The sequence below is a fragment of the Puma concolor genome, chromosome A2 (genome assembly GCF_028749965.1).
Source record: "Puma concolor isolate L17-30 chromosome A2, mPumCon1.1.hap2, whole genome shotgun sequence".
NCBI lineage: Eukaryota > Metazoa > Chordata > Mammalia > Carnivora > Felidae > Puma > Puma concolor.
This window is the reverse complement of record NC_141668.1, coordinates 71,493,615-71,607,627: the sequence shown is the minus strand read 5'-3', so window position 1 is coordinate 71,607,627 and position 114,013 is coordinate 71,493,615. Positions and strand designations below refer to the sequence as shown.

The 114,013-nt window shown below is 39.1% G+C and overlaps 1 protein-coding gene across 1 annotated transcript; it reads left to right on the top strand.

Annotated features, from left to right (window-relative positions):
- The first annotated feature begins 52,161 nt into the window (after positions 1 to 52,161).
- Positions 52,162 to 112,990, top strand: ASB4 (ankyrin repeat and SOCS box containing 4). Its single transcript, XM_025929927.2, has 5 exons — positions 52,162 to 52,435; positions 61,796 to 62,095; positions 99,621 to 100,111; positions 109,557 to 109,670; positions 110,740 to 112,990. Exons 1-5 carry the CDS (start codon positions 52,249 to 52,251, stop codon positions 110,926 to 110,928), a joined length of 1,281 nt encoding a protein of 426 aa, XP_025785712.1. The 5' UTR covers positions 52,162 to 52,248; the 3' UTR covers positions 110,929 to 112,990.
- Positions 112,991 to 114,013: the final 1,023 nt, after the last annotated feature.

The window sequence follows — 114,013 nt, the reverse complement described above, 5'->3', positions numbered from 1 at the left end:
GGAATCACTATTCATTATACCAGGGTGTAGACGGAAGGAAAGAGACATTCTGTTCCTGGTAATCCTTCATCTGGGCTCGAGGCCTGCAGACTTGAACACTTTTTGATCTCAGCTCAGTGTATGGGAAAACTGTTTTTTGCTTTCTTTTACTTTAAGAGCCATAACATGAAGAAAGAAAGAAAAACAAATGTAAAAGAGAAGCTTATTGGTTCAGATTGAGACAGACCAAGTATGCCTGAACTAAGCTTCCAATGGTTCCCAGGGTTTATTTGCCATCCTACAGCGTGTAGGCAGAAACCATCACAATTTCCAATCTTCAACAAACATCACTTTCTTAAACAACCTGTAAATAAAAGCAGATGCTAATTTCTCATCTGCCCCTCCCCCCACCAAAACCAAAACTCCTCTCCTTCTGTATGTGTGTTTCCCTGATTCAGTCCTACAGGATATTAGGTTATATTGAATGGTAGGGAGAAAAACAGTTGTCTTTTGAAAGAACAGACATGTGTCATGGGTCCCTCTGGCACAGACAAATCTCAATTCAGGAGGAGGCTGAGACCCAACAGGTGCTGGGCCACAAAAGAAACAGTACCCCAGGATTTAGGATAGAGATATTTGCTGTAAAGAACCAGAGCTTTCAAGTTCGGCAGAACCTGCATAATCTCAATCTCAGAAAATCTTGGAGAAACTTTCAATTAATGTTATTAACACGACGAGTGAGTTCCCTGAAACTCAGTCTAATTCCCTCATCACTCTGTGTAAAAGTGCTGTATCTCCATACTCTTCTTCCTGCTGAGTGTTGTGCTGAGTGTCGCTGTCGAAAGAGTTTCTGCAGAAGTAGCCCCCATTCTTACCCCATATCCACCTCTAAGCTAAGGCTGGGAATCGCTATTTCTCACAGACAGATGGGGAAGAGAGGGATTTTCTGATCTGGAAATCAGAAGTCTATCTTCTCCATTGTAGAAGGATGGAGAAGACCGGTTACTAAATGTTGTAGTATATATCTGTTATTAAATGTTATGGTATAGTTTAGCAATCTTTTGAGATAACAGATCTCTAGGCTACACCAAGAACATAACCCTGGGTTTACGTTATTTCATGAGAAAAGTGGTTTCTGACTCTTAAATAACCAAGTTGCCCAATACAAAACAAACTTGTTCTGGAACTTGTCTGAATGCTGGCAACTCCTTACACTTGGTCTGAAGCAGTGTTTCTCAAATAATGACATGTAACTAGTTTATAATTAGAAATTTAATGGTTCTTAAGCAAAATTTCAGAAATAATAATACCTTTTATCAATGCTTCTCAAACTATGTGTGGTGAAGGACAGGTTTTTCTTCGCCTTTGTAAAGTACAATGAAAATAATTACTAGAAATGAAGTAAAAACTCAGACACAAAACACAAGCCCAAATCTTTTATTATTTGATTCAACAGACAGAAAATGAGTTTGTCAAATTTCTATAACAGTTTCTAAATGCTTGCTTTCAAATTTTCATATTTATCTCACCATGGACCAAAAACAAAGAGTTCACAGATTGAAATGGTCTTTGGAGCACACTGTAAGTGGACTGCCTTTCATGATTGTGCTTTTAACCCTTTAAAGTTCTTTGCCTGTGTTATCATGTGTAATGTCCCCGGTAATCTGCGGAATAGGTGGCTCATGATTATTGTCATTTCATACACTATGTGATGGCGAGGTGGTTCCTCCATATTCCTTTTCTTTTTCTCCCCGTCCTTACCTCTCTTTTAAAAAGGGGGTAGATCTTTTAACACAAAAATTCATTGAAGAGATGTTACAAAAGATAATTATTATCATTATTATCAGTAAAAGAAAGAATTGCTTTGTAGATGGCTTCATTCTATGGCTTCTCAGAGAAAAGTAAAGGAGACCTTTGCCTCCCAAGTCATTTTTATTGAGAATCCAATATATTAAAATATAAAGAAATGCAATGACAAAAGTCGTTTATATACCTATTTTAATATTTATAGTTAACAAAGTATAATTCTTCAATGATTAGCTTGAACAATATGAACTTGTTTTCCTTAGGGATCAAAAACACCCAAATACAAAATACAAGGTATTTGCTCCAATAATGGAGCTCAAGTTTGAAATGAATGGATTTATTCAATTGGGTTAAGGTATAGCTAGGACACATGAATAAAAAAATTCTAAGATAATGTTGAAAGTCAATAAGATAGCCTACCTGTTCCCACTAGACACGAGCCTATTTCTACAGAGGGCTGTACAATTTCCTGCCTCTCTTCCAGGAGCAGCAGGACCCTGGAGGAAGAGGACAAAGGTGTAGAAAACACTGGGAAAGAAAAGCTGGGGAGACCAGAGGCAAAAACTCCCAGTCTCCTTCACAGGCTGACTATGTATGGCCTGAACTCTGCAGAAAAAGGAAAGACATGTTTCCCCCAGTCTAGGAAATATATGCATGTTTCTTATCATCTAACAAGGATAATGCCTCCAGTTATCAATGAATGAACCTTGCATGCAACCTCTTTCAGAGTGACAACCAGAGCTATTGTTTACTGAACAGTTCCTATGCCAAACACTTTCTAAACACTGCCTCATTTAATTCCCATTTGAACAACCATTTGAATCAGGTACTATTATTACAGCGGTTAAGAGGTCATAGAGGTTAAGTGTCTTGCCCAAGGTTACACACCTGGAGAATGGCGAACCCAGAATCCAGTGTTAGAAAATTTGTATCAAGACCCCATTTCCACCCTTCATATATCTCTTATTAATTGTCCAGTATAAAGATTTCTATACTTCTGCTATTCGTGGCAAGAAAAGAAACGAATGAGCTGGTAGTGAGAGCTGTGGAAAATCATCTCATGCCAATGGACACGAGAGGGTCTTTAAAACAAGGTTGCTTTAAAAAAATTTTTTTCATGTTTATTTATTTTTGAGAGAGAGAGAGTCGGAGTGCAAGTGGGGGAGGGTCAGAGAGAGAGGGAGACACAGAATCTGAAGCAGCCTCCAGGCTCTTGTCAGCACAGAGCCTGACGCGGGGCTTGAACTCACGAACCGCGAGATCGTGACCTGAGCCTAGTTCGGCTGCTTAACCGACTGAGCCACCCAGGCGCCCCAAAACAAGGTTGCTTTTTATACTTTCCTTTGCCTGCTTACATCACTTAACCTTTATTGAGTGTGTTCTGCATCTCTAAGCAATTACTGGGAATTCAAAATAAAGGAGGTCCACATTCCTGTCCTGGTGGTGGTCATAGGCTAGCAAGAGAGAGAGGTACCTGGACATATGCGATGTTGTGTGTCAAGCGCTAAGAACTTCGATCTTACCTTGTAAGTGACGTAAAGCCACTAAAGCCTTTTAAGGAAGGGAGAAACAGCTGTGTTTTGCAAAGGTCACTCTGATGGCTGTGGGAAGGGGAGCTGAAGTGTACTTCCCAAGTCTGCTTGAGAGAAGAGACAGATGTGAACAAGGCAGAGGCAGTGGGGAGGGAGGAGAGGGAGCAGATTTAAGGAATGTCAGAGGTTGAATGCATAGAAAGTGGTGAATGATGAGATGGGAGAAAAGGGAGGGTTGAAGATGACATGTTCCCCAGTTGAACAAGGGAAAATGGGGCTGTGCCAACTGGGACAGGAAGGTTTGAAGAGCACATCTGATGTACTCAAAGCCCTGGTGACAATTGCAGACAATTGGTGCTCAGGGATGAGGTCTTATCTGGACAAGGAGACTTTGGGATCATTAGCAGACAGTACAGCAGACTGAATCAAAGTCTGTCAAGAAGGGGAGAGGTTGTAGCCTGAAGTGAAGTGATATAGGTCAAAGTCTTTAAAACGTTTTGGTTGTATAAGTGGCTAGGAGGCAGGTCGCAATGTGAGGAGTGTTACAGAGAATTAGGAACTGAACTGAACTTCAGGGAATTACCTTAAACTAGGGAAAGCAAAGACTGGCATAGACGTGGCTGTTTGCCTTTTCTCCTGAATCTGGGCATGGTCTTGAAGTTGTTCCTGCCATGGTGTTCTTAGGCAGTCACTCCCTAGCCATGGAAAATGAAACCTATTTACTATTCACTTATAGGGATTGGGAACCATGTGGAAGATGGAGGTAGAAGTGGTTTGGAAAGAAATCTCCAAAGTTATTTGTGCTTGGGTAAGATGGCTCCTCTCTTGGCTTCTATACCCCCACTGGTAGGAGTAACAAGAGAGCCTTGAAACATGCTTCTGTCAAGACCTCTCTCTTTTTCAACACTCATGCCTTACCTTCAATATCTATGTAATCTCATTAGGCCTTTTATCCCTATGTTATGTGGTCACCATCTGAAACCCAGCTCCCTAGTCAACCTTTATTCTCCAGACTCTCTTCCCAGGTGACTGAGTACTTTCTCCCATCTCCCTATTCCCCTTTAACTTCCAAAACCCTTTTTTGTGTGCTTTGGAACTCATAGTCACAACAGAATGTCCTATATCCTCACTGTCTTCACTAAATATCCTCTACAACTTTCTGTGTTATCTTCTTTTTTTTTTTTTAATGTTTATTTATTTTTGAGAAAGTGGAGGAGGGGCAGAGAGAGGGAGAGAGAGAATCCCAAGCAGGCTCTGCATTGTCAGCATACAGCCCAGGGCAGGACTCGAGCTCACAAACCATGAGATCGTGTTCTCAGCCGAAATCAAGAGTCAGACTCTTAACCCACTGAGGCATGCAGGCGCCCCTCTGTGTTATCTTCTGACCCCCAGCTGGGACACTTTCTCCCTGTCCTAGAAGGTTCTAGCTCCTGGCTCACAATCAATTCCTTCTATACTATCTGTATTCAGTTCTTAGTGATCTTAACATTCGCATCTGTAGCTTTTCCAGACCCAACCTTTTAGTTCCATGACTTCTTTTCCTCCAATGACCTTGTCGTTACCCTAATCTGCCACCTACTCCTGTGGTTATAAGATTTTGCCACTACCAGCAATTACAATACTTACAAAACCTCAATTTTAAGGTCTCATTTTACTGCTACTGCCTCTTATCTTTTCAGCTCATTCTCTCACTTCACTTTTGAAAAATTTTGAACCCTATTTTGATGCCTTACTTTTTGAAAGCTATTGCCTCTTACTCATACATACTCCATTTAATTTCACTTTTCACAGTGCCGATTCTGTATAAGGTGGTTTTTCACTGAAATAGCATTATATCAATTTAGAGTAGTAGACTATAACTATATACATTTTTCCTAAGTTCTGAGCGTGACGGTGTGCCCTTATCTAGTAAGAACTAGTGAAAAACTATTCAGCTAATGTCTGCAAGTAGGCGCGTTTTCTGAAAAATGCATTATTTCTTCTTTTGAGTACCCTTTCCTGCCATTTACTCTTCGTCCTGGTGAACAGCTTTGACTCACCCAGGCTGACAAAAGCAGTGCCATGGATGGAACTGAGCCCGCCACAGGACTCAAAAGGAGAGCATCACAGCAGCCTTCAGCTGTAGACAGGACACTCAAAGCCCATTCAAGGAAACGTCTGAGGAGCAGTCAAGATTAGCCAGCCGACTATCAGATTCTGGAGCTAGTCCTTGACATCGTCAGGGACATCATGAACCTGACTGCAGCTTGGGAGGACAAGACAACATTTTAACAAGTGGAAGATGAAGGCAACCACTGCCGTAGTCAGAGAAGGGACAGTGATAGGCAGTTGGAGAGGCCAAGAGCTATCTCTGTAGAGGCAATGTTATCAAGACCAGGAAAATCCTTATTCGGTTAATGCCCCCATTTCCTAGAACCCCAATTACTCTGCTGATGAACTCTGTGCGTATGGCACAGACAAGCAGAAGGAATTTAGGTTTTATTTGATATGTATTATTTTAGGAAGAGAGACATGAGGTTCTTAAGGAATTACTTTGGAGACTTATTTCATTTTCTGCCTTTCATTTATTATTCCTACAAGCAATGTTTTTTTATTATTGTCATTATTTCTTTCTAAGCCTGTTCCTTTTTTTTTTTTTTTTTTTTTCATTGTTTTGTATTTCACAGAAGCTGTGGAGTTTGAATTTGCCTGGGTGCCTTAGGGGGAAGACGAGCTCCCTCTTGGCATGGGAGTTAGGGGCAGGCCAGTTACTTTTTTCAAGCATACATAGTGGGTCTCATATATGTTGACTTCACATTTTATGACTTAAAAACATAATGGATGTTTACATGAAGTATGATCAATTGCAGAGATGGAGGGAAGGGATACTAACTTAAGCTCTCTGAATTCTTGATAAACTTATGTTTCATTTCTAATAAACTCTTTTATATTCTTTATTATATATACATATATATATATATACACATATATGTATATATAATGTTTTAAAAGAAAGTCTTGTCACTCTTCTTTGTGAGAAGAAATCAAAGTTATTTGAGAGTCTAAGAATGGAAAATGAAGCCAGTTCTAGCAATGTGAGACACTGCCTACAGGTCCATAAGTCACAAGAAATCACAGGAGTATGTCCAGGCAGGCCGTTGGAATAATGGAAAATTCCTAGTAAGGGAAATTGGTCAGAATTGGACAGTGGGGAACACACAGAAGGAAGACCTAAAAAAGGATCGTGGGCATGTGGGCCAGCAGCATCTGCTCAGACCAGGCCAGTGATTGTGAGCCCTGACTGCTGACCCCTTTCAAGACCAAGGGCAGCTATAGAGCAACTTGGGATTGACAGTTGTCCTAATGGCACCACAGATGATTTAGAAAAACTCACCCAGGCAATCTCCCAAATCTCTGGTAAGCCACCTCCTGCCACCAAAGAGGGAAACAGCGAGAAAAAAAAAAACAAAAAGAAAAAAATTTTTTTCTCACTCCACCCAATTTTCCTGCTTGCGTGGAAGTTTGGTTTTTGTTGGATGTAAGATGGTGTGGCCACAGACTGCACTGGTGTTTACTAGTTCTACTTAGGAAAAGAAAAAAAAAATCAAACATTGAAAAAACCATGAAAAGGAAAATGTTATTGAGGAAAATTGAGGGTGGGCAGGTTGATAGATGAAATCTGTGATAGATGGATGAGCAGATGAATGCATAAAGAGGTAGATGGTAAATCTGAGCCCACTCGAATTCATAGACCCATTCCTTGAGCTTTTAATTTCTCCATGTCTAGTGTCCGTGACTGGGTAATCCACATGACAGAGTCCTTGATGGTCCCCAGACCACCAAACTTTGGGATTATGTTTCTCTTTAATATATTTTTTACACTTGCTCAAGCCCCATGTCACATAAGCTGTACACTAAATCTCTATAAAGATTCCTTGGCATGAAGTCAGGGGCTCATATCACCCTTCCCTCTTGTTTACTTGGAATTCCGTCTCTGCTCTGTGTCTTGTACCTTGTGTCTCTTCTCTTCCCCCCACCCTGTGGCATGCAGTTCCCCTCCATTCCCTTTCATTATCAACTAAGAACCACTAAGGCAATTAATGTATACGTCACTGGAGATTTGGATAGGTGGGGGTTGGAGGAGAGTAACAGCACAGCACAGTCAAATAAACAGTATGAAAGTTACTGTTACTTTACCTAATTCTGCCTATCCTCGTTTTAGCTCCCAGTCATCTCCATCACTGGACTTTTCTCTCTGGTCATTATTCCGCTTTGAACTCAGTTGTCCTGCCATTTTCCTGGCCCATCAATCCATTTCTCCAGCACTTCTTTCTCCCTCTTGGCACTCTCTGTGTTTTCTTATTGTCCCAGGAACCCCCTGGAGGTTGTTTCTCTGTAAATAATTTCAATGGGCCTTTCATGGATTAATTGTACCTAACATTCTGACTATGTGGGAACAGAAATGATTTTTATTGCCACCATCCTTAGAGATTGCCCTTTGGCAGGCGGAGAGCCACTGCTCACCTGGGTTAAGAGAGGGGTGGTTCTGGACCCAGGAGTTGGGTGTCTCACCTGGACAGCCTGAGACTTGCTCTTCTAAGGCTTAGCATGTAGGAGCAAAGGAAGTCTGGTCGATCTTTCAGTCCTGGCTCTAGTTTCCAGGTTAGGGTGGAGCCGTCTCCTGTCCTGGGCAAATTTTTACACACAATTTTATTGAGGAGTTTGGTAATCCTATCAGATATTACTAAAGTCTCAGCCAGGAAAGACAATATGTACTACTGATCTATTTCTTAAGAATAATAATAATAAATAAATTTTAAAACCCCATAATTTTACAAACTAATAAAATTTCTAAGCACAAGGTTTTAACAGGCAGCAGCAATTTTAATTAAACATCCCATCTTCCAAAAACCTCTGTATATGAGCTCTTTATTTTGCCTATTTGTTCTTCAAGACAGGATCACAGATGATAATTTTAAAAGGACTTCGATCCAAGGACACTCGGCTTCAATATTAGGACCTTTCCATTTTTGCCTTAGGATGAAATCTTTATGCCAAGGATTTCAGCCTTCCCTCTGTTCTGCCGTCTCTTCCAGACTATGTCTCAAAGCCTATCATTTCACTCCCAACCTGGCTGCAGGTCTTTTTGCTAGCAAACAAACAAAAGTCTTAGAGGAATTCTGCCTTTAACTCTCTGAAATAACAAGTGTTTTCTCCAGGCTATGCTTGGAAAATAAGGTCTTGTATGTCAATAACTCCCCACCCCAGAGCCCCCTTTCGAGCAAGCTTTTCTACTTCTTTTCATTCATATTCCCTAAACCATTAGAGGATGTTTCACCTTTGCCATGATAATATTGACAAATACAACTAAACTCTCAACATTAGTACCAAAATTACATTCTGAATCTTATTTGTAGTTTTAAGTTTTACCCATCATATAAAGCCCCTCAAGTAGGAAGGTGGTTGGAAATGTTACTGCTAAGAGAGTGGCTTTATGTTGCTATAAAAGGAGCAAGAATAACTTTGTCTTAAACAGACTTATTTTAAGACAACATAGAAAGTCAGAAATATAGTGACCCTAATTATAGAACCCAAAATGGGCACACATGACTTGACAAAAGATTTCCTTTATTTTTACTTACACAAGCAATATATGAATGCTTTTTCACTGCAAACTATTCAAAGGTTACTGATAAAATTAAAATCTCCCCGACCTTTTTCTGAAGGAAAACACTATTCACACTTTCATATGTATTCTTTTCTTTGTCTATTATTTGTACCTATAGACACAAATGGTATTAATGTGTGAATGTGGATTTACTAAATAATACTGTCAGCTAATTCTTTTTTTTGGTGCCTTGAGGGTGGCTTTTTTTTGTTACAGAAAACACCCTTAGAGGTTATTTTTGGTTTTGAAATAAAAGTTAATAGTTTATTAAAGTTACAGAATAGGAAACCCATTTCTTACATTTAAAGCAGTGCTTACAAATATTATCTGTTCATAGCAAATTTCAACAATTACTTATAGGAGGTTTTCGTTAATATTAAAACCAATTTATAAAATTAGTTATTTAAATTTTTATTTCAACCTATGTTCATGAAACTAATATACTTTATTTCTTCTTAAAGTTCTACATCATCTGATTTAACAAACAAAAATTTCCCAAGTACTTAAATAACTCATATATCAAAAAAATTATAAACAGGTGATTCTTAAGTTCTCTTAATGTTTCACTAATGATTATGAAGCACAGATATTAAGTTAAAATCACAAGCCTAGAAACATTACACTGGAATCACAAGATTGTTGTTCTAGTTAGCTATTATTTCATTAGACCAAATTCTAAATATTACGGGGATATATAATGTAAATATATGCAAAAATTTTAATGCTAACTTACTGAAAACACAGATTTGTTTGTCTTGACATTTATATACTTAATTTCAAATTTTCTTAGGGTTGAGAGATGTTACCTACTAAAGAATAATAATCTTATCTTACACCATATTTGAGATTACTTTCCCATATAATTTTGGAGTTGTTTTCTTTGCTTGATGGAGTTTTACAACAGACAGAAGATACAGTGTTATATAACTGGATCACTGTGATGATGATATGCACTGATCCTTCCAAAGCCAATGACTCCATAACGATAAGAGTGGGCTGGCCACAGACGTAGTTTGCATCCCTGGATTTGAGTCCTATCCTTACTGGATTGGACTGCGAAATCTTACCCAAGTGGGAACATCACTTGATTAATTTTCCTTTCTAAGGGTAAAATAGGTAAATGTGTTTCCATTTAATTCAAAAGATCTTTGAGGTTGCATGAATCTTACCTGAATTCTTTTTACACACTGTCAATACCTCCCATCACTAAAGTCTCATAAAATTTTTATAGATATTTAAATTATATATCTGAATGTGTGTTCACCTATGTATATTTTCCATGTTACTAGATCTCACAGCAGCACTCATTCTTTTTTTTTTTTTTTTTTACTTTTTTTAATCTTTATTTTTTTTGAGAGAGAGAGAGACAGAGTGGGAGCAGGGGAGGAACAGAGAGAGAGGGAGACACAGAATCCGAAGCAGGCTCCTGGCTCTGAGCTCCAGGCTCTAAGCTATCAGCACAAGAGACTGACGCAGGGCTCAAACTCAGAAACCGTGAGATCATGACTTGAGCCAAAGTCTGATGCTCAACCAACTGGGCCACCCAGGTGCCCCAACAACACTCATTCTTTGATGCATAATATTTCACTGCATAGATGTGCCATAGTTTATGTAACTGTTTCTGTATCAATAGACATTCAGATTGTTTCTAATTTTTTCCTGTCACAAATCATTCTGCAATAAATAATCTTGAAGGTGCTTTCCTGTGCTAAGTACACATGTTTATACAGAGTACATGCTTTAGAAGTAGATTTGTTAAGTCTTAGAGGATGCATATATTCAGTATTAATTGATTACTGTGGAATTGCCCTTCAGAAGGGCTGTACCATTTTAACACATCAGCAATATGAAAACACCTTTTCCTCTATTAATAATCAATTGATATTGTTAAACTTTCTCCCCCCAGACTCTTGCATGAAAAAAGGTATCTCATTTTCCTCTTTATTTGCATTCCTAAGAATCTTGGTGAGGCCAAATATCTTTTTGGATATTCGCTTGTCATTTATAATTCTTCTGTAATCTGGCTTTCTTATATATTCCCGGGTCTGTTTCTGGAATCCTTGTTCTCTTCATATTGATCTATTTTTTTAGTGTGCCAATAACACACTATTTTAATCACCATAAATTCATAATATGATTACATAGATTGGACATATTTAATTGCTCCAGCCCAGTTATCTTCTTTAAAACAAAAATATCTTGGGGTGCTTGGATGGCTCAGTCACTTAAGTGTCCGACTTCAGCTCAGGTCCTGATCTCACGGTCTGTGAGTTCAATCCCCTTGTTGGGTTTGTACTGACAGCTCAGAGCCTGGAGCCTGCTTTGGGTTCTGTATCTCCCTCTCTCTCTCTGCCCTTCCCCTGCTCACATTCTGTCTCTCTCTGTCTCTCAAAAAAATAAATAAGCATTAAAAAAAATTAGAAAAAAAAAACAAAAAACAAAAATATCTTGGTTATTCTTAAATTTTTACACTTCCATATAAACTTCATAATTAACATGTAAAAGTTTATGAAAAATTCTAATGACTTCAGATATGTGGCATACTGATTTTATAGATTAATTTTTGGAGGATTGATATCATTAAAATGGTGAATCATCTCATTTGTGACCTTGGTACTTGTCCATTTATTTAAGTCTTCGTTTAGCTTTTCTGTAAAAATATAAGATTTTTGTCATGAAGATTGAGTACATTTATAATTGGAATTATTCCTAGGGAATTTATAATTTTTTGTGGTATCATCAGTGTTATACTAGTTTCTTAAGACTGTCATAAAAAATTACCACCAACTTGGTGGCTTAAGACAGCAGAAATTTATTCTCTCATAGTTCTGGAGTCTAGAAGTTTGAAATCACTGTATAGGCAAAGGCTTGAGGAGAGGACTTTTCCTTGCTTCTTTGAGTTTCTGCTGGCTCCTAATATTCCTTGGTTTGGGGCTGCATATTCCAATCTCTGCCTCTCTCTTTGTGTGGCTTTTGTCCCTGTATCTCCAAAACCACCCTCTCCTTTCTCTCATGACATCAGTGCTTACATGTAAGACCTCTACTAAGTTCAGGGTGATTTCATCTCAAGAGCCTTAGATAATTACACCTGCAAAGATTAATTCCCAAGTAAAATCATATCCTGAGGTTCCGGATGGAGATGAATTTTAGGGGGACACTATTCAACCCACTACAAATAGGAACTTACTTTTTTCTAACATATTTTTTATTAGTTGCTAAATGATACAGGAGGGATATTAATTTTTGCATGTAGATCATACTTCTCTTCTCCCTCGCTGAAAATCCAAGAAAATATCTTGCCAGTTCCTTGGATTCACTTTAATTTTCTGAGCAATCAATATTATTGACTGCAAAAAAGACCAATTTTAAATCTTTCTTTCCACCATTTATATTTTGCTTTTTCTATATCTTTCACTGCTTAAGACTTCTAACAAAATGTTGAATTCTTTTCAATTTATCCAAGTCTTTTTTTATGTTTTTCCATAAAATTTCATAGTTTCTCCACAAAGGTATTATACAAATTTTAAACCAACTTTAGTTCAAATACTTTATGATTTTGTTGCTTATGTGAAAGGGTCTTTTAAAAAATTATATTGTCTACTTTGTTCTTACTGATACATAGAAATATTATTTTAGAAATTAATCTTGTATTTTATGCCTAACTAAACTTTCTTTGTAATTCTAGAAGTTTGTTATTTTATCGCTCTGGATTTTCTAGCAGAAAATAGTATTTTTTTACAAATAAAGAGGGTCTTTTTTCACCTTTTCTAGTATTTATATATTGTATTGCTTTTTTTATGACACTATCTAAACCCTCCAAGATATATTGAATTATAGTAAAAAGAGCAAAAATGACTTTAACTGAAATGTGTCTAAAGTTCTATCATTGAATATGGCTTAGATTTTTGGTAAGTTATTTTTTTCAAGTTAATGAAGCTTAGAAATCACCATTCCCTCCTTACAACAAATAAAAAGCTGAACAAACTGAAAAATATACAACTTTGTTTACATCTGTCAGAGAAGTGAAATCACCAGGTAAACACTGCGTCCCACATTGGAATGACAGACAGGAGGATGCAGAGAATTACAACTTACTGGAACAGAAACCCATAAGGAAAAACCTCTTCTGGAACCAGTGCTGTGGTAGGAAAACCTGAACTATAATTAGTGAATTGCTGTAGGCTCAATCTGGACCAGTTTGAGTGTTCAAACCTCCGGGAGGATCCAGTCCGGGGAGGGGGGTGTGGCATCCCCACATTTTCATGTGTTTTATTGCTAGGATCTCAACTAGTTTCTCGCAGTGACTAGCAAAGAAAAAAACCCTCTCCTTCTGGCAGAGAGTGGGGAAAAGTAACCATTTCAAAATATGCCATTGTAGGAGGCGCCTGGGTGGCTTGGTCGGTTGAGTGAGTGACTCTTGGTCTCAGCTCATGTCATGATTCCAGAGTCATGGGATCGAGTTCCTCGTTGGGCTCTGCCCTGAGCATAGGGCCTGTTTAAGATTCCCTCTCTCTCTCTCTCTCTCTCTCTCTCTCTCTCCCCCTCTGCTCCTCTCCTCCATTTACTCTCCCCTCTTAAAGAAAAATAAAATAAAATAAATTATGCCATTGCATTCTATTCTTCTCAATGAAGTCTGCCCCCAGGAGAAATTATTTTACCAGAACTTAACTTGCTGGGATATTATCAGAGCCTACACTACCTGGAGGAAGGGAATCCAACTCCAGCTCCCTATCGCCATGCTATCTCACCTAAGAGGGGGAAAAAACTAAACAGTACTAAATTTCCCAGTCCAGGGACACAGGCTCACTGAAAGACTGACACCTAATTGTAGGACTATAGAACACTTTCCCTCCTCCCGCACCTAACCACATCATTGCTAAAGGTCATCTCACAACAATTCCTTTGGTTCAGTGTATCATATCTGTTATTAAGCCAAAATTTACAAGACATATCAAAACACAAAAAAACACAGTGTAAGAAGAATAAACAAGCACCAGATATGACAAGGGTGTTGGAATGATCAGACCAGAAATTTAAAACAATGATTATTAATATGCCAAGGGCTCAAATGGAAAAAAAAATAGACAATATGCCAGATCAGATGGATAACGTAAGCAGAAAGATGGAAACTCAAGAAAGAATCAAAAGGAAATACTACTGGTCAGCAACTCTGTAACAAAACTGAGGAATACCTTCGGTGGGCTTATTAGTGGACTGGACACAGTGAGAAAAGAATCTCCAAGCTTGGGGCTATGACAATAGAAACTTCCAAAACTGAAAAGCAAAAAGGAAAAAGACTGAAAAAGCAGAACAGAATATCCAAGAACTGTGAGACAGTTATGGACAGCTTAATAAATGCCAAGTGGGAATACCAGAAGAAGAGAGAAGGGAACAGAAACAATATTTGAAGCAAAAATTGTTATCAGTGGGAGGGTCTGCATTGGGTGAATGGAGGTCTCCGTTCTTGGATTCCCTATTAGAAAGATTTATGTGAGGATCAGCCTTCAAGTAAATACAGCCGGAAGGAAGGTGAGAAGCACAAAGCAGTTTATTAAGGACAGGACACTCTCAGGGTAGGAAAGTGGGCAGTCCCAGAGATGGAAACGTCACTGAGGACAGGGGTGTCTTTCCTTTTTTACGTTTGCAGAAGTTATGGGTCATAGGTAGGGTGGGCTGCAATCGATGTTGTTTCCAGTCATCTAAGGGATGCCTCTTACCAGTTGTGAGGGGAAGTTTTTGGCCCTATAATGTTCTTGCCAGAAATGTCATGGCCATCTTCCCCACCTAGAGAGTGGGGATGAAGATCGGGAGGGAGGAGGGTGGAAACCAGAATGTAAATATACTATAATGAAGTTATAGGTTATCCTGGGGCAGAGTTTGAAGAGAAGAGCACTCTGGTTTTTGGTCTGTCTTCCCTGGGGTGCTGGAAGGCATAGTGCCAGGGTGTTAAAAACCACAAAGTGAGTGATATTTTGATAGGCCATCATTTTTCACAGAGCTAGAACAACCTTAAAATTTATATGGAACAACAAAAAACCTCAAAGAGTCAAAGCAATCTTGAAAAAGAAGACCAAGGCTGGAGGAATCACAATTCTGGACTTCATGCTGTATTACAAAGCTGTAGTCATGAAGATGGTGTGATACTGGCACAAAAACAGATGACACATAGATCAATGGAAAAGAATAGAAACCCAGAAATAAACCCACAAGTGTATGGCCAACTAATCTTTGACAAAGCGGGAGAGGATATCCAATGGAAAAAAGACAGTCCCTCAACAAACGGTTCTGGGAAAATTGGACGGCTACATGCAAAAGAGTGGAGCTGGACCACTTTCTTACATTATACACAAAAATAAATTCAAAATGGATGGAAGACCTAATGTGAGACAGGAAACCATCAAAATCCTAGAGGAGAACGTAGGCAGGAACCTCTTTGACCTTAGCAGCAGCAACTTCTTACTCAACACGTCTCCTGAGGCAAGGGAAACAAAAGCAAACATGAACCATTGGGACCTCATCAAGATAAAAAATCTTCTGCACATTGAAGAAAATAACAAAAAACTAAAAGGCAACCTTCAGAATGGAAGAAGATATTTGCAAATCACACGTCTGGTAAAGGGTTAGTATCCAAAATCTATAAAGAACTCCTCAAATTCAACACCCCCCCCCAAAAAAATCCAAGTAATCCAGTTTAAAAAATGGGCAGAGGACATAAATGGATATTTTTCCACAGAAGATATCCAGATGGCTAACCGATACATGCAAAGATGCTCAACATCACTCATCGTCAGGGAAATACAAATCAAAACCACAATGAGATATCACCCTACACCTGTCAGAATGGCTAAAATTAACAATGCAAGGAAACAATTGTTGGTGAGGATACAGAGAAAGGGGAACCCTTTTATACTGTTGGTTGGAATGCAAACTGGTGCAGCAACTCTGGAAAGCAGTATGGAGATTCCTCAAAAAATTAAAAATAAAACTACCCTATGATCTGGCAATTGCAGTATTTGGTATTCACCCAAAGGATACAAAAAAACTGATTCAAATGTATACCACGCAACTTAATGTTTAAAAAAGCATTATCAAAAATAGCCAAATTAAGGAAACAGCCCAAATATCCATTGGCTGATGATCAGATAAAGAAGATGTGGTATATAAATACAACGGAATTATTACTCAGCCATAAAACAGAATGAAATCTTGCCATTTCCGACGATGTGGATGGAGCTAGAGTGTATTATGCTAACCAAAATAAGTCAGTCAGAGAAAGACAAATACCGTATGATTTCACTCATATGTGGAATTTAAGAAACAAACAAATGAACATAAGCAGAAATAAAAAAGAGAGAGAGGCAAACCAAGAAACAGACTCTTAACTATAGAGAACACACTGAGGGTTGCTGGAGGGGAGGTGGGCAGGGGGATGGGTTAAATGGATGATGGGTATTAAGGAAAGCACTTGTTCTGAAGAGCTCTGTGTGTTGTATGTAAGTGACAAATCACTAAATCCTATACCTGAAACTAATATTACACTATATGTTAACTAACTGGAATTAAAATAAAAACCTGAAACTAAATACAAATAATAAAAAGCCAAAAAAACCCCCACAAAGTCAGAATATTGTGCTCTCAGGCTTCTAACGTGTCACCTATGTATCACCACCACCTTTGTCTCCAGCTCATGTCTACTTTACCGCCTACTCTATCTATCATAATGAGGATTTCCCCCAAACTGATGTCAGACACAATCAGGAAGCTCAAAGAAAACTCAGGAAATAAACAAAAACAAACCTATACCTAGACATATATTCAAACTTCAGAAAATCAAAGATAAAGAAAAAAATTGTAAGAGAAGCCGGAGGGGGGAAAACCTATAGAGGAGCAAAGATAAGAAATATATCAGACTTCTCCTCAGAAACCATGCAGGCAAGAAAACAGTGAAGTGAAATATTTAAAGTGTAGACGAGATCTTCCCCACCCCCACCATCTACCAACCTAGAATTCTGTACCCTTTAAAATTAACCTTTAAGGGGCACCTGTGTGGCTCGGTCAGTTGAGTGTCCAACTTCGGCTCAGGTCAGGATCTCGCAGTTTGTGAGTTCAAGCCCCGTGTCGGGCTCTGTGCTGACAGCTCAGAGCCTGGAGCCTGTTTCAGATTCTGTGTCTCCCTCTCTCTGCCCCTTCCCCTCTCATGCTCTGTCTCTCAAAAATGAATAAACGTTAAAAAAATTTTTTTAAATAAAATAAAATTAACCTTTAAAATGAAGGAGAGGGGCTCCTGGCTGGCTCAGTCAGAAGAGCATATGACTTTTGATCTGGAGGTTATAAGTTCGAGCCCTCTGTTGGATGTAGAGATTACTTAAATAAACTTGAAAAAAAAAAAGTGAAGGAGAAAGAAGGACTTTCTCAGATGAACAAAAATTGAGAGATTTGTTTTCGCCTGTAGATCTGCCATGTAAGAGATGTTAAAATAAGTTTTTCAGAGAAAAGAAAATAGTATAGGTCAGAAACTCAAGTCTACATAAAGAAAGGAAGAGCATTGGAGACAGGATAAATGAAGACATCAGTCACCTGAATACTGGAAAATGTGATTTCTGGGTCACCGAGAACTTCTGGCTTGACCATTCTATGAAAAGCCAAGCAGGCCAAGGCTGGGACTTCACATGAAACCACACCAGTGCCAGCTTCTTTCCTTTCCCTGCCCTTCCCCCATTCACTTCATGGTGTATTCTGAGAGCCTTTCCTTAATAGATCTCTTGTATCTGAAAAAATAAAATGTAAGTTTATAATGAATGTTGAAATGTTTTAATTGCATCATCTAACACAATGTTGTTTCAACTTTAACCTGTTAACATGGTAAATTACATGTATAGTTTTTAAAAATAGTGAACAATGTTAATCTACAAAGATAAACTCTACTTGGTCATTTTTTTAAAATACACCGTCAGATTTGATTTGCCAGTATTTATTTAGGGATCTACATCTATGTTCTTAAGTGAAACTGGCCTCTAATTTTCTTTTTGTGTGTGTGTGTTTATTTTTGAGAGAGAGAGACAGAGTGTGAGTGGGGGAGGGACAGAGAGAGGGAGGAAGACACAGAACCTGAAGCAGGCTCCAGGCTCTGAACTGTCAGCACAGAGCCAGAAGTGGGGCTCGAACTCACAAGTTGTGGGATCATGACCTGAGCTGAAGTTGAACGCTTAACTGACTGAACCACCCAGGCGCCCTTCTAATTTTATATCTTGGGCAGTCTTTGCCTTGTTTCCATTTTGAAATTATAATAACCTTATAAAATAAACATGTATCTTGTGTCATATATGGTCAATTTTTATAATGATCCATGGATATTTGATAAGTATTTGTATCTTTATTATATGCAGAGTTTAATGTTTCTTATATATTGAAGACTTTAAATAGAATTATTCTATGTTTGTATTGTTTTGAATATTGTCTCTTCTCCATTTTTCCTAAAAGGACTTTATAATAGTATCTTCTAATGCTTCTATTAGATAAAATTTGGTTCTTCTGGACGGGTTTTTTGAGCCTCTGCCTTCCTTTTCTTACTTTGCCTCTTAATTGTGTGTTTGTCCTGTATTCTGGGGAAAAAAATATTTGGGTTTTTCCTCCAGCTTCCTAATTTGCTCCTTTTTTGTGTCCATTGGCTCTTCTACTCATCTATTGAATGATTCATTTCAAAGATGAAGCCTTTAATTTACATACCTGCCAATTGATTCCTTTTAAAGAATTGCTGTTTAAAATATTCTCTTGCATCTTTTGGAACATAATGTATTAATTAAGCTTTGAATAAAATCACTAGTTCTTATAACGACCTAGAATGTCCTAGATGATCAGGTTCCTGTGGATCTCTGAACTCTCCCCACCTTGCCCATTCCGCTCCAGACATTTTGGTCTCCCTGCTGTTGTCAACATTTCAAACCCTCCCAATACATGTACCTGTTCCTCCTCCCTGCTCACCCTCTTCTCCCCTGGATATGATAAGACTTACTCGCACACATTATTCAGATCTCTGCTCAAAGGTTACCTCTTCCTCGGGGAGATATTCCCTACCTACCTTATCCAAAACAGCACTTAGTGCCCTCACACATACATTCTCTTTCTCCCTCGCCCACCCTTTACTTACTCTTTTGCTCTTTGATATTTTATTTCATTTACTTTTTTTCATGGTCTTCATCAGTAAATTGGAACGCCCATGAAGGTAGCGACCTTGCCTATTGTGGTTACTGTCGTATTTCCAGAGGTTAAAAAAGTGACTAGTACACATTGGAGAGACCAAGAAATATGTACCACATAAAGTAATGATGGTGTTTCTAAAATCTAGTGCTGCCCACTCTATTAACTATTTCTCTGTGTTTGCATTCTTCCATGTGGTGACTCTGGTTTATCTCAACTGATAGTCACATGTGTGTCTTGTGTTTGTGATGCCCTGTGAGGCCGTTGTGGAAAAGCTCTACCCATTTACTCCAGCATGCACATGGAGGAGATTCCTGAAGTGATCCTGGCAGTGGACTGGCAGACTGCCTCCAGTCACCTGAGAGGAGTAGCAGAAGAGACTACTGATTGGGCTGTACCTGTGGTTAGTCTCTGAGATGCTCACTGCTCATTCTTTCTGACTGTGACCATTATTCTAAGGCCCTAGTCCTTCCTTTCCTAAAATTTTTTTTTTACATTTATTTATTATTGAGAGACAGAGAGAGACAGAGCATGAGCAGGGGAGGGGCAGAGAGAGAAGGAGACACAGGATCCGAAGCAGGCTCCAGGCTCTGAGATGTCAGCACAGAGCCTGACTCGGGGCTTGAACTCACAAACCGTGAGATCATGACCTGAACCAAAGTCAGACGCTTAACCGGCTGAGCCATCCAGGTGCCTCATAGTCCTTCCTTTTCAATAGAGGCCGCTACATGAATTGTTGGGACCTCAGTGCTGGCACCACTCTTGTCTATTGCTTGACACAGAGAGAAGTATGGAGTGCTTGATCTACTTGGCAGGTCCCACTGTGGTAACCCTGTTATCTTGCCATCAGTGCCCCAGGGCTCCCTCCTATTTCAAATCTTCCAGCCCTGTGCATGGAGCAGCTTCCTTTTCTTAAAATTATTTTCAAATGGTTTAAGGCTCACAGGTTGTTGCAAAACAGTGCAAAGAATTCCTCTATACTCTGCACTCAGTACGATGTAGGTAGTAGATTGTCAAGCCAAGAAACTCATGTTGTTACAGTACTATTAACTCAAGTATGGGCCTCATTCAGATTTCACCAGTTTTTACGTGCACTCCTTTAAGAAAAAAAAAAAGAGCTTTATTGAGATATGATTCATATACCATATGCCGTACAATTCATATACCGCAAAATTTGCTCATTTCAAGTTTTCAATTCAATGATTTTCACCATATTCACAGAGTTGTGCAACCATCAACACAATCTAATTTTAGGACATTTTCATTACCTCCAAAAAGGAAAATGGTATCCATTACCAGTCACTCTTGATTCTCCTCCCTCCGGTCCTAGACAATCGCTAATTTACCTTCTGTCTGTATAGATTTGCCTAATGTTTTCATCCATGTGATAGCACGTATCAGTACTTCATTCCTTTTTATTGCCAAATAACATTTCATTGTCTTCATATATAACATTTGGTGTATCCATTCATCAGTTGATGGACATTTGGGTTGTTTCCACTTTTTGGCTATTATGAATGATGCTGCTATATACTGTGTTTTTTAGGGGGAGGGTAGTTCTATGTAATTTCACCACAGAGATTCAAATGACTATCATCACAATCAGAACACAGACCTGTTTCATCATCACAAATAAAGTCCTTGATGTTATCCCTTAATGATCCCACATTTTCTGCAACCCCAACCCCTGGCTACCACTGATCTGTTTTCCATCACTAGAATTTGTCATTTTAAGAATGTTATGCAAATCAGACCATATTTAACCCCTTGAGATTGACTGGTTTGTTTTTTTTTTTCCCCTCAGGATAATGCTCTTGAAATCCATCCAAGTTGTTTCATGTGTCAAGTTGTTGTGTTTTGTTTCTATTTATTGCTGAGAATTATTCCATAGTATGGATGGACCACAGTTTATTTATTCATCCATTGAAGGACATGTGGGTTGTTTCCAGCTTGGGCTATTACAAATAATATTGCTATGAATATTACTTTATAGGTTTTGTGTGAACCAAGTTTTCATTTCTCGAAGATAAATGTCCAGGAGTGCAATTGCTGGATCATATGATAATTCCATGGTTAGTTGTTTTTTTTAAGTTTATTTATTTATTTTGAAAGAGACAGAGACAGTGCAAGTGGGGGAGAGGCCATGAGAAAGAATCCCAAGCAGGCTCCGCACTGCCAGCACAGAGCCTGATGCAGGGCTTGAACCCATGAGATCATGACCTGAGCTGAAACCAGGAATCAGATGCTTAACCGACTGAGCGACCTACGTGTTTCTCCACATTTAGTTTTTATTTTTTTCTTTAAATTTTTTTTTTCAACGTTTATTTATTTTTGGGACAGAGAGAGACAGAGCATGAACGGGCGAGGGGCAGAGAGAGAGGGAGACACAGAATCGGAAACAGGCTCCAGGCTCTGAGCCATCAGCCCAGAGCCCGACGCGGGGCTCGAACTCACGGACCGCGAGATCGTGACCTGGCTGAAGTCGGACGCTTAACCGACTGCGCCACCCAGGCACCCCACACATTTAGTTTTTAAACAAACCTTCAAACTGTTTCCTAGAGTAGCTGTACCATTTTATATTCCCGTTAGCAATTGATGAGCGATCCAATTTCTGCGTCCTCTCTAGTGTTTGCTGTTGCCAGTAATTTTTTTTTTTTAGTGATTCTAACCATGGAGATACAGGTCACGGTTTTAATCTGCATTTTGGTAATGCCTATTTGTATTAGTTTTTTATTGCTGCCATAACAAATCACCACAACTTTAGTATCTTAAAACAACAAAGCATGTATTATTTTATAGTTCTATATGTCAGAAGTCTGATATAGGCATTCCTGGGTTAAAATCATGGCGTTGGCAAGGCTTCATTCTTGTCTGGAAGATCTAGGGGAGAATCTATTTCCTTGCCCTTGCAAGCTTCTAGAGACCACCAGCATTCTCTGGCTTGTGGCTCTCCCTCCAACTTCAAAGCCAGCAATGTGGCATTTCTCTGATCCTTATTCTGTTGTTGTGTATCTGTGACTGTAACCAGGAAAGGTTCTCATCATTTTATGATTCATATGATTTAGACTGAGTCAATCTGGGTAACCCAGGATAATCTCCCCATCTCAAGGTCCTTAATCTTAATCACATCTGCAAAGTCCCTTTTGCCAAATAAAATAATATATTCACAGGTTTCAGGGATTAGGAGGTGGATATCTTTTGGAGGACATTATTCTGTCTACTACACTAATCATGTTAAACATTTTTTATTTTTTATTTTTTAGAGGAAGAGAGAGAGAGAGAGAGAGAGAGGAGAGGAGAGCAGAAGAGGGGAAGAAAGAGAATCTTAAGTAGGCTCCGTGTTGGAGCCCAACATGGGACTCATTCCCACAACCCCAGGATCATGACCTGAGCCCAAATCAAGAGCCAGACACTCAACCGACTGAGCCACCCAGGCACCCCTGAACATTTTTAAAGTACATATTAGCCATTCATAGATTTTCCTTGTTAAAGTGTTCATTCAAATCTTTTACCCATTTCTAACTGGATTGTTTGTTTCACTATTGAGTTCAGAATGTTAGCATATTTTGGATATGAATATTTTATTGAATATGTGATTTGAAAATTTGTTTATCTTATTCCCAGTCTTTGGCTAGTCTTCTCATCCTCTTAATAGAGTATTTTGTAGGGGGACCTGGGTGGCCCAGTCAGTCGGGCATTCGACATCAGCTCAGGTCATGATCTCACAGCTCCCTAGTTCAAGGCCCACATCGGGGTTGCTGCTGTCAGTGCAGATCCTGCTTTGGATCTTCTGTCCCCCTCTTTCTCTGCCCCTTTTCTGCTTGCGCTCTATCTCAAAAATAGATAAATCTTTAAAAAAACATAGGGTACTTTGCAGAGCAAATATTTTAAATTCTTATGAGCTCCAATTCATTGTTTATTTCTTTTATGAATCGTGCCTTTGGAGTCATACCTAGGCAATCTTTACCTAAATTTAGGTCACAAAGACTTTCTTCATGCTTTCTTCTAGAAGTTTTATAGCATTACATTTTACATTTAAATCTACCACACATATTTGTTCAGAAACAACTAGTATGTTCAAGCTTCTGTACAATCAGGGCTTTCTGAGCAAAAATTACTGGCCACGGGGCTAAAGTTTAAGCATTTTATTCCTATACATTCCCTTCTAAGTATTGCTTTAGCCATATAGAGCAGATATTGTTAACTGAAATTTTTATTGAGATAATTGTAGGTTCACTTGCAGTGGTAAGAAATAATAGAGAGAGCTCTTGGACAATCTGCCCAGTTCCCTGCAATGGTAATGTTTAAAAAAACTATAGTGTACTATCACAACTAGGATATTGACATTGAGAAAATCCATTGATTTTATTCAGATTTTACCAGTTTTACTTGTACTCATTTGGGTATGTCCGTAGTGCTGTACAATTTTATCACCTCTGCAGGTTCCTGTAACCATCACCACAGTCACGATACTGAAAAATTCCAACACCACCATCGGCCAGGGTCCCTCATGTTGCCCTTTTATATAATACCTCCCTTCTTCCACCTTTCCTTTCCCTAACCCAGGGAAACTAGGTTTGCCTTGCCTTCTTTTTCTAAAATTGCCATTTCAAAATTGTCATAAAAGTGAATCATACTGTATGTAATTTTAAGGGACTGACTTTTTTTGGTCAGCAGAATTTCCTGGAGATTCATCCAAGTTGCTGCATAGTTCATTTTTAAATAATCGCTGAGTAATTTTCCATGGTCAATGAATGTACCACAGCTAGTTAAACCATTCACCCATTGAAGGAATCTGGACTGATTCCAGCTTTTGGCTGTAACAAATAAAGCTTCTATGAACATTCATCTGTCGGTTTTTGTGTGACCATAAGCTTTCATTTTCCTAAGATAAATGCCCAGGAGTGCAATTGCTGGGTAGTATAATAGTTGCGTGTTTAGTTTTTTAAGAAAGTGCCAAACTATTTTCTCTATTTCTTTCTTCCCGTAAGTTTTTGCTTTGTGTACTTTGTAGCTCTCTTGTACATTTAAGATTGTTAGTCTCTTGGTGAATTGACCCTTGTAGCATTACGTAATGTCCTGTTTTGTCTCTGGTAATTTTCTTTGTTCCTAAGTCTACTTCATTTAATATCAACATAACCACTTCACCTTTCTTCTGATTAGTGTTTGCATGCTCTCTTTTTTTCTATCCTTTTACCTTTAACCTATCACTACATTTGAGGCATGTTAGGTGTATACTATATATACTATATACAGTCATGTCATTTTTAAAAATCCCTCTGCCCATCCTTGTCTTTTAATTGATGTCTTTGGGCCTTTTAGATTTAAGGTAATTATTGATTTTTCAGAATTTATGTCTGCTCTTTTATTATTTATTTGCTCCTTCTGATTTTAATTCCTCAGGTTCCCCTTTATCTTTCTGTGGGCTACTTGAGTACTTTTTTAGTATTAGATTTTGATTATCTATGGTGTTATTTATTGGGTCTGTCTCTTCATATAGTTTGTTCCTGAGTGTTTGTTCTCTGGGTTATATTAAGTATACCTCATTGTAGTCTACTGTTAAATAGTTTGCATGTGAATACATCACCACCATTTAGGTTACTTTACCCTCCCACTCTGTAATATAGATGTCCAAAAATATTACTTCTACATACATTGAGACTGTATCAGGCGTTTTTTCTAAATGTTTATTTTTCTAAATAATTTTTTAAATTTTAAAATTTTTTAATTTTAAAATTTTTAAATTAAATTTAAATTTTAAATTTTAAATTTTCTAAATAAACATTTTTCTAAATGTTTATTGATTCATTTTTATTTTTTATTTATTTTTTGTGTTTTTTTAAATTTTATTCTTGGGGTGGGGGGCAGAGAAAGAGGGAGACACAGAATCAGAAGCAGGCTCCAGGCTCTGAGCTGTCAGCACAGAGTCTGATGTGGGGCTCAATCCCCACAAACCATGAGATCATGACCTGAGCTAGACTCAGGCCACCCAGGCTCAGTAAAAAAAAACAAAAAAACAAAAAAACAAAAGAAAAAAAGAAACCTTTTACTTTTAACTATTGAACACAATTTTTAAAAATTACAAGGGAAAAATATCCCATTGGACTTAGCAATATATTTACCCTTTAAGCTGTTCTTTCTTCATTTCTGATGTTCTTAGTTATTCTCTGGAATCATTTTGTTTCTGTATGAAGAGCTTCCTTCAGTTATTCTTTTATTTTGCTGGTGACAAATTCTTTAGCTTTTGTTTTTAATATTTGAATATATTGATTCCTCTTATTTCTGAAGTATATTTTCACTGAATATAGAATTTTGGGTTGACAATTCTTTTCTTTCCGCACTTGAAACATTTTGACCTCTGACCTCTGGTTTCTAATTAATTATCAGGTAGTATTTAAGTCATTATTCCTCTGTAGGTAATATATTGTGTTTTTTTCCCCTAACTGCTTTCAAAAGTTTTTCTCTTGTCTTCAGTTTTCAGAATTTGGACTATGATATATTTTGGTATGGGTTTCTTTAGATTTATTTTGTTTGTGGTTCAAACAAAATGAGCTTTTGGAATCTGTGGGTTTATATCTTTTATAAAATTTGGGAAATTCTTAGCCATTATTGCTTTATTTATTTATTTAATTTTTTTTTTTTAAATGTTTCTTTATTATTGAGAGACAGAGAGAGACAGAGCGTGAGCATGGGAGAGGCAGAGAGATGGGAAGACACAGAATCCGAAGCAGGCTCCAGGCCCCGAGCTGTCAGCACAGAGCCAGACGCAGGGCTCAAACTCACAAACTGCGAAATCATCACCTGAGCTGAAGTAGGATGCTTAACCGACTGAGCCCCCCGGGCGCCCCAGCCGTTATTGCTTTATATATTTTCTCAGTCCTGTATTCTTTTTACTTTATTCCTGGGACTTTGACAACATGAATGTTGGATTTCTTGTTATTATCCCATAGGTCCCTAGGGCTCAATTTATTTTTTAAAAAACCTTTCTTTCTTTCTTTCTTTCTTTCTTTCTTTCTTTCTTTCTTTCTTTTATTTTTGTTTGAATAATTTCTATTGACTTACCTTAAAGTTCACTAATTCTTTCCTTGTGATTTCCATTCTGTTATTGAGCCCACCCACTGAGTTTTTCATTTAGATCATTGTATTTTTCAGTTCTAGAATTTCCATTTTGTTTCTCTTTACATCTTCTAATTCTTTGATGATATTTTCTAATTTTTATTTTTCTAGAAGTGTTCACATTGCTTATTGAAGCATTTTTTGACAGCTTCTTAAAAATCCTGTTCAGACAATCTGAACGTCTGTGTTATCATCTAGGTATTATCATCTGTTACTTTTCTTTTCTCATTTAAATCTACATTTTCTTGGTTCTTCATATGATAAATTTTATACTGTAGCTTGGACATTTTGAGTATTCTGTTATAAGACCCTCGTTCCTATGGAATCTTCTTTAGTAACCTGTTTAGGTTCAGAACGCATATCTTGATATTCTTTGTGTGCTGTAGTTCAAATGTCAGTAGTCTTTCAAGCCTCTGCCATATTATTCTGATCTGCTCTGCCTGTGCTACTCAGATGACAACACTGCATGCCAAGCCTCTCAGCACTGTCTGAGTAGGTGGAGGGACACCAGCTCTATTGCAGACGGCAGAGTTTGGAAGATAAGTCTTTATCCTCTGACTTATGTGGCAATGGTCCCCTCCCAGTCACTAAAATGGGGTTATAAGTCAGAGTTCTACAGACAGGCTCTGTGCACAAGGAGCACATTTCTGTTATTGTAGAAAGACAAAGTCCAAGTTATGCCCCAAGACTCTGCACGGAAGAGCACTACTGTTGCTGAAAAGAGCATATGGAAGTCAGAGTTCTGCCCACGAGGTCTTTGGGGAAGGGCACCTCCCCCTCATCACAAAGGGAAGGGCAAAAACAGAGCTCTGCACCCTGGCTCTGGGCTCTGGCGGGAGAGGAATGTGGTGTTTTTCACAGTGTTTACCTCAAGGACAGGAAGATATGGTTACAGTGTTTCTGTCTTGTTGGACCACCCTTTTCCTGGTCCTCTGGCTAGAGAAATCAGACTTTTCTTGGGGCTATTTTGTCTGTGACTCTTGGTGTTACTCAATTGTGGGCCTGTCTAGCATTCAGACAGGGATTTATAAGGCAAGAAAAACTCAGAGAACTCACTGCCAGGGTGTTCCTTAAGTCCCAAGGTCTCTAGCCATTCCACTTATTTTCTCCTACTTTCAGATTCTTCTGTGTCTTACATTAGGTTTCTAAAATTTAATTGTGATTACTGGAAGGAATAAAATGGAATGTGTTTCCTCCATGTTGTCTAGAGCCAGCAGGCTCCCATTAATGTTTTAGTAGTGTTTCCCCCATATTTAATTCTATATGTTTCATTAGCATCTTTCTAGGGTTCTTCCAAGGTTATTGTGGTAATAGATGTTTAAATCACACATCTTTTCTGTTATTTCTAGATATTCACTGTGAAGATAGAGGCTTCCACATGGGATCAGTCTAGAACCAGAATACAAAGAACATTTATTGCTGTGAATTTATTTTAGTTATCATTCATTAAGTCATGCTTATTGAGAATAGCAAAATCTTATGCAAAGAAATACAAACTGCAGGAAAAATATATGCATCAATTAATAAAGCTCTGAATATTTAAAATTGAGATGATGCTGGTCTTACAAATATAAAAAAATACCACAGAGACACAGCTATTACATTGAGCTGAATCTGAGAAATCAGACAGCTATTGATTGGGGATCATTGCTACCATTGACTCCATGGCAACAGTTGAGTTAAAAGGCAAATAAAAGGAGGGAAGAAGAATTTAGGTGGGAATCCCAAGGGAAACCCAGAGTGAAAGGAGGGTCTCAGAACCATTTCTAAAAAGATTTGTCAGAGGTTTAAGAAGAAGATTAGAGGATCGTTCAGGTCTATAAAACTATCTATAGAAAAAAAAAAATAGTACTATTTGAAAAGCAACCATAGATTAATAGTAGTTGTCTTCAATTTAATCATCGATTAGAATAATTACTGTTACTATTTTATCACTGAAATCAATATGGACAGTTAGAGAAACAAAAGTAAATGATGACAGTTGTGGGCATGTAAGAATTTTTTTTTTTTAATTTTTTTCAACGTTTTTTATTTATTTTTGGGACAGAGAGAGACAGAGCATGAACGGGGGAGGGGCAGAGAGAGAGGGAGACACAGAATCGGAAACAGGCTCCAGGCTCCGAGTCATCAGCCCAGAGCCTGACGCGGGGCTCGAACTCCCGGACCGCGAGATCGTGACCTGGCTGAAGTCGGACGCTTAACCGACTGCGCCACCCAGGCGCCCCGGGCATGTAAGAATTTTAACTGAAGTGGGAAGATGGCCTATTGCATTAGAAAGCTTAAACAAATTATTTTATCTGATGAGCGTGTGTTTAAGACAGATAAAAATTTTGCAACTTAGTAAAAAAAATTGACAGGCTTTCAACATATTTGTAAGAATGTTTCATTTACTAACTGCTTCATAGCAGTTGCATCCCTCACTATACTGTTGAGAGTATGAATTTAGAGGTTGTCTGTTAAATCTTTTTGAGTAAATGGAAAGTTAACACAAAGCCTACACCAGAAAATGAAGTTTAATTACCTTAAAAATTCTGGATTACATTATTTGAACATAAATGCGTTTATATAATTTTTAAGTAATTACAATAACATTCGTAATGAATAATAAAACATTACTGGAGATTCTGTTAGACTTAGATTAATAAATGAATTAAAATTATAATTAGCAGCTTGTGAGCAAATGGTGCTTGAAAACAACAAATGCAAATAGTGCTTGAAAACAATGCCTTAAATATCTCCCATATTTTATAATTATAAATTAGCAAACTACTTTTTTACAGATTGGATCAAGGAAAGTTTCAATGCAGCTAATGAAATTATCATAAATTTGAAATTAGTCTGGCCTGAATTATATTCTGTCTTAAAGCAAAAAGCTTGATTTACATTTTAAAATTTAAATGCTTTTCATTTTCTTTCTCTGAAACCCTTCCTCAAGTCTGACTATTTTGTTCATAGTCAACCTTTCTCTCCATGAGACACATTAATAGTAAATTGAATGAAATCAGGATTCTTTTCAAGTCTTTGAGAATTCATTTAAATGACTGGAACAGGAGTTCTATGCAGCAGCTCTGAAGACATTTTATGTTACCAATCTTGACTTAATAATGATCTCAATTTATACAAACTGGGGAAAGGCAAGAAGTTTTATGTTTTGTCAATGATACATTATTTTTCTCAATACTAAATTCTAAATTAAATCTTAAGAGGGCATCCAACAAAATCTTTAGTCCACTTACGACTGGATGCATCTTGCCTTTTAGAGTACTGCTATATGCCGCATTTTCTGTTACAGTAGAAAATTAAGTGACCCCTTACGAAAACCAGAAAAAAGATGAATACTTCTATATCAATTGTATCTCAATAAAGCTGGGGGAAAAAAGTTAATACTAGGTGGGAAAATATTTGAAAATACAGTTCTTTTCTATTCTGTTTCAAATATGATTTCATGCCTAATATTCCAATACACAAAATCATTGTTATTAGAGCCATGTTTTATTCTGGGCATACCCCAGTCCAGCAAGGTTCACCTGGTGGGGGCTGGCACCGTTGACAATGAATACAATATGAATGGTGTCCCTGGAGTCCCCGGCCTGAGTGCTAGCTCCTCTCTTAGATACTGAGATGTCAAATATCAACACGATGCTATCAGTCTAGTTAGGGAAAGCAGATACATGAAAATATAATTTTTATGGAATCTAAAACGCAACAATGAAGTATGTCCAAAATACTCTAGTAGTGTCAAGGAAGAATTTAAAAGCTTAAAGGAGTCACAGAAGACCTCTCAGACTCACAGCCTTCCCTCCCTTTAAACAAATATCAACTGAGGGCAAGTCTTCACAGTGAGAATAGCGCGGCTTAATTATAATAATGAGCTGCCGTTTATTGAACTCTTCCCATGTACTGGGCTCTATGCCAAGTAATTAATGTGCCCAGCTTTTGATATAATTTACACAACAATCTCGTATCATAGGCACTTCTATCATCCCCATTTTTCTGAAAAGGAATCTCAAGTCTTGAGAGGTAAAGTAGGCAGTGAAGGCCACGCTTCTTCTGAGAGGTGCGCCGGGGTGCCGGGTCTAACAGGTAATAGCATGAGCAGGGGACTCTTTTCGCATGTCAGAGTATGAATGGTGATTGTTCTCTCTGTATGGGAATTTACACTGAGGATGTTATGACCAGGTTCAGGGTGGTGGATTACTAAAGGGTTTTTTAAAGAAACTAAGAAAGAAATGAAAGAAATAAAATACAGTCCTGAGGATAGCATCTTCACGCAATGGCTTTTGTGACAACGTATAACTTACCACTACCCTGTGTTTGTGGATTCAAACCCTGCCTCTATCAATAAAGCCTGGGGGCGCCTGGGTGGCTTAGTCGGTTAAGCGTCCGACTTCTTTGGCTCGGGTCATGATCTCACGGTCCGTGAGTTCAAGCCCCGCGTCGGGCTCTGGGCTGACAGCTCAGAGCCTGGAGCCTGTTTCAGATTCTGTGTCTCCCTCTCTCTCTGACCCTCCCCCGTTCATGCTCTGTCTCTCCCTGTCTCAAAAATAAATAAACATTAAAAAAAAAGATTAAAAAAAAAAAAAATAAAGCCTGTATGACCTTCAGAAAGTTATTTGACCTTTCAAACCCTTGCTTCCCTTCGTGAAAAACACGTGTATCATTCTTTGTTAAAACTCAATAGTAAGCACTTAATAAATGTTAAAATTCTTATTACTGATCTCAGAGAGTGGGGTAGGAAGGGTTGGGGGATGGGGAATGATCACAAACCCTTAGAAAGAGTGTGTAAAATGGTGTGTGGGAACATCAAACTGTACAGAGGATGGGAACTTATATCTACACACAAGGGTACAAAATCATCACGTTATTTAATAAACTTTAAATCAAGTTAAACTTGACCTCAAGCTCCATTCTGCCTCGGACGGCAGGAAATCCAAGCTTGGTCATTATTGATACTCTCCCAACCCCACCCTAGGACAGTATACAAAGGCTCCTGAACTTTTCGGGAGGCCTCCCATGAGCGATTGGCAGGTTGTGCTCTGTACAACCTCAGGGGCACCATTCACATCTCAAGAGGCTTGACCACATTCTTGGAATAGGAGGGAGGAAAAAATAGAGCATGAAACAACCCACCAATTAACATTTCAATAAATTATCCAGTCACATGCTTTTTTTTTTTTTTTTTTTTGAGGGGAGAGTCCATACCTTTCATTAGATTCTCAAAGCAAAGAGGGAGTCTGATTTGATCCAGCAAAAGAGATGGGTGTCAAACCTCTGTGCTCCACAAAGCAGGAAAACATCGCATTTGCATTGATTATAGACCCTTTTCATAGTGCTGACACATCTATGAGCTTCGAGTGGCCTCATTATTTTTTTATTAAATTGGGTCAGGGTGGGGCCCCCATTCAACCTAAATGCAGATGGGGTCATTGTGGCTGAACAGCAAAATACACAATAGGTAATAAATTCTGGGAAATGAAATCTGTCATCAGACCACTCTTTCACACAACAAAAAACGAGGTGGGGTATAACACTGGGACTTGAGGCAAAAAAAAAAATCTCAAAGATAAAGAGACAGAATTGTATTCACTGAGTTGTAAAGCATTTGGGGGGCCTCTTCTTTGGGCAGAACAGGAAAAGGCCAGTATCGATTCAATAAAAAGTATGTAAAACTACTGAACAGAAAAACATGTATGCAATGGAGGGAGCTTGCAGAATACACAATGGCTTTGCAAATAAATATAGACACCCAAATGGCAGCATCATTATCAGCCTTATCTTCAAATACAGGGAGAGAGAAGTGCTTTCAGGGGAGTAGTAGGAAAAACACTCAGGTTAATGAAGAAAGCCTGTACTGAGTCATATCTGTCATATTAAGTGCTCATTACAATAATTATTTTTTACCATATTTAATTTTTCTAAAATTCAATTATCAGACCTGGATCCATGATTAATCCTCTGAGTATGATGAGACTCAAGTGGGTACTAATAAACAGTAATCGAATGTCCAAGTCCCATTTTTAGGGTTGTACTTGTACAACGCAGCATTGTAGTACGCAGCATTTACTTTCTACATCCCATTGCCTTTGGATGAATCTGGACGTCCCTATTTCACGAGAGTTCAATTTAGTCTTTTGTCACTTTGATACTTTGATTCCAGAATTCTGTAATAATTAAAAAGAAAACAGTGTTCTCGGAGTTTTTGACATACCATACAATCATACTTTCCATTTCTTTATCCTCACAAAAAATCATCCATCCATAGAGGTAGCTGCAGATCCTTCAGCTGGGTGCCATGCACAACACGTGAAATCTGAGTTGCACAGGGGGTACCTGGGTGGCTCAGTTGGTTGGGTGTCCGACTTCGGCTCGGGTCATGATCTCGCAGTTTGTGAGTTCGAACCCCGTGTCGGGCTCTGTGCTGACAGCTCAGAGCCTGGAGTCTGCTTCTGATTCTGTGTCTCCCTCTTTCTCTGCCCCTCCCCAGCACACACTCTGTCTCTCTCTCAAAAACAAAGAAACATTAAAAAAATATTTGAAAAAATTTGAGGGTCGCCTGGGTGGTTCAGTTGGTTGAGCAACCGACTTGGCTCAGGTCATAATCTCACGGTTTGTGGGTCAGAGCCCCGCATGGGGCTCTGTGCTGACAGCTCAGAGCCAGGTGCCTGCTTTGGATTCTGTCTCTCTCTCACTCTCTGCCCCTCTCCCACTTGCTCTCTCTTTCTCTCTCTCTCTCTCAAAAATAAACGTTAAAAAAAAAATTGAGTTGGACAGATTAAAATCATACAACCTGTCTCTTCATTTCGTAAGTGGATTACAGTGCCATAGGTCAAATAAGTAAAATGTCTGGCTCAGTGTCAGGATACGATGGATATTGAATAAATAGTGGTTTTCTCACTTCAAAGTAAAAGTTCTAAGTGACTGATAGACAGACTATTTTATCTTGTGAGTTCTGGAACGATGAAATGATTGAGCTGGAAAGACCCTCAGTACAAACTTTTATTTTACAGATGGGGAACATGATGGCCTGAGGAAGTGAAAAGATTTGTTCAAGGTGAAAGATTTAGTTTTCTCAATAAATAACTATTTGTTGAATGAAGAAATAACATTACATCATCACCAGAAACCAATTTCCTATAGGTCAAGTAATTATCTCTCTCCTAGAAGGTTTATGACATGCGGCAATGTGAAACGTAAAATGTGATAAAGAAGGAGAACATTTGTATGAATTCCTCTTCTTAAATATATTTTTCATTGACAAATGTGTATTAATTGCCCTTCATGCTTAGCCTATTTAACTTGTTTATCTAGTTAAATATGGCATTGATTTATCGTTCTAAGCAATCACCTGCTTATACTTTATAATTATTATATATTACATATTAAAGAAAAGGACCAAGTTGCATGTGGCATATTATGAGAAAAAGTAAGGCATTTAATTGCTAGTTCTGTGTTCATTCATAAAAAAATGGAACTGTTGGAAACAAATTCATGAGTATACTATATGGTCCACGTGGCTTACTTCTTATATTCAAGATTTAGTGAATTTTATTGTCCACTATATCAGTTTTATCAGATTTATATACAAAAAAAAATACTAAAAAGGTACATTTCCATATAAAAGGAGAAGGCATTATGATGTATGAATTTTAAAATAGTGGTTTCCTAGAAATTGCACTGTGGCGGTCCTGCCTTCCTGGGGTTATTCAGCGTCGCTTCAGCTTATATAATTACCACACCAGCCTCCCTTACAGAGCCCAGGAGGCACCCAGGTCGGTCGCTATGGCAACAGATTCTGAATCAGAGTAGCCCCATCCCAATCCTGTGCACAGAGCCTCTTCTTGGAAAAAGTTTCTTTTTTTTTTTTTTTAATTTTGAACACATTGCCCTCAAATTGCAGGTATACAATTTCTGAATATTTGTTCTAGTTTTCTTATAAGTGTAATCTGACCCCTAAACGCCTGGGCACACACAATTTCTTGAATTCCAAAAGAAATATAATGCAAACATTTAAATACAGATTGCTTTTTCATTCTGGGCACCATTTGTGAAAAGAAGAAGAAAATAACATTCCAGAATTAAAAAAAAAAGGAAGAAATAGCTATGGGAGGAAATCAACTCTCTTTGATCTTTATGCTGCAATAAGAGCTCTTTTACGCTTTTTGAAAGACTCTTGAAATGCACAGATCTAAGCAAATAAAATACAATTTCCCATTAAAAGTTTTAAACAAATGAACAAACACGTGTTGCCAAGGCCACGTTTATAAGCCTTGCGCAGTAAAATTCTCTTTTTATCTATAAAGCAGAGAGATCACATTTGCTCAAGATTCTCTGTCTCCCTGGGCGCCTCCCAGAGGCTGGTAAAACCTTGCTGACCGCTGCAGTGGAGGCTCCTTTCTCATTTCCTGTTTGCTGGTTGGACACGCCTTGCAGCTGTGAGGGCTGAATGTAAGCTGGAGGGCTGATAATGCTCGCAGTTACATAATAGCACGTCTCAAAGCTCTGCCCATCCATGAACTCAATAGATATGAAAGCTGGGGTTTTCTTTTTTTCCCCCCATCAGGAAAGACATTTCCATGTCTCATTTAAAATTCCTTTCTTCTTTTTAGGGGCGCCTGGGTGGCTCAGTCGGTTAAGCGTCCGACTTCAGCTCAGGTCATGATTTCGCGTTCCGTGAGTTCGAACCCCGCGCCAGGCTCTGTGCTGACCGCTCAGAGCCTGGAGCCTGTTTCGGATTCTGTGTCTCCCTCTCGCTCTGACCCTCCCCCATTCACACTCTGTCTCTCTCTGTCTCAAAAATAAATAAACGTTAAAAAAAAAAATTAAAAAAAAATTCCTTTCCAATCTATCACTAACCAAGAGAAAGAAATTCACACAACTCATAGTATAGCATCCTGTTTACAGTGTGAGCTCAACTTCTGTTTTCTTCTAGCGCCTTAAAGTCAACTCCCATTTATGTCACGTTTCCATTTTCGGCCTTCCTTGATACCAGAGTGATTTAGTTCTTGATGACCTCTTTGAAACATCTCCCTTTTTCCTTTCCTCTTTGGCTTCATTCTTACTGCTGTTTTCTGAAGTATATATCCTGCCTGACCACCAGCAGCCATGACTCAGAAGAAACATATATTCTTAACCCCGTGTTCCTTTACCATCTCTTTCCTGTTGGGGTCCCTCATTTGCAAAACAGTGTGGATTCCAGTCCTGCCTTTCTAACCAAGGGAAAGAAGAGGAAGGTCAGGAGTGGTCCTGCCAATGGCCTTGGACACTGCTGAGCAGGACCCCTTTCATTTTTTCGGCCTCCAATATATTTAAGAATGAAGAAATGCCAAAATTGTGTTGTATTGCACTTAAAATGGTTTTTACGTTTGTAAGAGCAGCAGGGGACCTTCCAATGCTGTCAGTGTATCTCTGTGACTGTGCATATCTAACCTTATCTGGAAATAAAAACAACTGTCTAAATGTTGGTCCTTTAATGAATTTGGAGTCCTGGCCCAATGCCCTCTTGTTCAATAAGTGAATGGCCCAACATGCACCGTAGGAGTCCAGACGACCGTGGTGGTAGCAACAGAAGAGTGGCTACAGCGGGGTCAAAAGTGGCAGGTTCGTAACAGCTAAAACTCTAGACCGCTTATAGTAAGCCAAGGACAAATCTAATTTTATGTGTGCTAACATAGTATGCTCTCTCCAGTAGGTACTATTGTTATCCACATTTTTATACATAAAGAAACTGAGGCACAGAAAGATTAAGTGACTTTCCCAGGGATGCACAATTAGCAGTAGTATTGAGTCCATGATTTTAAGCATTGTGTCATTTGATCTCTTACCGGACGCCAAGCAGAAAAGCACAAGGACCAGAGGAGGAGTGTCGGTGCCCTGAGACGCACAGCAAAGGGAGATGTGTGTGTATGTGTGCTTGTGTGTGTGTTTGGTGGGGGGAGGGGGGACTTACAATATCAGTAATAAAAGTAGGCAGAGGCACAACAACACAGGCCATTTTGATTCTCCTCCCATCCTGTTGTTGTGCCTAGGGCTGAGGGAATTAGGCAAACAAGGTTGTCTCCCCATAGGCCATATGATGTGTCTAAATCACATGGAAAGTGTTGTTATTTTTCAGTGACACATGGAATCAGATCCAGCTTCATGGGCACGTGACTTGGGCAGTCACTCAGGACCCTGGAGTCTGAATGACCCAGCACTTGGATTAATGCTCTATTGTCACCGTCTTGAAAGTCTTACTTTTTGAACAAAAGGTTCCTGCATTTTTGTTTTGCACTCGGGTCCCACAAATTATGTAGCCAGTCCTATGTGGAAATCCTGAGCAATCTGGAGAAGTCGGTAGCTCTGATCTACCAGGGGAGAGAAGATTCTATTTCCCTGTGATTCCTCTGGAACTGCAGTGCTATAAATCTGCAGTTGCCTGTTAGTGGATTTGCATTTTACTGCAATGTAATACTTTTCCTCACAGGGGAAAGCAGTCAGCTCTCACTAATAGGGGCTTTAATGATGCTCTGCCAAGGTCCACGTGCATAGCCTGGAGCAAAAAGGCTCAGGACAGGCTCCAAATTCAACAGCAGGGTTAACTACAAGAGAGCCTCTTTGCAGAATGATAAAACACTGTTAACCTCAGCTAGATTTGTAGCTGACCCCAAGGAGGGCCCCTGCAGAGTAACATAAGTCTACGTATAAAATTCCAACTCGGGTCCCCCTGGAAATTTGTGTTTGCCATCCCATGGTATTTGCATATTTTAGGCATGCTATGGTTAAGTCAAGATTTGCCAGAACTTGTAGAGAAAATCAAACTGCCTCGGTACAAGGAAGCCAATCTGATAAGTCCTCTATCTCCTCTCTCAATGCTTGAGCAGTCTGGCACTAGAATAAACAAATGCTCACCAATGGCGAGTTTCCATGGAATCGGTTGCTCCGAGGCCTTTTCTGAAGTGAAGGGTAGTGAGCTGATTTTCTCCACCAGGGCAGCAATGATACCAATGAACAGAAACTATAAGGGGGAAAAAAAGCCATCTTCTCAAAGAAGACAAAAAGGGAATTCTGTGTCTCTCTCATTCAGAGGAGCCCAAACCCTTATATTCAAGATCTGTGGGGCTACGCTGAATTAATAATGACGGCTAACATCTTCTAGCCTTTACTATGCCCCAGACACCCTTGTAAGGGCTTTACATGTGTCAGCCTAGTTAATCCTCACAACAAGCCAGCGAGGTAGGTATTATTATTATTATCTCCATTTTAAAGGTGAAGGACCCGAGGCACAGAGAGGGTAAGCAGTTAAGTTAGGAGAGCAGCTGCTCGGCCGGCCGCAAGAGCTACAGGTTCATCCGGGACAATAACACGCAGTGAGGAGTTCCCGGTGGGGCCCGGCTGTGTGTGCAGCTGCTGAGTCTGCGTCCTGTTTGTCCTCACAATAAACCCCCATTAACGAGGGAAGCACAATTGATCTCCCTTGCTCTTGCAACCTGAAAGAGCTTATAGAATACAGATCCTATTGTGGGTGCTTTTCTAATTTGGAGATTTTTTTTTTATATATATAAACGGAATAATCAGCCCCTTAATGTATCCATAGGGAATTCAGGAAAGGGATGAAGAAGCGGCTCCTGTTTTTGAGGCATTTGCAATCATTGTTGGAGAGACAGAGCCAACAGATGGGGAACAATAGTGAGGGACTCTAGGGCTGGTGCAAGCAAATGCCGCTCTGTGGTCTTTGCCGCTGAATGGTGTGGGAAATGGGAGAGGGGATGGGTGTTTACTCACACTGGCTACCCGGTTAGGTGGGCTGGGGGATGGAAAGAAGAAACTGGGTGGCTTTGGGCATATTGGTTATGTTTAGACTTCACTTTCCTCAACTGTAAAATGAAGTCATAAATAAAGTCATAACATTCAATGTACCCTGACCTTTTCTGTAATGTTGGATTTTTACATGTGATATTTGCTAAAAGTCGAGATACACCCATGACTGCTCTGGCCCAGACTGAAGATCACATGGTCAGGTTATACACTTTCCTGACCTCCCGTTAGCTCTCAAGAGCCTAAGTGTCCTGCACTTTTTTAGCCTTAACTTTTCTCACCTATTCACTTTAATGATTGCCTCATCCATATATATATATATATCTTTTTTTTCTTAGCTATTTGCATTTTTCTTTGTTTCTTTTTTCTTTTTTTTTTTTTTTTTACCAAATACAAAAGTAGGATATACATAGTGGTAGTACTTAATAATAACTTGTGTGTTTTAGTATTTTAAAGAAATAAAATTTACCAAATGGGATCATCTGTTGTCTCACTCATTATCATGTAAATGTTTTTCTTGTGTCTTTATTGTTTTTGTATATATCTTTTCAATATTCTAAGTTATTCTAATCCCCAGTAACAGGTTATGATTTCTTAACATACAGCTGCAAATCAATGAGGTCTGTGATGGAAATAAAACAAATTTAGAAAAATTATATCATTATGCATACCATGTTTTCAGTAGTAGAATGTTTTTTATCCCAAATAGGACTGTGGTTAAGACAAAAAAAAAAAATTATCTGATGTTCCTGATCATTGAAATTTAAAAACAATAATTAAGGAAGAGAGACTTAAGTATTTTTGTAGTATGACCCTTAGAATCAGGTGGCTTTCTCTAACCTAGCAAATATCCTACAGAGCCCATAAACCAGCTGTTCTTTAAGTGTGTTCCCCAGGCCAGCAGTACTGACATTGAACAAATCCTCAGATCTCACCCAAACTTAATCAGAACTTTGGGAGGGGGGCAGCAGCCTTCCCGATAATTCTGAAATATCTTAAAATTTGAGAACCACTGTCATGATCCAGGCAGCAATGGAATAGACAGATCATAAATTATGTTTAATGACTATCTTTCCTTAATAGTCCCTCCTCATGCCCAACTGGAAATCGAATTTGGAAGTAAAATTACAACCCAGAGTATTGGCAGGCTTTAGTGATTCCCACTATAGGCTGAATTTAATATCAACTGTTCTATTTGAATTCAAGTCTTCCCCCCCCCATATATATAGACCCAAGTCATGTTTCCAATGTTATCTTCTCCTGTTCACATACTTCTTATTATAGTGAAATTGGATTACCATTCTCTCCCCTATGCCCTCACCCTCTGCATGCAGGACAGTTGACATGAGACAGGGAAGAGACTTTGATAAGTGGAGATTTAGGGGCGAGTACATTTCTGGATGGTGCCAAGGCGTGATCAAATGTACCAAGTCACCCTAGTTTCTTGGTTTCCAACAAAATCTTACGTCAGTTATCATTTCCTTTATGAAATCTTTCTTGATCCTTCAACTGGAAGGTGTGATCTCTCCCTGTATAATGCCCCAGCCCCTCCCCTCCTGTGTTTGGTATTTCCTCCACAGTATATATAGCTTATTCTGCCTTCTTGTGTAGCCAGTATTGTCTGATTTCTTTGATTGGACCATAAGTTGTTGAGATCAGGGGCTGCTTCCTACTCATCTTTCTGCCACGCCTATCACAGTGCCCGACACAGTAATAACTCCGTCAATAGTTGTTGCATGGTGGAATGGAGTCAGAGGGCTACCCACCAAGCCCAGAGAGTCATCGGATAGCTTTTGGTCAAGGCTATTAGCTGTTATGAGTTAGAGGTACATTGCCTGCTTGTCCCCAAATATTCCCTCGCAGGTAACTAACATGCATTCTTTGTAAGATTTATAGAAAGCTTACAACCCAGGTTGAAAATACAAAGTCCACCCAGGAGGGATCAAGAAATAGAAGGAAGATCCCGAGGACAAGCCTAGCTCTTTTACCCCCTGGAGCTATCAAGGGCAGCGTATAGACACTAGAAAGGACCGGGGCTGAGAAACGGGAACAAATCTTTGATTTCACAGTCTTGCCTGGGGCCTTGACTGACAGTAGCTGCTGCTTTAACTTCCATCTGTGGCTTCACGCCTTTTTAGAAGAGACTCAGGAAATCTCACTCTGGTCTTACAGGGAATATTTTCAGCCTAAGAGGAAAATTGTGAGCATGAGAAGCAAGCTTGTCTTGCTTTCCCACACCCAAAGACAGAGACTCCTAAAACAATAACGGTCTAGAAAGAATCTGAAGACACCCGGTACAAAATGTATTTAGTTTATTAGTGTCCTTAATACCACTGCGGTGAAAACAAACAAGAAATGGAAACCCCTCCCCCCAAACAACGTTTAATTTATATTTATGTATTTGTTAGCGGCTCGTGTCTTGAAATTCATCTATAACATCATACACCCGTGGCAAATTCTGAACAGTGAAATTCATTGTTAGGAAAATATGATAAGGAAAGATATGGTTTATGTGGATAAGACCCCCCCCCCCAAATTTTAATCTATATTTGCGATTAAATCTAGATCACGTTTTATCTGCATTGGCTCAAGTTTGGTTTTTTTCCCCCTCAGGGATCCTGCAGCTGTTCCTCCAGGTTCATTTGCCGAGGAACACTGCCATCATGCGGCCTGATGTGGTAAGGACAGCCGATAAAAGACAACAGGGTTTTAATTTTGATGCTCTCTCCAGAGAAATATTTGCGGCTTTAAAATGTGCTTTGTTGTTGGAAGCTGGATTTGTTGATTCATTTCTAAAGCAGCATCGTTAAGATATTTTCCAGGGGACTAATTCTGTGTCTGTTTTTGAACCCCCATGTGTATAGTGACCACATTAAAAATTATCACATATACAAAATAATAAATGATCCTGTTTATTTTATGAATTTGTCAAGTGTTCATAAATTTATCCACTTTAAAGACAGTAGAAAGTCTTTATCATGTAAACTAACATTCTCTCTGCACACCATGAAGTCCACTGAGGGAGATGAGAGGTAGGGAACTGTCTGGAGGTAGCATCATGTGGTCTGAAAGCTGGAACTATGAAACTTGACCCTAGGTCAGAGCCTCCAGTTTGCCACTAATTAACTATGTAATCCTGAGCAAGGCACATAAGCTACCTTGCCTCAGTGCTTTCTTAAATGGAGTAGGTTTGGTACACTTAAGTCAAAACCGTTTACCAGTTAATTCTGTGATTCTGACCTGACAAGTAAACAAGCTCTTTAAAAAGCAAGAATGTTGTTTTTCTTTCCCTATGATTTTCCTGTAAATATGCTCTCTCTTCCTCTCCGCCCCCCCTCCCGCAGCCCTAACTGAAGCTTTGTCTGCATGACTCATCATGCAAAATTTTCTCTGCAAGAACCCAGAGATTATGTGTTGTGCTCAGCACGTTCCAGTGCAAACGGCTTTCATGCATTTTGTGGGCATTCATAGTTTAGGTATCTCCACAGATAGAAAATAAACTTGATGAATCTTTCAAATTGGTAAACAGCTTCCTGGCTTCTGAGAGCTGTAGGTCTTAAAAAACGTTCCAGAATGTTAGTAAAGACAATTCAGAACAGTCTGATGTCTTTAACACCTGAAAGGGAAGGGCAATTTTCTTTCCTAACTACATCTTCTGCTTTATAAATTTGTCAAGAGTGGAAAGAGGATTCAAATGCTGCTTGGAGCACAATCGTGAGGTTAATGTTCTGATGAGACAAAATTATGACAAATTATTCCCCGGAGTTGATTTTGTGATGTGCATAGCAGGGTGAGGGATGGAAATACAAGCTGGTGTTGATATTTAAAGTGGAAGGGCATGTAAATGCAGGTCAGTTGCTAGGCGACCTAGAGCACAAAGCTAATGCCCCTCTGGGTGCGCAGGATGTTTTATCTCAAGAAACCTTGTCTTTCACAGTCAACGATGACATTAAATATATAGTCTGTCAAAATTCAGGTGGACTAGAGCTTGGTTATTACTTGTGTCCATTCAGCCATTCTGTCATCTGCCACCCATAAAGGGAGCAAATGAAAGAGAACAATGTAACATCCTGCCAGTGACCAAGGTGCTCCAGGAAAGCTTAGCGACTCGCTACGAATTCAGTTTAAACACTCTTACACGAAAAGAAAGCTGGCTTGTTCGCTGATACCAGTTTCAATAAGTGTGCAGCAGTGGCCGAACAATCACTTCAGCGTTCCAAAGTGAGTGATGCCAGGCCACAGAGTTCTAAGCGAAGATGTGCTTGAGTAGGATTCTGGACCCTGTTTACAGAGCAATCGGTTCAGCCATTCGTGGGATTTTTAAAAACAGATTTCAAGCTAACCACACTTCCGGTTTGTAATTACCACCAAGCGCAAAACTTTACAACTGGCAGAGTTTTGACAGTTCTTCCAGCGACCCCCACTGGTTGAAGATGGAACCCGAGCCTGTCTGTGGGCAACAGTGATGGGCAGCCCGTTAAAATCATAGCCAAAACTTCTGCCCTTGTACAACATTGTCGAGCTTTGCCAATATCCAGGAGACACTATATACTCAATGAGAGAAAAAAACTAAAAGCTGAGAAGTGGGTCTAGTAGGTTTTATTTTACTTAGAAGAAACTGAGTCCCTGAGAAATATTTTCAGTTATTCAAACACGCAGCTAATAATCACCAGAGCTGGGAACACTATACAGGTTTCCCAATCCAAGGCTCTTTTACGGTAACACCATATAGTCTTTCTTGGGACAGTTGTGATGCCCTGCTATTCTAGTGATATGAAAGGCAGCGATAGAAATCCTGTAATGCTTTGAGAATGCTTTACAATGTACAAAGCAAGTTTATATATATCATTTCATTGGATTCTTAACAACCTTTGGAATTATTCTCGTGAAATAGTATGCTTAACACAGAGAATTGATCTGCATTGTTATACAAGCATAGTTCTAATTCTACTGCTTTTTAGGTCTCTGTTATAATCTTATTGCCATGCCCCAATATCAAGGGTGACATAGTGGCCTTGGAAGATAGAGAATTGGAACCCTACTATGGTTTGGACTTTTTTTTTTTTTTTTTTTTTTGCATGTGTTTGCTACACTTAAGTATAGAATACCCACAAATAAAATAAAATACGCCCTTTACTGCTTATCTGTGGAAAATAATAAGCTTATCATCAGTTCTAAGCCAGTTTGGAGATACTACTAGGTATCAGGCCAGACATAACAGTAAATATGAAGATGTTGTCCTAGACCAAACTTTGAGAGAATTGAATTGCACTTGGGTTTGAGAAGCAGATAAACTGAAATAAATGGATATCCATCAATTCCACTCCTAAGCTTTATTGAACTTCAAAAATAACCTAAAAGGGGTGGGAGCATCTAAATAAAGATGGCCTCTTAGGGCCACCTCTTTTTCCCTATCTCAGGGCCTTAACATCTCCAGCTCCTGTGACCCAGAAAGTTCTTCCCCTAGATATCAGCATGACTCGGTCTCACACCTCCTTCAACTTTTTGTTCAGGGAAAATGAGGATGCCTCTGATCATATATTTGAAATTGCAGTGCTTTCCAGGGCCATAATATCTTCCCAGGACCAACTTGAGAGTACAGCAGATTTTTCCTTATTTATTGGCCCAGAGGAGCACACCTTTTTCTAATCTAAACAAGAGTGACTTACAGGGTGGGCCATGACCCTAGACCTTCCCGAGTTTATTTTGCTCAGTGGCATGTATTACCCCCTGGCAAACTATGTATTTTACTGTCCAATCTTTTTAAATGGTCTGATTGCCTTTACTAGCTACAAGCTCCATAAGTACAAACTTTTTGCATGTATCTACAGTGTGGAGGAGAATCACTAGTGGTAGCTAAGATGAACCCCAGATGGACCCCAGTTAGATTCAGTGAGAATCTGACCAAGTTCCTAGGTTAGATAAAGTAAGGAATTGCACCTCCTGACTCGCTCTCTTGGATTTTCCATGCTGGGGGAAGCCAGCTGCTATATCATGGGGACATTTGAGCAGCACCATGGAGTCCATGGACAGGAACCAAACTGTCAGCACCAACTTGTTAGCCAAATGACCAAGCCATTTTAAAAGGGGATCTTCTAACTCCTTAGCCTTTGAGTCTTTCAGCTGAAACCTCAAATATCATGTAGCAGAGACAAGACTTTCTCACTGTGCCTTGTCTGTAGCCTTAACCCACAGAAACCATGAGACGTATGATTATTGGTGCTTTAAACATTTTGGGGTTATTCGTGATGTAGCAAGAGATAGCCAAATAGTGCCTGGCCCACAAAAAGTTCCCAATAAATATTCATCGAATTAAGGGATAAATGTAAGCAGATTTTTTTCCCTAGGGTACTCAATGATCATAATATAATGCCTGTTATTAACCTAAACAAAACTATACAAAGTCTTAGTTCAATAGCTACATTGGTTTTGAGAGTCTCAGGATGTAGGCTTGAGTCTTGGATCTCTTACTCATTTGCCATTTGACCTTGAATAATTCACCTCCAGTCTTTGGTTCTTGATTTTCCTAATCTGTAAGCTAGAAATAATGGTAACAGTTATAGTTCTGCTACTAACACTACCACCAACTTGCAAGACCCCCGTTGACAGTGTAGACCCCTGGATCAGAGCTCTCTTGAAACTCGTGTCACAAATGAAATTGCCCATTATGTGAACAAATAAGTCTTCTTTAATGTTTAAGTCAGTTCCATGTGTTGGTGTCGCCTAAACCCAAAAGCTTTTTATACAGAGCATCAACACTAACACAAATGAAGCAATAGCAAACAAAACAAGGTGACATGTAATGAGTACAATGTGACATGCCTGACTTAAGTATCACAACTAAGAAGGAAGGGATTGTCGGAGCATCCTATCAACCATCTTTGCGAGCTGATGGCAAGGACATCCTAATTCATCTGCCCGGGAGAGTCAGAGAGGCCCAGTGGGGTCTGTTTTCATAGAAATTTTGGCTTTTGTAGGTATATTTTAGAAGCCTTGGCATTGAATTTATTCCCTCTGACTGCATTTGACAGGTAATTGCTGGCTGAGTAGCATCAAATTGATGTTTACATGCCATAAAGGACCAAGGAGCTATTTGTGTTCCAGAGAAGACACTATGAGTGGCCAGACTTTGTTGTGCACAGACATCAAGAAAACAAGCAGCCAGGCTTCTGTGACCGCTGCCTCCCCCGTAGGTCCCCAGAGAGTACAAGTGGGTCTTCTGGGCCACTTGCCACAATATCATCACCTTGTCAGAAAGCTCTTCATTTTGTTCCAAGGGCAGAGGACACTGTCCTGGGCGTGTTGTGAAATACTAATAAAAAACTCATCTACAGATTGAAGAGTTTTCATTTTTAAAAGCTGAAGAGGGGTGCCTGGGTGGCGCAGTCGGTTAAGCGTCCGACTTCAGCCAGGTCACGATCTCGCGGTCCCTGAGTTCGAGCCCCGCGTCGGGCTCTGGGCTGATGGCTCAGAGCCTGGAGCCTGTTTCTGATTCTGTGTCTTCCTCTCTCTCTGCCCCTCGCCCGTTCATGCTCTGTCTCTCTCTGTCCCAAAAATAAATAAACGTTGAAAAAAAAAAATTTTTAAAAAAGCTGAAGAGACAGGGGTTTCTGACAGGCCTGGATGGACAGCATGAAACATGACCACTGTGAAATCTGGCCTCCTGAGGCCTGGAGATCTGGTGACTTGAAGCAGTGGTGTGGACAATGTAAGCAGCTCTCAAATCTGTCTCATTAGCATTGGTCACATTGCTTCCTATATGTTAGAATGACTTTGATGGGCAATGTAATTAAACTGCTGTTTGTTTTGTAAGTGCAAGTGATTATCTCTTAGTTTTATCCTCTGCTGCTCAAGTAGATTGGTCACTGATTGATTTTTTTAGCATAATAAAACAGGTAACTTTCTCCATTTTATACATTTCTTCATGGAAATTTGCTTTGTTTCCTCAAATTATTCCACAAGGTTTAGATTTTTTATTTTTATGGCCAAGAGATGGGACTGAAATAGCTTCTGTGGGAAAAAGTAAGTTCTTTCTTTAAGTTGAAATTGTAAACTTGTTTCCAAATATTAACAGCAATGTTTTTTTATTTATTTGAAAATCATGTTTCTTGTAGCTTTCAGGGCCAAGTCTTGAGAGGTTTATCAACCCAAGGAGAGAAAGTACAGAACAACCTAGGATAAATGGGCCATTGATCAAATTTAGTCCCAATGTTGACTTTTAGAAAGATGGTAATAGTGAAAAGCAGGCATTAAGAAAACAAGGATTTTTTTTTTTTTTTCTAGATCACTTTATCTCCTTCTTTTGTATATCAAGGACCATGCCCAAAGAACTCAGGATCATGGAGTTTCTTCCACAATGCAAAGATGACAACTTTTCTACCTATGGAGGGAGGTCAAGCTTGCTAGGGGGAAAAAGGTAAAGTTAAAAAGGAAGCAAAATATCTAAGACTGGACCTTTCTAGCCAGGAGGCTGGACTTCTGGAGGGACTAGGAGGAGAAATACAGGTTGATAGAGGAATTAGATGCCGTGTTCTCATCCCTGTTCAGGTACCTAATAGTTCTTCCAGGGGTGAACTTTGGTGGAGCAGTGGAGGGGGGAGAGGATTTAGAAACAACCAGTAATTCCTGTCTAAGGACAGAGATTAATGGCCAGCATCAGGAAGCGTGTAGACTCCTTGGAGAACTCCAGCCCTCAGCTAAGGTCCATGTCTATTCTTGCCCTAAAAAGGTGATAAGAAAAAGGCTATCCAAAGCTGCTAATTCCCCATGAAGTGTGAGGGGGTGGCAGGGTGCCTGGAGAGAGGACTTGGAATTTCCTCTGTATGCATGGTAGTAACCTAGCCAAAAGGCTGCAGTGTTTGAAGACATCACGTTTGGAGACAAATGACCAGGATCACGTGCTCCATTGGTGGGAGCCAGAAATCTGAATACAGTCAGGAACAATTTAGAGGAGCCACTGTGCCACTCTGCCATGGAAATCAAGGAGGGCTCCCAGGACAATGAGTCCATCTGAGGACTCCTTCTCCTCCCATGAGATCATATAAGCTACACTCCTACCCCTGACTGATATTCACCTGGTACACACTAGTCTGGCCCTGTTGATTATTTATGATCAAAGCCTCTTCTAACTGATGCTGGTTGTTAAATATTAGTATTTTGAATATTATTCTTATTAACATATCCTGTATTTCCAGAAACCATCTTAGAGGAAAGTTAGAACTCCCAAAAATAGAGAATTTAATCCGTAGCGACTGAGCATTTACCTAAAGAGACTGCTAAAAATTTGAATAGGGCTTAACATATTAAGTTGGACTAAAATTAAGTTGTCCTTCCGTTTGCCTCTAAGGTGAAAAACCCGTAAAGGGAGGATCGGATTAACTAATTGAATATAAACAAACCACATTGCTTCTCTATGAAATTTAGTGAATTTGCAGCTTTGTGACAAATTCTGGTGTAGAGGAGTTTGGAAAGATTTGGGGACTTCCATTTTCACTTCAGTCCATCAGCAATGCTAAATCCTGTAGGGCAGGGACTTTGATCTCTTTTGTTCACAGCTGTATCTCCAGTACTCAGAATAAATGTCTGGCACATGGTAGGTGCTCAATAACTATCTGTTGAAGAAATGACAACTATAAGATAAGGCAGACTTGCAAAGTGCCCTTAAGGAATCACAATGCAATTTCAACAAAAGCAAAGAGTCGCTGTGTGACCGCCATCATACTCCCTTAGTTTTCAGCTCCCTCTAGCATATTATATTCCATTTTAGGCCCCCAAATTTAAGAGCAGCATTCTGCAATAAACTAGAGAGGATCCAGAAGAGAGTAGGTAGGACAAGAGAATTCTGAAAAACACCCCAAATAAGGAATAGTTGATACTAATTGAGGGAAAAAATGACTGATGAGGGATAGGATACTATTTTCAAATGTTAGAAATTCATCAAAGATGAAAATGGAATAAGTGTATGATTGCATGTTCATAATTAGACCCAATGAAAAAAATTATGGATAGGCAATTTTGGCTCAATGTAACAAAAATACCAACTTTAATTTTCCAATAACGGAATGGATTGCTTTGTGAACCAGGATGTGAGAATTACATTTTATCTTGTATTTTCTTTCCCATATTCACTGGTATTTGCCTCCCTTTCCCCTAAGCTCATTGTATCTTCTTGAAAGCAGAAAACTGTAAAATTTGGAATGTAGGGTTAGATTAAAACTTTATTACTGTTAAGAGTTGTGGGGCCTATCAACTGATTGTCAGTTATCTCAGTCCCTAGGGTCATAAGGTGGCAAACTCAAATCTGAGAACATATCCTTGACTATTGAGTCCATAGCGCACTCATTATCTGATGTCTGTTGCAAAGTGAAGTTGCAAATTTTGTACAAGAGGTAAGACATCAGGAAATTGATGAAAATGTAAGAGAATTGCCCAGTCTCATACAAAACCATTTGCTAATGAGGATTTGGTAGGGTCATTTCTGTTAATAACTGAATAAGAAGAGTCTGAAAAACAAAAGGAGTTGATAAGTGCTCCAGCGGGAATTCTAGCAACTGTGTTTGAAAGTCATTGGAGTATCCAAGGATGAAGACAGGCCCTTGGCAAAACTGATGAAGCCCTTGAATACTTTTTGCAAAAATGATCCTTTTTATATCAGTTTGACAAAAGTCACTCCAAAGATACAGGATATTGCTTCATGTTGTTACAAAATTGATCAGAAAAATTATCTTACCCAGGAAATGGTAGACAATTTATTTTGTGGTCTTTTTTTTTTTTAATATTTATTTATTTTTGAGAGAGACAGCATGAGCCAGGGAGGGGCAGAGAGAGACGGAGACACAGAATCTGAAGCAGGCTCCAGGCTCTGAGATGTCAGCACAGAGCCCGATGTGGGGCTCCAACCCACAAACTGTGAGATCATGACCTGAGCCGAAGTCGGACGGCCAACTGAGCCACCCAAGTGCCCCTTTTTTATTTTGTGGTCTTACAACTTACATATAGCTTCTGTCCACTTAAATTTTGTTAAATATTAGGTGAAAAAATATTTCTCGTAATTTTTGCTTTTATTTTTTAAGATGAATTTAAAATGAGTTTTCTCCCCCTGTTGTGAAATTTAGTCTTCATTTTACATAGATTCCATTTTGGTGGAATTTTCCAGCAATAATTATCCTCCAAAAGTGCACAACTTCTGGATCTCTTTGTTTCCTCCACCAGAGATGTTTTTTTCTCTTAGCTTTGTCAAAAAGGGACAAAACATATCAATAAATGCTATTCCTCTATGTGAGTTGCCCGTATGGATATAAAAGGAACAGCTGCACCTTATTTGCCACCTAGCACAGTACTAAGGACCTTGGAAATAATCAGTTAATAATTCTTTTTTCATTTGCTATTTATTCATTCATTCGCACTAAATAGTTATTCTGAGTTAACAAGTTATCCTTATTAATAATATGTTACCTATATACATATACAGAAATACTTTTTATGTATTATGTAATATGTTTATTGTAGATGAATTCAGAAAATAAGAAAGAGATCAAGAAAAAATCAGATGTAATCTTACCACTAGGAAATAAAAATGGATGATATTTTGCAAATAGATGCTTATAGACTTTTCTTCCTATATGTGCATAAAGTATATGTATTTATACACTTGTATATTATACAAATATATACAAACTACATAAGCATATATAATATAATATACAAATTATATAAGCATATAAGAATACATATTTGTACATCATATAAACATAGATATTTTAAAGATATTTATACTATGCATACTATTTTATAAATTGTTTATCTCAGACATTTTTAATAAGCATATATCTACCTAATCATAATGACTGAAGAGTATTCGATTACATGATTATGTCATAATTTGTTTATGAAATTTTCTACTCTTGGTCATTTAGATTTCTTCCAAGAACTTTTTTTATTATTAACATTGTAATTACACACACATACATTTATATTCATTTGTCCATCCTTTTCAGGCGAAATATTTTATACCACGTTAGGCTTGAAGATTTAAAAATTAAGAATATTAACAGAACATTTAGGGGCGCCTGGGTGGCTCTGTCGGTTGAGCGTCCAACGTCAGCTCAGGTCATGATCTCATGGTTTGTGGGTTCAAGCCCCGCGTTGGGCTCTGTGCCGACAACTCAGGGCCTGGAGCCTGCTTCAGATTCTGTGTCTCCCTCTCTCTCTCTCAGCCCCTCCCCCATTCTCTCTCTGGCTCTCTCTCTCTCTGTCTCTCTCTCTCTCTGTCAAAAATAACCATTAAATTTTTTTTTAAAAAAGAATATTAACAAAACATTTAAACATTAAAAAACAAGCAAAATGAATCTACAGGATTAGAAGTCAAGACAATGGTTGTCACTGGGGAGTCAGGTGAGTGTTTTGATTCGAAAGAGACATAAAAAGTGTTTCAAGTGTGTTTGGACGATTCTATGGTTTGATATGGAGGTCCATCACATGGGAGCGTTCACTTCTTAAAAATGTAACGAACTGTATGTTTATGACTTGTCCCTTTCCACCTTCTTGTATTTATGTAACACATTAATAAAATAAATTAACAAATTGTGCTATGGTATGCATCCATGTTTACATCCTTAAGTAAATCCTAAGAACCAAATGCTTAGTATTATCATTTTAAGTTTTCTTAAATTCATGTTGCTAATTATTCTGCAAAAAGTTTGCACCAGTTTTGACTCTTACCAACAATATATAAGATGTGATTTCACTGCATTCAAATTTATACTTACTGTCATCATTTTTCTAATGTTTAATGATTTATAAATTTAAAATTTGACTATTTCTCTGTCTAACTTTTTATTTGAAGAAGTTTCAAACTTCTAGAAAACCTGAGAGGCACCTGCATGGCTCAGTCAGTTAAGTGTCTGACTCGATTTCCATTCAGGTGGTGATCTCAGCCCCACGTTAGTCTCCATGCTGACAGCACAGAGCCTGCCTGAGATTCTGTCTCTCCCAATCTCTCTCTCTCTCTCTCTCTCTCTCTCTCTCTGCCCCTCCCCCACTCGTGCTTTTTTTCTCTCTCTTTCTCAAAATAAATAAACTTAAAAAAAAAAAAGAAAAGCTGAAAAAATAATATAACAGACACCCATACATCCTTCATTAGATTTGCCAACTTTCAACTTTTTGCTACATTTTTTTGTTTCCCTGCCTCTAATCATAGCCCCCCCACACACTTGCATGTGCACACACACAAGTGTGTGTGTATATAGGCACACACATATTATTTACATACATACATATATTATTTTTTCATTTGTGAACTATCTGAAAAGATTTAGACATCATGACAATTTACTCCTTAATGCATCACTTAAGAATAAAAATATGTTTCTACCTAACCATAATACCTCCATCATGCCTTGAAACATCAATAGTTTTTCCAAATTATGAAGTAATATCTAATCTATATTCGTATTTCCACAATTGCCCTCAATATATACTCTTTTCTGTTTTTTAAATACAGCATTAAATAAAGTTCATTCACTCATTGCAGTTGGCTGTTTTGTTTCTTCAGTCTTTTTTTTTTTACCTAGAACAGTAATACCCACCATACCCTACCCCACTTTCTCTCTTGACATTGAAAGTTTTCAAGTCCACGTCACTTGAAAACTTTCTGTTTGTTTTCAAATGTGCACAACTGTGCTTGATTTTACAAGCTTATGTTTCACAATTATTATAGGTTTGCAGGAGTGCACATATCAGCAACTGTAACAAATTTTCATTTTTGCCTATTGGTTAATCAAAGCAAGTGGCTGGATCTCCAGTTGGGCACCAGATGTTTTTACTGAGGGAGGAAAAAAAAGCATTAAGAGCTTTTAAATCTTACACTATTGCTTTGATCATAGAAGAAATAATACTGACATTTCGTTCTCCAAAGTGTGTTGTGAGGGTTTTCCTTGATATTGACACAATATATTCTTCAATGAATCAGTTAGTATAGAACCAGTTTAAAAGACCTGAAAAGGGAGTGACAGCCAAGAAGGATATTTTGAAGTTTGAAATGATCCCTATATAAATAGAACGGATCAGCATAACTTTGGGATAAAATTAGCCGACAGTTTGTGGGCTCTCGCTTGTGCCTGTTTGCTTGGTGCTACTCTCCTGATAAATCACAACAAAGCTTCCAGAGGGAGAGGAAGGATGGAGGGCACCAACACCCCTGTCACTAAATCTGCAGCTGCCAAGTTAGTTAAGAGAAATTTCCTTGAGGCTCTAAAGTCAAATGACTTCGGAAAATTGAAGGCCATTTTAATCCAAAGGCAAATAGATGTGGACACAGTTTTTGAAGTTGAAGATGAGAATATGGTTTTGGCATCTTATAAACAAGGTAAAAACTATAGGTGTGAGTGTAAAATCGATAGAAAACGGATTTGTTTTAAATGCAGTGTCAGTCACCCACTCTAAACCAGTAGCTCTTGGGGTTTAAGTATGTATTTTAAAAGTATTTCTGATTTAATCTTTTCTCTTTTTTAACTAGACACCATCATGGGTGGTATAAATATGTTTTTCTTTCTTTTCTTTTCTGTTCTGTTCTTTTTCTATCCTTGTGTCTGGAATTTGAAATCGTGAACAATTATATTTATTAATGTACTTTGCTTTTGTTTCTAACTTTTCTTCTGCCTGTAATGATATAGAATAAAGAAAACATGTCCAGATTATGGCTAAACAGACTGCTAAAATCTAATCCAGTGTGACTGTGAACTGTCTATTAATACAACCACTTAAAGATATATCATTTCTGTATCTATCTGGATGAAAAAGAGGATTTTGCCCCCATTTGGAGGGTTACTGAATGGGGAAGGCTCTGCCTTGAGGCACCTTTTTGGTCCTCAACATGTCAATGAGTTTTTAGTTCAGGCAAAAATCTGAAACCAAAAACACCAAAAAGTTAATTTTTTTTTCCTTGGCTACAAGAATAGATCAAAATTGTAGATATTCTCCACACAGAATACCTGCCTTTTAAAGAACTAAGGATAGCAAAAATGAGAACTGAATTTTTTTTTTATCTGGGGATTTTCTGGAATCCACGCTTAGGAAATCAGAAATGAATTAGAAGTGTGCAGATTCTGATTTCCCAAATCAGCTAGTTAATGGGGGAACTTGAGTAGCGAGGCCATCTGGTGAGCAGACTACAAGCAAACACCACGTTCTCCATCACTTCTGTTTAAACAAAAGAGACGATAAGGTCAGCATTTGGGGAGAGATAGCAGTTCTTTTTTCAGGTGGAAAGTACTTTTCATTTGCATACAAATCATCAGTGCCATCAATGTTCAGAAACAATGTTAATGGTATATGTTTTCACATTTATTTACCATACTCTGGTTGTTAGTTCTGAAGGAAGGATATAATAGTGGAGGCCAGTTACTGTGTTTGTGACTCTTACTGAAGGGCTTTATCATACATTGACATTGCTATTTTAGCTAGAAGATAACAGAGGTCTGGTTGGTTTTTTGTTTTTTGTTTTGTTTTGTTTTGTTTTTTAAGTAGTTGATTGGGCTCTGTTAGAAAGAAGGAGTGTGTCCCATGTAATCAGATTACTTTCACCTTATGGATTTGTTCGGTGAAAGACTGTCCGAATGCTAAATACATTTTTAAGGTATGTTTTAAGCTTATACTGGTGCTCATGTAAAATAACTGAGGTCCAAGTTGGCATAATTTATGTGACACTGAGCTGTAAAGACTGCCTTTTCCCATCTCCTAAACATGCCAAACTGCATGGATTGCCCAAGGTTCTGAGGTTGTGAGAAAGGGCATTTTAGGGCAGGTTCGAGGGAAGAAGGGTGTTGTTTCTTTTGCTTCCAATGGTGTCATCACCCCTGAATCAGAAGAAGATGCATTTTTAATCTTTTCTGTCAATATGACCAGACTCCCGTGGTGTTCATAGAGCTAAATATTCATTCATGCTAACAGGTGTTTTCATAGTGTTAGGACCGCAGAATATGCCTTTCAATTAGAGAAACAGCAAATTACACCCTCTGGGAAAGGAAAAAAGAAGAGTTTGATTCTTATGCATGCCAGATGAATGTATGCACAAAAACAATAGGATATGTGGTCATATCTTCAGGGTTTATACAGGAACTGTGTGTATGTGGGCATGCGCACACGTTTGTATGTATAGAAAATACATGTATGGGTATAAGAATCTATCTCTTCAATCTTAAACCCAGATTAAAGTCTTATCTTTCTTCAAAGCTTCTTCTAACTTTTTTTTTTCACACTTTCACATGTCTTCTAGCCTAATTATCAAACCTTTTAATATTTCAGTCAGGAATGGAAGTGATAAATAGAATCTTAGTTGCTAGCCAAGCAAAGTCGACCTAAGTGGCTGGATTAAACTTTGTGAGACTTTATTAAATCATAGCAGACTTTTTGGACATTGAATGCTATTGGATTGCTCTTCACTAGTTATTTTTTTCAAGCACTCTTGAAAGGCTCTGCACCAAGAAAAGTGTACAGATCATAAGTGTACAGCATCATTAATTTTCACAAAATAAACAAACCTATATAGCCATCATTAAGATGTGGAAACAGAAACACTACCTGTTTACTTTTAGTGTGGGAATCTTCAGGTTTTGGTTATTTTGTGGCTTATTAAGCAAGACAATGTTTCAAACCTATGAAAGATACCATGCTACCTTTAAATTTGCTTGTATGATTAATAATATAACCCACATTCAATATTTCATTGTCCTGCAGCATATCAACAGGGGTTCAATTTATCCCCAACCTTTTTTACTTCTTTTAGGACATACAGCATTTTTCATAGAATTTCAGAAAGCGACCACACTTTTCCCCCTAAATATGGTATGTCTAAGCTAGTAGACAAGTCGGTTTATAATTTTTGGAAAGACAACTCAGAAATCTGTTGGCAAGGAAATCAACTTGGGGTCTAAACATTGCTTCCCCAAATCCACAATCCAATTGGCACACTAACGGAAGCAAATGTAAAATGTGGATTTTGTGAGGAAGGCAGAACAAAGCATCTGGAAATTCACTTCTGCTTCCTCATCTCTAGCAACAGAGAACAAAATCCCAGAGCTCAGGTTCAAGCTGTGGGGCCCGCCCAGACCCAGTACTTAAGAATGAACTTAAAGTTAGAGAGATCATGTTTTGTTTTTTAAAGTTATGTTAAACTTCATGATCAAATCTTCAAATAAAATCATGTTTTTATTAATTGGAAAAAAAAAAAACCCAAAACATCTGCCTCACACTTTGTAAAGCAAACATTAAAAACATTCTGGTTGTTCCCAAAAAAATAAATAAACGTTAAAAAAAAAAATTTAAAAAAAATCCCAAAAAAATAAATAAACGTTAAAAAAAAATTAAAAAAAAAACACAAAACATTCTGGTTGGCATTTGTGATAACTCCAGGAGCATAGCAGAGACATGTGTCTTTAAAGCAAAAACAGGCAAGCGAAATTCCTTCTACCAGACGACCGCTTTAAGATGTGAATGACGTGAAGAAACGTTAAATACACCCCCAACTTTTGAAGTGCCCCATACAAGGAGCTGCGAGGTCAAGGGTTTTCCGTGATACAAAGTTTCCTAGAGTCAAGCGCCCAGGATCCAGAGTGAAAGCAGGATCTGTAAGAAAACCCGGAGCTAATTCCTATTGGTTCTCACCAGTGTTCTCTGCCCTGGAAACGCCAACATCCATAAAGCTGTTTCCAAAGCTTTTTCCAACTACATATTTCGATTCTCTTTCCGATGTATGAGGCTTGGCGCTTAATGATACAGGCAGAACATCATACTTATCTCTTGGGTATGAAATTCCCTCGTCAGCAAGGTTAATCAGAGTCCTTTTATTAATCAGTGTAATGCACTCTAAGCACTTCATTTATGGCGCACAGCAGCAGCTACTTCGGTTGGTAGTCATATTTTTAATTAAAATAACCAATGAATGATTTCACAGGAAAACTTTCTGGCAGGTACTCTATCTACTTTACTAAGTCACAACTTCCTCCCAAGTATCTCAAAAGCTCTTATTTGCACGCTCTTAATGAACAGACTCTTTATCACCTCATGTTCTTCTTTGCCAGAAATTCGCTCTCCTACTTTCTTATTACCATCTTAGGGTTCTTATCCCTCCCTGAACGTTCAAACGTTTTTCTTTTAAATTTTGCATTTCAAGCTGACTTTGTTTTTCTTTGCTGGGGGAGTTCTGAGATTTATCCTGAAAACATTAGCTATTAAAAAAATAGTCAAGAATTGTGCGTCAGTCTTTAATCCTTCAGGACTGTGTAAATACATGGACACAGGCAGAGCAAATGTCTGCTAATCCCGCCACGAGCAGTGTGTCCAAACTTTGGCTGTAATAACAGAAGCTTCTCATGTGTAGGGTTCTTTGAACTCAGATAACATTATAGCTGATAACTGTTGCAGAACCCAGGAGTAGCTGAAAGTTTACCAGAGATGTATACATCCCCCCTAAACACAGAGCAGAATCGATTCCTTCTTCCAAAAATGGCCCAAACACTTTTCTCCTTACCATATTTCCTGAGCTGGGGGCTTTCCACTCGGCTACTCAGGCATCTCTCTTCGGTTTCACATTTAAAGTAAACACACACACACACACACACACACACACACACACACACACGATTACTCTGCATATTTTTGTAGGGGTGAATCTTCTAAAATCCCTTTAGAACTTTTGCCTACAGGTGCTATTGGTTGAGAAGTGAAATGCGTGTAGCCGTCAGATCACCCATGGCTATTTAAAGATTTGGGGGAGCCCAGGGTTTGAGTGGATCTGTCAGTACCAGTTATACAGGCGTGAGCCCTTTATGCTACTTAATCTTATTCTTATTTGTAAAGTGGAGGCTTTGTCAGGACCTTCTCTAAATCCCCTGCATGCTGATAATCTACGATGTTATGAAGGGGAAATTATATAAACAGATTATGTGTCATGGTCTGGGGAAGGTGAAAAGTAACTGTAGATACGATAAATCCACATGGGCATGGCCTGTATTTGAGAGTCTCTGTGGGGTTTTTGCATAGGAGGGAGGATCTGTCTCTTCTCTTCTCATTTAAACACTTGGCTCAAGAAGAGCTTAGAGCCATGGCTACACAGACTGCAGACCTGTGGGGGGGGGGGGGGCGGGCGGAAGCGTGAGTGGCTCAGGTTAGTGGGAGGCAGCAGCTTCCTCACCCTCCCACTTGGGGGCTCTGTGCCAGGTTCTGCTCCATTCCTGCACTTTGTGCCCATCTGAGCACACAGAGAGCAGCCTGGCATCTGCAGAGGTGAGCGTAGGGGGGGCTCTTTGAAAGATAAATGCTAAGAATCAATCACATGCTGGGTTCTGAAGCCCTGGGACAATTCTGCCCTGGAAAGAAGGCTGAGTATAAAAAATGATTATACCCAATTAGTTAACTGTATTTCTGTTATGCTGCTACTGTTGCTGGTTATATTTTAGAGGACAAATTCTGATGTCTTGGCATTTCAGTATCAACACAAGAATGTTAATAGGTGCTGCATCACCGTGGTTTTCGAGGATGGCTTTACTTCAGGTTTGGTCCTCAGAGAGGGTAGTGTGATGGAAAGGACACTCTTGCTCCTTGGTACAAGGCGCCCCGTGACTGCAGCCCCATTTTAAGGTGTGAGTGTATGTGGGTGGCCTCTTGCTATGGGCTTTTCCTTTCTCTACAGGAGGCTTTCCTGCTATGCCGGGGGTTGAATTATCCAGAATCCACCCCCCTTTCCCCACACACATAGCATCACCAAAAAGTTCTGCAACATGGCTTCAAGATATTCTTCAGTATGTCGGCCCTGATCTGTATCTGACAATCTGCCCCCTTCCTATTTCTCTATTCAGTTTCTACGGGCACCGCGACAGTGTCTTGTTGCCAACCACCTACACACGTTTCCATCTAGGAGAGGGGAGTTATAAGCACAAGTTCACCCAGGGGGTGGGCTGAATCCCAAAACCCAGCTGTCTCCGGGGCTGATTTACTGGTTAATGATTATGAGCAAAGGACATGCAGATGAAAGGGGCTGAGAGGCTAAGGATGACAGATTCATATAATAAATGGGCAGGATAGACTCTCTAGGTGCTACTGGGAATCTAGGAAGAATAAAAAAACATCAACAAGCAAATGCATTTCCATATCAGAGCTGTGGCATATTATAGATGCATTCAGGACCTTCTTTCCTTCCTCGTGATTTGTGAAGCAGGCTTGGCGCTAAACCTATTCTGCTTCCACAAAGACAAAGACAGATGGAAACGCTGCATTGCAGATATCCTGAGTCCATTAGCTTGGACTGAAGTGGGCGACTTATGGCTCTAGCAGGCTGAAAAAGTGGCAGTTTTCTCATCTGGAAAATGAAAGGCTTGGACTGGATAATCTTCCCTCCAGTGCTAACATTCGGTGTTTTCTTTGATTTTACATCAAAATGGTGTTTTCTTAATCAGCTCTCTACTGCTTCCTTTCCGAGATCATTTTTCTTCCCATTGCAGAAGCAGGCACGAGTTTCCAATCAGTTGGTGCACAGAGCTGCCAAATCTTTGCTGCTAATCAGCAGGCAAAACATACTCTGGTTTCCAGATCTGGAACCAGCTTCTTTCCAAGGCAGTTAGAAGAGACTAGCTTTGCAAATTGCTTGTTGAGGAGATTTGAGCATTACAATGACTGATTAGGTATTGGGTATTGTTGCGATTCATTCATGATCAAAAGCAGGTTGCATACTGTATAGCCTGAAAACTCTGCTCAGAACACAGATTCAATGTACATAGCTAAATAGAAATGTATAAATGGGTACATACACGTACACATGTAGTGTGAGTGCCTATTTGCACACACACACACACACACACACACACACACACACTACAGGCACAGGAATGACAATCCCACAGCCCCAGAGTACCTATGATACTAATTGTCTCTGGCAGTACCTGTGATACAAATTGTCTCTGCCAGAGAAAAGTCCATATCAACGAATAACTTCCCTTCTCAGCGTCTGGAATCTCAAATTAGTATCTTAGCACTCAGTTCGATTAGTTGAATACAGATTCCTACATAAATTCAGATAATCCTAAGAGGGTCACACTTTAAAAAATCCTCAGTTCATTAGACTTTAGTATGAATTAACTTTGGATTTCCTTTTAAAGAGCAGATTTGGATAAGGGAAGAGCTGAGAGGGATGGGGAGCAAAATGGCCGTAGAATTCTAATGGAATGAAAAAGGGATTTGTGCGTGTGTGTGTGTGTGTCTAGGTTGGAGACTAGGCTACAGAAAAACAAACTTCAGGTTGGGTTCATTCATTATCTCATGATTAATTGGTATTGTGTACATCCCTATAAATGGCCTTTAATTAATTATTTATTTATTTTAAATGTTTATTTATTTTTGAGAGAGGCAGAGACAGAATGTGAGTGGGTTGGGGCAGAGAGGGAGGGAGGCACAGAATCTGAAGCAGGCTCCAGGCCCCGAGCTGTCAGCACAGAGCCCGATGTGGGGCTCCAACTCACGAGCTGTGAGATCATGACCTGAGCCAAAGTTGGATGCTCAACCGACTGAGCCACCCAGGCACCCCTATAAATGGCCTTTTAAACTAAATTATCTTTTCCCCTACAAACAGGGGGGCAATCGTTTATTTTAATTTTACTTATTTTTACAAATAGTTATACAAGCACAAACGTACTGAGTTTAAAAGCTCAAAGGGGGCATCCAAAGACACATAAATCTATGCCCTTGTCCCCTAGCCCCCAGTTCTTGGAGGCCACCACTATAACCAGTTTCTTGTTCTAGGTGTTGATAAATATTTTCACATATGATAGCATATTAAGTGCACTGGTCAGCCCCTGCTTCTCTTGCTCAATAATATATCTTGAGATTTTTCCATATCCATTCCAAAGATATACCATTTTCCAGTATACACAGAACTGCTCTCTTCTTTGTAATAGCTGTATAGTATTCGATTATATGGGTACACCATAATTTTTTAAACAATCTCCAAATATTGACGAGGATTGAGATTGTTTCCAGTTGTTAACCATTAAGAACTATGCTGTAGTGTGATGCCTATTCTTGTCCACAGGCCAGGTTATAACTCCTGAGAACTTTATACTTTTCATAAAGATTTCAGTACAGATGGTGTCCTTGGAAGTTGTGCAATACTGTGGCCCCTATAGGGCATTTCACACATGAGTGATTATACTTGTAGGATAAATACCCAGGAGTAGCATGTGTGTAATGTTTCTCACTTAAATGAGAGGATTTTGATTCCTGACCACCAGGCCCACTGGTAACATGGTCATCATCCTCTGAATGCCCTCCTGGTGCTCATCATTGGTGCTCAAAAGTAGTCACAATAGTCTAGATTTATTCTGACCTCATGTAACCAGTAAAAATTACCACTTTTACCTCTCTTGTTTTGGGCACTGCACTTTTATTAACGTATCTTAAGGTTGTATTAGCTTTTCGGCAGCTCCATCCCGCTGTTGGCTCCTTTTGAGAATACTGTCAACTCAAATCCCTAGGTCTTTTCTCAAATAGATTACCATTAAGCCATATTCCGCTTACCTTGTACTTGCATGGTGGAATTTTATACCTTAAAAGCAAACTTCTGTTTTACCCATGTTAAAATATATTTTGTTGTTTCAGCCCTAGAGCTTCTTCTAAGCTGTTATGTCTACATCTTCACCCTGCCATCAATATTTTATCTTTCTGAAGCTATTTTCCATTACCCACTCATAGTGGGCTTAATGCCATGGCTCTATGTTTTGACATTGAAAGAAGGTATATACAGTTAAGTTTGTTATAGCTTGTGAGACATGTGAGAGACAGAGAGACAGAGAGAGAGGGAGAGGGAGATGGGGAGAGAGAGAGAGAGAGAACATTTCCAACGACTAATGGGAAAAATTTATCTAAGATCTCAGTTCTAGGAACAGCTATGCTTCTCCTGGGCAATTAATTTGTGTATAGCTTGTGGGCATGGTTAATTGTGCAATACATCATGTTTTCCTATTTATTTTGGCTGCTAGGAAGTTCAAAGGCAAATTTGCAATGTGGTTCTAGTGTATAGGACACAGTTTATATTTTGTGTACCTATCTTACCCATTGATCACTTTTATTTTCCTACCTTATTTTTTCCCTTTGCCCTTGTTTTCTAGATCGTTAGAAAATCTGGTATTGTGTAAACTTTGTGAGTTGCCTTAAATCCTTCTTTGAAAGAGGAATTGTATAAACCAACAGGCAGGCAAATAAAAGCTTGGCATGATAAATTTTTTAAAGACACCAACTACATTCATATTTTAGACTGACAACAACCAGTAAAGTAAGGTTAAAAAGTTTAAGCTTGTAACTAATAGCTTTGGAATCACTCAAGAACATGATTGGGACTTAAAACAATAAGAGTCTCATGTAACTCACCACTTAAAATAAAATGCAATCATGTAAATGAGGTCTCAAACTCAAATGCCTTGAAGGGCCAGGAAGATAAAATAAATAAAAGAACAAGATAATGGAGAATAGTAGAAACAGAGAGACTCGCGAGTGCCTGTTCCACTCAAGTACATCCAAGTATGCTTCTATTTGCAGACCCATCAGTTACTAGTTTACAACATCTGAATCACTCCCCCCAATTTTATAGATGTGACCAAAGTAAAAGACCTTGCAAAAATCCTCACAAAACAGAGAAAAATCCTAGGCCACTAAATGAAACTTTCTCCCTCTTCTTTTTCAGGTTATTGGCTGCCTAGTTATAAATTAAAGTCTTCCTGGGCAACAGGCCTGCATCTCTCTGTCTTGTTTGGTCATGTGGAGTGTCTTCTGGTGTTACTGGACCACAATGCTACAATCAACTGTAGACCCAATGGGAAAACCCCCCTTCATGTGGCTTGTGAAATGGCCAACTTGGATTGTGTTAAAATCCTCTGTGACCGTGGAGCAAAGCTGAATTGCTACTCCTTAAGTGGACACACAGCTTTACACTTCTGTACAACTCCTAGCTCCATTCTCTGTGCCAAGCAATTGGTTTGGAGAGGTAAGCCTTTCTGGGTGGCTGACGTTGTCATCCACTTCCACACCTAAGGTTTTGAAACTTAGTGATCTTTACCTACTTTAGGTAATGTAGTAGGCATCCCATTTATAAGCCTCATTCGGGGGCCCTAAAAATGCATAAGTATGTATATATTTATATAACTATATGTGTTGGTCCAGGTTATTTAGTGATGATCACATTGAAATCATTATTTTTTTTCATTATAGGAGCCTTATTAGTTTACACATTTATTTAACAAATATTTATTTAGTTCTCATGAGGTGTCAATTAATGTGTTAAGTAACTGAAAAAAATAGTTTCTGCCTTCAAGAAGCTATATTCTAGGAGCGCCTGGGTGGCTCAGTTGGTTAAGCGTGCAACTCTTGGTTTTGGCTCACGTCATGATCTCATGGTTCCTGAGTTCGAACCCCACGTCAGGCTCCACAGTGCAACGCCTTCTTGGGATTCTCTCTATCCCCCTCTCTCTCTGCCCCTCCCCTGTTTGCTCTCTATCTGTCTCTCTCTCTCAAAATAAATGAATAAACTTTTAAAAAAGGAAGAAATCATATTCTAATAGGGGAGATAAATACTATCAAAATAAATTGGTAAATATATAATAATAAATTGGGAAAGGAGCAAAACAGTGTGTTGTGGAAGAGAATGCCAAGAGTGAACTATTATAAAATGTATAAAGACTTCTCTAAAGATATGACATGTAAGCTGAAACTTTATGAACGAGAGGGAACTAGCCATTAAAAAAGGAGCCAAGAGGAAGAAGAGTCCAGGTACAAGGAACAGTATGTGCAAAGTTGCTAAGGGAGCAAAACAACTGAACTATTCAACAGATGGAAGAAGGCCAGTGTGCCCGTGGGTGTGGGGTGGGTGGGAGGGACAAGAGGGTTCCAGGAGTGCCACACGACGACACTGGTTATGTTAGATCATATACAGCTTGCTGAGGGCCAAGGTATGGGGTTTAGAAATGGAGCCACTGAAAAGTTTTAAGCATGGCAATGACATGGTTTAATTTTCACTTAAAATCATCATTCTGGAGTTATACAAGAATAGGGCTGGAGGAGCCCGAGTATGGAAACTGGGAGACCAGCAGCAAAGCGATTTTAACAGTGTAAGTGAGAAGGGATGGTGATTTGTATCAAGGGGCTAAGTTTGATAGGAAGATTAGAAGATGGGTTTGCAATATATTCTGGAAGCAGAGTCAGTGGCATTTGGAGATGGATTATATATGGATGAGGGGTAAAGGAAAAGGAAGTTTCAAGCATCCTTGCCAGATTTCTGGCTTTAGAAAATGGGTGGAGAGCGATGCCATTTTTAAAAAGTGTTTTTGATGTTTTCATTTATTTTTGAGAAAGAGAGAGAGAAAGAGAGATCAGGGGAAGGGCAGAGAAAGAGGGAGGCAGAGAATCAAAAGTGGGCTCTGAACTGACAGCAGAGAGACCAATGCAGGCAGGGCTTGAACTCACCAACTGTGAGATCATGATCTGAGCCAAAGTTGGACGCTTAACTGATGGAGCCACCCGGGTGCCCCATAATGCCATTTTTCTAAGATGGAGAGAATTGAGGAAGAAGCATATATGTGGAAAAGATCATTAAATTAGTTTTTTAAAAATCATGTTTATAGAGCTATAATTTACACACAGTAAAGTTCGGTATTTTTGAGAAACACATAGTCATGAAACCATCATCACAGTCATTTCAAAAAGTTCCCTGATACCCTTTGTAATTAATCACCTCACTTTATCCCCACCTCCAGCAGCCACTGATCTAGTTTCTGTCCCTAAAATTTTGTCTTTTTCAGAATGTTATATAAATTAAATTACACAATATGGAGCCTTTCAGGTCTGTTTTTACCTACTTAGCATAATGCATTTAAGATTCATCCGTGTGGTTGCATTAGCCAGTATATTGAATCTTTTATTGTTGAGTTGTATTCCTTGTATGGATGCAACACAATTAATCTGGTCCCCAGTAGAGGGACATTTGGATTGTTTCTAATTTTTGGCAATTTTGGAAAAAAAAGGCTGATATAAACATTTGCCTACAGATTCTTATATGGGAATGTTCTCATTTCTCTTGGGTAAGTACTGAGGCGTGGGATGACGGATTGTAATAAATTTACAAGAAAACTGCTAACCCGTTTTTCAAAGGAGTTGTACGTTTTGCATTCTCACCAGCAACGTATGAGTTCAGTTGCTCTCCAGCCTTGCCAGAACTTGGTAATGTCAGATTAAAAGAAAAATTTATTTTAGTAAATTGAATAGGTATATAAAGTATCTCATTATGGTTTTAATTAAAATTCCCTTAATGACCAAGGATGTTGAGTATGTTTTCAGGTATTTTTTTGCCAGCTGTGTATTCACTTTGGTGAAATGTCTGTTCATATCTTTTGCTCCCTCTCCCCTTCATGAAAATGGGTTGTTTGTTTTCTTATTATTGATTTGTGAGAGTTCTTTATATATTCTGGATACTAGCCCTTTATCAGATATGTGGTTTGCAAATATTTTTATTCATTCTTTGACTTTTCATTCTTTCTGTCTTTAGAAGAGCAAAAGTATTTAATTTTAATAAATTCAATTTATCACTTTTTACCTGTTATGATTTATGCTTTGAGTGTCCTACCTAAGAAATCTTTGACTAATCTGAGTAATAAAGATTTTCTTCTATGTTTCCTTCTAAAGATTTTATAATTTTAGGTCTCAATTTTAGGTGTTTGGCTTATTTTGAGTTAATTTTTGTATATAGTATAAAGTACAGGTTGAGGCTCATCTTCTTTATATATGGATGAATTATCTTATATATACAACTGCTTCAATATCTTTTACTGAAAAGACTATTTTTTCACCTTTGAGATGCCTTGGTATCTTTGTCAAAAATCAAGTGGCCAGGGGCGCCTGGGTGGCGCAGTCGGTTAAGCGTCCGACTTCAGCCAGGTCACGATCTCGCAGTCCGTGAGTTCGAGCCCCGCGTCGGGCTCTGGGCTGATGGCTCAGAGCCTGGAGCCTGTTTCCGATTCTGTGTCTCCCTCTCTCTCTGCCCCTCCCCCGTTCATGCTCTGTCTCTCTCTGTCCCAAAAATAATAAATAAACGTTAAAAAAAAAAAAATTAAAAATTAAGGTTACACAGCTAGACACTAGAGCCAGGTTTTCAGTTACTTGTCCGTCTGACTCCAGAACCTTCCGTTGTGGTTTGTGTTATTTATAAAAAAAAAAAAAAAAAAAAAAAAAAAAAAAAAAAAAAATCAAGTGGCCAGAAATATATGAATCCATTGATCTATATATTTTTTGCTGATGTTTCACTCACTTAATTGCTGTAGTTTTATATTAAGTCTCAAAATCAGATTGAGTTTCCCCAGATCAGTTTTAAACATGAGAAGTTTCAGATTTCTTTTAGACCTCAAAGTGAATGAGTCAAGGCTGCACTTGACATAAACATATGGATTTCAGAAGAGAGTTCTGGACTAAAGCTGTAAGTTTAGGAATTGTTGGCCTATAGATTGTATTTGAAGCCAAAGAAATCAATGAAATCACTTGGATGAAAGGTGTGGAATAACAAAAGAGAAGCGAGGACCAAGCCCCGATACATTCTTACATTTAGATACTAGCAGGAGGGAGAGAGGCCAATAAATGAGAGTGAAATGGATTGGTAAGTGAAGTAGGAGGAAACCCAGGAGCATTTTTGGCATCATAGGGATTAAGAAAGAGGCAGGTTCAAGAAGGAGGAGGTGGTCAGCTGTATCAATGGCTACTTGAGAGACTTAATTCATTAGATGTTCATTAGATTACGTGACAGAGTTATCACTGACAAAAGAAGTTTGGGGGAAATGGTGGGTGTAGAAACCATATTAGAATGGTATAAGGTGTGAATGAGAGGTCAGAAACTAAGGATGGCACGTATAGACGACTGTTAAAAAAATGTCTGGCTGCACATGTATGCGTAAGAGTAGCATGATTGCTGAAGGGGGCTAGGGGACATAAGAGATAGTTGTTGGAGATAAAAGGAAATATAGTTGTAGTTGGAGATAAAAGGAAATATTTGTGTGCTGAAGGAAATGGTTTTCAGAAAGCAAACAGTTAAAAATGCATGAGACAGAATAACTGAAAGGTTCAAATCTTTGAGGTTGAGATGGGGTGAAATCCAGAGACTGTGAGATACATCCCCATGTTTAACAGATGGTCTAAAGTAAAAGATGTCTTTAAAGAGTGTTCATTGATATGGTGGTGGTGAGATGAAGGAGTTCATGTCTGGTATGAACTTATACAATTAATGTGTGAGGCAAAGTCATCAGGCAAAAATGAGAGCAGAAAGGGTGGACATTGTGATGAGAATAGGAAGGTATGGAGGTGTCATGGGGGAAAGAATGGGGAAACAAGCTTAAAGATGCCATGGTCTTCTCAACCTGTGAGTATTTGGTGGGAAGGAAAATCAGTCCAACTTATTCTCCTTCTTGCCTTTCCTGAGAGGAAAGGTCCAGTGCAGAGATGCATGGAGAGGGGCAGGTGTCCATCAGGGCTTAGCCACCTATGGCACACGGCCATTACCACCGTTCACATTTACTTATACATTGATGGCTTTCAGATTTAGTTTTTATTTTAATTTATACTTTAATTCACTAATTTAAAATTTTAAGGTTGTCATTTTAAAAATTTTTAGAAAGTTAAGAAATTGTATCATTTGTTGAATTACTGACTTTTTATATTGCTGCCTTTTCATGTGACTTCATCAACCACAGACTGACAGAAAGCTGCCAAGGCTTTCACTCCCCCGAGCTGTAATCAGAGGGAGCCTCATTCCCAGAGCAAGGGCTTTTTGCCCATCTCCTTTATCCCTATTGACATAGGGAGACCACCCGGAGATGAGAAGGAGTAAAGGGGTATGGAGAGACCAAGCAATGCTCACTCCCTGTAGGCTGACACTAATGAACGAGGCTAATAACAATCAAAGAGGAAGAGTGGAAGTCAATTAAAGATCTACTTACTCTTAGATCCATGGCATCAAAAGCCAAAGCCATAAAGGAAAGATGAATTAGAGAAAGCAAAAATATTCAATGTTCGAGTGGCAAACAAATTATAACATTAAAAGGCTGTCATAAAGCGGGGGAAAAAATATTTGAGACTGTGTAGACAAAGGCCCTATTTATATCCTTAACATAGAAAGAAAGCTTTTTGGTTTGTTTGCTTTTAGAAAGAAATCTTAAAAATTAAAGTAAGGAGATTAACAACGAAGAACGAGAGAGAAAAAGAGAACAAAAGACCAAGGTATTTCAGGAAATAAAATCCAAGTATATGAACAACAAATAAAGATAGCATAATGATCACCTGCCTTGGTTATCTGTAAAATGTTAATTAAAATGGCAGGTGCTTTTGTTGTCATTTATTACATTTAACAAAGATACAAATGATGACAGTATATCTGTTGACACACACAGGGATGTGCTCTCACACACCCTTCGTGGGATGCGAATGGGTATCGTCCAGAGGGCAATGTCATAAGCTTGAAACCTTTTGTAACTCAGAAATTCCCCCTCTGGGATTTAGGGCTAATTTTGTACCTTTTGGCTGAGATAGGCTGTCATTTCTGTGGGGCCTCCAATTCAAACTCCAGGTATTAGCTCTAAACAGGGCTATATACTGAGTCAAAGAAATAACTGATGAGAAAGAAAGAAGACATTTAGCATGTAACAGAATTGTGCTTGGTCATGCAATCTGTAGTACACTAGAAATTAAGAGACTTTCTCCTGATTCTACAAGAGTCTTCAAAATATTGTAGTTATGTTATGTTTTCTTTTGTATTTTTGCATCAGAAGCTTTGACTTGTTAAGGAATACGTTTAAAACATACAATTTAAAATATATATACTGACATTTTTCATTTTTAAATATATTTAGAGTCACAAAATATTTGCCCAATTTATTTTTGTCCTCAGAGATTTACTTATATTACTGAAAAACTGAAGAATGTTTGCATATAAATAAAATTTTAAAATTTTAAAATAAAATAAAATTTTCAAGCTGTGTTACTTCCATATCATATAGGCATTAAAAATTATGTTGTAAAAAAATGTTTGTTGACATGGAAAATGTTTTAAAAAGAAGTTTAGAGGAGAGTATGAACTGCATAAACTTATTTTTCTAAAAAGTATATATGATCATGCATCTCAGAGTCACACCTGGTATCATAGCTAATGTTTAGCTGTAGCTAACTAAGCAACTTCAAAAAAGTCAATTTGTTGTTCTAGATCCTTGCTCCTAGGATAATGTGTTTTTTTTTTTTTTAAGTGTGGTACCTGGTAAATATATCAAAAGCAAAACAAACTGTGAATCAGATAAATGGGGAAAATTCTACCCATTTTATGGATGCAGAAATAGGAAGAAAAGGTAAGGGCTTACAGTAGATATCTTAGTCTGGAAACTCTAGAAGACCGTGAGCATCTTACATTCTCTCTTTTGCATTTTTATGTCTTCAGCCTCTGGACAATGCTTGGCACATAGGAAGTACTCAATAAATGGTCTCTGACTGACCTGGGAATGGCTCCAGGCGCCTTGAGTGCATGGATGGGAACGACTGCCATCTAATAAATGGAAACTGTTATGTTCATGGTTAATGAAATGCGGTTGTTGGTCAGTTTCACCCTCTCTCGGGGGATAGTTAAGGGATGAATTTTCTCCCTCTTGGATTATGTCCTAGGCACTTTGAGGAGAAGTCACATACATCACTTCGTGGCTGGACACAGGGAATTGAGACAGCACACAGACAAGGGAAGCAAGTTAGGCTAACATTAAACTCCAGACCAAAGAAGTCCATTAGAGGAAGAACCAATGCCATGGCAACTGAAAACCAATGTAATTTCATTTGCTATTTAATGGACTCTTTGTAGAAAAAAAGTGCTCTTTGTGGAAAAGGCTAATTGAGGCCAAAAAATTGCATGCAATTTTCGCTTAAAGGATTTTCCCCTATTTTTTCAGCATTGCAGAGCCTGCTTTGTCCCCATGCTGGATTTTGTCTGCTATTTTTCTGTTTGCCTTTCTACTTAATGCCCCCCATCTTCTGGCCTTTGTTTCCTTTGGTATTAGTATAATAGTGCTCATCAGCTGAGAGGGCTTATTTACCTCAGTGAAAATGTCCTCTCTGTGAATCCTGCATTTCCCTACGAATAAAGAGAGTCAGGTCAGGTTCAGCTGGCTGAATAGCAGCATATTATTTCTACCTATTCCCATTCGTAAGAGGAAAATGAAAGCTGCTTGCTTTACTCTGCATGAAGCAAATCCTGACAGTTGGAGGAAAATTTGTTACTGCAGGAAAGCCATAAAAATTCAAATGTTTCTTACCAGAATGTAGCATGAGGGCAATGTAAAGGAGACCGTGCCTTTTAAAAGCCCATTCCCTGTTACTTGGTGTGACAATGACACGTTACCCACATGTTAGGAAACTCCCTGTCCAATGATGAGAACATATAGCAAGGCGAGAATGTCACTGGACTTACCTTTAGTCAAGAAGCAGGTATGCTGGCTGGACAGGCACCCCCTCCCCAGTCTGTCACCCTCTGTGTCTTTCTGGCTCTTCAATGATGTGTCGTAATAGCACAGATATGACCATCCCAGTCCTTTGCAAACAACTTTGGGGGTTTTTGCCCCATCTACTATATGGCTAGTACCACCTGTATAATATGAATTTAATATTTTTTTCAAACTGACATTACTTATTAAATCCAATTTTAAAAGAAACTTTGTATCACCATAAAAATTGATTTGTCACTATAAAAAATAGGGCAAGCTCCCTGGCCATTCATAGAACATAACAGTAACAGCAAATAATGGGCAATGAAATTCTTGACCTCCATCTGCCCAGAGACCCTCTTCTCTCAGATGGCAAAGAATGACTCAAAAGCCTCATCTCTGGCTGTTGTTTTTCCTAGAAGCAGTGTCTCCAGTGATTCAGCTCTGAATGAGTGAACTTGAAATTTATTTCCAGGCTATGTCTCCCACCCAGGCAGGTATTCCAGCCCAGTAAATAACGTCCCATGTAAGATTACAACACACCGTCGGAGACCCTGCCTTCAGCAGTGCTTTCTGAAGTTGATGGTCTATTTGGCGGTGAATTTTAGAAGCATCCCCTTTAAAACCAGGAGTGAAACAAGCCTACCGCTCTCACCAGTTATGTCCTGGAGGTCCTTGCCGGCACAAAGAGAAAACAAAAAGAAATAAGATGTACGAAGATGGGAAAGCAGGAAGCAAAACTGCTATTATTTCACACAATATGTTTGTCAACAACAACAACAAAGAAAAGCTAAGGTCAAATGATTAGAATTTGTCATTGAGTTCAGCAGAGGTACTGCATTTGCGATCAATATGCAAAAATCAATTGTATTGTATATACCAGAACCAAGTGGCAAGAAATCATCATGTAAGAAAAGATATATTTACATATATCGTGAAAACTTTAAGTGACCTAGAAAATATAGTCAACAAAAGGGTGGAAAAAATATAAAAATTGAATGAAAGACATTAAGAAGATACCACGTGCAAGGTTCATGATGAAAACTGTAGTTCTTGACGACTCCCACCTAAGTGGTAGCCACTTTCCCTCCTTTTGCCTGATTAGTTTGATGTTTATCTCCATATTGTTAAAAAAATACCATTTATTTATGCATAAAATTGAAAAGAATAAGTAGCAACATGAGCAGTTTCTGATAATCTATTTATTTATCATAACGGAAGATGAGGATCTGGCTGTTTTTCTACACCGACTCCCCAATCCAAGTACCTTTCCTATCTTCCATACTCACAATATGATGATATTACAACCATGAGGTTTGTAGTAAACTTGTGGTAACTTCTTCTTTGTATACTTCATTTTCCCTGGTGTTAATTGTTTCTTTTTTTCTTTTCTTTTCTTTTTTTTTTTTTGGTTTTCTGTAGATCATCACCATTTTAACCCCAAACTTTTTGCCAATACTTTTCATCTTTTCTGAAAATTTTTCAATTCAACAAGTATATGGTCAGTTTCATTTTCTTAGAAAAAAATCCTTTCTAGAACCTTCAGACTTGCTCCAACTGCTGCCCTCCTAGGACCTCTATTCCCCATCACCCTAAAGATTCCCTTTGCCTCTCACCCATGTTGAATTTCCTGTTCCCTGGATCCTGAGTGTTTCCATATCTTGGTGTGTTGCCTGTTTTGCTTGAATACCTCCTCTAGTAGATTTCTGGGAAGGGGAGCAAGAGACTACACAACCCCCAGAATGCATTTATCCTACCATCATGTGTCATAGAATTCTAGACTGATAATCATTTTCCTTTAGAATATTGAAGACATTTCTCCATTTCTTCCCAGTTTCCAGGACTGCTGCTGAAAAGTTAGAAACCATTTTATTTCTTCATCTTTTAAATGTGACTTATTATCTCCTGTCTGGAGGTTTTAGAATTTTCTTTTTCTCTTCAGCTTTCTAAAACTCCATGATGATCTGCCTTGTTGTGTTTATTTTCATCCACTGTACTGGGTCTTTTCAACCCCAAAAGCTGTATGTTTCTAAGTTCTGAGAAATATTCCTGAGTTCTTTTCTTCTGTTTTCTGTATGCCCTGTCTCTTGAATTGCTGTTAGTTAGATACTGGACTTCCTACACTGTTTCTCTATTGTCTTATCTTGTCTCTCCTCTTTTATATTTCTTTATCTTTATCCTTTCCTTCCTGGCAAATTTACTTCAGAGTATTTTTCTCTTTTTTTTAAAATTGCTTCTATCTACCCTATTAAAGGCTTTCCTTAAATTTTTATAATCTTTAGCTGTCTGCTGATAGTTAAGATGGAGTGACTACAAACTCAGTGTATGAGTAAGCTTAATTAATTATTAGCTTTGCTATGTGGGATCTGGCTGAACCTTTTATTTGAGAAATCTCTTACATAGTATCTTTATTGGATCTTTTTTCTTAGGTTGGTCAGATTCTCAAACAAACAAACAAACAAATAAACAAACAAACAAAAACCCAAAGTGCCTCTGCCTGGTTTCTTCTTGGGTTAAGGCTTAGTTGTCATTTTTCTAGGTGCTGAGTTGGGGCACAGGGCTGGGAATGATTAAGGAGTATGCCTGTGGTCTAGAATGTTCTGCCCTCTCCTCTTGGCTGAGCTAACTTCTAGCACATAAAGCCTTAGTTCAGACATCAATTCCAAGGATCATTCTTCCTGAATTCCCTTAAATGAGATTAGGCCCCTATGTCATTCTGAATTCTCATAGCACATAGTTTTCCTTTGTGCAACTTACATTTTGTTTAATTCTTTGATTAGTATCTGTTTTCCTCACCAATCTATGTTTCATGAGAGCAGAGTTTTGCTCCACATAGCCCAGTGAATAGTCCATATTGGTTGCTGATTGTGGGATATTCATTGGATATTTAGTTAAGTATAGGTACTACAACTAAGGAGGAGAGTGGGGTTGAACCAGAGCAATCCTGTCGCTATTACTGGCAAGATGACTCTTGGTTTATGGTCCATTACATTCCTAACTTCTTTTCGTACATTGAAGACAGTACGAAGAAGGGAGAATGCAGAAGTGTCAAACACTATAGAGAAATCTAGTCAGTTGAGAATTAAAAAGTTTACATTGAATTTAATGACATGGAGGGACTTGGAGATTGTAACATCAGTTGAGTCATGGATGCAGAAATCACAGTGGAGGGGACTGATAACTAAAAAAGTTGTCTAAGAGTATGAACAAACCTTCTAAAGAAGAGTATTTGTGGAGAGAAGAGAACAGAAACCTGAGCATTTGAAAAACCAATGGCAAAATCCCCTAGGGGGGCAGACATTGAAGACATAGGAGAGAGGAGGGATAATTTATGGTGTGAGGAATCTGAGAAGTTCAGGAAATGAGTTCTAGAACCATGTAGAAGGATTGACTCTAGAGAGGAGAGCATCTTTCCAATGTAGCTGAATGGCAAAAAAGGGGAGAAGATGAGAGTTGATATGTGTAGTAGGAAGGTGTTAAGAAGTTTCCATCTGAAAGGTATTTTTTATGTAAAATAGGAGGCAAGCAGATCTGAGAATGGAGGCAGAGAGGAAAGCATTAAAGAACCGAGGAGTGCCTGGGTGCCCAGTTGGTTTGAGTGTTGGACTCTTGATTTCAGGTCAGGTCATGATCACACAGTTTGTGAGATGGAGCCATGTATCAGGCTCTGTGCTGGCAGCATGGAACCTGCTTGGGACTCTCTCTCTCTCCTTTTCTCTCTCTCTGGCCCTACGCAGCTCACGTGTGCTTTCTCTCTCTTTTAATTAATAAATTAATTAAAAAAAAAAAGAATCAAGGAAGTGGAAAATGTCTGAAACAATCATTATGGAGAACAGTCCAATAAATTAAGCACAGAAAGAGAATCTTTGGATTGCTGAGCAGTCTTGAGGACGCAGTTGAGTGTTGTGTGTGAGTTCAAGGTGGTACCCAGTCTGGTTCTGTTGGTACCTCACCTGTAGTGTGATTTTTGCTACACAGCTCTCAGCTGCTCGGGTGCAGGCACCGAGACAGTGGATAATTGGGTTCATTGATTGCATCAGGTGGGTTCTTGGAAGAATTGGAAGGGGTTTAAGGTCTTGGCAAAAGAGTTATTGAAATGATGGAATATGGAAGTCAACTGGGTAGGGAGAGGAGGAAAGTAAGGAACATGTACGGGACAAAGAGGTCACAGAGAGGGGTTCTAACAGAACCAAGATACCAAGATGAGCAGCTATGGTCAAAAAATCAAATGTGGGAATTCATGTTGTCTGGAGACTGATCAGTTCAAACTAATTAATAACTGAGTCCAAGTATGAGAGTGGGTGGGAGTCACTAGGTCAGAGAAGAGGACTAAGTCAGTGAGGAAAACGAGATCCAGATTTTGAGACGCCAGGGCATTGGGTGGTCATCCATGTGGCTGTTAAAATCACCCAGAATTTGGGGCGCCTGGGTGGCGCAGTCGGTTAAGTGTCCGACTTCAACCAGGTCACGATCTCACGGTCCGTGAGTTCGAGCCCCGCGTCGGGCTCTGGGCTGATGGCTCAGAGCCTGGAGCCTGTTTCCGATTCTGTGTCTCCCTCTCTCTCTGCCCCTCGCCCGTTCATGCTGTCTCTCTCTGTCCCAAAAATAAATAAACGTTGAAAAATAAAATAAAATAAAATAAAATCACCCAGAATTTGAGTGGCAAAGGATAATGTGAATCAGTCAGCCAAATCTTTAGAAACTGATGGGGAGATAAATGTATTCAGGAAGGAGGGGAGGTGGTATAGATGAAAAAGCGGAGCCCTAAAGAAGCTGAGATGTTCCTTTCATTTTTATTTATTTTTTTTTCGAGAGAATTAGGGAGTAATTGGAAGCAGCAATAGGGAGTCAGACATATGAAAAAGAACACCCAGCTATATACTGCAGGCCAGAGTTAAGCATCCTGCATCTTTTCTTTGAGCTTGGAACAGGGCAAAGCTAGTTTGGTTGCCATGGTGACCAACGCCATGTCTCCGGGCTCATTAATCCTGTGTTCCAAACTAAGCACTTAGCGATAGCTTCTGAATAAATGCAACAAAGCTCTGCATACTGAAAAGGGCACATTCATGTTAAGCAGGGGAAAAAGGTTTTCAATTTCATTCATTAAACTTGAGTAAATAATTTAATATCTTTGTGCGTCAGTCCTCCTAGCTAATGAATAAGAATAAATGCTTAATGGAAAATCTAGCCTAATAAAGTTAACAGCATCAGCTTTACATATAAAGGAAATTGATGTTGCTGGTATATATGCATATGAAGGGGAAAATGGAAAGGAAAATAACATATATTAAGCATCCACGGTGTGGCATGTCAGGTACTTTAAAATAAAATGTCTCATTGAATCCTTGCAACAACCATGTGAGGTGCATACCACTCCTTTCATTTTGCAGATGTGGAATCAGAAACTCAGAGAGGTTAAATAAGGCCCTGGTTCACAAAATTGGTAGGATTCAGGCAGGCCCAGTTCCGCCTGGTTTGGGTCCGTGAGGCTCCCACTATGCCTTGCTGAAAATTGTGTACAGCTTATCTTTCTGAAACATTTGGCTAATTAAAAAATTAGGAGAAAAGTTTGTCCTAAGGTGTCATTGCCTATATAAAAGAGAAGTGTAAATGCTGTATCAGAATCCCATTAGCTTGAAAACATTCACTACCATTAGATGGTTTTAAAGGCGTTTCTTGAAAAGAAATTGAGAAGACAGCTGGCTGTATTAGAAGTGTGTTTAATTAAAAGATGTGAAGAACTGTCAATGCTTCTTCCAAAACGAGTCCCTCCAGAGCAATTGTTTATGCCCACTTTGCATTTCCTGGTGCGTGGAAGGCTTGAAGTTGCAAGGCAGACCCTCAACACAGAAGCTGCTTTTTGCCTTCTAGGTCTAATGACTTTATTTGTTTTTGTTTGTTTTTTGTTTTTTTGGGTTTTTTTTTTTTTTGGTTTTTTTTTTTTTTTTTTGGATTTGCTCCAGCAAAGATGTAGACAAAATGATTGAAAAAGATATATTAAAAATCCATGAATTCATTTTCCTTAAAATTAAACTCTTTAATTAAAAGCAACACTGATCAATTTCTAATTTCTGCCCCTAATAATGTGATATAGCAAGGTTTAAAATAAATAGAAACGACTTGGTGCAAGTTAAATATCCTTGTCACTAACCTTAGCTGTTAGTTCTTTTTTTCCTCCAAATACTAATTGCTTAGTTTCACCTATATGACTATCCCAGGCCTATTTTTTAAAATTCGGGGTGCTTATTGCTTCCCCAGATGACTCCCCAGTGCTTCTTTAGGGGGAAAGTGTTAATTCCAGCCTTCTCTCCCCTGTCAGTATTAAAGGTTTCTTGACTGGTTCTCTCTACTTTTAACTCCTATCAAAGGCCATATGTGACTTGCATTGTGAGTTTTCAGTCTGGGTATGATATCTTTGTTTTATAACTAGAAGCATCTGACACTAGAAATTGAAGGATAAAATTTTCATGGCCTGCACTGCTTTATTATTATTATTTTTTTATATCAGCACGTCTCTAATTTGTTTCTTACTCAGAGGAGGCTGGATAGGATTATCTCCCAAACGTTTTAAACACCACTTAGTTAAAGATATCAGATTTATAAACAGAAATGTAAGTGTTTTCTTTGTAATCTCCAAAAGTAATAACTAACGGAAGATAATCTAAACCGTTTTAGAAGGAGACTCAAGGGCCCAGATTGGGAGGTAAAATGGTTAAATCAAACAAGGATCTGGGGATCCCAGCTCAGTTTTCTATTTAGCTAACCAAGAAAACACACAAATATGACGAATGGCAAAAAGCATCAGAATTGGAAGCTAAGAATCAAGCATATACCACCTTCTTGAAGAAGTTTCTACTGATTAGAAAGTTAATCAGAACAGAGTGGATCTTTTCTGAGATAAAACATCCCCCTGGTAGGCAGAAGAGGTATTAGCCAGCTTAATTGAGAGCCACGGAGGGCTCCACACTTTTGGGGAAGCTCCTACAGCATCTTTTGCTTTCATTTACTTGCAGCCTTAGAAGTCCCAGCAGCCCTCAGAAGCACTCTTCAATTAAGAGGGCCACACCAACCCAAAAGCAGGGTGGCAAGGGCAGGAAGTAAATTCACTTCTTGCAAGCAACGTTGAATTAACTGGGTGGGGGCAAGAGGAAAGGGCTGAATAAGAGCCCCAAGGAAAAGTTGGCCTGGAGTCAATAATTTAATAATAATAATAATGATAATAATAACAACAATAATAATAAACGGATATGGCATTTCTATTGCCGTAATCCTCACAGTTATTCTATGCGGTTAAACTATTATCCCATTTACAGATGAAAACACTGAGCTTTAGACAAATTGCTTAACGGTAAGAGCAGGTTTTGAAGATAGAATGACCTCAATGCAATGCGCTTGCTCTCTCCACTAGGTGGTGCTGCCTTCCCTTTGGTACTTAACAATCCTTGCCGGTAATGTAAGTCTTGGGACTGTGCTGTTGCCTTATCCTGTAATCCGTCTCCACTGCAGACCGGACATGTCAATCAGTAAACCTGCCATTCGCTCAGCCCCTTCTAGAACTGTCTTGTACACAGCCCTGATGAAGCAGCTTAGATTGTTAAGTTATGTAACGCTGGATCCTTCCCCACCATAGACGATAAAACCAGGATGGTGGTATTCAATCCAAGGGGCTCAAATACAGCTCCATATGAAAAGATGCATTCAAGTATAGTGCTTAACGAAGTAAGTATTGGAATCAACTTTCCTTGTTTCAAATCTTGATAGCCCTCCATTTATTCTCTACAAGTGAAGGCAAGAATTAAGCTCTTGGAATCTCAACCTTCATGTAATAAATGGGGATGTTGATAATAATCTAAGCTGATTCTAGAGAACTCAAACAAGGTTTGTGAATTTTCATATGTGACTCTTTCCCCACCTCTTACCTTTGTGTTGTCTAGAAATGCATTTCCCAAAGTGCATTGATTCTGGGACTTTTAATTACAAAAGGACAGTATTACAAAAGGACAGTTCCTTGGTCAAATAGTTTGGGAAAACACATGCTAAATTAGACAGACATCCTCATCTGAGGATTTTGCAGAATCTTTCATACGGTAATGTGAATTGTGTATATACAAAGGTACAGAGATCTACAAATTTATTTAACCACAGAGTCCTTGTTTTTAATGCATCTCACAGTGCTAATATGCCACACAACAGACTTGTGCTATTATGTGTCACAATGCTGACACAAAAGAGTGAAATTGGGACTTTTAACCAGAAGCAAGAACTGAACTCAGCCCTGAATACATCAGTCTTCCCTCCAGTGTCTGATCTGAGGGCAAATTCTATCTCACTATAGTAGGCAGAAGATGTCCACATCCTTATCCCTGGAATCTATGAATATGCTACCTTACATTGCAAAAGGGATTTTGCAGATGCGATTGAATTAAGGACCTTGACATGAGAGGCTGATTTTGGATTATCCATCTCCTTAAAATTGGAGAACGTTTTTTGGCTGTGGTCAGAAGAAATGGGACTATGGAAGGAAGGTTCTGCCCTGTGAAAAAGACTACACCCTCCACCATCGGCTTTGAAGATGAAGAAAGGAGGCCATGAGCTAAGTAATGCGGATGGCCTCTAGAAGTTGAGAACTGTAAGGAAATAGATTCTCCCAGAAACTCCAAAAGGAACACAGTCTCACTGATACCTGATCTTAGCCCACTGTGTTAGAGTTTTCCAAAGAAACAGAATCAACAGGGAGCAGGGGGAAGATACTGATTGATTTGTTTTAACGAACTGCTTCACAAGATTGTGGGGGTATGAGTCCAAAATCTGCAGGGTGGGCTGGCAGCCTGGAGACCAGGGAAGAAGTGCAGTCTGCTGGTAGAATTCCTTCTGGCTGAGGGGAAGCCAGTCTTTGTTTTGTTCAGACCTTCGATTAATTGGCTGAGGTGCACACATTATCTGCTTACTCAAAATCCACTGTTTCAAACATTAATCTCACCCCAAGAAAAAAACACCTTCACTGAAACATTCAGAATAATTTTTGACCAAATATCTGGGCACTGTGGCCCAACCATGTTGTCAGGTAAAATTGACCATCACACCCACGGAGACCGATGTGGAACTTCTGACCTACAGAACCATAAGATAATACATCTGTGTTGTTTTAGGCCACTAAATCTGTGGTAATTTGTTATGACAGCAGTGAGAAACTAATACACTCACCTTTTATCCATTATACCTATTGTCATCTACTGTAATACTAGTCATTCCCTACTGAGGATGTGGTCATCTGTCTCTCAGTTTGGGTCCATTTCCCTACTTCCATCTCTGGTGATGGATTTCAATATTGTAGATTCCTGATCTGAACACACTCACAGCTCTGGGACCACCTCATCTCATATTCAAGTCTCTCAGCCCCTCCTTGAATCATTTCTTTCTCACCTCAGCCTGGGCTTCCTAGCTGATACTTGAACTACTATCTCACCAACATTATGACTTCTTTGCCAAACCAGGGTTCTTCTGGGCTAACACAGACCTGGGTAATATATCTTTCCCTGCTCTCTGTTAAATATCTATAAAAATACATTAAAATTGACCCCCAAATCCTTTAGCAACAACTGTATAAGCTAAATATATGAACAAACTGTAAGTCAAAGAATGAGTGAAATTTCTATTAATTACATCATCAAAGGAATGGATTGGGATGTGCATTCTGGAAGAGATGCCACATGGTATACACTCTTAAATAAAACAAGACAGATGGCCCTCCCCAAGAGTTAAAGAAAGAGACTGACTCACACATTCAGTCTAGATTTAGGGCACACAAATTCTTCCTCCCCTTAACTTAGCAGTCTAAATCCATTGAGAATACCACTCACAGCATGCTACATGTCAGGAATTAGAGAAGATCTTGTATTCTCAGATGATCAGTCCCTACCTGTCTTACAGAGCTCTCAAATACGAAGATGACAAAAAAGAAGTCCAACTGAGAGTCTAAGAAAAATATGCTGGCCCACAGGGAAGGAATGTTACCCTGACAACTCAGGAGAGAGGATCATTCTGTAACTGCTTTCTTTGAAAAATAGACACAAATGTTGAAGCCTTGTACTTAATTCCATCCAAAGTTTGAAGGGGACATGGCCTCTATGAAACCTAAGCAGATAAGGGGCTGAGATAAAGGCAGAAATGCAAAGGGAGCTGGGGGGGGGGGGGGTGCGGGGCAGTGTGTGTGTGTGTGTGATAATTTCCCTCTTTCCTCAACTTCAGGTTCTGTCCTAGAGTTCTATGTAGTCAAATATCTGGTTTCCACAGCTTGGACATGGACAATATCACTCATATGTACCCCTGGGTACATTAGGATAATTCTAATTTTCTACAGGTTGTGTTAGCAAGAAGTCTTCCCCCAAACCTCCTTTCCTTAGATGAATCCGCAGAGTGACTTACCTGGGTTCAAGCAGTTGTTCCTTCTGTAGGCCCCTGGAGGTAGAAAGAAGCCACATGTTTCCTCAGGACTAAAGGAATCCTCACTCATGGTCCAGAATGCTGGCTCCTGAGATAGGCTTCACCACTACTGCTTTGCTGCCACTGGACAGGGAAGGCCCCTTGTTGCTTGGCAAATTTCTTCTCATGCAGTAGGTTTCTGCTAACCTAATTAATGCCCCACTTGCTTCTTCCCCTCCCCCTCAAATTCTGCCTCAGGAGTGGGGGTACCATTCCCATTCATTCCTCATCATCTTCCTTTGTCATTCCAGCCGCCTCCAAGCGGCCCGGGCCATTCCCCTCCACCCTCGAGTCTGGCCTAGGCTTCCATTTGTTCCAGAACAAACAGAATTTTGTCCCGGGGTAGAGGAAGAAATCATTATTCGCTCTCTCCAAATTCCTGGCCTTTAAAAAATACACAACCCCACAAACTTCCCAAGGATTAATCTCTTTTTTCAGTTGAATGACAATAGCAGCATTCATTCCCCTCAGCAAAAACACCATCCCCAATCCTAAGATATGGTCTGACTTCATGAGCCCATAAAGATTAGTGCAAAATAGTATGATAATAGTACATTTCCCAAAGTCTGAGTTATTCAGTCTTATCTATGGTTATTTGGCTAAATTTTCATCAACGTGGGTTTTTTTTTGAATTAAAAAGATAAAAAATAAAGTAAGTATAAGGTGACTGAGCTCAGTGCCTGCATCTGGATTGTTCATGTCTAGAAAGATAACTTTGCCTTAAGGTTCAGTAAATTAAAAATAAACATAAGAATAAATAAACATGGGCTGTATGAGGAAAAGTCTGCATCCCCAGGGATAAGAAGCAATATTCTGAGGAGTTGGCAGATAAGCTTTGATATGAAAAAGATTCGCTTCAGTAGACAGAAGGAAATAGTTTGTGATATTTGCTTCCTGTTTTCAATGTGTTTAAAAAAAAATACAGTTAGCTGTTAAAAAAGCTTATGAGAAGAGGCCATGTGAAAACCAGCTTGGTTTAATAAGCATTTATAGAGCCAAGACGTTTTTCTATTTCTTCACTGGCTCTCTTCAGTCTTGATTCCTGGATTTGTTTCTCTTTCCCACTTTTAAACGTTACTGGGTCCCAGGACTCAGTTGAAAACATATTTTCCCTTCTAAACTCACTTTGGTGATTTTATCTAGTCCCACGGCTTCAGATGCCATCAAATGGGGTTCACTCCCAGATCTGTATCACCCAGCCTGACCCTCTTCTCCAAGCTCCAGCTCACCTACCCAACTACATATGACCCATCTCCCACTAGATGTTGAATGAACATCTCAAACTTCCCATGTCCAGATTGAAACTGTTTCCTGCCCCTGCCTCCATCTTAACAAATGACGATTCTGTTCTTCCCATTGCTCAAGCCCTAAGCCTAGAAGGCACCTCCATTTCCTCACTTTCCCTCATCCCTCACACCTCACAAGACCTGTTGGTGCCATCAAAGTATCTCCAGTCTGGCCACTTCAAGCCAACTACACTGGGACCACCCAAACCCGAGCCACATTATTTCTTCTTGGACTACGATAGCAGACTTTTCAATAATTCCCCTGCTTTCATGATCTCCTTTTTTACCATCCGCTCTCCGCACATCCAGCCTTAGTGATCTTTGCAAAAGGTAAATCAGACCATTTCCCTCCCTGAGGCTTCCCCTCACACCCAGCATGTGGTCTGAAGTCTTTTCTGTCATCTGCTTAGCCTGTCATCCTCTGGTCAAGGCTGGCCTCACCAGTGGCATTTCCTACCACTCCCTCTTTCACTCACTTCTTTCGATGCTTGTGTTCTCTGCGTTTTCTGAAAACATCTACCTTGTTCCTGCCTGCCTCAGAACCCGCACCCTTGCTGTTTCCTTCGCCAGGAAAGCCCTCCCCCCTGCTTTTCAGATGGTTTCCTTCAGTGCTGCACCAACGTCATGTCCTCAGAGCCTGTACGTGAAATACTTCATCTTCTTCCCTTGTCATCCTCCATCACTCCCCCCAGCTTCGTATTTTTCTTCCTGTAACTTTATACGTGAGTTCACTTTTTTTAAGTTTATTTATTTTTGAGAGAGAGATAGAGAGAGGGAGAGAGAGAGGCAGTGCATGAGTGGAGGAGGGACAGAGAGAGCATAAGAGGGAGGATCCCCAGCAGAGCCCAATGCAGGGGCTTGAATTCACAAGCTGTTGAGATCATGACCTGAACCGAAATCAAGAGTCGGTTGCTTAACCGACTGAGCCACCCAGGTGCCCCTACACGTGAGTTAACTTTTTCGTCTTCTCTAGCATATGAATTCCATGACGTTAGGGACATTGTCTCTCTCACCTACTAGGGTGTTCCCAGAGCCTCGAACAGTAGCAGGTACATAGTAGGGGCTCAATAAATATTTGTTGAATGGATGAATGTACCACATACAAGGGACACAAAAACAAATAGAAATAGCATCGGTTCTCAAGGATCTTAAAGAAAAAGACACCCAAATCTGTTACTCGTTAGAGTGAGAAAATAAAATTTTTATAGTGGAGGGACAAGTAGCACCGCCTGGGGGGGAGGAAAGTTTTTTTCTGGAAGACATGACATTGGAACTTGAAGGATGAGGAAAGAAGAAATTAAGGTCATTGCAGGTCAAGGAAACAACATAAGCAAAGGTGCGTAGGTGTCTGCAAAGAACAACATACAGGATTTCTCAGTAATTAAAGCAAAGTGTGAGACAAAAGATAGCAGGGTAGAAGTCACAGAGGCTGAAATTGGGTTTTGGATGGTTTTATCTCTTATGATAAGAAGCTGAAACCATCTCTTATAGAATATGGAAAGCTCTTGCAGGATTTAAAAAAGAAAATTTTTTTTAATGTTTATTCATTGTTGAGAGACAGAGTGAGGCAGAGTGCAAGGCGGGGGGAGGGAGGCAGAGAGAGAGAGAGAGGGAGACACAGAATTCGAAGCAGGCTCCAGGGTCTGAGCTGTCAGGACAGAGCCCAATGCAGGGCTCAAACCCACAAACCATAAGATCATGACCTGAGCCAAAGTCGGACGCTTAACCAACTGAGCCACCCAGGCGCTCCAAAGCTCCTGTAGGATTTTAAGACAGATGGCAACATGGTCAGTTATGCATTTTAAATACATTGTTCTCAGCATATGGAGGGGGATGTACAAACAAGCAGCAGTGCCAACACTCGACAATTGATGAGATGGGGCAGGAGGATGAATAAGAAGGAGGGACAGAAGGTGAATTTCTGACTTTCAGTTTGATTCGCTGGGGCCAGAGCAGCACTATTTATTGAAATATAGCTTACACGAGTGCGAGGATTAAAAAGGAAAAGAGTTTAGTTTGGGACCTGTTAAATGTCAGTGCTCGGTGGGCCTCCAAATAGATTTGTTCCGAAGGCAGTTGTACATATAGGTCTGAGACTCAGGGGTCAGCTCAAGACCGTTCAGATATTTCTTAGCAGGTATTTCTTTATTGCGAGAGAGCTCACTTGCATACCATTCACCCAGTTAAAGTCTGCAATTTAATGGCTTTTAGTATTTGCACTGAGTTATGCAATCAGCAATCATCCCTACAATTTTAGGACATTTTATCACCTAACAAGAAACCTGTACCCTTTAGCAATCATTCTCCATTTTCTTCCAGCCCCTGCTCCCCACCCTTTAGCCCTAGGCAACCACTAATCCACTTTCTGTCTCTGTGTACTTGCCTCTTCTGCCACTTTCCGTATAAATGGAATCATGCAATATGCGGTCCTCTGTATCTGGCTTCTTTCATTTAGCATAATGTTTTCAGTACTTTTTGAACCAATGAAATGGAACACGGCTTAAATACTTCGTTCCTTTTTGTTGATGACTATTATTCCATTGTATCGACATAACACATTTTGCTTATCCGGTTATCAGCTGATAGATGTTTGGATTGTTTACATTTGGGGATTATTATGAATCATGCCGCTATGAACATTCCAGTGCAAATGTTGGTGTGGACATGTGTTTTCATTTCTGTTGCCTATATAGCCAGGAGTGGAATTGTTGAGTTCGTACGGGAACTCTGTGTTCAACTTTTTGAGGAAGTGCCATACTATTTTGCAAAGTGGCTGCACCATTTTACACTCCCACCATCAATGTATGAGGATTCTTATTTCTCCATACCCTTGCTAACGCTTGTTATTGTTTGTCTTTTTGACCATAGCCATCCTAATGGGTATAAGGTAGTATCCAAGTGTGGTTTTGATTTGCATTTCCCTGATGGTTAATGACATCTTTCCATGTGATTATTGACCATTTATATATCTTCTTCACAGTGATACTTTGCCCATTTTGAATTGGATTCTCTCCCTTTTGGGAGGATATGAAGTTTATTCACCCTCGTTAATTTATTTTAACGATATGATATCATTAATTTATTTTAACATATAATTAATTTAATGATATATATATATTTTTTAATGTTTTTATTTATTTTTGAAGGAGAGAGAGAGAGAGAGAGACAGAGCATGAGCGGGGGGGGGGGGGGGGAGCAGAGAGAGAGGGAGACACAGAATTTGAAGCAGATTCCTGGCTCTAAGCTGTCAGCACAGGGCCCGATGCGGGGCTCAAATTCACGAACTGTGATATCATGACCTGAGCTGAAGTTGGACTCTTAACCAACTGAGCCACCCAGGTGCCCCCCCCCTTTTTTTAAATTTAATGATACTTTAATTGATATGATTTCTTCTTTGACCATTCAGTCATTTGTAAATGTGCCCCCAGTCTGCAAATAGATTTCAGATTAAACTTGTCTTTTCTGTTGCTAACTTCTAATTGAGTTATGGTCAACAAAATGGTTTGTAGTGATGCCTGGCCTTTGGAATTTGTGAAGATGAGTTTATGACCTAGTTAGTATAGAATCAATTTTTGTAAATGTGCTATCTAACCTTGAGAAAGATGTGTCCCTTATCAGATATGTGGTCATTCATATAGTTCTGAAAGGTATCTGTTCATAGATGAAATGAAAAGAGTAGTTATGACTGCTCAAGAAAGTCATGCACAGTAAGAAGTCCAGGGAAAAAAATGATGAGATCCAATGTGAAATAATACAGTCTAGGGAATGAGAAGAAAATGAATTGTATAAAAATAATGAAGGAATATCCAGAGAAAGAGAAGAAAACATTCCAGGGAAGTCAGTTGTCAACACTATTGGATATAGCAGAGAAGCGTAGTAAGATGAAAATTGAAAATTGTAGATGGGAATGATCAGTTGGAAGCCACTGGTAACTCTGTCGGAGCAGCTCCAATGGTGTGGAGGGAACAGAAGGCAGGCTGTAATGGGCTGAGGGGATTGTGAGTGGTGAGGAAATGGTGCAGAAAGTAGAAACTTCACTTTCAAGAAGTTTGGCTAAAAAGAGATCGAAAGAAATCGGAGGGTGCTTAAAACGGAGATAAGTGTTGGGAGAAGCTTAAGTATGTTTATTCGATGAGGGCAAAAAGTTAATGGAGAGGGAGGTGTTGGACAGTAAAGAGATATTATTTGTGGAACAACATCCCATTGCTGCACACATGATCAGTTGCAAAGATGGAGCTATTTGTCTTGAACTGGGGGGAGACTCCTCTTCTCTGAAATGAAATGGAGAAGGTAAAGGTAAGTATTGAATTGGTCCATATTTTTACTGAGGTTTACTGAGGTTTACAGTAGGTTTACTGAGACCTACAGAAACTCAATTCAGCCGTGGTAGCAATAACTAGTGTCATCAGTATCCAGTTCTCTTCCCTTCCAGGCTCATGGAAACCATACTTTCTAGTCTAGTCCCTTTGCAGTTCAGCAGGATCATATGTACCTTCTGCCTAATGACATATGAACAGAATAAATTAGTCACTTCCAGGCAGTGAAAAGCCCATGCAGGACTTTTAAAGTCTATTTCTCCCCATGGTATTGTGATGGTGGAGGAATCCTCAAACAAAGATGGTGAAGCCATAAGACTGAGGTAGCTTGGATTCCTGAGAGATCAGAGAACATTTGTTCTGGAACTACAATGCATTGTGAAGAGTGAGAAATACACCCTTATTGCATCAAGCCACTAATGTGTGAGTGGCATAATTACAACAGCATGATTTGTCTGTCCTGATTAAATCCTAGCCTAAGGAAAATTTAAAAATCTAAAGGTGACCAAGGAAAAGTTGAGCAGCTTAGCTAGGGAAAGGATAGAGATGGCAGCTAAGCAATTAGAATCAGTCATTCAAACTGACTTGAGCAGGGCAGAGATGCAGAAACCTTCAACAGGGGAGCCACTGCAAGCAGGACCAACAAGATGTTTAATAATGGTAATACACTCTGTCTCAGAAGATTTAGGAAGTGTGCGTGTGAACGTGTTGGATGGGACATCCACAAGGGTATTGCAGGATGGTATCAGGACAGAGACAAAAGAAAGACTGAGCCAGATACGTATGTCCTCACTGCAAATGGGAGAGTGATTGGGAGTTTGTGAGATCGTAGATAAGAAGGGATAAAAAGTAACCTTGTTGGGTGATAATAAACCTTAACAGATGAAGGGTTGTACACAAGGGTGAGAGAGTAATGGCTCAGAAGACCATTGTTGATCTAGAAAAAGGTAGTTCTCAACTCCAGACCCTGGAGAATGTGAGTATTAGAGAAACGGGGCTTTACAGGAAATGGTATTTCATTTAAGATTTCATTTAAGACAAGACTATGAAAGATACAGGAAAATATATTTGCCATAGATTGTAGATTGAAAGGGCAAAATTGAAACTAGAACAAAGCAGCCAACTGAAAATACGCTTTGGTGACAGTTAATAACAAACTTGACACTGTACAAAATTGCATCCTTGACAAAGAAGCAGACTTGAGAAACAATCCCAGAACACGCAGAAAATGAAAAGCCCTGAATATGAAAAAAGAAATCTAACCTTTGAATAATAGATGTTTCTAAAGAATGCTTACTGTTAATAACAAGCAAGACAATATATGTAAAACTCTTAGTGAGTGCTGGAAAAGTAGCAGACATTATTAATATTTTCATAAAAGAACACAGAACAAATGTACTGTCTTTTACCTGCACAAAAGCCTAATCAAGCCCTAGCATGGCCAAATTGAGGCAGGTGACATTCAAGCAGAGGGGGAAGAAGACATCTCAGACAAAACTAGTAGCTAGTGAGGAATCTAAATGCCTACCTGAAGTTAATAAATTAAACCAAATTCCTTCTCAAACCCTTCCTATTATGACCTATGATAATATTTTCTCCACGTCTCCCTATGTGCAGGCCACTATAACCAGAGACTATATACTTTTCACCCTTAGTTCTTTTTCTAAGGAAATCATAATTTTTTCAAGGTGATGTTAAAAAGAAAGCCATGAGTAATTTACCATGTTTTCACTGGTGTATTTGAGGATTGGGGTTTTAAAAAACTGTGAGAGTTGGGGCGCCTGGGTGGCTCAGTCAGTTAAGCATCTGACTTTGGCTCAGGTCACAATCTCACTGTCTGTGAGTTTGAGCCCCGTGTCGGGCTCTGTGCTGACAGCTCAGAGCCTGGAGCCTGTTTCAGATTCTGTGTCTCCATCTCTCTCTGACCCTCCCCCATTCATGCTCTGTCTATCTCTGTCTCAAAAATAAATAAAAATTAAAAAAAAAAAAACAAAAAACTGTGAGAGTGAGTTTCTTATCAATGACCATAACTTGATAATTAGTGGGTGATGAAAATTTTAAGCCAAAACAAAGTTTTATAGTTTTCAATAATAAAGCAATATTTCCTTTTTAATATGATGAATAGTTAAATTGGTCTAAAATTTAAGACTTTAAGAATTTAAAATTCTTGTCTAAAAACACTTATTCACATGGAGATGAAATGGATAAGTTTGGTTCCTAGCAAAATTAATGAAAACAAATTAAGCCTAGATACATCTTAAATAAAATATTCAATGTCAACAGCAAAAAAAAAAAAAATAGTAAAAGTGTACAAATGATTGAATAAAAGAAAGAAGATTGCTTTTAAAGAAACAAAAGATTTAGTGGTTTTCATTACTCTATAATGTTTAGTATTTAAAAAGAATAGAATGAAGTTATGGAATATTGTGGAGAAAATTACCCAAGAATTCTACACTCTTTCAATGTTATTTTATTATTTAAAAAATTTTTTAATGTTTATTTTATTTTTGAGAGAGAGAGAGAAAGAGACAGAGCACGAGCGGGGGAGGGGCAGAGAGAGAGGGAGACACAGAATCCCAAGCAGGCTCCAGGCTCTGAGCTGTCAGCACAGAGCCCAACGCGTGGCTTGAACTCATGAACCGTGAGAACATGACCTGAGCTGAAGTCAGACACTTACCCGACTGAGCCACCCAGGCCTCTCTTTCAATGTTATTTTAATTGTATGATGACAATAGAAAAATAGTCTCATGTATTTGAGTTCTTAGAAAATATGCCAAAAGGTGCCCTGCATGAAAAATTTACTAGCCACCTGATTTTTGACTGGATCGTGTAAAATACAAGGGATGTTATTCATAAAAGAATTTTGTTTTTGTTTAAATTATTAAATTTAATAATAAATTTCTCTTTAAATTATTCAGAGGCTTGAGTGTCTCCCCTACTGTGGGAAGAAAACTCAGGTGGGTCCATGTCATTTCCAGCAACGTTTAGGTAAGAAAATGTTGTATAGTCACTTTAAGCTTCAAAAGTCACTCTCAACTCAAAAGTTGGACGTCCGGGGCTGATAATTCAGACCTGACTTAAACTCTCCTCTTCTGTTGCTCAAGTCCACTGCAGACTGGAAGCATCCAGTTAGGGAAGGGATACATACTCTTTCCTCATCTCGTGCTTCTATTCGTTCTTATCCATTTTACTAATAATGGGCTCCAAACCCCTTCAGAGATGATGCACCAGAAAGGGAGGAGAGATAAGAAGAGCAGGAAAGTTCTTGTAGGAATCCAGCTTAGCCACCTTCTCATTTGGCAGATGTTTAAAGGACTGCAACCAATAAGCACAGAGAAATAAATTAAAATAACTACAGTTCAGTGGTTAAAAAAATCAAATGCCTTAGTCAAAATTGTTTTAGAAGGATCTCTTTTATTACTTTTGTAAATAAACACAAGATTAACAACCCCAGATAAGATTAATAAATTTGAGGAATGTGGGGGCCAATGGTAGGTAGGATAAACAAGGGATGAGTTCCCTATTTTCCTTGCTGTCCTACAGGACACACACTGGTCACCTATTCCACCATGTTGATTTCCCTGAACATGTGGGCCAGCTCACCATTTGCCGGATGGCACTATGCTCTAACTGAGGTGAAACCTTTCAGGCAGCAGGTGACATTTTAAGTTTACTTACTAACTTGCCTTTTTTTCCTTTCTTAGGTCGCAGGTAGTCAAATAAAACTTTCCCACTTGTGTAAGGGATTCATAACATATCATGCACTGGTTGTAAGGACTCAAATTGATTTTTTGGGTGTGGGCTGAGAAAAGGACAGACTGCATAATTCGTTGGGTCTAATGCAAAATGAAAATGCAGGCCTCTTATTTAAAAAAAAAAACAAAAAAAAAACAACTAAGAATTTCAGAGATGGTGACAATAAAGCATTAAACCAAATGTGGCGCCCTTCCGGGTGAGGGGTTCTGTGCAAAGCCAGCCGTGGTTGGGGATTACCAGTTGCATTGCAACATGGCTCATGTTTCTGCATTTTTAGTTAGAGGCCAAAATGACCTCAACTTCTAAGTCATAATCATTTAAATACTGTTTATTGGTTGAAAACTTTTATCAGTAACCATGGACAAAACCCTGAAGACTAGATTGAGGTTTGCAGAACTGAATATAATAACCTTACAGCTTTGACAATATAAATTGTGGCTGTCAGAAATGAAGCATGTAAGTGTAGGAGGGAGATAGCTTGGAGATAACCTCATTTCATAAAGCACGTGGTGGAGCTAACATAACGAATTCAATGGCAGAGACTTAGGTGCAAAGAAGTTTTAATATTCCAACAGAAGAATTAAAACATGATGAAAAGATCAAACATTGAAAAGAGGAAGGATTATGGGGCGCCTGGGTGGCTCAGTCGGTTAAGCATCCGACTTTGGCTCAGGTCATGATCTCACAGTTTGTGAGTTTGAGCTCTACGTCAGGCACTGGGCTGACAGCTCAGAGCCTGGAGCCTGCTTCGGATTCTGTGTCTCCCTCCTTCTCTGCCCCTCCCCCACTCATGCTCTTTTTCTCCTCCAAAATAAATAAACATTTAAAAGTGTTTTAAATTTAAAAAAAAGAAAAGGATTAGTACAAATAAACAAAAACCTGCCTTTTATATCAGAAAGTAAAGAATTCCATCTAAATTTGATAACAAATAATAAAAAGTAAGTTAGCTGGAGTTATGGGAATAACTGCCAAAAGATCTAAAAACAAATATAGTTAAAAGATGTGTGTTTGTAGGGGGGCCTGGGTAGCTCAGTCAGTTAGGTGCTGAACTTCGGCTCAGGTCCTGATCTCGTGGTTCACAGAGTTGGAGCCCTGCATTGGGCTTTCTGTCAGCACAGAGCCCACTTCAGATCATCTGTCCCCCTCTCTTTCTGCCCCTCTCCTGCTTGTGTGTGTATGCTTGTTCTCTCTCTCTCTCTCTCTCTCTCAAAAGTAAATAAATATTAAAAAAAAAAAAGATGTGTCTTTGTAAATGCACAAATGAAATTGTCAAGCAAGGTCTTCTATACTTCTTTTTAAACACGTACCTTATGGTTTAATAAAAACATAATAAAAATTTATCTAATGAAAGTAAGTTAATCTGAAAGGAAGCTATGTCATAAATTTATTGAAGAAGATGGGTCTATGAAAACAGATCGCATGTATTCCTTTGTTTTGGTTCCCAGCACCTGCTGCTCATAGGGGCAGTGTGGTTTTAAGACATATGGCTGATGAGTGACAAAAGTTTATTTAAATTACTTATGCAAAGGCATACTCTATTACTGATTTTTAAAAAATCCAGTAATGTATACCTTGTAAAAGTAATCTAATGTAAAATGAGAAAGCTTAGAAACAAAAGCAGAAAAAGATACATCAGGATATGTAAGCATGAAAGAAATTTAGCCAAATCTTCAAGGAAAGATGGTGACATTGCCCTTCTCCTAAAATTAAAAAAAAAGGGGGGCGCCTGGGTGGCGCAGTCGGTTAAGCGTCCGACTTCAGCCAGGTCACGATCTCGCGGTCCGTGAGTTCGAGCCCCGCGTCGGGCTCTGGGCTGATGGCTCGGAGCCTGGAGCCTGTTTCCGATTCTGTGTCTCCCTCTCTCTCTGCCCCTCCCCCGTTCATGCTCTGTCTCTCTCTGTCCCAAAAATAAATAAACGTTGAAAAAAAATTAAAAAAAAAAAAAAAAAAATTAAAAAAAAAGGAAGTTAAAATGATAGAGTATTTTCTTTTTTGCTTACATGCAGGTTTTTTCTGTTACAATGATACTAGATTAAAATATTTAAAAAAGAATATCAAATATGCCATCAAAGCTAAAACCAAGAAATATTTTAACTTTTTATTGCAAACTTGAAGATGCTTTACAGATGCTTTCCGTATATAGGTTTGTTTCTAAGCTCTCCATTCTGTTTCACTGGTTTAGTTGTCTTTCTATGCATCGATCCTACATTGTTTTAATTACAATTTGCAGGGATATCCGGTAGGATAAGTTCCCCTTCTTCACAATCTCTTCTTTCTTTCTCATTCTTTTTACTTTTGTTTTCCAAAATTGATGTGCTCTTTACTCTGTGCAAGTTCTATGAAAAAAAATGTTTGCATGGCATTGAATTTATAGATTAACTCAGGAAGTCTTGGCATCCTTACAGTGCTGAATCTCTCTATCCAGGAACACAGCAAAACGTCCCACTTAATTGAAGTCCTTTGCCTTTGATCAAATCTTTACCATTATCTCCATAAGGATCTTACTTATATCTTGAAAATAAATAAGAAAAACACAAACAACCCAATGAAAAATGGGCAGAGGCTATGAAGAAGCAATTAATATAAGTGGGAACCTTGTTACCTGCAAACTTATGAGAAGACACTCAACTTTGTTGGCAACCAGGAGTAATGCAAATGAAGTAAAAAAGATACCGTGTTGCACCATCTAACTGATAAACATTAAAGAGTTTGATACTATCAAGTGTTAGAAGTGATACTGAACCTTTCAACTCTATTGATGAATACATAAAATGGTATAACCACTGGTGAGTATAATCTAATCTAGTTAAAAGTGCTCATACATTGGTACCCAGTAATTCTAATTCTCTCTCTCAAGAAATTCCTGCACGATCTGAAAAATATTGTTATTATGAAAAAGTTTAGCAACTGTCTTTAGTAGAGGTAGTTTAGGTTTAACTAAGCTGTAGTTTAATTATATACTGAGAAGCTATTCAGCAGCTGATGTGAAAAAAATCAGCTCTCCACTCAAAAACATAATGTTGGGGCGCCTGTGTGGCTCAGTTAGTTAAGTGTCTGACTTTGGCTAGGGTCATGATTTCACAGTTCATGGGTTCAAGCCCCGCATTGGGCTCTGTGCTAACAGTTAAGAGTCTGGAGCCCGCCTCAGATTCTGTGTCTCCCTCTCTCTCTGCCCCTACCCTGCTCGTGCTCTGTCTCTCTCTCTTTCAAAAATAAACAAACATTTAAAAATAAATAAAAAAATCATAATGTTGACTAATAAAAACAGGTTGAAAAGTGAGATACCATTTATATAGTTTTTATGAACACAAAATAATAGTATATATATGGTCTATGGGTACACATATGAGTTATAAAAGAAAGAAAATTTACATGGGGATGACAAAAACCAACTTTAGGATAGTAGTTATTCTGGTGGAGAAAGAAAGGAAAGAAAGGAGAAATGAGCTGGATTTTTTTTTCTATAAAATTTTGTCTTGGAAAAAACAAAGCTAAAGAAAATATGGCAAAAATTATTATCTGTCAAATATGGGCAGTGATATATATATGTCTGTTATAATATTTTCACAGTTTTTTCTGTATGTTCGAATTATTTCATAATGTGTAACACATCTTAGATTTGGTGCTGATATAATACTAGATATTTAGATGTAGTAACACAGATTTTTAACCTAACCCCAGTGTGCATATAAGTACAAAATACCTTTGAATTGTAAATAAGTATGAATATTTTCAAGAAAGCAGTTATGGTATAAATGAGGGCAAGATTGGGCTTCGATTTATTCAGAACTTTACCTATGTTTTTCCTCATTTTGGAATAACATTCATTATGGCAATGACCTTTGTGGCATTTGAATTACAATACAAAATACCTGTGTTGGTTCAAATTCGTAGCTGTTAGGTTCTACATATGGGTTCAAGCAAATCACTATTTCATTATGGCCTCCAGCATAGTCATTAACATATTGACTTTATACTACATCATTATACTTTATTTATAGTATGTATAATAATCATAACTAGGTAGTGTTGATTATTAGAAAGTACTTTCATTTTGCCTGTAGAGGTTAGCTAGGCATTATATTTATTTTTAGAAGACTACATATGAAGGTGGATGTTATTGTCTGCATTTCCTTGAAGAATTGGGAAGGATGTCATAAAGGGTTGAGACATGTTGGCCTGGCCTTGTCCTTCACCTCACCTTGGATCTCCCCACTCACACACAGGCTTTTTGAGAAATTAAATCCATTAGAACAGAAGGAAGTCAGGGGCTGGCTTGGGGATATGGTGGGCGATGTGGATTCCCTGAGTCTGGGAAGATAGACAAGTGAGTTTCTGCAGTGCAGTGACAGAGACTTGCTCTCTGCTCTCACTCTTATGCAGCTCTTGAGGTAACAGAAATTGGGGGGAATGTGGATGCTTTGGAGAGGATGCTTCTGACGGCCGTTATAGCCTGTAGGGAGAAGCAAAGTCCAGCAGAGGGAGCCACCATGATGACTAAGCACTGATGATTGGGCAATATAACAAAGGGGCACTGAGAGGCAATTTAAATTTATTTGGGGGGAAAAAAAAAGAAGAAAATGTGATGAAATTGATGAAATTGATTCTATTCGTTGGAGAGTAATGAAAGAAAACTTTCACATGCTATGAGAGAACAGAAAAAAAATTTAGTATTGACTGGCACTATGTCCCTCTGTAATCCTGGCTTCAGCATTATCTTTTTCCCTAGGGCCATGCTTGGTCATTTTTGTGGCCAGCAATCACTCTTTCTGTTCAAATTCTTATTCTATCTCCTCTCTTCATCCCATTCTTAGTGTACACAAATATCTGTCTTTTTTGCCCACAGACAGAATCTGAAAAGTTCTTGTTCTTTATCAAGCAGTACAAATTAAAATTTGTGTCTATCTCTTTTGCTACCATTCCAGAGTACTTCTGAAGATCATCTTGCATAAATTAAAAGGTTCTTGAAAGGCCTTCTCTCATTAAAAGTTACTTTACTCCAGAAACAATCTACCCCAGGATGAAATAATTTATCCACTAGAATGAAAATTGCTACAAATTTTTGGGAAGTGTAGTTTACAGAGTGTAAAAGAAAGCCATTTGGAGGGGTGCCTGGGTGGCTCAGTCGGTTAGGCCTCTGACTTTGGCTTGGGTCATGATCTCGCAGTGTGTGAGTTTGAGCCCTGTGTTGGGCTCTGTGCTGACAGCTCAGAGCCTGGAGCCTGCTTCGGATTCTGTGTCTCCCTCTCTCTCTGCCCCTCCACTGTTAGCACTCAGTCTCTCTTTGTCTCTTGAAAATAAACATTAAAAATTGTTGAAAAAAAAGAAAACCATTTGGAGAAATAGGCCAGATTTCGTATGAAGAGGGTCTATATTTTAAGAATGTCAATCTTCCTAAATTGTTGTCTACACCAAAATAAGTTTCAGATGAATCAAATGCTAAATATTTTAAAAATCTATAAAAAGCTATAAAAAATTATAATTAATCTGGATAGCAATGCTACCTCTGAGAGGTACAACACATTCTAATATTTAAAAAAAGAAAGTTAACATCATTGTGTTTAATAAAAAGCAAAAAAGTTGGTTACAAAATTTACAGCGATTATGATAATGTAGGCCTACATCTTAATTTAATGACGGAGTCCTATAAATGTAAACAAAGCAGAAAGTATTTAATGTATAAAAGAACAAAACTCTGGACAATTAACTAAAGAAGAAATACCACTATTTGATAATTACAGAAAAAGTGTTCACACTCTAATAATCAAATGCATTTAGATTAAAAAAAAATTTTAATGTTTATTATTTTTGAAAGAGAGACAGCATGAGCAGTGGAGGAACAGAGAGAGAGGAAGACACAGAATCTGAAGCAGGCTCCAAGCTCTGAGCTGTCAGCACAGAACCCGAAGCAGGGCTTGAACTCATGAACCTCGAGATGATGAAGAGGTCAGACGTTTAATTAACAGAGCCATCCAGGCACCCCTAGATTTTTTGTAAAGAAGATCATTTTTACTTACAATCTAACAAAAAAAATTAAAATTATATAACAACATACTGATGAGTGAAATATCACTGCTATACATCAGTGAGTTATATAACTTTTAACAATTATTCATAAAAGTCTTTAAAACAGTTCACACATTTCAGCTTAATGATTCTATGTGTGTGTGGGGAGGGAGGGAATTTATGCCAAAGAAATAATCCTAAAATTTTCATACAAATTTATTACTTGTAGCAGTAATTATAAGATCAAAATTTTGGAAAAAATCTTCTTATCCAACAGTTGGGTAAACTCACTGCATGGAGTTATGTAGTTACTGTTAGGTAGTTATTTTTAAATGACATTTAAAGTAATTCTATAACAACATGGAAATGCTTAGAAGAGTAAACAAAAGGCAGTATTGGTCAATAAAAATATTTAAATTTGTCTAAATTAATTGTTAATTAGGGAAACAAACATTTAAACCCAATGACATATTACTATGTACCCAGCAGATTGGCTAAAATTAAAGACCAAAAATACCAAACATGCATGAGAATATGGCACAAGAACCCTCACGCATGGCTTATGAAAGCATAAACTGGACCTGCCTAACACTATCTAATGAAGTTGAAGATATGCATAACCAATGATCGTATAATTCCATTCATAGGTATGGAACCCAGGGAAAGTCCTACCCATGAGCACCAGGGTACAAGAATGTACAAGAATGCTCATAGCGGCAGTAATGGCAATAGCCTGAAACTAGAAATTTCCAATACCCAGTAGGATGGATAAATTGTGAATTTCTTGTGCAGTGAGCCAGAACACAATAAAATGAACAAAAGACAGCTAAACATCACAACATAGCTTATTTTCACAAACATAATGTTGAATGAAAGAAGCAAGTCATAGAAGAATATGTGTTTATTATTTCATCTATATAAAGTTCAAAAAAATGAAACTATCTTGTTTAGAGATATATAAAAAGGTAGCAAAACTCTAAAGAAACACATATTAGGTTCCTCTGGCAATGGGGAAAGACAGCAGGAAAGTGGAGGTCTTCTCTGGCTCTGGGAGGTGTTTCATTTCTTGACCTGGAATATGACTCTGTGGGTGATGGCTTTACAATATTTTAAAAAACTATACATACATATCTTTATATATTATGTAATGCATGTTTTATGTTACGGGTTGAATCTTAGCCCCACTTCCCCAAAAGAAGATAAAGTAAAACCTTGGATTGTAAGTAACTTGTTCTGTGAGTGTTCTGCAAGATGAGCAAACATTTCTAATAAATTTTAACTTGATAAACGAGTGATGTGTTGTAATATGAGTAGTACATGACGCCTAACATCACACGATCACAACCAAGCCAATGGTTCTTGAAATTTACTTTGATACATGACTGCTTTGGATTACAAGCATGTTTCTGGAACCAATTATGCTTGCAAACCAAGGTTTCACTGTATGTTGAAGTGCTAATCCCCAGTACTTCAGCATGTGATCTTGTTTGGAAATAGGGTTGTTGCAGATGTTATTAGCTGAGTAGGAGCAGGATGTGCCCCTACCACAGTATGACTGGCGTCCTTATAAGAAGATAGCCGTGTGAAAACACAGACACAGACACAAGGCCATGGGAAGATGAAGACAGACGTTGGAGTGATACACCTATAAACCAAGAACACCAAGGATTGCCAGCCATCCCCAGAAGCTGGGAGAGGCATGACCCAGAGTCTCCCTTAAAGCCCTCACAAGGAACCAACCTTGCCGACACCTTAATTTCAGATTTCCCGTCTCAAGAACTGTGAATAAATTTCCATTGTTTTAAGCAACCTAGTTTGTGGCACTTTGTTATTACGGCAGTGCTAGGCAACTAACACATTGTATTTGCTTTCTTTCTTCTTCTTTTTTAATGTGTATTTATTTATTTTTGAAAGAAAGAGAGAGAGAGCGCACAAGCGGGGAAGGGGCAGAGAGAGAGAGGAAGACACAGAAACTGAAGCGGGTTCCAGTCTCCCAGCTGTCAGTGCAGAACCCACCGCAAGGCTCGAACTCACGAACCATGAGATCATGACCTGAGCTGAAGTCGGACGCTGAGTCTACTGAGCCGCGCAAGGGCCCCTACATTGTATTTTTACATTAAGAATATTTTTAAAAAGGTTCCAAGAATTTATATTTATGGTGTCTAATTTCTTGAATAAATCACAAAATCTAAAATAAAAAAGAAATCATCCTACTTTATATATTCTCTGGAAAAGTTACACTCAAAGATACAATTCGAATATAAAAATAAAGATCGCCTATTCAGAAAAGAAAACTATGCAGCACATCTAGTTGTACCAACAGGTCAAGAATCAATTGTAAATGTCCAAGTACATTAAAAAATAAAGGATGTGGTTTGTTCCAAGTTGGCCTGTAAAAATTTCATTCTGACCCTTTGATTCCTTTCCTTACTGGAAATTCTCCAGTGTCTGAAGTGACCCCACATTTGGCTTTTGGGAAGACATTCTTATTCATTCCATTTCCCTACAGAGCAAAGAAGGGCTGACCTGGAAAGACACCTGACCCAGAATTTCTCAGGGGTGGAATACTGATGAACACAGATGACTCTGTACGAGACCGTCTTTGGTTAGAATTCTGCTTTCTGCAAGTTGGGAGTACAGGCAGCCTCGGAGTTTATAGAACACTGTGCTTTCAGAAACCTCACCAGGGGGTTGATTTTGTATAGGATACTGAGCATGTTTGTGGGAGTATTGCCTTTCTCAAGCAGTTTCCATGTGACCAGAGGATGCCATAAAAAAGGGCATAAAGGAGCAATCCATGAAAAACCAATTTTTAAAAAATTAACAAAACAAAATGCAATGTGATTTCTCTACTACTTTCAAGTTTTCAAACACCAAAAGAGAGCAATGCACAGAAAAGACTTCTAGAAAAATGAAGTAGAATAGTACAGTAGTAAGAGATTTCAGAGCCAGGCTATCTGCTTTCAAACCTCCGTTCTACTGCTGAGGGAGTTATTAGCCTCTCTAAGTACAAATTTCTTCATCTGTAAAAATAGGATAAAATTGCCCCTATTGTAAAGGGTTGCTAAAAAGATTCGATAAGGCACTATATGGAAAACATTTAGCTCAGAATGCTGCACATGGTAAGTGCATAGTAAATATTAGTTGCCGAAATAATAATAATAATAGTAGTAATCGTAATAATAATACCTTTCCAGATTTGTACTTGAAGTAGCTATAAAAATTTCCAGTAGAATTGATTATAGAGTAGGCCCCCAGGGGTCATCGCGTTCACTCCATTAAATTAGGCAAGGAAGAAAATTTCAGGTTCTTAAGTTGACCATTTTAGTACTTAACATTCTCTATCAGAAAAATAAAATTCACCTCACTTTCCTGGTGTGTTGGATAAGTGGGTTTGGTTAAATAATTTCTGTGGGACGTTCCAAATACTACAAATTTGTATTTGTAACAGCCATTATCAACCATAAATCAAATATGTCTTGAAGTCACTGTCTTTCTTTCAATGAGTATTTCTATTATACTGGCTTCTACCCCTTTCCAAGCAAAATATGACCTTTTAGGCTAGTTTGGTGGTCAGTGTTTGTGCTTTTTGTTTTTCTCCAGTGTACCCCAAGGGGGCCTTGCACTTGAATGGCTCTAGTACCTGCTGTTTTCAGTCAGAGCTGGGCAAGTTCCACAACACTCAAATTTGCTTGGACCAAACTTTCAGGTTTCCCAGCTTTGAAAGAGAAGAACAGGATTTTGTGAAATAGGCAAAGAAATTGATGATTTTTAAAACCAACTGTCTGAGCTTCAAAGGTTGCAGTATAAACTTTCTTTTCAATGATATTTGCTATCTTATCGATAAAAGCTATTTAGTTATAGGAATCACTTTGTATTTCCCCATCCATCTGGGGGTAAGAATTAAAACTCAAGGAACTGCGCTCCAGCTTTTCTGCGTTCATCCTCCCTTCTCTCCCTACCCCTACCCAACCCCGGTACATTTGCTGATTGTCCAGAAGATGGCACTGTTGTTTCAAACGCCTGGTTTCCCAGGAGACCAAGTTACCCTGGAAAGAACGGATCCCGTAAGGCAATCAGAGGTTGAAAGGGAGGCGGTGAGAAAAGTCTCTTGAACTTGGGAAATAATGGCAAAATATGTTTGCGAAATTGTCTTCCTCAATCTCCCTTTCTAGGGGCCAACGTGAACATGAAGACGAACAACCAGGATGAGGAGACGCCCTTGCACACAGCTGCCCACTTCGGCCTCCCTGAGCTGGTGGCCTTCTACGTGGAGCACGGTGCCATCGTGGACAGTGTGAACGCCCACATGGAGACCCCGCTGGCTATCGCCACCTACTGGGCCCTCCGCTTTAAAGAGCAAGAGTACAGCAGGGACCACCACCTCATCTGCCGCATGCTGCTGGACTACAAAGCTGAGGTCAACGCCAGGGATGACGACTTCAAATCTCCCCTGCACAAGGCAGCCTGGAACTGTGACCACGTGCTCATGCACATGATGCTGGAGGCTGGTGCGGAAGCCAATCTCATGGATATCAATGGCTGTGCTGCCATTCAGTATGTGCTGAAGGTCACCTCTGTGCGCCCAGCTGCCCAGCCTGAGATCTGCTACCAACTGCTGTTGAACCATGGGGCTGCTCGAATATACCCTCCACAGTTCCACAAGGTGAGGTTATATCTAAAGGTGCCAAGTATAGAACAGGGTAGTCAGTAGGGTTCCCAGAGACTTCAAGGATGGTTTGGTTTCAACTCTTCTGGTGACTCAAGCTTATTTGAGGCTTGAATCTTTGGGCTAATTCCAAGTGTCCTCACATTTGCACACACAACCCTGGCTACTTTGTCGTGGTCCAAGTTTGTTTGAAATCTGGGGCTGAGAGCTAAGAATGAGAACGAGAGTGGCAGATATTTCTCCATGTCTCGGGTGAGCACCAGTGAATTGGGAGCAGCTTCTGCCAGGACTGAATTGAGAGAGATCAGAAGGCCACTTTAAGGCTATTGGAGAGGTCAGTAGTGTCACACAGGCAAATACTGGCCGTCTTTTAAGCAGAAGATATTTTAAATTACACATGGAATTGTTCCTGCTTTAAATTTTTATCTCTGCATTGTCTCCAGTAACTCATTCATTCTAGAGAAACCAAGCTATTCATGCCAGGAATAAAGAAGCATAGACTTTGGGGTCAAGCAAACTGAGGTCTTGCCACTTACCTAAGAATTTGACTCTGAATACATTACTAAACCTCCTGAGCTTCAAATGCCTCCCCTGTGAAATGGGTACACTCTGCCCTTAATTAATCTTACTGGTAGCACACAGGTATTTTCAGAGCCCAGGGGATGGTGCAAACCTTTCTTTACTCTTTCTCTGGAGTCACTGACAGTCTTTGTAGTCTCTGCCCCCACCCAGTCCCACATCTGTGAGTACCACTCCTTTGGTCTATGTCCATCTTCTTTCCCCACACACACCTCATTAGGCTGGCCATCTTCATAGTGCAACTTCCAGAAGACATACAAGTGATCTCTTTCAAACACAGCTCACTCCATGAAACATAATTTTCTGTGTATTTATGTTCTAAGGCCACCTTCTTTCTATAGAAGAGGATGGAGAGGGATGAAGGGCATGGAGCTTCCAGAGAAACGTACCTACCTCCTTTAATTGTGAATAATAATAGCCTTCTCGGGGCACCTGGATGGCTCAGTCAGTGAAGTGCCCTACTCTTGGTTTCAGCTCAAGTCATGATCTCATGGTTCATGACTTCAAGCCCTACACTGGGCTCCGTGCTGATGATGGGGAGACTGCTTGTGATTCTCTTTCTCTCTCTCTGCCCCTCTCCTGCTCGCTCTGTTTCTCTTAAAGTAAATCAATAAAGTCAGACAATTTTAAAAAAAGAATAGCCTTCTCATAAGTTTGTTTTGAGAATTAAATGATAATATTTTAGAAGTGTTGGCATTGTGCCAGGGCTGTGGTAACCATTGAAGAAGTGATGGCAATCCCTTTGCTATTATTACATATTTCTTGATCAGTAGAATCAGTGTTCTGGGCCTGGTTTACCCACAGGGTCCTTTCCAACCAGGAGAGACAACGTGTGAGACTGTCCAGAGGCGAACTATTGAGTTTTAGTCTGAGACTCACTGCTGGTTGACTGCGGATGAAACAGGTCTCTGCAAAAGTAACTAGAATACCCTCTCCTCATTCCCCGTTGAGAGCCAGATTAAGGAGAACGGGCCTTCCCATGGAGCTTCTGTTCTCCGGCAAGAAGTCTTTCCTGCAAATGCGAAGAATGTCCCTTTCTTTTCACAAAGGCACTCCTCTGAGAGGTGACAGTGAAGAAGGTTAGAGGCAGAGGCTTAGTGATGAGTCCTGGCTTGGCCATTTACTTGCCGTGTGATGTTTGAACAAGTCGTTGATCTCTCAGATCTCAATTTCCTCATCTAAAAAATGAAGGTAAAAATATCAACTTTTCAAAAACGTTTCAGGAGTAAGTGAGTAAGATATGTTAACCATCCAGCCCAGTAGTGGTACTCAATAAAATGGTTTCCTTTCATACTCCTCCTCTCAAAACGCACGCTGGGTCTATTGTGGGAGTCCCTCCTGCCAGCCTAACTTTGGTGGCTCTACCAGCCTGTAAAATAGGTGTACGATTATGTGTTCCAAGGACACTATCCAGAGTTAGTGTGTTCTTAGTTGTGTTTTGCTTCTCTGAGTTCCTCTGGTTTAGCCATATGCTAAAGAGATTTAGGATAGAATTGGCTACCGGTTGATGGCTTGTATTATAAACATTTTTGTTGCTACCCAACAGACAGTGTGAGAGCACTGGCCCCCTTCCAAAGGAAAACTAAAGAAAAACTATTCAATTTACTATGCAGATGCTTCAAAGTGATTTAGCACAACTACTCCACAGCCCGACTTTCCAAAGAGAGAGTCATCTTTACGACAAGTAAATGACTGACTCATTTATCCAGAAGATAAAGTGATTTGTTCTCATGTGGATGGGGAATTCAGTTTCCTTATTTACAAGGAACAAGGTCAGAGCTGAAGATGCTGTCTTCCAAATACAAAGCAAATTTGTAGAGGGTGTATTTCACTGAAAGCCAATGTATAAATTACATAAGGGAAAAAAAAAAAGAATTATAGGGTCCGCAATTGCTTTCCAGGGTACAAAAGGACATTTGATTTTTTTTTTCTCAAAGCATAATTCAGAAGGAAGTGACACCCCAGGGAGCCAAGATTGGGTTTTCTTGTAGGGCAAGAAAGACATTTTTCTAGGGGAGGGAAATGTACATGAGGGTTTGGGAGAGGGAAGGATGATTTCTGCCGTTGAACAATGCTGCAAATGAAGCCCAGAATACAAGCAAGTTTTTTGATCATTAAGTACTTTTCTGCACAGATATATCAACATAAAAGGGCAGAGGTAGTCTTAAGAGTTTCTCTGCTGACGTGGCTTACAGAGGCGGCACTTGTAGGGGAAGGGTGGCAGGGAGATTTATCTTGAATCTGTTTTTTAATCTATGCTTTCAGGGGTCAGATGATGAGGGGAAGTATCCAAAGGTGTCTCCAGTTGCCACCAGCGTGGGAAGAAATTGTTGTCCAGTTGTTCCTCGGTGAAGAAAGAATAGAGATCCCAGAGACAGAAAGTGAAATTCATTGGGCATCTTCTGTTTTCCAGGCTGACAAAGAAGGAGCAGAATCTTCTCCCTTTGGGTCCACAATAGTCCTTTCTCATTTGATGGTCAAGGTTCCTGGGAATCAGTGTATTGTGATGATTTGGGGATTGCTGTCTCTTAAGGATCTTTATCATTGTTGTTGCCTAGTGTAATAATTATTGAAGCCTGAAGACAGTGTGTCCAACTGTCTTAGTTCTGGAAGAATCCTGATGTGCCAGTGAAGAGAGCTGGGAGGCTGTCAGGCTCCTCAGAGGAGCATTTCCTGCTGTGAGAACCATCTTCTGTCAGCAGAAAACTTAGTGGTCAGTGTCAGCAAAACCTAATGACAGCAGTGGGAGCTTTGGACTTCGTGCATTGAAAGACTGCAGGTTAAGAACTACTTAATTCTTTTTTTTTAGCCTCATGAAAGGTGGCAAGTTATCTCTCTGTGATATATGGGAGTATACCAGGCGCAAATTGAGGCACCAGATGTGTGAATTAGGCTCCTGAACTATGAATGGATGGTGTTCTTGTAGCCATAACTTAGTTGAAACTTTTTCTGAATAGGGGCTATGAATGGTGTTGCCGAATAAAATACAGAATGCTCAGTTAAATATGAATTTTAGATATATAATAAGTAATCTTTCATATAAACATGTCCCATGCAATGTTTGGGACATGGCTACACTGAAAATTCTGTGCTATCTGAAATTCAAATTTAACCTGGCAGTCTGTATTTGTTAAATTTGCAAACCCTAGTTGGGAAGTAGGTAATGTGTTGCAAGATGTTGGTCATCTGTGATGAAGGTGTTGGCAGAAGGGGAAAGTAAGGAATATCTGGGGACAAATTACCTGTGTTGGGTATGTGAGCATTTTGTCTTTAAATGTAACCAGTGTGGCTTCCATGTAGAGTGAATGCACCCAGGGAATTAATGCAGAGCAGAGGCCAGTTTTCGGAGTGAACCCTGAAACTATGTGCTAAACCTCATTACAAGCTTTCTCATTTCTCCATACTTTTACAGTTTTTTGTTTTTATAATTCCAGTATAAATATATTTTTGATTCAAGCCTTGGATTAATTTCAGCTATCATCCCTGTACTAGTAACTCTGACATTTAAATCTGTATTTTGGATTATCAATTGATTACCAATGTACTTCTCACCACATATCATCCTTTCAGAAAGGATTTGTCTGGAGGTTTTTAGAAAAGGATGTCTATGGAGTTCCGGATAGTTGCTATTTTTATGTTAGCAGCAACATCTTTACATTTAAAAGAGAATTAGTTTGAAGTTTCAACAAAATTCAGCCTAACATAATTATGGTAAAGAGTGTTTCTTGTGTCAAAATATCTGTGCAACGAGATTTGTGTCCTTAAACTATTAATTTCACTGGCCGTTACCTAAGAAGTAAAATAAGGTAATCAGAATATATTTGAAAGAACATTAAACTCAGATTAAGAAGACCTGAGATTAAGTTCTCATGCTTCCTTTTACTATGTGCCTCTCTGGTTTCAATTTTCTCCTCTCCAAATTGGGGGCGTGGGTGTTGAATAACCTTTAGGGTCTCTTGGGACTGTAGCATTCTATGACACTGCGTTAGTAGTTTATAACGAGTGTACAAATTAATTTGTCAGCCTCAGATTCTGTCGGTCTCTTTCACCTGGAACTACCCATCTGCCGTCCTCATCCCAGCTGTAGAGAAAAGAGCAGCCACATTTGCCTCCATTTTCTAAGACCAAGGTGCTGAAAAATTACTACCCTAACAGCCAAGGACCGAGATGGAAGTTCTTCTAGCTACACTTTTTGTAAACACAAAAAATGATGACTTTTCAGAGGTCCTTTAGCAATGGCTCTCTGGCTTCAACCCACCTCCTTACTCCCTATGGATTGATGATACAGGATTGCTCTTTATTTGTTTAGGCGCGGCTGAAAAAGTCATGGTCGGCAGCTCAGTTTTAGGCACTCTGCCCAGAATATGTATGTGAGTGGTTCCTATGCATTAAGCAAGTATTTATGTTGTGTTCATTTGGACCCAGCCACTTTGACTGATTTAGAGCTTCAGTAGATACAGTTACTCTGTCATGGCTTATAACGGTGCTTCTTAAATATGAGACAACTAAAAGCAAATGAATGTTGGAATTGCTTCACCGTGGCTTATGAGGGCTGACAACTTATCAGGAATTGTGTGAGCTGATTGTTAAGTGCAGCCATTATTAAAAATTAAATAAAATAAACTTACAACAAGTAAAGTATACTACAAACAAAGATCATAGGTATTTAAAACACATTATTTTCCAATTATTTTCTTTATATTTCTTAAAAAATTTTTTAATGTTTATATATTTTTAAGAGAGAGAGCACAAGGAGGGGAGGGGCAGAGAGAGGGAGATACAGAATCTGAAGCAGGCTCCAGGCTCTGAGCTGTCAGCATACAGCCCAACACAGGGCTCGAACCCATGAACCACAAGATCATGACCTGAGCCGAAGTTGGATGTTTAACCAACTGAGCCACCCAGGTGCACATCTTTATATTTCTTAATCACTTTACTCTGTATGTCAATGCTCTTGATGTTACATGCATCTATTATACCTGTGTAGTGGAAATATTATATTATGTAATGATTTGTTACTGCACATTTCTTACCAACCATACATTCAGTGACCTCAGGTTGGTAGCTGTGAATAGACCATGATGGGAGTATTTACACCACAGAAATCAGCAAATGCTACTGACCAGACCTTGATTTGTTACTTTGTTGATGTCTAGACCTAAGAAATTAATGGGGTGAATGTTACTAATACAGATTAAATTTAAATGTGTGGGGGCTCCTGTGTGGCTCAGTTGGTTAAGTGCCTGACTCTTGATTTGGGCTCAGGTCATGATCTCATGGTCATGGGATCAAACTCTGTGCTATCAGCATGGAGCCTGCTTGGGATTCTCTCTCCCTGTCTCTCTGCCTGTCTCTTGTGCGTGCACTCTCTCTCTCTCAAAATAAATAAATAAACATTTTTTTAAAAAGTGGGTAGCACCAAAAAGTGAGGAAGTATGATTCCAGTATTCGAAAACATTTATATATTTCAACAAAAAATTACTTGTGTCATTGATGAATGAGTGAAGTTCCAATATTGTCTTCATTGCCTCACATTTGTGGAACAATTACTCTTCCGTGTAATAAAAATATCAACCAACATTCACATAAGAACTACATGTGTTATTCAAAGGCAGACATAGATTTTGGCTATGAATGCAATTCAATATCCGTACAAAATCGATACAAAATCCGTGAAGGCATTCTGTGGGAACCAATCAGCTCTACAGAATTGGAAATAAAGAGTATTGGACATTTTATTATTTATAAATTGCGGGCTGCACATTATATTGGTAAAAATTTATAATGCATTTATGTACATATAAATATACACAGGTTTTTTTTTCCTCAGAAAGCCTGTAATTGAACATTTTTTTGCATAACACTGACTCAAACCTCTATTTCAATAAAACTTCCTTATTCCTTCTTGAGACCTTCTGGTTGGCCTGTTTGCTGGGGCTGACACAGTCCTCTGCTGAGGCCATGCCTCCTGATTTGAAACTGTGTTTCAATAAGTTCTTAAAAATCTTTCTTTCCTAGAATTCCCACTCCGATGACTCTGCTTCATCTCAACATATTTTGTTGTTCCTGATTCCCATTGGGTCTTGGCCATTGGAGCTGGGTTTTGATTTGTTATAATAGAAAAGAACTGCCATCTCCTTGGTCCCATGTGTTTGTAAGGGAAGTTCTGCTAAAATAACCCTCCCCACCCCAAACCTCTGTCTCCAACCTTATCACTTTCCACTTAACCTACTGATAAGTTGGGAGGAAGAACTGAACTTGCTTGATTAACTGTGGGCCTAGAGAATACCTGAATTCTTGGTTCTTCCTTGTGGTAAGCTTCTAGGAACACCCTCTTTACATCAGGCAAAGGCCTGTAGTTTGGTGATGCAAATTTATATTCGGGGTGTAGTGTAAGGAAGCTTGATGTGGCCCCATAATTCAAGATATTATATGTAATCAATTGTATTAATAATAAAAACGACATTCTGATCTTGGATTGTCACCTTCATCTTATTTTTTAATAGGTTCTAAAGTCAGGAGGGAAAGTTATTTATGGGGTCTCTAAAACCGTGTATGTTAAGGCACCAAGGTCTTGAAGATGAGAATAGATCAGCCCTAGTTACAGCTGTGTATCCATCCTCTGTCTCTCACAAGCTGATTCCTCCCTGTTTGAATCCACCCAACTCTTAGTAAACTGGCTTTCTAATCAGATCTTGTGGTATCTAATCTGTCTTCATCTCTCTGATCCTCATGGCTTTGGTGATAATCCAGCTTCCAAAGCTCTCCTAGCTTGATGTCTTTCACTCTGACAGGTCCCGTTTTCTTTTGACCTTTGGAGTCACACAGACCTGAGTTTGAATCCTAGCTCTGTCATTGATGAGCTAAATAACCTTGAGTTTAAATTTTCTTAGATTCTAAATCTGTAAAATGGGTGTAAGTGTAGAGCTAATCTCATAAAGTTGTTTGAAGATTGTGCAGGTAAATATGCAAAGATTTGACATAGTCCCTGACAAATAATAAGTACTCAAAAAATGGTAACTACAACTTTTTTCCTTCTTCCTCTCTCCTGCCTATTAGGATTCCTCAAACTTTAGACCATGGTCCTCTACCATTTGCATTATTGAGCATTATTCCCGTTTAGAGCATTATTGAGCCACTTGGCTTTAGCCAGCACATTCTTTAATGATGTACAAATCTCCACCTCCTTCTTGGCCTTTTCAGTGGAGTGCTATCATGCACATTTTTGACTGACATTAAGACATTGCATATGACATATCCTCCTGTCTGGGACCTGACAACTCCCCAATTAGTATACCCTTCCAACTTGTTCATTTCTGTCAGTGGCACCCCCATATGTCCTTGATCTCAGTCTTGAAAGTTGCATTCTTTACTCCGCATGTCTGAGTAGTCATTAAGCCCTACTATTCTTTCTCAGAGCTTCAGTTACCATCCATTCTCAGGACTGACAGTGAAGCTGGCTGAGAAGCCTTTTGATACACCCCCATTCAGCCTCCTCACTGTTCTCTGACCTTCAGATCCTTGTTTTCTCCTTTGTGCTTGTGCTCATGATCCCCAAGGGACACTTGATGATCTTTAAGTTAGTCTTTTATTATTTACTGGCTTACATTGCTCTCTCTTTGAAAAATGTGTATCTTTTCTCTTCAACTAGGCCGTAAACTCCTTGAAGACAAAAAACAGGTCATAAACTTCTCGGAATTACTGTCATACTGCTAAACACAGCGCTCAATAAAGGCCTCCTAATGGAATGAATTGATTGAATATAACCCTTTCTTGTTAAGAAAAGGTAATAGCCTCCTATGGCCTGTGAAGTCAGTCCCAAGCTCATCAGACTGGCAGTGCAGGTGCACTGTCAGCTGGTTCCATCTTACCTGCTCTGAACATAGCACTTTCCTGACATGGGCCTTCCATTCCGGTGACCACACACTCACACACTCACACACACACACACACACACACACACACACACACACGGCATTAGAATGATAATCTTTCTGCCTCACTTTTGCCTGGGGCCTCAAGCCAGTAGGTACTTAACAGCCCACACTAAAAAATGCAATTCTAGATCACTTATGACAGACTTGTAAAGGAGGTGGGGAAATCCAGTGTTGCGTCCCTTTGGCCAGTAACAGTAGGCTGAGGTTGGAAAGGACTGGGAAAGCAGGAAGAACTTCTCTTTGGATAAAGTTGTTTGAGGGCAAAGGCATGTGTCCCTTGTAATGTCAGCAATGGGGGGCTTTCTCTGCATCTCAAGTCCAGTGAAGAGAACTCCACAGTTTTCTGGAGTTTCAAGGGAAAAATGGAACCGATGTGTAACTCACAATGAGAAAATTTAAAGGTGAAAGTCTGTGGCTGGGGCTGCTTGTCTGTTGGCAAAGGAAAGAAAGGTGAGTAAATTGGGAGTCCAGAGTACTTTTGCTGCAGGTTGCCTATGGACCAGTTGGCGGACACATTGCAGAACCAGTTGGGTCCCTTTGAAATGAAAATAGGCCGTACTCAAAGGACTTCCGGAGAGGCCAATTTGGCAGAGAGAAGCTGGAGGTGTTCAGGTGGACACAGAAGCTGTTGGGAAGGGGTGAGGCTTGTAAGGGCAAGATGTGCATTTCATCAGGCTTCCACCTGCTTCGTTAGCACCTCGTTTTCACTTGCTCCTGAATGTTGAAGGGAGGTCCTGTGATTTTATTAATCTTCCCATCCGCCTTGGGGCTGGCAGTGTGTTTGAAAACTCAAAGGCGGGAGACTTCGCAAAAGCGTTTGAAGGCTGCAAGGAGCCTAACAGATCCATCAGTTCTTGGTGTCTTTGTGGGAATGAATGAATCGTACATGTGCGTTGAACAAATAAACCTGTCTGCTTCCTCTCCAGGTGATACAGGCCTGCCATTCTTGTCCCAAAGCAATCGAAGTTGTAGTCAATGCCTATGAACACATCAGGTGGAACGTGAAGTGGAAAAGAGCCATCCCAGATGATGACTTGGAGGTAGCGAATCCATTTGCTTCCCATGGTTTTCACTATAAAGTAGTTCAAGACTGCAGTGGAAGTACAGAATGTTCTAATTGAAGAACTGGCTTTCAGAATGCCTGTAAGACCTACTCGAATATTTATTTGTCACATGAAGCATATGGCTATAAAATGCAGGTGTGAGAAGAAGAATAAATAGATGCATCAAGTCTGTAGTGTTTGAGAATGTCTTGGGGGACTTTTCCATTTAAGGGCATGTTGAACAATGGTACAGAGGTGACAATTTTACTTTCTCCTCAATAATCTAGATACTTGAATAATAATGTAATAACAGTAATAATAATAATTGCAATTGCTCATATATAATATTTTTGCCAGAAGATGTGTCTTTCATGTAGATCGTGTCATTCATTTTTCAATAGCTTGAAGCCTTGAAGTAGGCAGGAGCCGTATTAAAAATCCTTAATAAGTTCTGCAGAAAGCCATTGACAAAGCTGAGTTCCCACTCGGCAAATGGACTTTGCTCCCTTTGCAAACCAGTCCTCCCACAGAGCCTCCTGTTCTTGGTTTTAGCCCTCGCAGGCTGGCTCCAACGCGTGGGGAGGTATCAGGAGCAGAGTGCAATGTTCATGCAGCCCAGAGCCCGGCCGCCTAGGTGCAGTCTTATTCTGCTACTTTTTAACTATCTTACCCTTAAAAAGTCACTTAACCGGCTTTAGTGTCATTAATAGAATAAATATCTGAGCGTATGGGCCACATAAGGCATGTCAAGTGTATACAATAGCATTTAGATTAATTTAACATTGCCCGTTTTGATATACACTGGCTCAGGCAGTTCACATAAGTATATTTTATCTCATTTCCTGGGTTCGGAATTGTGGCATAGAGTACTATATCCCCCTCGTCTCTCTTCTCTCCTCATGCACCACCCCATCCCAATTTCGTGTTTAATTTTGTCTCACTGTGGGAGACGCTAGAAAGCAGCCATTGTGTACGAAGTAGGGACTCACTGCCTCATTGTGGATTTCTTTTGAAGTAGACTCCGGGGCTTTTCTGGTTTTAACCTGTCTTGCTTTTTCCTTTGCAGAGATACTGGGATTTTTACCACTCTCTCTTCACTGTGTGCAGTAACTCTCCGAGGACTCTCATGCATTTATCGAGATGCGCCATTCGAAGAACGTTGCACAACAGATGTCACAGAGCAATTCCTTTGCTTTCCCTCCCATTGTCATTGAAAAAGTACTTGCTTTTAGAGCCAGAGGGAATCATTTATTAAGCCTTATGAGACAGAAGTTCCCAATCCTAGATATTTAAGTGGACTCACCGGGTAGACACAGTTTGCATAAATAAAACGGTACTTGGGTTGATTATAACACTTCAGGGATTTCAAAACACTTTACAAACTCCATGTCATTAATCCTAGGGTATCATGGTGAGGGGAAATAAACAAGAAGTAAAGTTAAGGAATTCTCAAAGACAAGAATGGATCCAGAAGGTACCGACAACAGTGATAACTAGTGTGTATAGTGTTTTTACTTGGTGCCTGATACATTTTTGTAAAACTTTTCATATATCATCTCAATTGAAATGGGACCCAGGTTTTCTTACAACCAATCTCGTTCTCTCCCTTGTCAGTAATAAGTTTGCATTACTGTCGAGTTAGCAAAATCATAGGCTTTTGTGACTGGCCTCTTAATCTCAGTGTCTCCCCCCACCCTCCCTCCTGCCACCGTAACCACTTAGCAGAGAGTACTGTCACTAGTTTTGCAAACTCCGATCCCCACTCTAAGCTCTTTAACTTATTTCTTGGTGAAGAGAGCACATGAGCATAGTCAAAACAAGGAGATTTTGAGTTAAATTTGAAACGAAAAGCAAAATCTACTTAATAGTCAAAAAATGGACATTTCAACCCATGCTTATTGAGCCAGAGACTGGAGAAGCAAAGATGAGTGTAAGGTGAGGACTCCTGCCCTCCAGAATCTCACCGCTTAGCAGAGCATCCGGACATACGAGCAGGGAACTGCAGTGTCAAATGTCAGGGGCAAGAGTACAGGTGCAGACTCATTTTTAGCGCTTGTCTTTCAAAGTCGTGTTTCTGACCCGAAGTGTGGTTTTCCTTTGAAGCATGAATATTAAGAGAGAAGGGACTGTGTGACGTAAAGGGAGCTCCTGCTGCTGTTAGTGTAAATGTATTCACTTTCAGTTTCTCCCAACATCAAGAAACTTTTTTTTTTTATTTTAGTAGGACTTCCTGTTCAGTGCTCCCCTCGGGAAAAATATTGCACACTCAGTGGCTCCCCTGTATGCCACAAGAAAATTTAGTAAAAAGTGTACCAGAAAGTGTGTGAAGGGAAGAACTTAAGTTGGTTACTTGGCCTCATTGTGTACTACCCTGACATTTCAGAGCATCTTAGCTGGAAGATGAGGAACTCTTTGCTAGCAATGGCTGGCTACAGAAAGCAAATCGAGAGACTTTTTGAAAACGGTAAAAGTTTGAAAGACTTGGAAAGAGAAGTATGCCAATCAGGCTTGTTAGTTAGCGGTTTGCAGAAAGTGAAATATAGTTATTAACCTCTGGACCTCAGGGTTTGTGAGGCCAAGTTCGCTTCACTTTTTTGTTCTTGCTAATCACTTTCAGACAAGACCATTGCCTCTTAGCACCATTTTTTTAGAGGTTAGAGCAGAAGTAATTAAGCACAAACAAATCCGTTTGCCAGTTGTGGGCAGGTTTCTTTTATTTGTGTGGTTCTTCATCTTATTTAACTTTAGATGCTTGAGTTTTGAGTAGAGATGATGTCACATATTCCACGAGCCCACCACCTAGACTGTGCTTGTAGACTGGGATTTTCATATGCCCTGAGATCTGTAGGAAAAATCATGAGTAGGTGCAATAACCTTTCTGGTTTTCTTCAGTTTTACTCAAATATTTTGAGAGGACTGTTCTGGACTAAAACAAGATCTATACATTGTGGAATAGGTTGCTGAATTTGTATAAACTAGTCATGTGAAACATGGTCCTTCAGAAAATGGTTTGCTTGCAGCAAGAGGTGCTGGGGGGAGACACATGTTGCCCTCACCTTCAGGAATATTCTGGCCAAAACATTTGTGATGCACTGTCTTTGTCAATAAAACTTAATGCTGAGGGCAAGGGGAGAGGATATTCCTTGCATTAGAAAACATTTCTCAATCTGCTTGCTTGTACTTAAACATTTTATGTTAATTAGCACATAATACAAGCCTACTTGTTTTGAATTGTTTACTCGTACATTTAAAAGTTATTTCTCCTCATCTCTGAACTTTTATTTAGAGGACTTAAATAAAGCCCTCGTTTCCTTTCATCTTCAGGAGTTGTTTATTCACCGACAAGACTTTTTTTTTTCCAATTGACTAAAGTGATAGACCTCTGAAGAGCTCTACATGTGTCATTGCTTTCTTCAACATTTAGAAAGAAAAAGAGGATGAGGAAATGTGCCTGTAAATGAATAATATTTTCAAAAGAAAGTAAAAGGTAAACACAAATAAAAGGCAGGCAGTTGCTGTAGGAACAAGAGTATTTTAAAGATAATAAAGAAATGGTATCAGATCATTCTCTCCCACCTGTCACCATCTGTGTCCTCCTGGGCTTTTCATTTGTCTTCATTCTCCCTATTCACGTAATCCGGAGCAACAGCAACAGAGGAAATGATGCCACTTTTGTAACTTTTTGTAAATAGTCATTTAGTGACCTGAGAAAACAGACCTCTTCATTTTCGTAAGTTACATGTGCGGAAGGATCTTTAATTCCAGGGAAGACCATCTATCCAGCTTTCTCCCTTCTCAGGATCTAGACACATTTCTTTTTTTAAAAAATTTTTAAAAATATTTATTTATTTCTGAGACAGAGAGAGACAGAGCACAAGCTGGGGAGGGGCAGAGAGAGGGGGAGACACAGAATCTGAAGCAGGCTCTAGGCTCTGAACTGTCAGCACAGAGCCCGACTCGGGGCTCAAACTCAAACCATGAGATCATGACCTGAGGTGAAGTCAGACGCTCAACCGACTGAGCCACCTGGGCGCCCCTAGACACATTTCTTCATCATGTAGTGCTACACTGTCATTTGGTCCTTCCGTCCTGAATTCAGGGGCTTCTTTTTTTTTTTTTTTTTTTAATTTTTTTTTTCAACGTTTTTATTTATTTTTGGGACAGAGAGAGACAGAGCATGAACGGGGGAGGGGCAGAGAGAGAGGGAGACACAGAATCGGAAACAGGCTCCAGGCTCTGAGCCATCAGCCCAGAGCCTGACGCGGGGCTCGAACTCACGGACCGCGAGATCGTGACCTGGCTGAAGTCGGACGCTTAACCGACTGCGCCACCCAGGCGCC

Coding starts and splice junctions, on each gene's coding strand:
- ASB4 (XM_025929927.2), top strand. CDS start 52,249: ATGGAGGGCACCAACACCCCTGTCACTAAATCTGCAGCTGCCAAGTTA. Junction 62,096..99,620: donor CAAGCAATTGGTTTGGAGAG/GTAAGCCTTTCT, acceptor CTCCCTTTCTAG/GGGCCAACGTGAACATGAAG. Junction 109,671..110,739: donor TCCCAGATGATGACTTGGAG/GTAGCGAATCCA, acceptor TTTCCTTTGCAG/AGATACTGGGATTTTTACCA.